This window comes from Carcharodon carcharias, chromosome 1 (assembly GCF_017639515.1).
Source record: "Carcharodon carcharias isolate sCarCar2 chromosome 1, sCarCar2.pri, whole genome shotgun sequence".
Taxonomy (NCBI): domain Eukaryota; kingdom Metazoa; phylum Chordata; class Chondrichthyes; order Lamniformes; family Lamnidae; genus Carcharodon; species Carcharodon carcharias.
In genome coordinates, this window is record NC_054467.1 from 108,541,954 (window position 1) to 108,686,132 (window position 144,179).

Sequence of the window (144,179 nt, forward strand, 5' to 3'; positions counted from 1 at the left end):
CTGTGGCATCATGTTTAGTGATTGGTGTATTTGTACTTTGAGATCTCTTTGTTCCTCTACCACACCTAGACTTGCAGCTGCCAAGTAATAATTAACATCTCTAAACTTGCTGCCAAAATAAACTACCTCACATGTATCAGTATTGAACTTCACTTGTCAATTATTTGTTCAGTTTGCAAGTTTATTAATGCCCTCCTGTAAATCGTTGCAGTCATACTCAGTATTGACTATCTCCCCAATTTGGTGTAATCTGCAAATTTAGAAATTGTGTTTTTGATTCCAAAGTCCAAACCACTTAAGCAAATTGTGAGCAGCAGTGGTCCCAGGACTGATTTGTGTAGAACAGCACTTTATTTAATTCTTTCATGGGGTATGGGCATTGCTGGCAAGGCCAGCATTTTTGTTGCTCATCCTTAATTGCCCTTGAGAAGGTGGTGGTGAGCCACCTTCTTGAACCGCTGCAGGTCATGTGGTGTAGGAACACCCGCAGTGGAATTGGGGAAGAAATTCCAGGATTATGGCCCAGCGACAGTAAAGGGATGGTGATATAGTTCCAAGTCAGGATGATGAGTGGCTTGAAGGGGAATTTCCAGGTGGTGGTGTTTCCATGCATCTGCTGCCCTTGTCCTTCTAGGTGGTAGAGGTCACAAGTTTGGAAGGTACAGTTGAAGGAACCCCTGTGAGTTGCTGCAGTGCACCTTGTAGATGGTACACACTGCCGCCAGTGTGTTTCAGTGTTCGAGGGAGTGAATGTTGAAGGTGATGGATGGGGTGCCAGTCATGTGTGAGCTGTTTTGTCCTGGGTGGTTGAGCTTCTTAATTGTTGTTGGAGTTGCACTCATCCAGGCAAGTGGAGAGTATTCCAACACACTCCTGATTTGCGAGTTGTTGATGGTGGACAGGCTTAGGGAAGTCAGGAGGTTACTCACTGCAGAGTTCCTAGCCTCTGACCTGCTCTTGTAGCCACAGTATTTATATAGTTAGTCCAGTTCAGTTTCTGGTCAATGGTCACCTCCTAGGGTTTTGATAGCAGGGAATTACCAGCTATGGTAATGCCACCGAATGTCAAGGAGAGATATTTAGATTCTTTCTTAATGGAGATGGTCATTGACTGGCACTAGTATGGTGTGAATGTTACTTGCCATTTATCAGGCCAAGTCTGAATGCTGTTCAGGTTTTGCTGCATTTGGACATAGACTGCTTCAGTATCTGAGGAGTCACGAATGGTGCTGAACATTGTGCAATTGTCATCAAACATCCCCACTTCTGACCTTATGATGGAGGGAAGGTGATTGATAAACCAGCTGAAGATGGTTGGCTCAAGGATACTATCCTGAGGAACACCTGCAGTGATGTCCTGGAACTGAAATAATTGGCCTCCAGCAACCACAACCATCTTCCTCTGTGCTAGGTTTGACACCAACCAGTGGAGAGTTTTCCCCCTGATTCCCCTTGACTCCAGTTTTGCTGGGGCTGCTTGATGCCACACTCGGCCAAATGCTGCCTTGATATCAAGGGCAGTGAATCTCATCTTACCTCTTGTGTTCAGCTCTTTTGTCCAGGTTGAACTAAGGCTGTAAGAGGTCAGGAGCTGAGTGGCCCTGGGGATCCCAAACTGAGCATCAGTGAGTAGGTTATTGCTCAGCAAGTGCTGCTTGATGGCACTGTTGATGATCCCTTTCCATAACTTTGCTGATGATTGAGAGTGGACTGATGGGGCGGTAATTGGCCGGGTTGGATCCAAACTGATTTTTGCGGATAGGACATGCCTGGGCAGTTTTCCACATAGCCAGGTAGATGCCAGTACTGTAGCTGTACTAAGAGCATAGCTAATTCTGGCGCACGTCTTCAGTACTATTGCTGGAATGTTGTCAGGGCCCATAGCCTTTGCAGTGTCCAGTGCCTCCAGCCATTTCTTGATATCACGTGGAGTGAATTGAATTGGCTGAAGACTGGCATCAGTGATGCTGGAGACATCAAAGGAGGCCGAGATGGATCATCCACTCGGCACTTCTGACTGAAGATTGTTGCAAATGGTTCAGCCTTATGTTTTGCACTGATGTGCTGGGCTCCTCCAACATTGAGGATGGGGATATTTGTGAAGCGTCCTCCTCCAGTAAATTGTTTAATTGGCCATCACCATTTATAGCTGTAAGTGGCAAGACTGCAGAGCTTAGATCTGATCTGTTGGTTGTGGGATCACATAGCCCTGTCTATTGCATATTGATTTGGCTGTTTGGCCTGCATGTAGTCCTGTGTTGTAACTCCACCAGGTTGGCAACTAATTTTTAGGTATGCAAGGTGCTACTCCTGGCATGCCGTCCTGCACTCTTCATTGAACTAGGGTTGATCCATCGGTTGATAGTGATGGTAGAGTGGGGGATATGCCAGACCCTGAGGTTTCAGAATGTGGTTGTTTCCAATTCTGCTGCTGCTGATGGCCCACAGCGCCTCATGGTTGCCCAGGTTTGAGTTGCTAGATCAGTTTGACATCTATCCCATTTATCACAGTGATAAGGCCACACAACATGATGGAGGGTGTCCTCAATGTGAAGATGGGAATTGATCTCCACAACGGCTGTGCGGTGGTCACTTCTACTGATACTGTCATGGGCAGATGCATCTGCGACAGGCAGGTCGGTGAGGACAAGGTCATGTAGATTTTTCCCTCTTATTTGTTCCCTCACCACTTGGTGCAGACCAAACCTGACTGCTATGTCCTTTAGGATTCGGCCAGCTTGAATAGTAATGGTGCCACCCAGTCACTTCTGGTGATGGAACTCAAGGCCCCCAACCAGAATATATTCTGCATCCTTGGCACTCTCAGTGCTTCCTTCAAATGGTGTTCAAAATGGAGGAGCACTGATTTAACAGCTGGGTGGGTGGGGGGAGGGGGGGCAGTGCCCAGATGGTGGATTGTAATCAGCAGGAGATTTCCTTGCCTATGTTTGACCTGATGCCATGAGACTTCATGGGGTCCAGAGTCGATGTTGTGAACTCTCAGGGCAACTCCCTTCCCAATGCATACCACTGTGCAGCCACCCCTGGTCCTGTCAGTAGGACAAGACATACCCACGGATGGTGATGGTGGTGTCTGGGACATTGTCTGCAAAGTATGATTCCGTGAATATGACCATGTCGGGCTGTTGCTTGACTAGTTTGTGGAACAGCTCCCCTAATTTTGGCACAAGCCCCCAGATGTTAATAAGGAGGACTTTGCAGGGTCATCAGGGCTGGGTTTGCTGTTGTCTTTTCTGGTGCCTAGTTCAATGCCAGGTTTTCCTCCAGTTTCATTCCTCCTTGTAGACTTTGTATTAGTTTGATACAGCTGAGTGGCTTGCTCGGCCATTTGAGAGGGTATTTAAGAGTCAACCACGTTGCTGTGGGTCTAGAGTCACATGGAGGGCAGACCAGGTAAGGATGGCTGATTTCCTTCCCTGAACTGCATTGGTGAACCAGAAGGCCTTTTATTCCCACCTTCCATCGTAAAGTCAGCTAGTGATCCATTCTGCCACTTCTTCCCAACTCCACATCCTATCATGGAATATATTATCAAAGGCCAGATAAGTTGCATGTACTGCATTAGTATTGTCTACTCTCTCTCTGTTACTTCAAGAAATTCTTATAAGTTTGGTAAAGCAAAATTTTTCCTTTTGAAATCTACACTGAATATTCATTACTATTTCTCATTTCTAGATGTTGAGGTTCAATGCTTACTTTTTTTTAGTAAAGAAAGCAATTTACAAGTGAAACACATTTCACAGATAGAATACGGCATATGTAAACATGCATGCTCTCATTGTTCTTTACTACACTATTTTAACACTTTTTAAATATATATATTTCTTGCACCCTCAAAAGCTTGAACCTGCATTTGTTCATTTGAATGGCTTCGTTTTGCCACCTGACCTAGCATGGGTCCCCCATTTCATCAGTCCTGAAGCTATGCTTCTCGCATGTAGCATTCTCCCTTATCAGTTTGTTCTCAACCACTACCAGTCTGGTTTTTAAGTGAAAATTGCAAAGGAGCAGCTGTGCCATTCATCACGCTTTTGTTGCTCAAACTTCTACAGCAAAAGGTTTTCTTTCTCAAGGACTTGTCAAGGTCCGGTCACTGTTATAACTAACCAAGCACCTTATCTTGCAATAATGTTTTTTTATTCCATGTTAAACTAGCTTTTAAACTTCCCAGCTATCCTTCCATTGGGCTAATTTTCTAACTTCCCAGGTGCCTCTCTGCTTCTTGTACTCTATGTTCCAACAGCAATTCATGTGCTCTGACTTACAGGGCCATGGACCAAGAACTAAAAAGTGAAAATAGGCTGGATACCTCTTTTTCCGGTTGACACAGAAACAATGGGCCAAATGCCCTCCTCCATGGTATGAATTTTCTGTTTCTACGAGTGGAAGAGAAGCTGGCAAGATTAGTTCCAATCATTGTTACCTCCTTTGCAAAGAGAAGGAAGACCCAGTGACATTGCCTTGGTTCATTCAGTCAGTTGTTGGTGTTGGCAGAAAGGTTAGTCTATTTCCCTCATTGTTGCCCGAAGTGGAGGTAGTGGGAAAGAGAGTATTACATTACTCTGGCAGTTAGTAGTGTATTTACTAATTTTCTGACATTGGGAGCAGCTGTTGATTGTTTATCATGTCCCTCCTGCATTTTCCCAACTCCTGGCCTTTCTGCAGCCAATACTGCTTTCTCTGTGGATCATTGGCCATTAAGTCTTTTATGGTTCCCCAAGCCCAGGATTGCAGCCTCCCAGATATTAATTCACAGAGTGGCTTTATTAACATTTATGCCAAGGGTGGCCTTTACCAGTGAGCGCAATTGCAACAATAAAAGTCTGTTTGAGAAGTTCCCTAGTCAGCGATCATTGTCCTTGGGTTTATGTCAAATCAATCAATGGCTACAGTCCATTTGAAAAAGCCTGCTTGAATTCCTTGTTCACCCTGATGACATTAATATGGTTCATACACAAGGCAAACATGATATCAAGTTTAACTTTAAATGGGTGTCAGTGGCATGAATATTTGGAACTGGGGAGGTCTTAATTATATGTTGGCATGCTGTACACATCACTGTTTTCTGATTTGCTTCATTTAATTCTTGATGAACTGCACCAAAACCACTAACGTGACATGATTCTTCTTGAGTTAGTACCTTTTCTAATTGGTCCCAATTCCTGGTCTGAAGTCACGGTCTCTTCCCAAGACATGCTAATCACATAATAGAATGAATTATATTTGACAACAGATATGATGGCCTTAACAGGCCTCAGTAATCCTTGTTTATCACAATCGCCAAAGTTCTTTAAATGACAGGTCCTCATTTTCCCAATCTTCAAAAATATCCCACTGCGGTTTATTAATCTATTTGATCCCTTAAATCAATTTATTGTCCAAGTCCAATAGCTCTTTAAGTGAACCACCCTGTTACCCCAGGACTCAAACCTAAATTAACATGTGGGCAACAAAATATGCTAGCTGACACACTGTCTCCTGCAAATCCCCTCTACAACCGAGTTGAGTTTAGTGCCCCATTTCTCTCTATAAGTCTATCTCTCACTTGTAATATTTTGACTCTGCAGTCTGAGTAGTTGCAATTTTTGCTAATTACAAATCCTCCAACACCATGACACAGTGACATCAACCAGGTTTTCTTCTACTTGTCTCTTCATCTCAATTTCCCTGTCTTTTTTGCCTAACTTAACTTACTCTAATTTCTCCTTTCCTTTCTAATTGCTTGTTTCTTACTTTTAAATTCAAACTAGTTAGCTGCAAACATAAGGGTCCTTTTGCTAAGTTTAGCCTCTAGTTATTCCACACTCGATACTCAAATCCATTGTATGGTCACTTTATAAGCCTGAACATGCTCTACAATCTTAGGAAACAATTCCTTATATCCCTTTAGTTAATTTCTTAAAATGTTGTGAACAGTTGCAGAAAATTCTTGTAGGAATATGTATCTATCAACTTTTTTGCTGTAGTTGAGACCACAAATAAAATCTTGAAATTATGTAACATTGATAAAACTGACATTAAAGCAATGCTAGGTTTCATTAACATATAAATGCATATAGATTAGTTAAAAGCTGTCATGGTTTGTACTAGATTCACGAGAATAGAGAGTGATATTGTAATTTAAAAACAAGTCATAATAAGGGGGAGGTTCAAGTGCGAGATAAACAACAGCATGGGCTGATTGGACCCAATGACCTGTTTCTGTGCCAAACATCCTATGTAATTCTATAGAAAGAACAGAAAACACTGGAAATACTTTGCAGGTCTGGCAGCATCTGTGGAGAGAGAAACAGTTTACGTTTCAGGTCTGTGACCATGCAATGAATTTCACATTTCTGGTACTGCATCCTGCCAATCAGGATATGTATCCTGTATTCCTGCTGTGTCCTATTTCCAAACTAATTTCCAACCCATTTCAATTCCATGCACTTTTCAAGGACTGGCTGCATCACTTTGACCAAAGCATAGAACCCCAAGGCAGAACTTAAATACCATGAACTTCCCCCTAAGCAATAACCACAGCTTCTTTTTTATACTTGACAGTTTCAATTATCGATTTATTTTAACATTTCACTACAACCATTGTTGCACATATGAGAGATGGATTGTGCACAAGCTGAGAGAGAAGGTTTGATAAACTATTTGGGCTTTTCTGTCTATATCTGTGTTATGTTCAAACGCTGAAGGGTGGTCCCAATGTCAAATTTTCAAAAGGTCTGTCAGCATTTATAAAAGTTCAAATAGCCACCAGTTTCTTTCCTTCCCCTTTACATGCCCATTTTTTCACAATTTTGAGAGTTTCAGTAATTTTATGAAGCCATGAATCAAAACAAACTATCTTTTGTTCCACACTATAGACATTTTTGGAATGTACTGTTCAGCACCCAAACAGTCTCATGTCTCATTCATTTGGTTCACTGAATATCAATTGCATGTAATGGAAAAATACAGCATAAAATTAACCACGCATAGTTGAATTTTTAAAGCATTAAAAATTTATTAGGTACTTTTCTGATCATCTGGAGAAAGTCTGAGGCAACAATTGTGCAGTACAGATTTCTAAAGCAAAGAAATAACATGTACAATATACAGTAGCTGCACTTACATCAATTCAGATCACAATTTTCCAAGAATTTTTGTCACTGTACAGAAATATTCTCTAGTTGTAGTTGAGTGTCTTGATTCAACTCAATACAACTTCATAGATCTGGACTTAAACAAAAAAAAAAGCTGCATATAGGGCTTTATAGGAAATAGAAATAAGGCTGTTGCCTCTGGAATGTTGAACGTACGAGGTTAAGCTCCAGAGATTAGGTTAACAAGTGCTTTTCACGTGCAATTTGTTTTCTGCTAAAGCTTTCCAAACACAGTATATTAGATATGAATACAAGGTGAACTAGGATTGTGATATGAGGCCCAATGGGCAATAAAGAAATATTCCGCTCAATGCTAAATTTCTACAGCAGCACCCTAGTCCCTGAAATTCTATGTGCCTCCCCAAAAACAGCAATTCGTGTTCAGTTGAAGGTGATGGTCCACTGCTTTACACAAGCATCATGGGAAGTTGTCACCAGAGTGTGTTCATCCAACCAAGCGACACAGCTAATGTGATATAATCGATGGGTATCTAAGGGAAAAAAAGCAAAAGCTTATATAAATTCACACAAGACTGGGTGGGTAGCTTCATTAAAAAAACATCAAGGCATCATCATAGTCCATATTTACAGAGAACAATTTGTAGTCCGACTTCAAGTTCATGCACTTTAAAATTGTGTTTTGCAATTTTCAGTTTCAAGCAGGACAATTGGTACTGAAAAAAAAAAATCATGTTAAAAGCAAATAGTTGCTGTAGCAGTGTTCTGGACCATTAACCAAACAAATGAAAATACAAACACACTGTCATTCACTCAGGTTTAAAAATTGAATTATTTTTATCTTCTAAATTTTTCTCATGCATATTGCTGCATGTCTAAATTTAAAATTGGAAAGGTAGGTCACATACATTTAGTACAATCCATATTTTCTTTTTTTTAAAACAATAAAACAAGTGTGTTAGCCTGAATCCAACTGCTTGCCTTCACCAAATTGTGAACTTTGGATTACAAATTTCACCACGAAATGAAAGTACCGCATTTCAACAAAAGCATACAGTAATCCATTTTGCTAAGTTACTCACTGGTAGAAATCTAGGGTGGAGCTTGATTTAGAAAATCAAAAATTGATAGACATCTGACAAATATTCAACCCGTAACACAGGTTTACATAACTTTATTAGACAAATATTTTGGTCAGGCAGGATCCTCTAAACTTATGTTGAATGCAGCTTACAGTATTGTTGTACAGATAATAAACTGGCAATCCTTAATCCTGTAATTAGGATATTATTGTACGTAATCATTTTCTGCAAGTGGATTTTCTTCTGTAAAAGTTGAGGGGATGAATTTCCTTAACCTGTTCTGCCAACATCATGGTACATGAGCAAGACACCTATGTGGAAATTCATCCTCTAAGATTGTTTTTGTGGTGGAAAGAGATATTCAATCCTGGAAAACACTAAATGGAGAAAACACCTATCTTATTTATAAAAGAACAGAATTAAGCTCAAATGGTTAATCAATGCTTAATAGTTTCTAATGTTTTATTTAAAAACTGGGCAATTTGTCACATCGATAATCCAGTGGTTTAAGTACATTATTCTTGCACAACTAAGACTGATTAGTCATTGCTCAGTTGTTCATAATGCCTTGTGTGGTGAGTTCTGGCAGTCTCAACCCAGATCCTCACCAAGAACACCTACAGTGCAAATATGCAATCACTTCAAAGAATGATAGTTAGTGTGATATGCAGAAATAATCAGTAAGTATTGCATTAAATGCTTTTCTCAGGTGGAGCTATAATCCACTGTTGTTGCAGAGTGCAGCTAGTGTTATATTCTTTGATTTAGTAGTGACTGATGGAGGCATTGGTGAGAAAAGTGTAAGCAGTGTCAAAACTTAAAATACTAACATCCATTATACTCTAGTAAATTCAATTCAAACTGTTCACAAGCATTAAAAAGGGCACACTTTGCAGCTCATTGAAAATACCTGGTATTTTGAATATTTTATTTCGATCATTCAGGGTCCAGATACAGACTAATCCATCCATCCCACCAGTTGCAAAATGTTGATTGTCTGGAGACCATGCTATGCAGAGAACTTTAGCGTGATGTCCATAGAAGCTATTTCCCTCCTGTTAAAATACAGACATTGTTAGAATACAGCTTCTTCCCTTTCAATATAGAATAATTTTAGATGACTAGAGCGTCTACTTGATTGCACAAGAGTGTAGAAAATTTCTTGCAGTTTATCAATATTCTCAAAACTGAAGTTTCTTACTGGTGTGGAAGTCTAAAATGGATAGAAACAACAACTTGCCACCTCCCACATTCAATTTTTTTTGAGGGCACCATGGTGAACAGAAATTTTACACCCACTTGTGTACCATGTCATCGGGCCTGAACTGACGCCAGGATTTACTTTCCTGTGGAAAGTAGGGGAATACTCTTTTTATTTCTGAACTTCCTTTCCACAAAGATCCATCATTCCAGATCTCCTAAAGCACTGCTTTGCTCTATGGAGTAAACCTTGTTACAGGAGTGCCAGATTCTCCAGGAGTGGCAACATACAAGTCGCTTAAAAAAAAAAAATCAGCTGGGTATCCAACCTAGCTTGAAAACTTTTAAATGCAAAACTACCAAAGTTACTGAGAAATCTCTCAGGTAGTTTTTGTTAGTCTTGCATGGAATGTACACACTGTAGAGACATGTCCCATTGAGAAAGCGTTGACAAGGCTGCCTCAGCTGGGTATAACTATTTGCAAATGGTCATCTCACATGGATTTGAGTGTTGTCTCAATCAATCGGATGAAAGTTTTATCCACTGGGTGTACAAAACCAACCAATAGGTTGAGGAAGCATGTCTCATTAACCTACAGCACAGCTCCAACACGGCAATGGGCAAGTACCTCTGGCCTGATCCCCACCATTGCTGGAGGCAATTTTTGCAAGACTTTGAGAATTCAAAGCAGATCTAATCTGCTTTCATTTCAGATTTTCATTGTGTATATTGCTCCATTTTCAGACATTCTACATTAATTTTTTTCAAAATTAAAAAATCAAATCTGATAAATGATTTTTTTTGTCCTGTGCTCATTCCTCAACCTCCTTCTGAAAGTGGTCATAATGAGGGCACCATGCACACCCACTATATGGTTGCATGTGTGCTGTCTGCCTTCCCTTACTTTGCTCGAGTATTCCTCTTCCGCAAGCCTAGATAGAAAATGTCAGAAAGCTATCCAACTGAGCCCAAACTAATCTACACTTTCCAGCAAGAGTAGCTAGAATAATTGTTAGGAGTGGGGTCTAGCATGGATAGAAGATTGGCTGTCTGGCAGGAGGCAAAGAGTGGGGATAAGGTGGTCCTTCTCAGGATGGTGGCCGGTGACTAGTGGAGTTCTGCAGGGGTCAGTGTTGGGACCACAACTTTTCACTTTATACATTAATGATCTAGATGAAGGAACTGAGGGCATCCTGGCTAAGTCTGCAGATGATACAAAGCTAGGTGGACGAACAGGTAGTATTGAGGAGGCGGGGAGGCTGCAGAAGGATTTGGACAGGTTGGGAGAATGGGCAAAGAAGTGGCAGACGGAATACAACATGGGGAAGTGAGAGGTCAGGCACTTTGGTAGGAAGAAGAGGCATAGACTATTTCCTAAAAGGGGAGAGAATTCAGAAATCTGGAGTGCAAAGGGACTTGGGAGTCCTAGTCCAGCATTCTCTTAAGATTAACTTACAGATTGAGTCGGTAGTTAGGAAGGCAAATGTAATGTTGGCATTTATTTCGAGAGGGCTAGAATATAAAAGCAGGGATGTGCTGCTGCGGCTTTATAAGGCTCTGGTCAGACCACATTTAGAATATTGTGAGCAATTTTGGGCCCCGTATCTCAAGAAGGATGTGCTGGCCCTGGAGAGGGTCCAGAGGAGGTTCATGAGAATGATCCCAGGAATGAAAGGCTTAACATATGAGGAACATTTGAGGACTCTGGTTCTATACTCGATGGAGTTTAGAAAGATGAGGGGGGATCTGATTGAAACTTGAAAGGCCTGGATAGAGTGGACGTGGGGAAGATGTTTCCATTAGTAGGAGGGACTAGGACCCGAGCGCACAGCCTCAGAGTAAAGGGAATACCTTTTAGAACAGAGGTGAGGAGAAACTTCTTTAGCTAGAGAGTGGTGAATCTATGGAATTCATTGCCACAGAAGGCTGTGGAGGCCCAGGTCATTGAGTGTATTTAAGACCGAGATAGATAGGTTCTTGATTGGTATGGGGATCAAAAGTTACAGGGAGAAGGTGGGAGAATGGGGTTGAGAAACTTAGCCATGATTGAGTGGTGGAGCAGACTCGATGGGCTGAACGGCCTAACTTCTGCTCCTATGTCTTATGGTCTCTGGGTATATTTTTTCTCTACCCCCACCCTTTGCTTTTTAGCATTTACTTAAAACTCAACACAGAATAGCAGCACCGGTACAACTTGTGGTGAAAATGATCTGGAAGAAAGAGAACGTCACAGGAATGATAAACATTTCCCCTGGTGACCATCTCTGCTTAGTTACGGAAAGAACTTTACTCGTTAAAAATTAAGTTAAACAGGTTGCCTCTCTATTTGTCATAGCACATTACATACAAAGGCAACTCAAATACTGGTATGCTACAAAGCAGTGCCAGAGAATTATGGTTTATGAATTATCTAAGCTATAGAACCATAGAAAAGTTACAGCACAGAAGGAGGCCATTCGGCCTATCTTGTCCATGCCAGCCCGAGGACACCCAGGTGCCTTTTCTAATGAGAAAAGGTCTTGATTACTTTAATCCATCCGATGGTTTAATCAATCATAAACGTGAACAACTATAGTAAATTTTACTGAATATACAGAAAGTACAATTTACATTTTAGATTCTTCGGCATTCTACTTCATCCAATAAACAAACTTAATTTGCATTTATTTGTATTGAAGTGATGCATGAAAGATGAGTTCAAAGACTGAAGAGTTTGGATTCAAGGCTGAATGCAGTAGAAGTGGTAGGACTAAACAGCACCACAAAAAGCTCTTATGAAGACAAAGATCTTGAATTTGGTGCATTGGGTAAAGTGGGGTGGGGGAGCACTTTGTAGGTCTGTTGGTGTGAGTATAATGGAGCAGGTGGAACATAGTGTAGGACAGAACAATTGATCAAATATTGGACAGGTCTTACAGAAGGTGAAGGATAGAAGGCCAACAAGAGAACAGAGCCTTAGATGTGAGAAAGGTATGGGTAAAAGTCCAGTGGTAATGAGGTAGACAAAGGGGCGAGTAATGTGACAGTCTTGGAGTTGGACAGAAAGTGTTTGAAACTCAACTCTAGGTCAAACACTATGCCAAGGTTCTGCACATCCTGGTTGAGGATGAGCATGGAAAGTTAATCTTACAAAGATTAAATGTTGAAGCAGGGCATTCTGTAGCAAGCAATAAATCTTGTTAACTTTGGTTTTCTATGTGCCTAGACCTCCACAGTCACGTAGCCCATAAACTAATCAAAACTTAGTCTATAATACCATACAACAATCCTGTTCAGATGTTACAACACTACAGGGCAAGAGCCATTTCTAAACTTATTGCAGAAAATAAAATCACCTTATATCCATCTGCAACAGTAAATACTGTTATGGCTTTATTTGTAGAACAGACAGCAAGGGCCGCACCATCAAGCGAATAAGCCATAGCAGTCACTTCTGCCAAATGCCCTGAAGCCAAAACACAATCTTTTTGCAGTGTAGTTCCTTGAATAGAATACAGATGCACTTTGGAATCCTAATGGTAAAGGAAAGCATGTACAACAGTTTGAAAATTATGAATTATGCAATAGTTTCCTGTAATGAGAAAAACTAATAAAACAGCCTTTAAAAAAGAGACAGGAAACAAATGATACTGCAGAGTTTGCAATCGTCAGACGCTTGCATATTAAAAATACTTCACTACATTCTAGTGCACCATTATTGCACTTTTCTTATGAACAGATGCACACTTCAAATGAATGAGAATTATTTTAAATGTACCTATTCAATTATCAAAGTTAAATTTTAGCACCAACTTCAATAGTCACAGAATTTTAAAAGATCAATCCTAAAGGGAAGTACTAGCAAAATTAAATTAATTTGCAAAGGCTGAATATTTCAATAGAACACTAACAAAATTAGTGCATACATTAATATGTCATGGTAAAATTAATACTTGTGAACTTTTATTACAAGCATATTACTCCAATTTTAAAGCAATAAATAAATTTTTATATATGGTGCACATTTAAAAATGACAATGCATTTCTAATGCACATTTTGGCACAATTAAAGCTCAGTTAGACAAGCAACAAGTTTCTATAACAGGTTTACTCCACTAAAATAAGTTCCAATTAAACTTAACTTTTTTTCGAACAATGATAAACAGAAGCCATATCTTACATTTCCTCCCACGGCCACATTTACCCCTCCAGGATGAACTGCTACACATTCCGGTTCATAATCAAGGTTCTCAATCATAAAAATTTTCTTCTTGTCCTTTAGTAGCACAATCTGAACAGACAAGCATATTTAGTACCCTCTTTACAGAAGTTCTTGGTTGCAGTTTGAACATTAACACAAATTTAAGAGTCACAAGCTAATTGATCAGTTTTAACTAGCTAGAAATTATTAGCTAACAAATCTACTTTTGTTGCCTTTCCCATTGAACTGGAGACAGAATGAAGCTGTCACCAGTAGCACACACTATACATTTTATGGATGCAAGATGTACTGTGTGTGATAGTCATACATGTGGCTGCAGTTCCATATTCTGCTATCTGCTGTTAAGATTAGATTTTATGTGCCTTGATGAAAAACTTGCACATTTCCGTTCGCATGAGATACAATTATACATTACAAACATGCTTCGGATAAAGTTAATCAATCTAAAAACATTTTAAAAATACTGTTACATATTAGATGTAAAACCTTGTATTATCCACAAATAGACAATATTTAAAAAAAAAATTACCTGCCCAATGCAAGTGACCACTGTATAGCCACCAGGACCAACTGCTACATTCTTGGGTTGGGTATCCATCTTTAATGTGTCTTGGGCACTATAAATGATATTCAGTGAGAATATACTAAGTAGATATAACATGGATAGAACATATAGAGCAATATTATTAACTTTAGACAGTGAAAGAATAATATCATAAGTGAATAAATTCTTGGGGGCAAAATTCGATATCTTCCAAAAACCTGCACAGGGATTGTGATGTGTAATTAACCCATGCCCATTAATTGCAATGCAGGCAGCACTCCAACTTTGTGTTGCTTACTCGTTTCAATTATTTCAGCAGCCATCTAGTGCTGACCATGCTGCTGGTCATCTTTGGCTGATGCATCCAGGCAATATCCAGTTAGCACTACATAAAACTAAAATAAAAACAAAGTGCTCAGCCAGTCTGGCAGCATCAATGGAGAGAGAAACAGAGTTAATGTTTCAGGTCTGTGATCTTTCATCAGAATTGGGAAAAGCTCAAAATCTATTACATTTTCAGCAAGTGAAGGGGTGGGGGTGGTGGAAGGTGGGAAGAAGTCTGTGATGGGATAGAGGGCAAGAGAGATTGAATAATTGGACAAGTAAAGAGACACAAAGACGCGTCTTGAGTACATGTGAATGACAGGATTGCTGCCATGCAAAAGAAGATAAAAGAAAAACAGAAATAACCAACCCAGCAAAGAAAAATGAAACAAAGTGGGGGCAGAGGTTATGATCCATCTGGAAGACTGTAAAGTCGAAAAATTAGGTGTTGTTCCTCGAGCTTGCTTTCAGCTTCATTGGAACAGCTTCACTGTAGCAGGCCAAGGACAGAAAGGTCAGAGTGGAAGAAGGTGGAGAATTAAAATGACAGGAAACTGGAATTTCAGGATCACACATGCAGACTGGACAGAGATGTTCTGCAAAGTAGTCACCCAGCCTGCAATTGGTCTCCCCAGGTGTAAAGGAGACCACATCTTGAGCAGTGAATTAAGTTTATTAAATTGAAAGTAGTACAAGTGAATCGTTGTTTTACTTGGAAGGAATGAGTTAAAAGAGGTGCTATGTTTCCTCGCTCGCATGAAAAGGTGCTGTAGGCAAGGGGAGAGTTGCTGTGGTGACTGAGGAATGGACTAGGGTGTCACAGAGGGAATAGCTCCTTTAGAATATGAAAGGAGAGGGAAGGGGAAGGTGTGTTTGGTGGTGGCATTATGCCAGAGGTGGTGGAAATGTCAGATGATGATCAATTGAATATGGAGGCTAGTGGACTGGAAGGTGAGGACAAGGGGAACCCTTGTATGAAAAAGAATGGATGTGATTGTGGACCGTGTCAATCACAGGGCAGGATGTTGTTGGAAATCTTCAGTTGAGGAAAAAGGAAGACGTATCGAAGCACTAGTATGAAGGTTGCATCATCTGAGCAGATGAGACAGTGCTGGAGAAACTGTGGAAATGGAATAGTGTCCTAACAGGAAGCAGGGTATGAGGAAGAGTAATCAAAGTAAACATGGGACTATAGCAAGTATTGTTTGATAGCCCAACCCCAGACATAGACAAAATACAAGGAAGGGGAGACCTTGAGCCGCTTAAGCTAGCCTACACCTCTTAAAAGATATGTGGTTGCAGCAGGTGCTGGCAGTCATGTAGGAAGTATGACCTGGGAAACACTAAAGAATGTTACATGGGGAAGAGTAGGTTCCAAGGTTCCTGGATTTTTAAAAAATTCATTCATGGGATGTGGGCGTTGCTGGCTGAAACTCCTTCAGCATCTGCCACAACAATCCCCATGGACTTAAAGCAACTTAAAATCACAGAAAGCACAAAATACCTGCAGAATCAAAGAATTAAACCAGCAACAAATCTGTAAGTAGTTGATGATCCTTTTAAATAGTGATAATTTGTGGGGTGGAGAATAATTCCTGCTGCTCAATGTACTCTAAAATGGCACCATGTCAAATTTGTGTTGAATGTTGATTGACATCATGATTTATGAAATGTCAACTCTTTTCTTCTCCGCCGATGCTGCCAGACCTGCTGAGTTTTTCCAGGTAATTCTGTTTTTGTTTTGGATTTCCAGCATCCGCAGTTTTTTGTTTTCATCATGATTTACCTGCTATGCATACTCAAGCACATTAACAACCTCACCAATATGGCATTCGATTTAATTTGCCTCCTGCACGTGCATGCAATGAATACTACTTTGGAGCTCTAAGGGTACTCATAGCACCCAAAAAACAGGTGCAAACAATATTAATTGCTCACTGCTTGACTCTTAGCAAGAAAGTATTAAGCAACACACATTTTTCCGTGATCAGCATGCATTATCTTCCTTCTCCCCATCTCTCAGTCTTTGACATGGTCACCCATATCATTCACCTCCAAAGCCTTTTCATTTCCAGCAATGACTTCCCTTCCCACCTAGGCAATGTAAACCTTGGATCCACAAGGATTCATCCTTAGTTTCCTCTTCTAAATGCTGCCCCTTGGTGACATTATGTACACAAATGAGATTGAAAATGGTAGATGTGGAAACAATCGCCACTAGCAGTGAAGTCCAATTGCTCATCCAATTTGTTGTTTGCTAAATCTTAAATCTCAAATCTCCTCTAACTAACCATGAGAAGCTATTGTTTTTGGCTCCCACCAAACTCAATTCCTTTGTTACTAACTCCATTCCCGGCCTGCACCAGAATGTTCATAACCATGACGTCCTGCTTGGCGCAAAGATGATTTCTCAACCCCATAGTCTATGTTACGGTATTAATCAAGTTCAAGTAGTTGTTAAGAAGAGACCTTGCATCATCAAAGGGGATACCACTCAGCAAAACTTCAGATTTTAAAACAGGGGATACACTAGTTGAAGACAATAAAACATGCACAATGTAACAGGATCTTACTTGTATTCTTTCTTGATCAAATTTGTGAAACGCACAGTATCATCCATACCACAACTGACAAGCTCATTTGATTCATTGATCGCCATAGATGAAACCTGGTTCGTATGTCCTTTCCCTGCAAAAGTATCATTCTCTCCGGTTTGAGCAATCCAATCATGTGAGACCTTACTAGTTAAGGAAATATAAAACAGAAACTTTGCCAAATACTATCAAAAGCTTTGCATGACATCTGAGGGGAGAGGTACCATTTAAGTGTAGTGTTTCTGGATTGATTCCAAGTTAAATAAAACTGGAATGTATTCAGTTGAGCACCAATGTTTCTAACTGCAATGGAAAAATTTTGGGAGTGAATAATATTCAAGTATTGTGTTTTAAAACACAATTCACATAGGTAAGAAAAAGAGCTACAGGTTGCAGGCATTGAAGATGTGTTCAAAAGTCTGGTGCATTTGGGCAAAAGTAGGCTGGGTTTCCTGACTGGCCTACTATTGAAACACCAACCAGGAAAGAACAAACAAACATAGGTTTCCCACAGAGCAAAGTAACAAAAAGTCATGCAGCCAGCAGCATCCAAGTAAAAAGCTTGGCGTAGTGAGGGCTTATCAAACTCTCAGCCAGTCAGGACCAGAAAAAAAGCTAGTAGAGGAAGAAAGCATAATTGTATCATTTTTGGCAATATGACATGGCAACAATCCAAGAACATTTTTTTTTTTAAAGTCTGCCTTCAGAAAGGTAAGTGCATACTTCTGAAATATATTTAGTTCAGACCACAAGGTGCAAAAACAGAAAATGTTGGAAATACTCAGCAAGTCAGGAACAGAGTCAATGACCTGAGTATTTTCAACATGGTTTTGGTTTCATCCATAGTATTCTGTTTTTCAAACTATAGGGGAGTCCCGTTGTAACACAGGAGTGGATTATGCCATTGTATAATTTTATATTACAGGAATGACCAGCAGTTTTTTAATTCTTTCATGGGATGTGGGTGTCACTGGCAAGGCCAACATTTGTTGCTCATCCCAAATTGGCCTTGAATTGAATGGTTTGCTCAGCCATTTCTGAGGGCAGTTAAGAGTCAACTGCATTGCTATGGGTCTGGAGTCACATGTAGGCCAGACCAGGTAAGGATGGCAGATTTCCTTCCCTGAAGGGCATTAGTGAACCAGATGGGTTTTTACAAACAATTGATGATAGTTTCATGGTCACCATCACTGGTGAGCATTTAATTCAATTTTTACCAACTGCCATGGTGAGATTTGAACCTATGTCCCCAGAGAATTCACCTGGGCCTCTAGGTTACTAGTCCAGTGACATTACCACTACGCCACCATCTTCCCCTGACAGAATAATATCTGAAACTTAACCAGTAAAACATTATCTTAATAACAAATGACCCACAACATTACCTTACAGTAAGTTAAAAAGCTACCAATGAGAATGCCCAGTAAAATTATAAAGAAACAAACGGTAAAGCAGTGGGGATCACTCCTGAAGGCTCATTCCTGAAGTCTACTTCATGAAAAAGTTTAAAATGGTTTGTACTTTTTACCTAAAGCCGATAGGAATCAGAGACTAACTCAAAACATTTATAAAAAGAGCATATATAGTTTTCATTAAATATACCAAGTAAATAACTTTAGGGAAGGCTAATATTTCAATTTTCAGGCAATTACATTTTCAAGTAAGGTTATAAATCTTATGCTTTGGCAGAGAAGGAAGCAAAAATACATTTTACTATATTGCCTAAATAAAGCAGTGCATATCAACTTAGACATTAATTAAAAGGTTAAATGTGATGACAGCAAGGCAAGTAGGTGCTTTATTTCTCAAATCTAGCTCCTTTCAAAGAAAAGTTCCCATGGTGTTAAACATCAAAGTCAATTCCTAAAATTGCTCAAATATCTAGTGTCTGCAAACTGACTTGTGTAAACTTCAACTGATTAAAGCCAAGGACAATTGTGTAGAGCAAAAATAAGAAATTCAAAATAAAAGCAGAAACAGCTAGAAACACTTAGCCGGTCTAGCAGTTATCTGTGGAGAGAGAAATGGAGTTAACATTTCAGGTTGATGATGTTTAATTCTAACAAAAAAGGTAATTGACCCGGAATGTTAACCCATATGCTGCCAATACGCTGAGTATTTCCAGCATCCACAGATTTTGCTTTTGCATGAAGAAATGCAAACATTGGCAACTTTAATCAAGAACTGAAGCAATTGAAAATGCAGATATTATTTCTGAAAAAAAGTCATACAAAAATTGGGGAATTGAGAAAAATAAAAATGGAATCATTTCATCTAACAGGTTCTAAGTTATACAGTTTGATATTTTGGCAGGTAATTGAAGCCGTCAAGTTACCAGACCTTAGATGTGCACTGAAAAAGGATATTGATATGGCCATCATGGCTGCCAGAGAAGATGGAATGCCGCCCATCACAGGTGTGAACAGTCAAGGACTGAATTGATTTGCTGTGCCCCTATAAAGTAAAACAGCACAATCAAAATATTTTTGGACACATTTGTAGAATTACAATAATTCCCATTGCATTTATGCATGTAGTAGCTTTTACAACTAATATCAACTGTATAATTCAGTCAGAAGTCAAAAGTTAAATCAAATAGATGAAAGAAAGGCTAAAATGCAGCAAGAAAAAAAATGCATCACAAACAATACGAGATTGTTTGACACTACAGATTGAATATCCTTTATCTGAAATCCTTGGGGCCCATCATGCTTCAGATTTCAGATAATTTTGGTTTTCACATACCGCATATAAGATTAGGCCTACTTACATTACAATAGCCTAAGCCCTGTCTAGCTATAAGATAAAAACAAAACTCTGCTGGAAATCTGAAATAAAAACAGAAAATGCTTGAAAAGATCAGCAGGTCTGGCAGTATCTGTGGAGATTGAAATAGTTAACATTCCAAGTTCATATGACTCTTCTTCAGAGCTAAAGAGAAGTAGAAACATGATGAGTTTTATACCGTTTAAAATGGGGTGCAGCAGGTGAAGCAAAATAGGTGGTCAGGGATAGGTAGGAGCTCAGGAGAGATTGTCCATGACATCTTTGTCAATCTCTCCTGAACTCCCACCTAGCCCTGACCACCTATTTTGCTCCACCCCTCTTAAACAGTACAAAATTCATCACATTTCTACTTCTCTTTAGCTCTGAAGAAGTCATACGGATTTGAAAAGTTAACTGTTTCACTCTCCACATATACTGCCAGATCTGCTGAATTTTTCCAGCATTTTCAGTTTTTGTTTTATATTATCCTAGTCAAGCTATAGTCTAAAGTAAGTAAAATGGCTAGAAAAGTAAGATGCATCACTGAATAATAAATACAGGAGTACATGTAATAAGCTCCCACACGTGGCACCATCGACAATTCTGCTTGTAGGAGTGTCGGCGAGGTTCGGGTCATGTCGCGTGTGGACAAAACTAAATTTCCTGCGCCAAAGGTCGGGTGCAGTTAGTGAGGTTTGTCTCAGCTCGGATCAGGAACTTCCTGCGCTAAGGTCGGGTGGGACCGGCGAGGTTAGTGTCAATCTGGTAGTGTTGTCTCGGGTCAGGGATTTCCTGCGCTAAAGGTCAGGCACAGTCAGCGAGGTTTGTGTCAGCTCGGGTCAGGGATTTCCAGCACTAAGGTCGGGTGCAGTCGGCGAGGTTTGTCAGCTTGGGTAGTCTCGGCTTGGGTCAGAGATTCCTGCGTTAAAGGTCGATAAGGTTTTTGGATGTTTTTAGTTTTCAGATTTATGGATAAGAAGATACTCGACCTATAGTTAGTAGCTGAACTGCAAATGACAAATGGGTTTACACAGTGCAGCAGCTGAGCAGCATAGAACTGGATTCAAGAGCTATGCTGACTAGCCAATCTTGGCCAGGACTACAACTGACTTTTTTTAGTTAGCATAAGCAAATTGTCTTGGTTTGGTTTTCTATTCTAATCACTAATCAATGGAGAAAAACGTGGGGGCAAACCTCAGGCAAGGATAAGATCGAGCTCAAGTGTGATAACCCACGAACTTGAATGGTCCCCTGACAATCGCCATTAAGACATATACGTTAATAATGACTATTGAGGGCACTGGTCACACCTCGTGCTCATGAAATCATTGCCTAGCAATAACTTCAAGAACAGAAGGGAGAAAATGGACAAAAAACAAAATGAACAGATATTTTTGCCTGCATTTCTGAAATATTTTCCTTTAAACTAATGCTTAGAAATGTTTGAGGGGGTACAAGAATTACTAAACGATTACAGTTAGAACATTAAATGCCCTGGGTAAATATTTCTCCACAGAATTCTCCAAATATTAGCTTTAATCTAAAATATTTGGTTTAATCTCAAATATTCATTGTGCTTTAAAGAATCTATAGAAGCGGACAAGACAAACGGCCAAAATTCTTATGGAAGTTTGAAAAATAGATGCAAAGGCATCAAAGCTGCACAGGTGATATATTGTTACTCTTTAATTTTTATTGGGATTTTCTTCAGGAGAATGCACTCTGGTCAGTTAATGATGAACAATCTACCCATTACTGCTAGAGGAAGAATTTAAATATTTGACGCAGAGTATCTGTATCAAAGATTGCTTTCTAGGGATCCCAGGGATTATTTTTTCTTTCATAGGATGAAGGTGGCACTGGATTTGCTGCCCATCCCAAATTGCCCTTGAGAATTATTACTTCAATTATGCTGAGAACAGCATCTCTGTCCAAGCATAGGAAATGCCACAGCTTCAGCAACTAGCATAAAGAGCCTAGAAAAAAAATGTAGGTATACTTATAATCACTTTATAAAAAAGTGGCAGCAAGCCACTAAACCAGATTTCATATACCAATCTTCCATTTGAAGTAGGCTCTTTTGCAGCTCAAACCAGAACGTTGCCTTCACAAATGTATTAGTGCTATTGTTGTTCAGGGCACAACCTTTAATTTATATTCAATGGGTTTGAAGAAAACTGCCTGCAAGCTTAAATACTACAGGACAGTCTTGATGTGCACAGTGTAGTGTACTGGAACATTTGATAATCTCATCCAAATTGTAGTTATTACAAAGAGTTTGGAGCTGTAGTACATTTTACCAAAGATATGGGAATCCCTTTAAGTCTGTTACATTGCACTGCCTCAAACACTTGTAAATGTACAGCTTTCCCCTATTTACGACATTGTTCAAAAATACAGTTGCATCCTATGAATTTAGATCAGGACCCTTCTCCACAAGCACTCTTGGACAGGCCCACTAACAATTCCATTTGAATCAATCCCAGCATGGAAGTATTATTTTCTGTTCTGATGAAACATTAACTATTTCTCTCTTCTCAGATGCTACCAGACTTGAGAATTTCCAGCAATGTGTTTATTACAGGTTTTCAGCATTCATGGTATTTTGCTCTAGAAACTATTAATACTGTACAAAAGTTTATAAATTGAAAGAATTATGAAGGAAAGCAGGCAGCTCAATTTAATATGCCTATTAAGAGATGAAAAGTGTTAACCTAACCCACCACTCTCAAAAAAGGTTGAAGCAGCGCAACTCGAAGGACAAATGCTCTTCATGTTTAATATCCAGCACTGGGAAAACCTAAGATTGATACTAGCAGGTCATCAACATACTAGCATTTCACAGATGCAATGGTGCTCAATATCATTCCATTAAGCCTCTCTCATCTGAATCTGTTTCAGGGAGATTCAAAGGTTTATTTACAGTCCAAAACAGCTAGGTCCACGGTGATACCCATCTAAGAAAACTTAGTTTACTCTTGGGCTTAGAGTTACATGAAACCTCAGTTTTTTTGGAAACAGGCTAATTACTCATGATCCTTATTGGGTCCAAGAGGTCACATAATTAAACAACCCTCTTGGGATTACATTACCAAAGGGGAGTTTAAATGTGAAAACAGTGATTCATGGCAAACCCCAAATGCCTGCTGTTATTTCAGACGATGCACTGCTGAATAAGAGAGACATGATGTCAATGCTTTTCATCTTGCACTCATCAGATGCAAAGGGAGCAACAAATTATATAGCATGAGAAAAAGGTGCTGATTGGTTGGCTAGTCGATGTGGATTGGTCGAGGCATTTCCATGGAGAATGCACCAGGGAACTATTATCCCCCATGCTTTTTTTAATTCAAAAAGGTGCAATTGCCTGGAGTGTTCCTTTTGCCCCCAGAGGACAAGTTGCTGCATGTGAATACACATAGCTTCTAGCAAGCATAAATGAGCCACATTGCACCGGTACTGAAATTCATATACCATGTTGTTTATTTGTTGGCAGGCAGAACACCTTTTACATTATTTCAGATTATTCGCTCTGTCAGGAACTAAGAGTTTCGAAACCTACAGATAACATAACCCCTTCCTCTGTAAACTATCGATTTTCTTGCATGATGAATGGCCCTTGGTGGACAATGAAATAAGTTTTCTTGAGTTCTAATGGTAAAAATTCTTAAATGACAAGTATTACCAACTATAACGTATGCAAGATATATTGGAAAAAAACAATTATTTTCACAACATACAGAGAGCTTTTTACTAATAATCTTCCAAACACATACAAAACAACGTCAACAAGCCAAATCACCGTAGCACAAATTATAGCATTATATTCCACAATGTCCTCTGTTGAAGGACAATGTTTCTCCAATTTTTATGGCTCAGGAGAATTCTGGTCATAATAATCTCTATATAAATAGTAACATGAGCCCAAGAGGGTTTATTTCTTCATAAAGTTAATCTTCAGTAAAAATGATTTTGTAGGAACATAATGGGATAAAATATTTAAAAATCACAGCAAATTAAGGAAGACCATCTTGACTCAGAGGCATGCTGTCACATACAAAAAACTAGCTTCATGCAATAATTTCCATGTGCTTGTGACTAGGCAATTGAAGTTTTAAATTTGAATTTTGCATATTTTTAGACCAATAGATAAACAAGGATGTGCATATAAACTGCTGGAACAACACTGAAAAAAAGATATGTAGCTTAGAATCCCCAGCTCCGGCTGCAACTTCCTCACCACCGCATCCATACTTCTACCAGATCCATTCTCTCCCTGCAACCCTACTCCTACTGCTGCCTGATCCATTCACTTGGTCTATTTCAGCTCTAGCCTGTATTCTAAATATCTGAACTGCAGCCATCCTTTTAAAGTTAGCGTACTAAAAGCTGTGTTTAATACACAGAAACAACACACAGAAGGTTTTTGGTACCTTTTAGAATTAAACTAATTCATTGAATTGTGCACAAAGCAAACATACTCAGGGTCCGGTGGCTTAGGACTGGATAAAAACAGATAAAAACAAGCCGGAATCAAACAGGAAAAGCAGTTAATTTAGTTTTGAGAATGTTATTCCATTCTTCCCCCACTTTTCCTTTCTACCATCAAACACCTAACAGGCTAAAGATCTTCTCAGAATCATATCGCCGGAACCAGCTTCCAGAGTATGACTCTCCTGATTTCTATGCAACACAGCATCCTCTTAAGTCACAAAACAATTAATGGAGTTTTGGAAACTGCTGGGCTTGTTTAAGGTGATGGAGGCTCTGGGTTTAGGAGGTTCAGCCAAAGAAACTTTGGCAAGAGGTGAAGAATGAGAGATGACCTTTTTGAAACATAAGGCCCCGAGAGGATTTGATAGGGTTGGTATCAAGAGGATGTTTGATTTGTGGGAGAGACTAGGACCAGTGGACTTAGTTTAAGGATAAGAGGTCTACCATTTAAGACAGAGATGAGGGGAATTTTTTTCTCTCTAAGGGTTGTTAATATGTCGAATCCCCCTCCCCAGAAAGCAGTGGCGGCTTGGTCATTGAATTCATTCAAGGCTGAATTTGACAGATTTTTGAGAGACAAGGGAGGCAAGGGTTATGGGGGAGAGGGGGGTGGGGGTAATGATCCAGATGGCAAAGTGGAGATCGAACCACAACTGGATCAGTCATGATCTTACTAAATGGCAGGACAGGCTCAAAAGGCTGAATAGTCTACTCCTGCTCCAAGTCCGAAGTTCCTATGTAAGTTTGTGCTAGTTCTTTTTCCAATGCTTGATAAATAGCTGGGCAGAATAGGAATTGCAATCATAGGGTAAATCTAACTGAAAAGATCAAATAGCCCACATAATACAATGGCTGTCATGCTACTGGAGGCAAAAGGCGCTGTGAAAATCAGCCAGCCAGGGCCAATCAGTGCAAATGTAGAAACTAACAAAGGTACTGTGGAACCTTTCCTCGGTTCCCTTTTGAGGGAAATCAATACACTAACATAATTTTTCCTCTGAGGAGGAAACAGGCGATGCATGGAAGACTAATTAAACAAACATGCTCTCAGTTATGAAGTTTGTATTGCTGCTGGGAGGGTTAATTGAGTAACAATGACTTGCGACATACTGTGGGATATGTTGTAACTGTTACTTTGCAACAGTGCCTTAAAGATGAATTTGCTTGCCTGCTTGTAGCATTTATAAATGTTTGTAATAACAGGCCAAATCTGGTTTCCTGATCAAAAAGAGACTGAACGTACAACTGAAGATGCACGTAGGGGTCCTGCGTACCTATGTGGGAATTGCCCGGGAAGTTTAAACTTCTGATGGGAAATTCCCTGCTCCCTGGGACCCTGTACGAATGTCTCTGACTCTAAGCTAGAGTTGAAGACCTCTGACAGTTCCACCGTATGTACCTGGATAGTTACCAAGGAAATAGCAGACAGATTGAAACCTGGTATAACACTGGGGTAACTACACAACTGACACCCCCTATCATCCCACTGACATGACTACCACCGCAGCCCCTGCAGCTGTTCCCCACCCCCAACTGCATAACCAACATCCCCCCGCAACTACACCCCCACAAACAGGCCCGAGTACCACCTCCAGCCCAGCTCTCCATTCAATCATCCATTTGCTATCAAAAATTGGATCTTTAAACTTATCATACGGCAACCTGCCGTAAAAAGGGGCCGTGTCCTATCTTCCCCTGACTCTACTCCGCTCTGACGGAGTTCCCCAGGGGATGGCGCGCTGCGCATTTAAATGCGCAACAGAGTCGAGCCAGGAGTGTCTTCAAGAACAGCAGCGATCCACTCGGCAATGACGCTGCTCACAAGATTCAGGTCTTTGTGTTTCAGAGTTAACAAAGCAACTTTTAATTCGAGGGGGCTTGGACAGCGCTTAGGTTTTCCACACGTTGCAAAAGGGAACTGAAGCAGACACATAACCTTTGTATATATAAATTGATTTGTGGCCAATTGCAGGCAAGAGTGGGGACCAAAGGGAAAACAGCACAAGTACAACTTTTGAGAATATAAAGTGTTCCCAAGCACTGTATTTTATCAAGGTCCACATTAAAATTACTTCCTTCCCACCTACTTTTATGGGAAGGAGCCATGAAAAGTATGCAATTTTAATCCAGGACAAAACAAAACTCTGGCACAAGAATGGTAAACATGCAAGGAAAATATAATTCTAGGTATAGTACCAAAATAATTACTTCTTGAGTAGAACAGCTTTTCATGCAATAGGTCAGTTTGTTAGTAATTCTTTACAGCTGCTTTAACGACGATTTACAAATGGTTCCTGGACATGTCAATGGCCAAAATCAAGAGTCACAAAAAAAAAGTTTAGCACCTCTGAACCAAGACACCATGATGAGAGCATTTTCCCGACACCACAGGTATCAGTGCTTGGATCCAATCCATGAATAACAATTCAATACCTTGAGAACACGGAGAGGCTTGCTGGGATTTGCTTTATCCAGATAGTTGATATAGCCAGAAAGTGAAATACTCAGCAGATGATTCTTCTGCCACAAGCATCCCAATTGTTGGTCCAGTACATCAGAGCCCATAGTGAATGTTGTCACTGCAGTGTTGGCTTCAACATCCCATAGTTTAACAGTCTTATCACCAGAAGCAGAAAGTAGGTGTTTACTATCAGGGCTCCAACTAATCTGTGGAGGACAAATAACATAGAAATTAAGATATGGTATTTCAACCAATTAAAACATTAACTGGCTGGCAGCTTAAAATAGTTGCTAAAATTACAACGAAGTCAACATACATTTACAAGTTTCAAACTGTACATTGAACAGAACTTTCAGCTAAAAGATCAAGATTTCTCTACAGCAACAACAGCTTCAATGTATTCCTTTAAAAAAAAAACTAAGGTGTATAAAAACACAATAGTAAGCTAATTCACCAGAATTTTATCAAATCAGCAATCAGGAAAGAGGAATAATAAAAAGCTGTAATTATTCATTTAATATTTGGCTTTCAGTTCTGAAGTTAAGCTGCATTTCAAAGTTACACAAACACTAGCTTTTTAGTAAATGATAATGGGAACAGTTGAAAGTTCAATTAAGCCTAATGTAACAGACTGGTAGGCCTTAAAACAAACTTACAGCATATACACCTCCATTGTGGGCGCTGTCACCTCCAAGGCCACATAACTGGCTTCCGTCCTTCCCATCATAGACAAAAATCTATTTTGAAAAATATACACAAACCAATGAGTACTTCAAGTGGAATAGAGGTATTATGAAAAAGTTTAAAATCAGGTATTGAATTTTTGCACAAATCTCTGAATTGCATTTGTATGTCGAGATATCTAAACAAGACCTGTGAACTGACTGACAATTATAAATACAACAATGAAAAAAACATAAAAGTGCCAAAATACATCTAACCCCCTCCACCCCACCCTGCCTATTTAAAATAAATTACCTATACAAGAAAACCTGATTGATGTACGGAACAAAAAATTAGACACTACATAATCGCAGCATCTGTTGGTGCTTTGCAGTAACACAGAAAATCCTTTGAAAGTTATAATTGAAAATGAAGCCTGCTATTCCAAATTTGATTTAAAACCTTGTTAAAAAGTAGCATTAAAGACTAATCTTAAAAATATGTGAAACACTAAATAACTCTTGAAAGCTCAACTTTCCTTACCACTTATTCAGTAGCCTTCAACTGTCACCTCAAACAGAAAAACTAGTCAAAACTGCAGAGCTTGCTTTATCCACACATTGCAAAAGGGAACTGAAAGAGACACATAACCTTTGTATATGTAAATTGATTTGTGGCCAATTGAAGGCAGCAGTCCAGGCACGATCAAAAAAGTGAGAAGGAACATGGTGTCAGCCATGCAGATTAGGTGCAAGATTTTGGGCCCAATAACTGGCTAGGAAATGTCAATTTACGCTTAAATAGTAGGGAGCATATTTTGCATGACACAAAGGATGTGACACTATATTTTTAAAAAAATTCATTCATGGGATGTGCGCTTTGCTGGTAGGTCAGCATTTATTGCCCACCCTTGGCTGCCCTTGGGAAGGTGGTGGTGAGCAGCCTTCTTGAACCGCTGCAGCCCACAGTGCTGTTAGGGAGGGAGTTCCAGGATTTTGACCCAGCGACAGTGAAGGAACAGTGATATATTTCCAAGTCAGGATGGTGAGTGACTTGGAGGGCAACTTCTAGGTGGCAGTGTTCCCATCTATCTGCTGCCCTTCTAGATGGTAGCGGTCGTGGGTTTAGAAGATGCTGTCGAAGGAGCCTTGGTGAATTCCTGAAGTGCATTTTGTAGATGGTACACGCTGCTGCTACTGTGTGTTGGTGGTGGAGGGAGTGAAGATTTATGGATGTGGTGCCAATCAAGCGGGCTGCTTTGTCCTGGACGGTGTCAAGCTTCTTCAGTGTTGTGGGAGCTGCACTCATCCAGGCAAGTGGGGAGTATTCCATCACACTCTTGACTTGTGCCTTGTAGATGGTGAACATGCTTTGGGGAGTCAGGAAGTAGGTTACTCGTCGCACTATTCCTAGCCTCTGACCTGCTCTTGTAGCCACAGAATTTATATGGCTAGACCAGTTCAGTTTCTGGCCAATGGTAACCCCAGGATGTTGATAGTGGGGGATTCAGTGATGGTAATGTCATTGAACATCAAGGGGCGGTGGTTGGATTCTCTCTTGCTGGAGATGGTCATTGCCTGGTACTTGTGTGGTGCAAATGTTACTTGCCTGGATATTGTCCAGGTCTTGCTGCATTTGGACAAGGACAGTATCTAAGTCATGAATGGTGCTGAACATTATGCAATCATCAGCGAACATCCCCACTTCTGACCTTATGATGGAAGGTCACTGATGAAGCAGCTGAAGATGGCTGGGCCGAGGACACTACCCTGCGGAATTCCTGAAGTGATATCCTGGAGCTGAGATGACTGACATCCAACAACCCCAACCATCTTCCTTTGTGCTAGGTATGAGTCGAGTCAGCAGAGTGCTTTTCCCCCCACTGCTGATTCCCACTGACTCCAGTTTTGCCAAATTTGGTCAAATGCTGCTTTGAAGTCAAGGGCAGTCACTCTCGCCTCACCTCTGGAGTTCAGCCCTTTTGTCCATGTTTGAACTAAGTCTGTAATGAGGTCAGGAACTGGGTGACCCTGGCTAAGCATCAGTGAGCAGGTTCTTGCTAAGCAATTGCCACTTGATAGCACTGTTGATGACCCCTTCCATCACTTTACTAATGATCAGTAGACTGATGGGGCAGTAATTGGCTGGGTTGGATTTATCCTGAATTTTGTGGATGGGACATAAATGGGCATTTTCCACATTGCCATGTAGATGCCAATGTTGTACCTGTACTGGAACAGCTTGGCGCAAGGCATGGCAAGTTCTGGAGCACAAGTCTTCAGTACTATTGCCAAAATATTGTGAGGGCCGATAGCCTTTTCAGTATCCAGTGTCTTCAGACGTTTCTTGATTTCATGTCAAGTGAATCGAATTAGCTGAACACGGGCATCTGTGATGCTGCGGACCTCAGGAGGAGGCCAAGATGAGTCATCCACTTGCATTTCTGGCTGAAGATGGTTGCAAATACTTCAGCCTTATCTTCTGCACAGATGTGCTGGGCTTCCCCATTATTAAGGATGGGGATATTTGTGCAGCCCTCCTCCACCAATGAGTTGTTTTAATTGTCCACCACCATTCATGACTGCATGTGACAGGACTGCAGAGCTTAGACCTGATCAGTTGGTTGTGCAATTGCTTAGCTGTCTATCACTTGCTGCTTATGCTGTTTAGCACACAGACACATGGAAACAACACCACCTCGATGTTCCCCTCCAAGCCGCTCACCATCCAGACTTGGAAATATATCACCATTCCTTCATTGTTGCTGGGTTAAAATCCTGGAACAACCTCCCTAACAGTACTGTGGGTGTACCTACACTACATGGAATGCAGCGGTTCAAGAAGGCAGCTCAGCACCACCTTCTCAAGAGCAATCAGGAATGAGCAATAAATGGTGGCCTAGCCAACAACGCCCACATCGCATGAATGAATTTAAAAAAAAGTAATCCTCTGTTGTAACTTAACCAGGTTGACACCTCATTTTTAGGTATGCCTGATGCTGTTCTTGGCATGTCCTCCTGCACTCTTCATTGAACCAGGGTCGATCCCCTGGCTTGGTGGTAATGGTAGAGCAGGGCAAATGCTGGGCCATGAGGTTACGGATTGTGGTTGAGTACAGTTTTGCTGCTGCTGGTGGCCAAAGGCACCGCATGGTTGCCCCATCTTGAGCTGCTAGATCTGATTGAAATTTATCCCATTTAACACAGTGGTAGTGCCACACAACACAATGGAGTGTAATCTCAACATGAAGACAGGACTTCATCTCTAAAAGGTCTATGTGGTGGTCACTCCTACTGATACTGTCACAGACAGATGCATCTGCGGCAGGCAAGTTGGTGAGGATGAGGTCAAATACCTTTTTTTGCCTCTTGTAGGTTCCCTCCCCACCTGCCGCAGACCCAGTCTAGCAGCTATGACCTTTAGGGCTTGTCTAGCTCAGTCTGTACTGGTGCTACCAAGCCCCTCTTGGTGATGGACATGGAAGTCCCCCACCCAAAGTGTGCCCTTGCCACCCTCAGTCTTCCTCTAGGTGGTGCTCAACATGAAGAATTACTGATTCATCAGCTGAGGGTGGGGCTGGAGGGGGTTGGTGGGGGCAGTACATGATAATCAGCAGGTTTCCTTGCCCATGTTTGACCTGATGCCATGTGACTTCATGGAGTGCAGAGTTGATGTTGAGGACTCCCAGGGCAACTCCCTCTTGACTGTATACCAATGTGCTGAGTCTGTCGTACTAGTGGAACAGGACATACCCAGGGATGGTGATGTTGATGTCTGGGGTATTATCTGTATTCCATGAGTATGGCTAGGTTAGGCTGTTGCTTAAGTCGCCTGTGAGACAGCTCCCAACTTTGACATAAGCCCACAGATGTTAGTAAGGAGGACACTGCAGGGTTGATCGTGCTGAGTTTGCCACTGTAGTTTCCGGTGCCTAGGTAGATGCTGAGAGGTTTGTCCAGTTTCACTCCTTGACTTTCTATCGATTTGATAAAACCAAGTGGTTTGCTCAGCCATTTCAGATGGCATTTAAGAGTCAACCACATTGCTGTGGGCCTGGAGTCATATGTTGGCCAGACCAGGGAAGGGCAGCAGATTTCCTTCCCTAAAGGACATTAGTGAACCAGATGGGTTTTTATGACAATCAACAATGGTTTCATGGTCATCATTAGGCTTTTAATTCCAGATTTTTAGATCTGCCATGCTGGGATTCACCTGCATCTCAGAACATTACCCTGTGTCTCTGGATTACTAGTCCAGTGACAATACCACTATGCCAACACCTCCCCATTGTTGTTTACTTTGAGATAGTAAAGTCAAATATTTATTTTTGTTGTCAATCAGGATCAATGATTGTCATTCGACAAATACATTATATTGCCAACATTTGCAAGGTTTGTGCTTAAAGTGTACAGCGGCATTTTATGAAAATATTTTCTATTATGATCTTAACAATACATTAATATATTAGAAAAGCAAGAAAAGTTTACTCAGCCAAGAGCCGGCTGGGTGTAATATTGACTGACCAATGATCACATTTTAAAACATCTGTTATTATATTTCTATATGATACTTGCATAGATACTATAATCAATGCAGGGCATAAATATGCTCCTTGTAAACACAAATTTGTTAAAGTGTTGTCATCTGCATAGCTGAACGTATATCTTTTCTTCCCCTAAGTCGTTCACATCATAGAGGAATGACAATCTACTCTGAAGACATGAATTGGGATAAATAATTTAACATTCACAGTAGCCATTTCCCAGATTTTATTGAAACTAAAGGAACAGATCCCATTACTGTATCGTAATTAGATCAGCTTACCTTCCTTTTGAAAAGCCACTGACGCAAATTGTGACTGCTAATAGATTAAATACTGTGCCTTCACGAAAGTACATACTGGACCGCTACTGAGGTTTTTAAAAATTACCATCACCAATACAAAATTTGCTCTTTGTCAGCATGCAAATTCAGAAAGCTGAAACTGATCTAATGACATGTTGAGACAGAGTTCATAGCACTGAAATTTTCACCCTGAAGCAATGTAAGCAGTGAGCACATGCAACCTCAGAAGTGAGATACTGTACTCTAGAATAATTTATGTTTATTCTTACCTGCCCATCTGCACCAGCTGAAGCAAACTTGGTCCCATCAGGCGAATATCGCACACAATTAACAAACCTTGAATGGTTCTACAGAGAATCAGAGAAGCAAGTCCAGAAAATGTATTTCATACGTAGGAGATAAGACACTTCTTTAGTAGTTGTGATTTCAAGTTTTGAAGTAGCACAAAGATCATAAATAAATTTTGCACAACAAGAAGTCATATCTGCCACAAAACAGGCAGTAAAACACATGGTGAATAATTCTAGATTTCTCCATACCACTAAATACCTTTAATACTGGGAATGAAATAGGGAAAGAAGCCCAACACTATGATGGCCTGGGACAAATGAAACTCAACTAAACATTGACAAAAATGAAAAATGTTCATAGAAACTTCCCTATCCACATGGCAAGCAACATATGGTGGGAATGCCAATAATTATTACAAGAAACAAGGTCAAAAAGTTTGCAAATATCTTCAGTTAAGTGCTGATTTATGATTCTATTCTATTGCTTCTCAAGGTTCTCATCATATTCGTGAATGCTCAGCCAATTCAAATTACAATAAAGGGTTACAAAATTTGAAAATATCACTTTTTGCACATGTAAAGTCTTTTTTTTTTAAATCAACTGTTGGAACATAATTTTTTTGCAGTAACTTGGCATAAGTTAAGGGAAAATTGCAACTTTTATGCTTTACTTTGTTTTGAGGATTGTTTACTTGAAGATGGGTTCTCAATACTTTTGACACACGTGGACAGCTTGGCGAGGGGGGGGGTAGAAACTCGAACCAAAAGTCTTGATATGCTTTGTGAATGAGCAGTTGCTGTCAAACCTAAAATTTGGGTGTTGCTGGCATAAATACTTAAGAGCTGCACCCTACTACATGGAATTTCTTCAGTTGAAAGTGATGATTCTGGGATAAGTTCAAATCTGAATCTGGCAAAACGCCTCTGATGTGAAACCCTGTTTTGAACAAATTCCATTGAACAAATTCAAATTAAGTTATTACAAATTTTATTTTTAACATTATCAAGTCTTATTACTAGCATATTTTCAACTTAGTGGAGAAAGTTAACAGAACGCTGTTCATAAATATTTAGGAGAAATTTTATCAAGTTTCCATCTCTTTTACAGCCAAAGCTCAGCTGAATGCTTATTCGATTCTTTGTTTCTACATCTCCTCAGTAATCTCTAATCACGCTGCTTTGCTTGATTTAAGATTTCTACATCAGTTGGGATTTGTTTTCTGAATACATAATTTTAGCCAACCGATTCTGTTCATATGTTATGTACTTATAAGCTTGTTGCAGAAGAACATGAGAAATAGGAGAAGTAGGCCATTTGGTCCCTTGAGGCTGCTCTGCCATTCAGTAAGATCATGGCTGATTGGACTGTGTCCTCAGCACCACTTTCTTGCGTGCTTCCCATCATCCTAGACTCCCTTGTAGATAAAAACTGTCTAACTCAGCCTTGAATATGACCCAGTCTCCACTGTTGTCAGGGGTAGTAAATTCCAAAAGATTAACAACCCACAGAGAAGAAATTCCTCATATCCGTGTTAAACGGGAGACCTATTTTGAAACTGTTCCCCTTAGTTTTAGATTCCCCCATGAAGGGAAACATCCTCTCAGCATCTGTTTCAATAAATCATCACTCATTCTTCTAAACAACAATGAGTATAGGCACAACATGCTCAACCTTTCCTCAAGACAACCCCTTCATCCCTGGAATCAACCAAGTGAATCTTCTCCGAGCTGTCTCCAAAGCAAGCATATTCCCCCTTAAATAAGGAGATCTAAACTGTACAGAGTACTCCAGGTGTGGTCTCACCAATGTCCTGTACAACTGTAGCAAGACTTCTCTACTTTAACACTCCATTGCCCTTGCAATAAAGGTCAATATTCCATTTGCCTTCCAAATTACTCACTGTACCTGCACCCTAACTTTTTGCAATTTATGTACCTTTTTGCGATTTATGTAAGAGGACACACAAATGTGCCTGTCCCGCAGCATTCTGCAGTTTCTCTCCATTTACATAATATTCTGCTTTTCTCTTCTTCCCAAAGTGGGAACGTGATTTCCCCACATTATATTCCATTTGCCAATTTTTTGTCCACTCGCTTAACCTATCTAAACTTTTTCAAAATCTTTAGGTCCTCCCCACAACTTGCTTTCTTACTTACCTTTGTTCCAAATTTGGTTACAAACATTCGGTCTCTTCATCCAAGTCATTATTGTAGATTGTAAATAGTTTTCGATCGTAAACAGCACTAATCTGTGTGGCCCTCCGCTAGTTACAGTTTGCCATCTCCATTTCCTGTTAGTTAGCCAATCATCTATCCATGCTAATATATCACCCCCAACACAATGATATCTTATCCTAAGCAGTAACCTTCTGTAGCACTTTATCGAATGCCTTTTGGAAATCCAAAATCACATGGTTTCCTTTTACCCACTCTACTTAGAGGGTTCTTTTGAGGATATAACAAGTTGGCATATATGGCTTCCTTTTCATAAAATGATGCTGACTCTGCTTGATTGTATCCTGATCTTGTAAATGTCCTGCTACTACTTCTTAAGAATGGATTCCAGAACATTCCCCAAAGACAAATGTTAGGCTAATTGGCTTACAGTCTCCTGCTTTCAGTCTCCCTCAGGAATGTTACATTTTTAGTTGTCCAATCCATTGGGTGCTTTCCAGAAGGAAGGGAATTTTGGAAAATTACAACTAATGCTTTTTGTGCCTAACGCGAAGACAAATGCAAAATGCTTGTTAAGTTTCTGCCATTTCTTGGTTTCACATTGCTTATTGCCCCGTCTCACCCTCTAAGACACCAACATTTACTTTAGCTATTCTTTTCCTTTTTATGCATTCGCAGAAGCTCCTGTTTATATAATTCTTGCTAGTTTACTCTCACATTCTAATTTTACCCTCTTGATTTTTTTTCCCCCCAGTCATCCTTTGCTGTTTCTAAAAGTTTCCCAATCTTCTGGAGTGCCACTAATTTTTGCGGCATTATACAACTTTTATTTCAATTTGATACCACTTGCAAATTCCTTAGCTAGCCATGGAGGGTTCATCCTTCTTGTCGTCTCTCAATGACATAGATCTTTGTGGAGACTTATGAAATATCTCCTTAAATATCTGCCTCTGTTTCTCTAACATTTTACCTTTTAAGCTATTTTCTCAGTCCACTTTAGCCAACTCCACCTTCATTTCTTTGAAACTACCTTTAACTTTAAGACCCATGTTTCTCACCCTCAAACAGAATGTGAAATTCTGTCATGTTATGATCATTCTTGCCTAGTGGATCCTTTACTAGGAGATCATTAATTAATCCTGTCTCATCACACATCATCAGGTCTAAAATAGCCTGCTCCCTGGTTGGGTCCAGAATATAACGTTCGAAGAAGCTAACAGAAATACACAACTCAACCTCAAGCTACCTTTGCCAATTTGATTTATCCAATCTATATGAAGATTAAAATTGCCCACAATTATTGCAATACCTTTCTTATAATCCCCCATTATTTCTTGATTTATACTCTATTCTACACTGTACCTATTAGTAGTGAGCCTAACTGACTACTCCGTCACCTCTTTCTCATGCTATTTATCATCTCTACCCAAACTGATACTACATCATCTTTCACGCCAAGACTATCTCACTACTGTACTGATCTCATCCTTTTACACAGCTACCCCACCTTCCCATAATTTTGAAATGTCAAATATACTCGAATATTCAGGTATCAGCCTTGGTCACCTTGCAACTACATCTGGGTAATGGCTATCATATGATAACCATTTATTTCCATTTGTACTGTTAAGTCATTCATCTTGCTACAAATATCCTGTATGCATTCCGATAAAGAGCTTTTAATCCTGTCTTTCTATCATTTTTCTCTATTAACCTATTTGCTAGTGCATTCTTATGTATATATGCTCTATCCCTTTGTCACACTCTGGTTATCATTATCTACTCTTGTCTATTGCCTTATCCTCTCTCGTTAGCTTTCTAAGTCACCCCTCATGTGAATCTCCTCCCTATTTAGTTTAAAGCCCTCTCTACAACCCAGGTTTTATGATTCCAGGACACTGGTCCCAAGGAAATTCAAATAAAGCCACTCCCAACTGCACATCTCCTCATTCCCTAGTACTTCTGCCAGCATCCTGCGAATTGAAACCCATTTCTCTCACATCAATCTTTGAGCCATACATTCAATTCTCTGATTTTACTTATCATCTGCCAACTTTCTCGTGTCTGTATACAGATATGATTCCCAAGCATGACAGGCAAAATACTAGGCAACTTATCAAATATGTAATAAAACTTACATGAACCTAATGTACTCTACAAAAGTGAAACTGCAAACCACTTAAAATTCAGGAACTTTGTATCATGTTGGATTTATAATTTTTGACGACTCCACTGCATAACTCAAGACTGGTGTTCATTAAAACATTTCATAACAGCATTGCAATTATAATAGATCACTTACATTAATTGTAAACTTGAATTTCAAAGGAAGTGCTTCAAAGAACACGCAGCTGTAATCGTCACTGCCAGTCACAACTCGGAAAGGTCGATTTGGCTTAAAAGCTATGCTGTTTACAACTTTGCTGTGGCCGGTAAGCGATCCAACAGAAGTTCCTGTGTCCCATTGGAAGACTGCTCCATATCTGCAATAATTCAAACATGGCCAATACTCTTATTCAATATAAACAAATAAGTGTATGTGGTTTACTTCTCCAGCGTGCTGGCCCAGCGAGCTTTCATTCCTGTATGTCCCAACAAAGCCCTCCAGCTTCTCTTGCAGTTCTCCTCCTCTGCCCTCATGTCATACTGGACATTCCCAGGATTACATTCTTGCCCAGCTTAACCCTTCCACACTTCTTGTCGGCAGCATCATTCATGGATGGAAGAGTCAGTTTTCACATGTATGACAATGACACTGTTCTCTCTCTCTCGCTAGCACTAATCTGGCCACTGCTACTGTCTGACTGCACAACTGATCAAGTCTTGGATTCATAAGAGCTTCAACTCAAAATTGTTAAAACAAATCCAAGTTACCATGTTTTGCTTCCATAAAAAACTCTGCAATTTACCCCATCTACATTCTCCTCCCAGTCACCTCACTTGGGCTGAACCTTATACTTCGCAGTTTGAGTCTTGCTAGACCTCAAACTGAGCTTCAAATCCCACATCCTAACTACCATCAAGACTATCTACTCCCATCTCATCATTACTCATCTCCAACCCCATTTACTTCACTCCCATTACCAATGAAACCAATGTCCACAATTTTAATCTTTCCAGGCTCATTTGCTTCAATGCTAATTTTGCCCCTGAAGAATTCCAGCTTATTCAACATTGTTTGTTCTAACCTGCCCACCAAGTCCTTTTGCCCTATCCTCATCAGCTTCCATTCCCCCAACATATCAATTTCAAAACCGTTGTCCTCAAGCCTCATGCCTGCCCCAGATGCAAGAACACAAATAGCAGTAGCCCATATAGATATTGAGCTTCTTCGTTATTCAATATCATGGCTGAACTCATATCTATTCTACTTTCCTGTCCTATTCCTAAATCCCATCGTTTTCAGTGCAAAAAAAAAATCCATGAAGTTCAGTCTTGAACATACTGACTGATATACTGATAATCGACAGCCCACAGCGACTGAGAATTCCACCATAAGTGAAGAAATTTTTCAGTTCTAAATGGTTAATCCCTTATCCTACTTCTAGGCTCTCCTGCCATTGAAAACAGCCTCTCAGCATTTACCATGCCCAAGTCCTCTATATGCTCTAATTTTTCTAGTCTGTAGTAAATATGGGCTCATTCTGCTCTCATCTCTCCACAAAGGATAGCCCCTTGACCCCAGGAATCAATTTAGTGAACTTGTGTTGCAGCTCCTCCAAGGCAACTAAATTCTTTCTAGGTAAAAAGACCAAAACTATACACAATACTCCAGGTGTGATGTCACTAAAGCCCTATATAATTGAATCAAGTCTCCCTTACTCTTATTTACCAACCCCCATTGAAACAAAAGCAAACATACCATTGGCTTTCCTAATTATTTGCTGTTTACATGTTATTTTCTGTGACCTGTTTACAAGTTTCCCCAAATCTCTCTTGATAAACCTTTATTCAGCTTTCACATTTTGAAAACATTCTGCTTTTCCAATCTTGTCAAGCCAAGTGGATAATTTTCCACATTAATTCCCGTTTGCTATCTTGCCCAATCACTTAACCTGTGTCACTTTGCAGCATTGCTTTCCTCCTCACAGCTCACTTCCCCACCTAGCTTTGTATCTTCAGCAAACTTAGGTATATTACACTTGGTCCTCTCAATGTCAGCAGTGGCTCAGTTAGTAAAACTCTTGCTGGTTGCAAGTTCAAGTCCCTTCTAGTGCTTGAGCTCAAAAATCTAGACTGACACTCAAACGCAGCACTGTTAGAAGTGTAACTTTTCAGATGAGGCATTCAACTGAGGACCCTTCTGCCCTCTCAGATAAATGTAAAATATCCCATTGCACTATTCCGAAGACTAGTTATCCCCAGTGTCCTGGCCAATATTTACCTCTCAAGCAACATAGCAAAAACACATTATCTGGTCATTGTTACCTTGCTTTGTGCAAATTGGCTGCCGTATTTTCTACATTACATGAATGACTACATTTCAAAAGTATTTCAGGTACTTCATTGGTTGTAAAGTGCTTTGGGACATCCTGAGGTTGTGAAAGATGCTACATAAACGCAAGTCTCGCTTTCATTTAATTCTTTGATACAGATTGTAAATAGCTGAGGTCCAAGCAGTGATCCTTGCAGCACTCCACTAATTACACTCTGCCACACTAAAAATGACCTATTATTCCTATACTCTGTTTTCTGTCTATTAACCAATCTTCAACTCATGCTATTACCTCAACCCCATGCGCCCTAAACTTATGTAACAATTTGTATAGACCTTCTCAAAATCCAGAGACTATATCCACTGGTCCCACCACCATACACCACACCATCCATGGTCTATCCTGCCAGTTAGATCCTCAACTAAAAACTGTGTTGACTCTTACCTAATCATAATTTTCCAAGTTTCCCCCTCACTACACCTTCAATAATGGATTCTAGTATTTTTCCTGATGTCAGGCTGACATATGTAATTCTCCACTTTATCCCTCCCTCTCTTTTTTGAATAGTTGGATTACATTTGCTACCTTACAATACAAAGGGGTTGTTTTAGGATCTAGGGTATTCCACAAGATCAAAACCAAAATGCATCCACTACCTCTGCTACTTCTTTTAAAACCCCTGGGTAAGGTCATCAAGTCCAGGAGATGTGTTGAATTTTGTCTTTACTGATTTCTTTCGTGCTTTTCTATTACTAATATTAATTATGTTAAGTCTTTACTGTCATCAGACCCCGGTTCCCCACAAGTTCTAATATCTCCTTCATTCATCTGTCGTCACAAAAGACTGCTTTTGTTTAATATCTATGCCATTTCCTTATTCCCCATTATAATTTCTCCTCTGTCTCTAAGAGACCTACTTACTCTCACTAAACCTCTTCCTCTTTACATATTTGCAATAGCTTTTATAATATGTGATTATACTTCTTGCTAGGTTACTAATTTTCTCCTCCAAGTCTTGGATCATACCTTGATTTTTTAAAAGCCCTCCCAATTTTCAGGCTTACTACTCTTTTCGGCAACATCGTCATTTTCTTTTAACTAATACTACCCTTAATGTCTCTAGCCCATATAGCATTTGCCTTCCTAATTGCTTGCTGTACCTGCAATGTTAACTTTGAGATTCATGTACAAGGATACCAGGTCCCTCTGAATGCCAATGTTTCCCAGTCTCTCACGATTCAAGAATATTCTGCATTTTTAATTCTTCCTACCAAAGTGAATAATTTCAAACTTGGCCACATTATATTCCATCTGCTATGTTCTTGTCCACTCACCCAGCCTGCCTACATCCCTCTGCAGCCTCTTTGCATCTTCACCACTTACTTCCCCACCTAACTTTATATCATCAGAAAACTTGGATAGTTTATTCTTAGTCCCCTCAACCAAGTCACTAATATAGACTGTAAACAGTATACATTCCATGAAAGCATCCTCCACAGTATTATTGAAAATTCTGCTTGCCCTGTCTATATGAAGATTAAAGTCCATGATTACTGTATCACCATTAATGACCATTAATGTAATCACCATGCCTTGAATTTCATGGTTTATAGTCTGCCCAACACAATTACCATCAGGGAAGCAGATTCAATTATGGTTTTCAAAAGGGAATCAGACAAATAGCTAAAGAGAAAAAAATTGCATGGCTACTGGGAAAGGGCAGGGGAGTGGGGCTAGCTGAGATGCTCTTGGAGAGTTGGCATGGACAGGATGGGCTGAATGGCCTCCTTCTGTGCTGTAACCATCCTATAATTTTATAAGCAACTCCCAAAGCTTTCTTAGTGTCTTTCAGCTCCACCCAAATTGATTCTACTTCTTGATTTCTCAGCCAAGATTCCCTCTCTTTGCTAAGTTTATCCAATCCTTAATTTTCAAAGCTACCTCTCCTCTTTCTCCATTTTGCCTATCTTTGAAAGTTAAGTATCCTGGAATATCTGGCTCCCAACCTTTGTCACATTGAACTAATATCCATGGTTGATTTCAAACAATACATTTTTGTGCTATTAATTCATGTAATTTGCTACAAATGCTTCATCCAGATAGTGTCTTTAGCTTTGACTGTTCCTAATTTTTCCATGGCATTAACTTAGTTACTAATACCCTATAAACTTTGTTATTCTTTGTCCCTTCCTGACTCCGCTTATTTTCATCTAAATCGCTGCTCAGCTAGAGCCTGGATGTTTACCTTGCTACTTTTGAAATGACTCTTTCCTGTACTCTCAACATCACCCCACCTCAACCCTACTCCCTTCTCCTATTAGTGCTCAGTACCCAGTTATTTTTGCCACTGAAGTGCATTGGATGTGTTTCATATTAAAGGTTATCAAAAGTATTGGAATGTATTGCAAAATCATTAATGGCTCTTTGTAGCATTATGCTAATGACCCAGCAAGTCAAAAATGAAAACGTGCTACAGCAAACTTTAAGGCTGAGATGTTTTATATTTTAACTCAAAAAACTGAAATAGAACAATTGAGCCCTTTACATGGGACCAATAAATGCACATATAGTTTTCCATGTTAAAACTGCAATTTGCAAACAAAAACTGTTAGAACAGACAGGGTGAACTAGTATCTAAGCAAGATGCTTTTTACCTAATTATCATTTATTCAATACTTCCAAGCAGAGAAGCCATCTTGAATACAAAGGCATTTATGTAGTTGATCTCAAACTGAAAGCAACCGTAAATCACTTTTATAGAGTGAAAGACCTAAAAGCTGGTATGTTCTTCCAAATAAAATTTAAAGAATTTAAGAGCATGCCCCATAATTAGCCATTATCCCCAATCACGCCTTCAAACTGAACATGAATAAAACAATTCCCTAAGCTTTGGAAGCTAAACTACCTAACTTGGAGTATTAACTAATTTTCAATTTTCCTATACTACTGGAGTAAGGACTGTAAGCACCATAAAAACGAAGTGCTGGAAAAACTCAGCAATTCCGGCAAAGAGTTAATGTTGAGTCCAATATGGCTCTTCGGCAAATAAGGATCACATTGCACTTGAAACGTTAACGCTATTTCTCTCTCCACAGGTGCTGCCAGACCAGCTGAGTTTTTCCAGCACTTTGTTTTTATTGTAGAGCTCCACCATTCACAGAATTTTGCTTTTATTTTAGACTATAACTACCAATTGAGTAGTGCAATTTTTCAAAACAAGGGAAAGGATTGACTTAAAATACTTTGGCACTAACTAGCATTATTCAATGCTCAGAAAGGATAAGATCAACAAAACAGTCGTTCAGACTGTATTTCGATCTAGTTTTCACTTCATTCTTTAGAGAAGCACCCTGAGCTTTGTGCACCATTTCCCCATAGTGGGACATAACAAATACACCAATTATTACAGAATGCAAACTCTTGTAGTTTAATAGAATTTACAGTCAGTTTGAGATTACAGTTTACATTTGTTGATTGGACTGAATATTTTCTGCAAAATAACTTGTCTATACAGAATTCACTTCCATTTTTGTCCCACATGCAATTGCTGCTAATTCCATAAGGAAGATGATCTATATATAGCTGCACTGCTAACTGCTGTCCATAATACATTGTTTAATTAAGTGATGATAGCAAATTTCTGAGATGCCTCAATATGATTAGTTTCAAAGTAACAAATTTGATTGCTAAACTCAAAATAAACAGTGCACTTCTTAATTTCAAGATGTTCCCAATGCTGGAAATACCCAGGTCAGGCAGCATATGTGGAGATGAACATAAAGAGTTTGGCACTGGGTCATGGAACTAAAAATCAGAAAAAAAATTGTTTGAAGTACAGAACTTGAGTATTGCTTAAAAAAAAGAGACATCAAAGGTTTTCATCTTGCACTCATCAGGATACTTAGCAAGAAAACCAATATAAGGGGAAAAACAATAATTTATACTTGTGAAGAGAATGCTGATTGCACCGGAGTCCACTTGCCTGCCAATAAGCGCACTCTTCACGCACAGTATAAATTGTTGATTTCTCTCATATTGGTATTCTTGTGGTGTCCTGATGAATGCAAGACAAAAAGCTTTAACATGCCTCTTTTTTCAGCAAAAGTGTCGAGCTTTTTAAAAAATAAAATGTACTTTAAAGCTATTTTTGCTCCCAGTTCAGTTTCTCTATAAAAGTTGCAATCACCCTCTTTTTAAATAGAGGAATTTCCAAGATAGTAATCAAATATCTCTCCAGAGAAGCATTTTTAAAAAGTAAATAGCCCCTATTTAAACATACTTCAACAAAACATTTGATATCTTTTACAATCTGAACATAACAGTATACTAATTCCGCACAAAGTAAATATGTCTAAAAAAAATACACAATTCACTTAGATGTCTTCACTCTTTCTTAACCTGTAAAGAACACAACCGGTTCCTCACTCTACAATTTCAAGACTTACATTTCTTTTCCTTTTCCAGCAACCGCAACTTTTTGACTATCCCCAGACCAACAAATATCTTTGATTACTCCTGCAAAGGGTTGGTACTCATACTTCATTAGGTGGTCCTTCTGGGTAGTATCCCAAATTCGAATTTTTCCAGAAACATCTGTTATAATACAAAACAAAAACTTTAATTGATGGGTAACACATCAAATAAAAAACCATATAAAAGCCCTTAATACTGGTGGATTGGCTAGTAGCCGTAGACTGATAGAGAAAAAAACCTATCTAGGCTCAGTAATGGTAACCACAAAACTATCAATTGTCATAAAACCCCACTGGGTTCACTAATGCTATATAGGGAAGGAAATCTGCCATCCTTTTATGATCTGGCCTCCATGTGACTCCAGGCCCACAGCAATGTGGTTGACTCTTAACTGCCCTCTGATATGGCCTAGCATGCCTGTCAGTTCAAGGGCAATAGGGATAGGCAACAAATGCTGGCCTTGCCACATCCAATGGAACAATTAAAAAAGCTTCAGTACCATAATATTATTCTAACATGAAACAAGGCAGTTTTAAAGAAACTGCACACCCGATATTCCAAGCTTGTATCCCTATCCTGCTGGAAAATCCGTGTATGCACAATTGCCATTATTTTTTGTGAAAGGAAAATTGTGTTTGACTAATAATTAGAGTTCTTGAAGTGGGGAACCTGTGGATGCAATTTACTTAGATTTCCATAAAGCATTTCAAAGGTTACAACACAAAATAAGAGCCCATGATGTAGGCGGTAACATATTAGCATGGATAGAGGATTGATTAGCTAATAGGAACATAGTAAGGATAAATGGATAAAAACAAAAAACTGAGGATGCTGGAGATTCAAAACAAAAACAGAATTACCTGGAAAAACTCAGCAGGTCTGGCAGCACGGCGGAGAAGAAAAGAGTTGACATTTCGAGTCCTCATGACCCTTCAACAGAACTAGGTGAATCCAAGGAAGGGGTGAAATATAGGCTGGTTTAAGGTGTGTGTGTGGCCGGGGGGGGCGGGGGGGGGATGGTGTGGTTGTAGGGACAATCAAGCAGTGATAGAAGCAGATCATCAAAAGATGTCACAGACAACAGAACAAAAGAACACATAGGTGTTAAAGTTGGTGATATTATCTAAACGAATGTGCTAATTAAGAATGGATGGTAGGGCACTCAAAGTATAGCTCTAGTGGGGGTGGGGGGAGCATAAAAGATTTAAAAATATTTAAAAATAATGGAAATAGATGGGAAAAGAAAAATCTATATAATTTATTGGAAAAAACAAAAGGAAGGGGGAAGAAACAGAAAGGGGCTGGGGATGGAGGAGGGAGTTCAAGACCTAAAGTTGTTGAATTCAATATTCAGTCCGGAAGGCTGTAAAGTGCCTAGTCGGAAGATGAGGTGCTGTTCCTCCAATTTGCGTTGGGCTTCACTGGAACAATGCAGCAAGCCAAGGACAGACGTGGGCAAGAGAGCAGGGTGGAGTGTTAAAATGGCAAGCGACAGGGAGATTTGGGTCATTCTTGCGGACAGACCGCAGGTGTTCTGCAAAGCGGTCGCCCAGTTTACGTTTGGTCTCTCCAATGTAGAGGAGACCACGTTGGGAGCAACGAATGCAGTAGACTAAGTTGGGGGAAATGCAAGTGAAATGCTGCTTCACTTGAAAGCAGTGTTTGGGCCCTTGGGCAGTGAGGAGAGAGGAAGTGAAGGGGCAGGTGTTACATCTTTTGCGTGGGCATGGGGTGGTGCCATAGGTGGGGGTTGAGGAGTAGGGGGTGATGGAGGAGTGGACCAGGGTGTCCCGGAGGGAACGATCCCTACGAAATGCCGCCGGGGGGTGAAGGGAAGATGTGTTTGGTGGTGGCATCATGCTGGAGTTGGCGGAAATGGCGGAGGATGATCCTTTGAATGCGGAGGCTGGTGGGGTGATAAGTGAGGACAAGGGGGACCCCTATCATGTTTCTGGGAGGGAGGAGAAGGCGTGAGGGAGGATGCACGGGAAATGGGCCGTGGATGGAAAACCTCGGTTAAGGAAGAAGGAGGACATGTCAGAGGAACTGTTTTTGAAGGTAGCATCATCGGAACAGATGCGACGGGGGCGAAGGAACTGAGAGAATGGGATGGAGTCCTTACAGGAAGCGGGGTGTGAGGAGCTGTAGTCGAGGTAGCTGTGGGAGTCGGTAGGCTTGTAATGGATATTGGTGGACAGTCTATCACCAGAGATTGAGACAGAGAGGTCAAGGAAGGGAAGGGAAGTGTCAGAGATGGACCACGTGAAAATGATGGAGGGGTGGAGATTCGAAGCAAAATTAATAAATTTTTCCAAGTCCCGACGAGAGCATGAAGCAGCACCGAAGTAATCATTGATGTACCGGAGAAAGAGTTGTGGAAGGGGGCCGGAGTATGACTGGAACAAGAAATGTTCCACATACCCCATAAAGAGACAGGCATAGCTGGGGCCCATGCGGGTACCCATAGCCACACCTTTTATTTGGAGGAAGTGAGGGGAGTTGAAGGAGAAATTGTTCAGTGTGAGAACAAGTTCAGCCAGACGGAGGAGAGTAGTGGTGGATGGGGATTATTCGGGCCTCTGTTCGAGGAAGAAGCTAAAGGCCCTCAGACCATCCTGGTGGGGGATGGAGGTGTAGAGGGATTGGAGGTCAATGGTGAAAAGGAAGCGGTTGGGGCCAGGGAACTGGAAATAAGGATAAATGGGTCATTTTTGGGTTGGCAAGATGTAATGAGTGGAGTACCACAGGGATCAGTGCTGTGGCTCAGCTACTTACAATCTATATTAATGACTTGGATGATAGATTGAATGTAAGGTTGCTAAAATTGATGACACAAAGATAGGAGGGAAAGTAAGCTGTGAAGAGGACATAAGGAGTCTGCAAAGGGAAATAGATTGGTTAAATGATTGGGCAAAACTTTGGAAGGTGAAGTATAAAATGGGAAAATGTGAACTTGCCAGTTTGGCAGGAATAATAATAGTGTATTATTTAAATGAGAGAATCCAGAGTCCTGAGGTATAGAGGGATCTGAGTGTCCTAGTACATGAAGCACAAAAAGTTATATGCATGTATAGCAAGTGATTAGGAAAGCAAATGGAATGTTGTCATTTATATTCCATTCCTCTTGCAATAAAAGTAGGGATGTTTTGCTGCAGTTGTATAGGGAATTGGTGAGACCGCCATCTTGAGTATTGTGTAGAGTTTTGGTCTTCTTATTTCAGAAAGAACATAATTGCATTAGCAGTTCGAAGAAGGTTCATTTGACTGATTCCTGGAATGAGGGGGTTATCCTATGAGGAAAAGTTGGGGCCTGTATCCATTGGAGTTTAGGAGATTGAAGGCTGATCTTATTGAAACATACAAGATCCTGAGGGGCTGACAGGGTGGATGCTGAAAGGATATTTTCCCTTCTGGGACATTTGAGAGCTAGGGGACACAGTTTAAAAATAAGAAATCTCCCATTTAAGCAGGAAATGAGAAGAAATTTTCTAAGGGTTGAGAGTCTTCTCCAGAGAGTAGTGGAGACAGGGTAATTTAATACTTTTTAAGACTGACTTACATAGTTTTTTGATTGACAAGGGGGTGAAAGGGTATGGGGGGCAAGAAGGAAAGTGGAGCTGAGGTAGCAATCAGATCAGCCATTATCTTATTGAATGGTGGAGCAGGATTGAGGGGCCAAACTCCTGTTCCTAATTCATATGTCCTTATGATTTTGATTCAATGCAATCCCCAAAATCAATATACACCTTTATAAAATTATGCTCAACTTAAGTGCCAAATTTACACCAAGTGGATAAGCCAGGTTTCTGCTTCCCTGCTGAGCCACAATGTGACCTCACAATGGGAGAGACATTCAAACTTAATCCATTGGTTTTCACAGGTCACACTAGCCTTACAAGCCAAACCAGAGTTACATGTGGAAGAGATTATGGTCAACCCATAGATAAAGTTCATTCTCAGAAAAAACTCATTTAAAAATTGAGACTTGTCTATCCAGATTTCCCAAAAAATCAAAAGGATCTATAATTACTGTCTAAACACAATGAGACTATAGTTTGCCACTAGTTATGCTCAAATGTTACAGAAATTTTCAATGAGGACAGAAGCCAGGTTATAGGTCAGGAGTAGGTCACCAGCCCATTGAGTTCTCTACCTCAAGGGTAGAAGATATATTTAAGGCTGAGATAGACAGATTTTTGGTGTCTCAGGGAAACAAAGACTATGGGGAGTGGTGGGAACGTGGAGTTAAGGCAGGAGATCATCCATGATTGTGTTGAATGAGGAAGAGATTCGAGGGGCCAAACATTATACATTCTTATGTTATGAGCCTACTCCAGCATTCAACAATATCATAAAAGCAAAATACTGCGGATGCTGGAAATCTGAAATAAAAAGAGAAAATACTGGAAAAAACTCAGGAGGTCTGACAGCACCTGTGGAGAGAGAAACAGAGTTAATGCTTCGAGTCTGTATGACCCTTCTTCAAAGGCTCTGACCTTCTCCTCTCTGAATCTGAAGGTTCTGTACTCATCAAAGGACTCTATGTCATAGCCATACATCCCCAACTCAATGAATTTCGGGCTCGGCACGATGCTGAACTCTTCTTCCGCTGCCTTTGGCTCTGTGCTCATTTCTTTGGACACGAGTCCTCCCTCCGTTCAACTGATCCTTTCACCTGCCTCCAGTATTCTCCCTCTACCTGGACCCCTCCCTCTGGCCTCTTACCTGCTCTTGATCTTTTCATCAAGAACCGTCAGCGTGGCATTGACCATTTCAATTACTCTGCTCCTCTCACCCACTCTAACCTGTCTCCTTCTGAATTTGCTGTATTCCATTCTCTTAGGTCCAACCTGGACTTTATCAAACCTGCCGACAAGGATGGCGCAGTTATTGTTTGACGTACTGACCTCTACCTCGCAGAGGCTGAGCGCCAACTCAGTCACTTCTTCCTACCTCCCCCTGGACCACGACCCCCACCACCGAGCATCAAGCCATTGTTTCCAGGACTGTCAGTGACCTCATCTGCTCGGGAGATCTTCCCTCCACGGCTTCCAACTTCAAAGTCTCCCAAACCCAGACAGCCTGCTTCTACCTCCTTCCCACGATCCACAAACAGGATTGTCCCTGTAAATCCATTGCGTCAGCCTGCTCCTGCCCCACGGAACTCATTTCTTCCCCTCTTGATTCCATTCTCTCTCCTTGTCCAGTTTCTTCCCACATACATCCACGATTCATTCAACAATATCATGGCTAATCTGCAATTTAATTCCATATACCAGCCTTTTCCCCATATCCCATAATACTTCTGGATAACAAAAGTCCATCACTCTCAGGTTTTAAACATTTACAAGCCACTTTGTAATAAGTGCATTAGCAGACGAGTGTCCCAAATTTCTACCACCCTTTGTTTAGAAGCATTTCCTAATTTCACTTCCAAAAAAGTCTAATTTCTAGGTTGTGTTCTAGTCTTAAAACTCCCCAGTATGCAGAAATATGGTGAATAAGGGAAACAGATAGAGATCCAAGCACAGCTTTGTTTAGCCAAAGCATGACTTGCACTCCTTGTTTTCTGGGCCGGCATAATTTTTTTGATATTTTCGGTACTAGATTGTGTTCATATTTGATTTGTGTGTTGTATCCCAATTCTCTAAGGACCTCCACTGTTTTTATTTTTTCACCATTTAGAAAGTACCCAGCACTATCCTTTTGCGGTCCAAGCGGGTGACCTCACATTTTCTAACATCAGAATCTATTTGCCATTCTTTTGCCCACTTATTGCCCATCTATTGTGCTCACAATACCACCTATCCAGATTTGCTGGTGACAAAAAGATATGTGGCTTTCTACCCCAAAGTCTTATTAAATACAGTGAATAGTTGAGACTACAACATAAACCTTTGGGGCACACCACTTGTCACATTCAGTAACTGCCCATTATCACTACTCTGACTCACCATTCAGCTAGTTTCCTAACCCGGTTGATAATTTGCCTTCAATTCAATAGGCTTTAGTCTCTTATGAGGAACTTTATGAAATGCCTTCAGGAAAGCCATATAAATAACATCCATATACATTAATAAAAACAAAAAAACTGCGGATGCTGGAAATCCAAAACAAAAACAGAATTACCTGGAAAAACTCAGCAGGTCTGGCAGCATCGGCGGAGAAGAAAAGAGTTGACGTTTCGAGTCCTCATGACCCTTCGACAGAACTTGAGTTCGAGTCCAGGAAAGAGCTGAAATATAAGCTGGTTTAAGGTGTGTGTGTGGGGAGCGGAGAGATAGAGAGACAGAGAGGTGGAGGGGGGGGTGTGGTTGTAGGGACAAACAAGCAGTGATAGAAGCAGATCATCAAAAGATGTCAACGACAATAGTACAATAGAACACATAGGTGTTAAAGTTAAAGTTGGTGATATTATCTAAACGAATCATCCATCCATTCTTAATTAGCACATTCGTTTAGATAATATCACCAACTTTAACACCTATGTGTTCTATTGTACTATTGTCGTTGACATCTTTTGATGATCTGCTTCTATCACTGCTTGTTTGTCCCTACAACCACACCCCCCCCTCCACCTCTCTGTCTCTCTATCTCTCCGCCCCCCACACACACACCTTAAACCAGCTTATATTTCAGCTCTTTCCTGGACTCGAACTCAAGTTCTGTCGAAGGGTCACGTGGACTTGAAACGTCAACTCTTTTCTTCTCCGCCGATGCTGCCAGACCTGCTGAGTTTTTCCAGGTAATTCTGTTTTTGTTATCCATATACATTACTCCATCCACAAACTACAACCAACTCTTCAACCAACCTACCCTCTACAGGTCTGTGCTGGGTCTCTCTGAGCTGACATGCTTCAAGGTATTCAGTTACCTTGCCCTGAACAATTTCCTGACAGATGTTAAATTCAATATGGAAAACTAAAAGTTGCTGCTTGAGATGCTTTGTGAAAATAGGATCTTTTTCACTGGCTCACCACTGAAATACACTGAATAGCATGGTGTTACTGCACTTGAATGGTAGATAAACTAAACTTGCCACAGAGAATTAGGATTGGTCTGAAGCAAGGAGCCTGTTTTGGAGCCATTTAAGGACCATACATATTTAAGCCTGGGTTAAACTTGAAAGATATTCTTTTAATCATGTTCTAAGGGTGAATTACTACCAAGGAACTGCATTGGCACTGAAAAATTATTTCCAAGTGTGGAATTGGATATTTTAACTTAAATAAGCTTTTCTTTCGTCTCAATCTCTCTTTCTTTCTGTATCCAGTTTGACATTTACCCACCAATTACTCTTTCTTTTGTCCTTGTGCTGGGATACTCCATTCACTCAGGTCCCAGGTTCCTGGTTTCCCTTGCTGACATTACCAGCTCTCAAATTCAGCAACCTGCCACTAACCTGAACATGCAAGAGCAAAACCAAAGGACAATGTTGGATTCACTCCTACAGCAAATTGTGGCCCCATGATCTTTGAAACTTCTAGCCGCATGGGACCATTTCCAGTCCCCAGTGTTCATGGATCTTCTTAACAAAAGATGTAAAGTATTCAAGTTTTCTTTTAAATCCCAAATTATTGCCCCACTGTCTCATCTGCATCTACTCTGCCCTTCAATCAAGGCTGATTTGTACCTCAAGAGGGAGCAGTGATGTAGAGGTAATGTCACTAGATTCCTAGCCTAGAGGCCCAGGTTAAAACATTGGGGACATGGGTTCAAATTCCATTGTGGTAGCTGATGGAATTTAAAATCAATAAATTACTAAATTTAATAAATCTGCCATTGAATGGTGACCATGAAATAGATTGATGAACCAGATGGGCTTTAGGACAGTGTCCTGTAGGGAAGGAAATTTGCCATTTTTAAACTGGTCTGGCCCACTTGTGACTCCAGACCCACAGCAACATGGTCGACTCTTAAAAGGCCAAGCAAGCCATTCAGTTGTATCAAACTGCTACAGAAACGTCAAAAAGGAATAAAAACAAATGGACTAAGAACCAGAAAAGACAATGTCACACCCAGCCCTGACAACCCTACGAAGTCCTCATGACTAACATTTGAGGCCTTGTGTCAAAATTGGGAGAGTTGTCCCACAGACTAGTCGAGCGACAGCCCGACAGTCATATGCCCTGAATCATAACTTACAGCCAATATCCCAGGCACAACCAACAACACCCCTGGACATAATCTGTCTCAAAAGCATGACAGACCCACCAAAGGTGGTGGCACAAAGTTATACATTCAGGAGAAAGTTAGCCTCAGAGTCTAACAGCATCAGGTCAAACGTGGGTGAGGAAACCACCTACAGATTACCATCTACCGCTTTCCCTCAGCTGATGAATCAGTACTCCATGTTGAATATCACTTGGAAGAAGCAAGTGATGTGGCAGGGAGACAATGTACTCTGGGTGAAGGCGTCAATGTCCATTAGCAAGAGTGGCTCGGTAACACCATTACTGCCCAAGCCCTGAAGGACAAATCTGCCAGACTACTCCTGCATCAGCTGCTAAGGGAAATGAGGGGGAAAAAATCTATTAGATTTTGTCCTCACCATTCTACCTGACATAGATGCATCTGTCCATAGCTGTACTGGGAGTGACCACTGCACAGTCCTTGTGGAGCTGAAGTCTTGTCTTCACGTTGAGGATACTCTCCATCACATTGAGTGACACTTCTCCAGGCAGATCGAGCAACTCAAAACTAGATATCCATGAGGCACTGTGGGCTAATCAGCAGCACCAGAACTGCATTCAGCCACAATTTGCAACCTCATGGCCCAGCATATCCCTCACTCTACCATACTGTCAAGCAAAGGGTCAAGCCTGGTTCAATGAGGAGTGCAGGACAGCATGCCAGGAGCAGCACCAGGCATACCTAAAAATTAGGTGTCAATCTGGTGAAGCAACAAAACAGGATCGCTTGCATGCCAAACAGCAGATGCAGCATGCGTGAGACAGAATTAAGTGATTCCAAAGACATGAATTGTGATAGACAATTAAACTAACCAGAGGCTCCCGACTCTTGATGATGGGGAAGCCCAAAATTTTAGTGCAAAGGGCAAGGTTGAAACATTGGCAACCATCTTCAGCCAGAAATGCAAGTAGATGACCCATCTCAGCCTCCTCCTGTGATCCCCAGCATCACAGATACCTATATTCAGCCAATCCAATTTACTCCATGTGGTATCAGATAACAGCTGAAGGCACTGGATACTGCAAGGGCTATGGGCCCTTGGCAGCAGTCCTGAAGATTTGCGTTCAAGATTTGGCCACACCCTTAGGAAGTTATTCCAGTACAGCTACAACACTGGCATTCACTTGACAATGTGAAAAATTGCCCAGGTACATACTGTTCAAAAAAAGGGCAAATCCAATCCAATCAATTACCACCTCATCGGTCTACTCATGATTAAAGTGACAGAAGGTGTCATCAATAATGCTATCAAGTGGCACTTACACAGCAATGGCCTCTCGCTGATGCACAGTTTGGGTTCCTCCAGGGCCATTCGGCTCTTGACCTCATTATAATCTTGGTCCAAACATGGACACAATACAAGTTTAGCTCAAGGAGTGGTGAGAGTGACTGCACTTGACATCAAGACAGCCTTTGGCCAAGTGCGGCATCAAGGAGCCCTAACAAAGTCAATGTGAACAGGGGAAAACTCTCCACTGGTTGGAGCCATATCTAAAGCTAAGGAAGATGGTTGTGGTTGTTGGATGTTAATCAGCTCAGTGTCAGGATATCACTGCAGGAGTTCCTCAGGCTAATGTCCTAGGTCAAACCATCTTCTTCTTCTTCATCAATGATCTTCATTCTATCATAAGGACAGAAGTGGGGATGTTCGCTGATGATTGCACAATGTTCAGTATTATTCACAACTCAAGATACATGCAGCAAGATCTGAACAATATTCAGGCTTGGGCTGCAAGTGGCAAGTAGCATTTGCACCAAACAGGTGCCAGGCAATGAACATCTATAACAAGAGAGAATCCAACCATCTCCCCTTGATATTTAATGGCATTACCATCACCAAATTCCCCACCATCAACATCTGGGGGTTACTAGTGAGCAGAAACTGAACTGGACTCGCCATATAAATATTCTGGCTACAGGAGGTCAGTTGCTGTGAATTTTCGGATAAGTAACTCACCCCCTGACTTCCCAACATTCACAAGGCACAAGTCAGGAGTGTGATGGAATACTCTCCATTTGTCTGGATGAGTGCGGCTCCAATAATACTCAAAAAGCTTGACACCATCCAGGACAAAGCAGCCCACTTGATCAACACACCATTCACCACAGGCACACAGTGGCAATAGTATTACCTACTTAGCAATTAAAGTACATTTTTAAAAATAATTTGACCCAGCAAGCATGGGCATGTGTTTATGAGAATGCAAATAAAAAATTTAGTACTGTACATTTACTTTGAATGTTTTAGAAGAAAAGATTTGACTTCAAGATCTTTTAGTACCATTCCCACTGAGTTGAAGGGCCATTTTAAACGTTAACTCATTGAGGTACTACTGTTTATCACACAAGGGTTTTTAAAAGATTTAATTTGTTTATGGATGGTGAAATACATGCAGCATAGGTGACAGAGCAGTCACACACAAAATAAGGAGTGATAAAATGGAGATAGTGAAACAGGCAAGAATACTTATAAATCCTTCAGCGAGCAGTGCCGGAGCAGGTCAACATCAATTTTTCCATCCTGTCAAAAATATATAGCAATTTTCTATTTTTTAAATTAAACAAAAATATCTGTTACATTTTTTCCATCAACTCTGTTCTAACACCATACCTGTAAAGCCCAAAATACATTAAATAATGTGAAACATCACTCCAAGCGACAAAGTCTTTGTGCCACAAGCAATTCATTCAGTAATTAAATCACAAAACAGAGCATTATTTGATATTGTATTATAGTATCAGACCTCCCAACTTTCAGCTGTCTCTCTGCAAAACATTTTTCCAGACTAGGCATTACCTATGACATAAAAATTTACATTAAACATTGATCAATAGGTATTTATCATGAGAAATCATGGAATAATAGGATGATAAAAAAGGTAGTCCAAAATTACACTGGTTTGCTATGAACTTTCTTTTCAATTGAAGAATCAGCAAGGCAGGCTTCAACATTAAAAAATGCCACTATTTCTATGACAAAGAGACTGATCTTATTTACAAATGGCAAACTAAATGCAGTACCAGAAAAAAATTCTTTCTGCAGCATGTAATAAACAGTGCAATCACAGTTCTGAGCACAGTCCAACTGACGTACCTCCTGAGGCTATGTAAAATCCACTAGGTGCATATTGGGCAACCTGAACTTGATGAGCATGCTCAGTGTATACATCAGCAATTTCTGGATTCTGAAACAAGAATTTTTTTTTTTAATTTTTACACATTCTGAATTTTTAGAATAGGCACACTTGCAAATTAAACAAGTAAAAAGAAAAGGCGTTACATCAATGTTCCTTATGATGACACTTTTGTTATTGGTATAAAGAAAGTTGATTCCTTTCGGATCACCTCCAAGGACCTTTGAAACACCTCTTTCCACTTGAGGGAGGCTAGCAAACACTTTGCCTGTTGAGAAATAGAGAGAAAAACTGAGAAAGCCACAGCATCTCAAAATTCAGCAATAATGTCAAACTTAAAGTAAAATATGCAAATCTACCCTCTCCTAGATCTGAAACACCAAGATATATAATTTCAACTTTTAATATGAACTATTTGTTGAATAGATGATACTCTTAATTTATTCCAGAAACTAAGGTCTTCACCACAGTGCAGAAAAAATGTTTATAGAAGCTGGGGTGAGGATGAGAAATCTTTTGAGTAACGAAGCTGCACAATTATATGACGATGTAGCTGGGTAAATCTCCTCTTCTAAAAATCAACCATCATTTCTGAACTTCTATATTATAAATTCATGAGCTGTACATTTCTTTCAGTTAGCCAGTACTGAAATTCAGCTCAATTCAAAATCCAGCATTTGGGTACATCAAGATCTTCATGGTTTGTGGAATAGGTTACACAAGAATAGTAAGTAGCAATGTTAAGAAAGCTATCAACATTTTTCAGTTTGGTTTGGTTGTTACCACCATCTTCTCTTGGTCAACATTATGGGTTTGAGTTTATTACCTATGTTGATAACAAAGGAATGCTATGTGGTCACAGATGCAATCCTTCAGAAAAAAAGCTGAAAACTAAGGTCCCATTTACTTCTCAAAAATCTTGTTTAAAGAAAACTAGTGTGTTCATCTGATGTCTTTGGCAAAATCTCTCATCCAGTCAATATCACAAAAAAAGTCTATACTGCATGAAACACTAATACTGACATAAGCCACCATACAAATGCATGCATATAAATTCCCTGATTTAGTGAAGAGTTCTAGACTTAGGCAATTTCATTTTCCCAAGTTGTTCATCAGCTGTGGCTCAGTGATAGCACTCTCACTCATTGACTGAAGCTTGAGTTCAGGGCCAACTCCAGAAACTTGAGCACATAACCTAGACTGATATTTCAATGCAGAAATTGAGTATGCTGCACTGTCAGAGCTGACATCTTTCAGAGGAGATGTTAAACCAAGTTCCCATTTGCCTTCTGAATGTAAAATATTGCCTGGCATTATTCAAAGAGCAGGGAGTTCTTCTGGCCAAAATTTATTCCTCAATCAACATCAAACAACAGATTATCTGATCATTTCATTCATCATCAATTCTGAAAGCCTGTGAGCAAATTAGTGGCCACATTTTCCACACGAACGAATACACTTCAAAAGCATTTAATTGATCGTAAAGCACTTTGAGATGTCCTTGGGTCACAAAAGGCACTATATAAATGCAAGTCTGTCTAAGATTAAGCAAAGCCAAAAAGCTATGCATGCAAAATATTTGGAATACATATCCACTTAGAAGTGGAAAGGCCTCTGGTAGTTAAGTAAATATGTATATGCTTCCAAAATTGGCTTATGGCTGGAGCAAGTACTTGAACTTTTCAAAATACATGAATGAAGTTTGCTTACTAACCCAGCATTAGCATAGTTATAAGCAGAACAACTTAGGTGACAAATTATGATCACAGAGAATACTGATTGCTACTCCCCATGCTCCCACCCTCATGTTTTGCTGCTTCTATACATAAAGTACTAAATTTGACCACTATTATACAGTTCTTTAGTATCCCCTGTAGTTGTAACAGTTGCAGAATATGGATGATACAGTAACAAAAACAAAAACTGCTGAAAAAACTCAGCAGGTCTGACAGTATCTGTGGAAAGGAAGGCAGAGTTAGCATCTTGAGTCTGTAAGACTCCTCATCAGAACTGCAGTTTGTTTTTGTTTCAAATTTCCAGCATCCACATTTTGCTTTAATGGATGATACAGTACTTGGACACAAAAGACAACTACTATATGCATATATTCTTATCGGAAACTTTTTTTTTCGAATGGATCCTTGGGTTAAGTTGGCTGAGTGCTCCTATTAAGCTATCACCATACAGATATTAGTTTTCATGTAGATACTTGTATTCTACTTCCTGAGTGTGTAGACAAAAGTACAAGATGTGCTATATTTGAACTTTCAAAATCATTTTCTAAAAGCTTTAGTATTGAAGGTCAGGGTTCATGGTATGAGAGGTTAAATGATATGTATACAGTATTAGCTAAAGGATGCAAGACTAGAAAGATTATTCCTTATATTGGCTAGGTTTGGCTCATGGTGAACCCAGGCACCCTTTTTAGGATTTGTTCTTCAAACATAAATGACTTGAAATGTGCATAAAGACTAGTGACAATATTTACCTCTTTAAAAAAAATCAAATTTGACAGCATTACATACTGAAAAAAACACGAAAGACAGGTTTTAAGACAATAAGACTTGGTGAGTACAATCCACTGTTGATAGTGATTACAAAAGCAGAAATATGCCCCAAGCTGTAACATTTACTGTGGAACAGAACAGATGTCTACAACATCTACAATGGATAGTTTAGGTATTGCAATGCTGATAATTAAGCTTAACAGATTTTTTAAAAAAAAATCACAGGGCATGGATAACACTTGTGGCAGCATATACTCCTCCACTCCAGCTACTGAGTTGGTGACCTGTCTTATTCGGCCTGTAAACCTTGTTGGGATGGTGTTGAGTAGGGAAGTTCAGATTACAGGCCCAGCAATGATTCAAGAGTCATGATCACACTCAATGATAGAACAGGCCGGAAGGGCTAAATGACTGACTTCTATTCCGATGGTGATGTGATACAACGTTTAGGCCATGGCTTAAATAATGTACCAGCAATAATTATCAAAGTTAAATTTTCACTGATAACACCTGTGGCAAAATAATAGTTTGCATTATACTGAATATTTGCAAAAGTGTTTACAATTACTAGGTAGGGACTTAAGTAAATTGTATTTTTCCTGAATGCTCCCATTCCTTGCACAATTATTTTACTGCAAACAGGATCTTTACATTTTGGTGCATGTGACAAGTTTTATGCATTACCGGAAGTGAACATTTGTAAGTTCAAAAATATTTTAATACATTGTTAGCAAAACAGGTAACACAAATTGAAGCAACAAGCAATGGATACAAAATAACACGATAATTAGCAAAAGAATACACGATTCAACAGTTTGAAACATGTCCTGGGGTGATTTCACTCAAAAAGGAATAGTTTTTGAATTATCCACCAATTGTCGAAAAAGTTTAATATGTAATTGTACTCCACTGGAAATCTATTATACTTAAATCTAAATAAAAATTAAAGATGACAGTACAGAAAGTGTGCATAAAAAAGCTGGGAGGCTCTCAACTTTAATCTGCATGTGGGTGGGGATAAAGATCGATCTCAAATTATCTGTTGAATAAACCACTAAAACATGTAACTATTCTCGGGAGATGTGTCCTTTGCCAAATACCTTTCAGGTTGTAAAAATGAATATATAAAGGGGAAAACAGGACACTTGTTAACTCCCTAATCACAGCGTACTGAATTTGCTGACCAACCCAAAAGATACGCCCTTCCTTTTGGTTACTCCTGAATTAGCAGAAACCCTGCAGCGGCTGGAATGCACTGTCAAGTTTGAACCAGTTTAAAACGAGGGGGGAAATGAGAAAGAGGAAGGGAAGGGTAAACCGCCCACACACACACAGCCACAGACGGGTGAGGTTCCACTTTACGTTTGCCTCTCTCTCCTGGGAATCCCGGCCCAGCACTGGGACACGGGCCAGGGTCAGCCTCACCCCAGCTTTCTCCCACCTGAAGGCTCCGCTATCACAACCCCCATCGCTAGAGACAGAACCCGGACCGGTAGTACTCGCCTACCAACACTTACTCAGTTCGTAAGGCATCTCCGCTCGCTGAGCTGCACACACCGGGAGCCGGTACAGACAGGGCAGAGAGCAGGGGCGACTGGTACTCGGTCGGTAACACTAAACACAACCTCCCTCCGCCTCCCCTGGACACGGCCTCCTTTCCTTGCAGGATTCACAGACAGGGCGGAGGCAGTGAGCACTGCAACCCGGAAACAGGCGCTCGCTCCCTCACTGCCTCGCCGCTTTGACCAAATATAGTCAAAGCCGCTTGATCGGCCGCGGCTCTGAGCCCGAGCACAAACCACCGCCTCCTCCATCGCCTGACGCTACGTAGGTGACGTCAGCGCGCGCGCGTTGCAGTCGCGCCACGCTCTTGGGTAACCTGCGCTGAGGGGGTGGGGGGAGGTCTGGCTAGTGCCCACTGGCCCCCGTCGGGTTGGGGAGGATGTATCAGTGGCCCAGCTTGAGCCGGCTGGAACATTGGGAGAGCAGTACCAGGTGCTTGTGCAGCTTTTCAGGAATAGCAGTTCTAAAAAGGGAAAGCGAAATCCCACCAGGGGTTCCTTGCAGGCTGTTCTTGAGAGCTTCCTCGTTGCCTTTTATGGAATAGAACTTGTCTGGGGCCCTTGCAAGGCAAGTAACAGACATGGGGGCAGACTCAATAACTTGCACTTATAAAAGTGCATGCAACAAGACGCTTCATAATCAGAGCAAGGACATCTTAGGACAACTGATCAAAAGCTTAGTCAAATTAAGGAATGTTTTAAAAGAGAAGAGAGGCCGTGAGGCTTGCAAAGCCAATTTCCGAGTTTAGGGCCCAGATCGTTGAATGCATAGCTGCCAAAGAAGGGCCAAAAGGAGTTGGAGAGGGTGGGGTGTACAAGAGTCCAGAGTTGTCGAAACAGTTTTCGAAGGGTAATAGGACAGCAGTTTATGGTCTAAGGAGGAGTGAAGCCAAGGACGGATTTAAACCAAAGGGTAAGAATTTGAATTCAGGGCATTGACTGACCGGGACCAATGTAGTTCACGCCTTGGGATGAAAAGTGATTGGGACTTGGTGCAAGTTAAGCAGGGGTTTGGATGAGATTGAACTATATATATGTTTTGAGTAAAAAATGATAGGAAAGAATTGAAAAAATCAAGACTAAAGGTTACAAAAACAGGGATTCGGTTTCAGACAAACAGACAAATCCTGCTCCACACACTGGAAGAGGATTTGAAATAGTATCACCTGGTGTATTTGAGTGTGTGGAAATATTGTGTGTATTTGTGGGTCCTAAATGGAAAAAAATAGCCTGGACCCCTTTTATTGTTTCAACTGTTCTTTGGGAGGGGGAGGCAGAGAGATGAGACAATAAGAACAGTGGCAGGAAGTCATCTCAGTTTCCAAATATCCTGGCAGCTCACTAGTCAGATGGGTAGGAATTGTGGGGTCATCATTGACCAGGAATTTAACTAGACCAGCCATATAAATATTGTGGCTACAAGAATAGAAGACGCTGGGAATTCTGTGGTGAATAACTCACCTCATCTCGCACAACCTGTCCAGCATCTACAAGGTAGAGGTGTGATGGAATACTCTCCACTTGCCTGGATGAATGTGGCTTGAACAACCGTTGAAAAAGCTCAACACTATGCAGGACAAAGCAACCCACTTGATCAGCACCTGGTACCACACCTTAAGCATTCACTCCGTCCAACTCTGACACAGTAGCGGCAGGGCGTATCACATTCAAGACACACTGGAGCAATCACCAAGGTTCCTTCAAGACTTTACAAACCCTCAACCTCTGCCACCTAGAAGGCCAAGGGTAGCAGATGTATGGGAACACCATAATCTGCAAATTCCCCACTAAGCCACATGCCATTCTGACTTGGAACTATATTGCTGTTCCTTCATTGTCACTGAATTATTCTGGATTACCGTTCCCAGCAGCATTGTGGGTGTAATTACGCCAGATGGATTGCAGCAGTTCAAGAAGATAGCTTGCCAGCACCTTCTCAATGGTGATTAGGGCTGGACTCAATAATTAACCAATCACTGCCCTCCACCTGTATATACTTAACTTTAATTTATTCAATTAAAACTGGGACCTTGCCAGAATCCAGGGAATTTTGGAAGATTACAACCACTATCTCTGCAGCCACTACTTTTAAGATCTTAGGATCCAGGGGACTTATGATATTCATAGAGTGTATTTGGGACAGTTTCCTAGAACAATATGTTATGGATCCAACCAGGGATCAGGCTATTTTGAACTTGGTAATGTGTAATGAGGCAGGTTTAATATATGATCCCAGATTAAAAGATTCCCTAAGAAACAGTGACCATAACATGGTAGAATTTAGCATTCCGTTTGAGTGTGAGAAACCTGGGTCAGAAACAACTGTGCTAAACTTAAATAAGGGTAATTACAAAGGAACGAGGGCAGAATTGGCAGGAGTGGACTGTGAAAGGAGTTTAGCAGAAAAGACATTTGATGAATAATAGCAGACGTTTAAGAAAATAGTTCATGACTCACAACAAAGATATATCTCAGTGAGGAAGAAGGATTCTAGGAAGGGGATAAATCAACCATGATTAACCAAAGAAGTTAAGGACTGTATCAAATTGACAGAAAAAAACATACAATGTGACAAAGATCAATGGTAAGTCAGAGGGAAAGTTTTTAAAACCAACAGAAAATGACCAAAAGAAAAATAAAGAGGTCGAAAATAAACTTGGAAGCTAAACTAGCAAGTAATATAAAAACAGACAGTAAGATCTTCTTTAAATATATAAAAAGGAAGAGAGAGGCCAAAGTCAATATAGGCAGGAGAAATAATAATGGGGAACTAGGAAATGGCAGAGCAGTTGAATAAATACTTTGCATCAGTCTTCACGGTTGAAGACACTACCAGCATTCCAAAAACACTAAATGATCAAGGGGCAAAAGTGGGGGAGGAAATAAATACAATAACTATCCCTAGAGATAAAGTACTGGGGAGACTAATGGGGCTAAAGGCCGATAAGTCCCCTGGACCCGATGGGTTGCATCCTAGGATATTAAAGGAAGTAGCTGCAGAGAAAGCGGATGCACTGGTAGTAATCTTCCAAGAATCCTTAGATTCTGGAAAAGTCCCTGAGGATTGGAAAACTGCCAATGTAGCATCCTTATTCAAAAAGGGAGGGAGACAAAAAACAAGTAACTATAGGCCAGTTAGCTTAACATCCGTCATTGGGAAAATGTTAAGAGTCTATTGTAAAGGATGTAATAGAGCATTTAGAAATGCATAATATAGTCAAGCAGAGTCAGCATGGCTTCATGAAGGGGAAATCATGCCTGACAAATTTATTAGAATTCCTTGAGGAGGTAACAAGCAGGATAGATAAAGAGGAACCAGTGGATGTAATATATTTGGATTTCCAAAAGGTGTTCGATAAGGCTACTTAATAAGATAAGAGCCTAAGGTGTTGGGGGTAGTATATTAGCATGGATAAAGGATTGGCTAACTGATAGAAGACAGTTGGAATATGGGGGGCATTTTCAGGATGGCAGCATGTAACTATTGGAGTGCCACAGGGATCAGTGCTGGGGCCACAATTATTTACAATATATATTAATAACTTGGATGAAGAAAATTAATGTACAATCGCCAATTTTCCGGATGACAAAAATAGGTAGGAAGGCAAGTGGTAAGGATGACACAAAGTCCACAGAAGGATATAGACAGGTTAAGTGAGTGGGTAAAAATGTGGCAGATAGAATATATTGTGGGAAAATGTGAGGTTATGCACTTTGGCAAGATGAATAGAGGAGCTGAATATTACTTAAATGGAGAAAGACTGCAGAAAGCTGCAGCACCGAAGGATTTCGGGTTCCTCGTGCATGAATCCCAAAAAGTGTACATACAAGTTCAGTGGGTTATAGGGAAGGCAAATGGAATGTTGGCCTTTATTTCAAAGGAAATGGAGTCTAAAAATAGGGAAATCTTTCTAAAATTATACAAGGCACCAGTTAGACCACACCTAGAATACTATGAACAGTTTTTGTCCCCTTATCTAAGGAAAGATGTACGGGCATTGGAGGCAGTCCAGAGAAGGTTCACTAGTTTGATTCTGGGTATAGAGGGATTTTCTTATGAAGAGAGGTTGAGTAGGTTGGGCCTGTACTCATTGGAGTTTAGAAAAATGAGAAGTGACCTTATTGAAACATATAAGATTCTTAGGGGGCTTGACAGGGTAGATGCTGAGAGGTTGTTTCCCCTTGTGGGAGCCTGTAGGACTAGAGGACATAATCTCAGAGTGAGGGGTCACCCATTGTAAGACAGAGATGAGGAGGAATTTCTTCTCTTAGAGGGTAGTGAATCTGTGGAATTCTTTACCGCAGAGAGCTGTAGAGGCTGGTGGGGTCATTATGTACATTCAAGGTTGAGATAGACAAGATTTTTAATCAGTAAGGGAATCAAGGGTTATGGGGAACAGGCAGAAAAGTGGAGTTGAGGATTATCAGATCAGCCATGATCTCATTGAATGGTGGAGCAGACTCAAGGGTAGAATGGCCTACTTCTACTCCTATGTCTTATGATTAGCCCTTAGTTCCATTAGTTTTCCTAGTCATTAATTGTGATTGTTTTAATTTCCTTCCCACCTTTGCCTCTTCATTTCCTAATAATCTAGGGATGCATTTTGTTTCTTTTACCATGAACACAGATGTTAGAGATCCAATTGTGGAGTGGGGCTGGGAACTACAACTCGTGACGTGCCTCTGGAGTTGCTGCACAATGGCGAACCGGAAGCGGGCGCCCCAGGCTATGTGAAAAGAGAAAAATGAAAAAACGGCATGAAAACCTGGATCATGTGGTCGGAAACAGAGCACCATAATCCAAAGGGAGAGGGGACAGGGAGAGGTCCCAGTTAAGAAGAAAGAGGAGCAGAGAAAAACACTCCAAGCATAAAAAGGGCTGCAGTTGGCAGAATTTAAGCAGTGAGGGCACAAGAGAGTCCCTTGTTAGGAAAAATAGATAGTTTAAGTCAATTATTTTGGCATTTGAGGGTGTTAGGAATGAGTTTTGCTGTTCAAGTTTAAATTTGATTTGTATTTCTGCATTTGTGTGTTAAGAAAAGGTCAAGTTGCGTTTTTGTTTCATTTTAAAAGGTACATGCATTCTAATGAGTTTTCCAACTGTAAGGGGAGTTGCGCAAACACAAGAGTAGAAAAACATGGGCTGTTGCCTAGCAACGGGGCCCAAAGAAGCAGGACCCTCCCACAGATACACACACAAGAAACTAGAAACAGCAATTTGATTTGGAAGCTGTTTGAGTTCAGTCAATTTTGAAGACAGCTGTCAAGCAGAAACAACCTAGAAGGAGCAAATAGCCAGTACCAAGCTAAAGTTGGTTGGAAGTAGCTGCCAGAGAGAGACTGGAACAAAGGGACAGATAACCAGTCTCAAGCTAGAGGACGAAAGTCCCAAAACCCAGGGGTGTGAAACAGGAGAAAGTCCCAAGCAGCCCTTCTAGTCAAAGGAAGGACAGGAACTTGGAAAAGTTCCTGGAGTTAAGAGTGAGGAGCAAAGAAATGCTCAAAGCTTCAAGAGGTAAAGGCTTGTGAGAAACAAGAAGGTACAAAGAGACAACTGAAGTTCTGTAACTCTTTGCTATGGGCATATGAAGCAGTGGTGTACTGTTGACAGCTGAATCAGTGAGAGAGTACGTGGAGGAAAGTTTGAATGCATGTGGTGACCCAGGGAAGAGGAACATTGGAAGTGGAGTTTGAAGCCCTGGAGGTGAACCCTTGAAGAAGGCTTCTGAGAGAAAGTGTTGGTTTGAGAGAAGATTCCAAGGCGAGTTCTTGGAGAATGGAGATTGGAACTCTCATGTGAAAGACGGAGTTCAGTGAGACTGATTGGCTCATGGTGTAACAAGAGTTTGGAGGGAGTTGAGAAGCGATGCATAGCATCTGTTTGGGATGACATCTGTCAATTGGTTTCAGAGTGTGGTGTGCCTTACTACAGGTTGCCAATTGGTTTACATGGACTGTACTTACTGTGAATATTAGAGTTTAAGATATATTTATAACTTGTGTTATCCTTACAAATCTGTGTATGTCTGTAAAGGTATAGTTGTGGGTGAAGGAGTATTGTAACATAGTTTACATTTTCTTGTTTAGTAAATGTTTTATGCTTTTGTTAAAAGTTCATTAGCTGACTCCGGTGACTCTGTTCAGTAGCCCCTCTCCACATATCTAAACAAACAAATAAAAGTTACAATATATCAAGCTGGGTTCCACTCTGGGATCAGGCTTGTCCAGTGGCAACCTCAGCTGGGGATCATAACACCCTGTTGATCAAAGAGGGCTCAGGAGAAGCCCTGGAGATCAAAGGGTGCTCTAGAGAAGAAGCACTGAAGATCCAAGAAGACACCAGAAGGTTGGTGACTCCGTGCTGCAGACCACTGGGGCAAATATAATCCTTTGGAACAGTAGTGTTCTGCTTGGTGCAGTCAGAGCTAAATTTGTGCTGGTGAGTTGGTCTTGGGAATTGAGGGGAACGGAGTCTCGGGAGATGAGATTGAAACCCTCTGAGGTGGGCCGTTGTTGAGGCCGTCTCAGTTAAAGCAACGTTTAGAGAGAATTCCAAGGCAAGATCTTCAAAGGTGAAGACTGGAATCCGTCATAAGCGAGAAAGAGTTTTAGTGAGATTCATTGACTCGCAGAGTTTTTTGATGTCTGGGTGGATTGTTGAGAAATCCATGGAATCTGTCTTTGTGTAGTGTGGTGTGTTTGGCCATAGTTTGCCTGTTAATTCACATGTACCACACATTAACTTGAATGTTAAGAGTATAAGTTGGAAATTGGAAATTGTTTCATCTTTCTGACCTTGTACAGTAAAGATTATTTTTGTTTGTTCAAAACTCATGGAATCTTGCGGCTTTATTCTGAGCAAGTGCCTTGAATCTCAAAATTTGTGCACTTTAAACAAAAGGTTAATGGTCCCTAACTAGATTATAGCAAAAACTTGGGTGTTTGGTCCAGGATCATTACACAGGTACAAAATACTTGTTCACTATCTCTGCCATTTCTTTGTTTGTCGTCATTAATTCCCCAGACTCATCCTTTATAGGACCAGCATTTTCTTCAGCTATTCTCTTCCTTTTTAGATGCTTGTAAAAGCTCACTGTAAATTTTTACATTTCTTGTTAGCTTATTGTCATATTCTAATTTCTCCCTCTTTTATTCTTTCAGTCATTCTTTGCTGGTTTCTAATTTTTTCCTGTCTTCTGGCTGTAGTTTAAAGGGTTAATAGCTATTATGCTAATAGCTAGAGTGCATCATCAGTGATCTCAGATGATGCCTAATCACATGTACGTGGAGCCTGAGGGATGAAGATTCTAATGGAGCTCTGCTAATGTCTCTGTATATAGTGAATAAATGTTCACTTGCTGGCAACAGCATGGTTTCCAGCTGTCTTCTGTTGAAGACACTGAGAGCCCAGTTATGATATTAATACACTGGCCTACCATTAATCTTTGAAGTATTGTATGCCTTTTCATTCAATTTGATACCTTCCTCAGTTAGCCATGGATGTTTATCCATCTCATATATTATTTTGAGAAAGAAAGATTATCTTTTTTGAAAGTTACAAACTATCTCCTTATATGTGTGCCACTGCTTACCTACCATCTTAACTTTTAATCAAATTCCCCAGTCCACTTAAGCCAACTCTGTCTTCACCTGTTTGTAATTGCCTTTATCTAAGTTTCAGACCAAGTTTCTCACTATCAAAATGAATGTGAAATTCTATCATCATATGATCATTTTGCCTAGAGGATCCTTTACTATGAGGTCATTAATTAATCCTGTATTATTACATATTACCAGGACTAAAATAGTCTGTTCCCTGGTTGGTCCCACAATATATTGTTCTCAGAAACTGCCCTGAATATACTCAATGAACTCATCCTCAGGGCTACATTTGCCAATTTTATTCATCAAGTCATGAAACTATCATATTTTTCACTATTATTGTGGGATATTGTAAAGTAGGTTCTGTCTGTGGGACTAATTTAATTTAATTAGAGATGGATAGACTGTATGGTTTAAATAATCCAAAAAGTTAGGTGTAAAAAGGCATTTGAAATGCTTATGAATGAGCTGTGCTAAAGTTAGCAGAAAGGATGTGAATGAAATTTTCATTTTAAGACAAGTGGAGAGATGTTTGGTTTTCAAAGAGACATGATAAGGTTTTTATGACTGGCAAGGTAAATAGGGCAAAGGTTGATTTTTCCCAAAAGTGTTGACCATAATGATAACATGAAAGGTTTTTATATTATGGGGAAAGTAAATTCCAAAGACATGGGGGAGCAATGGAATTTACAAATCAAAGAAGGATAAGTAATATTTAAAGGAGGATTGGAAGGCTATGTGTGGTGTCGCCACGTGAGATCTGAAAGGTACACCGTATGAAACGGACTTGGGGAAAAGCCTCTAGTCACTTTGCAGAAGTCTGCTGTTCCAGTAACCAAAGTTGTGCTAAAAGCCTTTGGAATTCTACTGGCAAGTGGGTGCTTATGGTAAACTTGCTGGATTTAAAATCTATTTTGGACTGTTGCCTTAAAGGGGGTGTGTAGTTGGGAGTCTGGTTAAGCAGGATTTTGGGAATTGTTATAATATTAAGTAACTAAGTAAATAATTATGTGTATGGGGAGAATTTTCTCCTCATCGGGGGGGGGGGGGGGGGGGGGGGGGGGTGTTGTGCAGGGGTGGGCATGCAGCTGATCAGCGCCCCCAATTGGCTGGGTGCTGCCATTTTATGTGGGCTGGCCAATTAAGGCCCGCCTAGTGTGATGCGCGCCCTGACGCGCTGAACGCTTCCTGTTCAGGCAGGGTGGGCGGGGCATTGCCTGAGTCGGGGAGTGCGCTGTTTCATGCATGCATGTGAAAGAGCACAGAGATCTCCCTGAGGCACAGAGCTGCCTCAGGGAGATTCCTTTCACTTATAAAACATCGAATGAAGATAAAACAAAAATTTAAGGACATGTGCCCTCATGTGAAACTGTCACTTGAACTGGGACATGTCTATTAATTTAATTAAAAACCACACGTTAACACACGTCATTTTACACCTCGGCGAACGGGCCCCGCCCCCACTCACCGAGCCAAAGATTCTACCCTATGTGTTTTATTCCTTTGTTAATAACTGTCTTAATTTAATTTTTAAAATTTCTAAAGGCGTTAGTGGACTGATTACTTCTGAATTCAGTGCCAAACCTTCTCGTAATAAATACAAGTTGCAAAACCATTGTGATAACGTGGCCAAGTTTCTCTTGTAGACTTGGTTAGCCTGACAAATACCACCCTCCATACCAACAAAATTGGGAGCTCTTTGCAGGATTTTTGAAATTCCTTGATTGGCTTGGAGTTGGTGAATCATAAGGCTACGAGTATGAGAAGAACATTGAACTTAGAAGTTGATGTTGAGGGATTTGATGTGGTGACACTGCAGGTATGGCTTTAGACATTGATAAGACTTTTCTGGGAGTAGAAGATATAAACCCGGTTGGTTTACAAAAAGTAACTAAGGCTAAGTTAACAGAATTGGCAGATAAATTGCAGTTAGGATTAACTGCAGGGGAAAAGAAAGCAGATGCAGTTGAGCTAATAGCACAGCATTTGTAATTGGAGGGGATACCTGAAACTGAGTCACAGCTGGAGGCAGTGAGATTTCAGTTACAAATAAAGAAGCTTGAACATGAACAAGCAATCCAAATGAAAAAACTTGAATTAGAGGCAAAGGAAAAGAAAACAGCATTTAAAAGGGAGCCAGCAGAAAGGCAGAAGAGAGAAAGAAAACAGGAAAGGGAATTGGAGAAGTTGGCAATGGAGGAAAGAGAAAAGGAAAGGGAAAGAGAAAATGAGCTTAAGAAGCTGGAAGTTAAAAAAGTGATCTCGGATGCTGAGGAAGGTTCCGATGTGGAAATAACCACTTTTAACCCAGTGGGGAGTTGTTTAAATTTGTATAGGCTGTTTCAAAGCTTGAGGAAAGAGATGTAGAGGTATTCATTATTTTGTTTGAGAAGATAGCTAAGCAGATGAAATGGCCATAAGAAAGCTGAACATTGCTTTTACAGTCTAGGTTGGTAGGTAGTGCTCATGACGTATATGCATCACCGTAGAAGAAGTATCAGTGGATCATGAGGCAGTAAAAAAGGCTATTTTGAGTGCACATGAGTTGGTTCCTGAGCTGAAGTTTAGGAATGTAAGGAAACAGCTGGGTCAGACTTGATTTGCGTTTGAGTGTAACACAAAGCAATTTTGACTGGTGGATATAGGTATTAAAAGTAGAGACAACATATGTAGCTCCTAGAGAAGTAATTCTTTTAGAAGAATTTAAAGATTCAATTCCTTCAGTAGTTAGAACTCATGTGGATGAACAGAGGATTAAAATGGCAAGGCATGCAGCAGAGATAGCTGATGATTATGAGTTAGTCTAGAGATCTAAACCTTTTCTTCATCACCCTTTTAAACCTGAGAAGAATAGAATGTGGGAAGGTGAAAGAAAGGCAGGTAGTCAAGGGAAGAGAAGGAGCAGTTGGAAGTTTTCAGGAAGTTTCTCTTCAGACCAAAAAGGAAGGTGCTGAGGGTGGAAGTGACACTTGAAAACTTAGGTGTTTTCATTGTAATAAAGTTGGACACACAAAGTCAATGTGTTGGAGGTTACAGGGAAAACCTATTGCAGTAGTTAGAATGCAGCAAAGTTCTGAAAATAAGAGTACTGTGGGTTCAGACATCCAGAAGCAGGAAAGACTAGTGGATTGTGTACAGGTAAAGCAGGAAGAATCAGTGATGGGAAAAGAACTGGGAATGTATTCATAATTTACCCAAGGAAGTGCTGAAGGGCAGGTTACAGAAATGTTTAAAGATTTTGTATGTGAAGGAAAGTCTTTTCATGTGTACAAGGTGGAGCAGGCAAAGATATTACATTTTTAAGTGATACAGGTGCTAGTCAATCCTTAAATATTATGGGGTAGTGATATTTGTTGTCCAGAGGGAGTATTGTGAGAAAGAGTGGTAATAAGTGGAATTCATGGAGATGCTAAACCTATTCCATTGTGGAAGGTATATTTAAAAAGTAAGTTGAAAACAGGTGAGGTGATTGTTGGAGTAGTGGAAAAATTGCCCAATGCAGGGGTTCAGTTTATGATATAGGTAACGATATAGCTGGGTCACAGATATTAGTGATGCCTGTGGAGATGCATTCAACAGAGGTGTTTCAGAAAAAAAACATCCAGGATTGTTTCCAGATTATGTAATAATGAGATCACAAACTCACAGGTTGAAACAGGAGGAGGAGGAATCTAAAAGACAGGGAAGGGATGCTGATATCCAATTAGCTGGATCTATCTTTGAAAAGATTGTGCAGGAAGAAAAGGTTGAAGAGAATGAGGTAGAAGTGTTTAGTTCAGGTAAATTAAATTTATAGAGTTATAGCAGAAGGATTTACCAATAAAGAAGTTAGATCCGACAGTTTATTCTGAAACAGAGGCAAAATGTATTCTAGAATGTTATTACCTTAAAGGTAATGTGTTATGAGGAAGTGGAGGATGTCTTATGTTCCAGTAGATGAGAAAGGGGAGAAATGGTCACCTTTCTGGGTTATCTGTATAAATTTAAAATCTACTTTGGATTGTAGCCTGAAAAGAGGTGTGTAGCTGAGAGTCTGGTTAAGCAAGAATTTTGAGAATTGTTATAATATTAAGTAACTGTATAACTATAATCTTGTGAATGTGCTTTTTTGTGAATAACTTTTAGTTTAATTTTTAAAAGCTGTAAAGGTGTTAGTAGACTCATTACTTCTGAATTCAGCACACACACCTCATCATAAATGCAAATTGCAAAACTGTTGTGATAGTGTGGCCAAGTTTCCCTTGTGGATGTGGTCAACCTGGCAAATACCACCCACCGTATCATAAAGTCTATGAAGATTAAAATTGCCCACAATTATTGCAATACCTTCCTTATATGCCCCCATCATTTCTTGATTTATGCATTATCCTACAATGTAACTACTGTTATGGGGCCTATAAACTACTCCCACCAGTGACTTCTTTCCTGTGGTATTTTTTACCTTCTGCCAAACTGATTCTACATCTTGATCTTTCAAGCCAAGATCATTTCTCACTACTTGACTCATCTCATCCTTTATTAACAGAGCTACCCCATCTCCTTTACCTTTCTATCTGGTTGAAATATCAAAAACCTTTGAATATTCGGTTTCCAGGCTTGGTCAACTTGCAACTATGTCTCTGTATTTGGCTATAATATCATATACATTTATTTCTATTTTTGCTATGAATTAACCTATCTTGTTAAGATAAAGAGCCTTTAATTTTGTACTTTTTCCATTTTATCCTACTCTAACCCTATTGGCTAGTGTACTCACGTGCTTGTATGTTCTGTTACTTCCTGTTATACTCTGGTTATCATTATCTATAGTACCACCCTGCACTATTGCCTTGTCCTTTTCTTTAACTTTCTAAATTTCTCCTCACCTGAATCCTGCTCACCCACACTAGTTTCAAGTCCTCTCTACAGCCCTAGATATTTAATTTGCCAGTACACTGGTCGCAGTGTGGTTCAGGTAAAGACCACCAAAATGGAACAGCTCCGTCTTTAACCAGTACTGGTGCCAGTGCCCCATTATTTGAATCAATTTCTATCACACCAATCTTTTGAGTATGCATTCAACTCTCTGAACCTATTTACCCTATGCCAATTTGCTCCTGGCTCTTTGTGGTTCTGCTTTTTAAATTAGCCCCTAGCTGTTCATACTCCCTTAGAAAAATCTCTTAATAGAAAAACCTCCTGTTTCTTAATCCTATCTATGTCATTGCTACTGATGTGGACTATGACACTGAATCCTTCTCCTTCCCCTCCAAATTCCTCACAAGCAGTTTAAAAGAAAAGTATGATTCCACGGAAAGCCTGAAATAAAAACAGAAAGTGTTAGAAATACCAGGTAGTACTCTGCTCCTCTACTGCATTTAAAATCTTAATTTTTCTAAAATATCCTTTCCTTATTCTCCATTCCAAAATATATTACTTCACATCTTCAGTATCTGTCACGTAGCTACCTATTCTAGCAATCCTTCTGTCTTTCTACAGGCTTTCATGGTATTTGGCATACCTTCTCCCTTCCCGCAATTTAGATAGAGTAAATATGCAGAAACTCTTTCTACTTACCGGAGAGTCAGCAAACACATGACAATGATTTAAAATAATTGTCAAAAAGTCCAGGAAATGGAGAATTATTTTTATGCAGCAAGGTATGACTGCAATGCATATCCTGAAAGGGTGTTAGAGAAAAAATCTGTAGTACTTTTCAAAAGGGAATTGGAAAAATATACTTGAAAAGAAAAAAAAATGCTATTGTGAATTTGCAGGTGAGTTGGACAATTGGATTGCTCTTTCAAAGAGCCAATAGAAGAATGATGGGCCTGTCCTGTGCTGTATAAATTCGATGAATTTAGTGTCATCAGCAAATTTCAATATTGATCCATCAATTCCTAAGTGCAGATCCCTTATGTTCCATCTCTAATACCACTCACTACACCTTTACCTCAAAACTTGCTTTCATCCCTATTTTTTGCTTTCTGCCTTACAGCCATTTCTGTACCCAAATGGTCCCTATGGCAAATCCACTTCAATATACCAGGCTCTTTTTATTTTTTAGGATGACATGCATGAAAATAAATTAGAATCAGAAAAGACTGGCTGGGATACAAATTCATCTTGGGTAGCAGCGTAAAACAAGCAACAGTGAATCAGCAGTCCATTTTGCACACTGACAATGTTATTTTCCATTAAATTCATACATTATTAGCATCCCACAATGGTGGTAAATATAGAGTGCCCACCTGGTGTTGACAAATTAATACTCCCATTGTATCTTCCAGTCTCATTTATGGATTCTCCCAAAATGGCTGTTCTGTCTTCCTAAACAAATATTTGAACATTTGAAATACAGCCAGAGCTCATAAAAGTCTGCTGGAAATTATTTACCAAGCCTTTACCTGTTCAACAAGACATGCTTTATGCCTCCTTTAATGGTTATGCAGTCCTCCAATTCTGCTCTCTTGTGCATTCCCAATTTTAGTCATTCCAACATTAGTAGCAGAATTTCAATTGCCTAGACCCTAAGCTCTGAAATTATTCCTTCCCTTAACACTTCCACTTCTCACTCTTCCTTTAAGATGCTCCTTGAATCCTACCTTTTTGACCAAGCTTTTCATCATTTGTCCGAATATCTTCTTATGTAGCTTGGTGTCAAATTTTGTTTGCTTACACTTTGGTGAATAGTCACAGGATGCTTTGCTACATCGGATGTGCTGTATAAATGCAAATTGTTGTTGTTTGGCCAGCTAGGCCAAAATGGCAGCTCAGTACAACTGGCCACTGCAGGGATTGAATCAGCCATTTTGACATTGTTAACTCATGCTCTAACTGATGTTACCAATTAACCTGATTGTTATGAAAGCCATATTGTAAAGCTCACAGTACATAGAAGCTGTACTTTATTAACTATCTGACTTGATTTCAGCACATAGAGCAACCTAAGCTCCTGATTTCACCAATTTAAATGGGGCCATGTGCAGGTCACATAATTATCCCCACCCAATGGGTGGCACATCACAGCATTGAATGGCAGGGCATTTGGAGGTTACAAATTGCAAGTAGTTAGCCAGTGTCAAGCCCCCAATCCCTCATTTAAGGCAAAAAAAAAAACAGCAATATTTGGGGCTGTCAAGGGCTCACTCCTGGCCTGTATACATCTAACTATATTTGTTCAACACAATGTCAGAGCATCATGGTACCAATCGAATTAAAGTTTAAACAATTTTCAAGTCAGAAGACAAATCCTTTCAGTCCATTTAATTTCATTCTTTGATAATATCAACCTAACCAGATGAATGCAGCTCCAACAACACTCAAGAAACTCAATACCATGCAGGACAAAGCAGCTGACATGATTGGCACCCTGTCCAGCATCTTAAACATTCACTCCCTCCACTATCACGCATAGTGATAGCAGTATGTATTATATCCAAGATGCACTGTAACAACTTGCTAAACTTTCTCCGAAAGCCCCTTCCAAATGCATGACCTCTACCACCCAGGAAGGCCAAGGGCAGCAGATGCATGGGAAAAACACCACCTGCAAGTTCCCCTTCAACCCACATGTTATCCTGAGTTGTAACTATATCTCTGTTCCTTCATTGGCACTGGGTCAAAATCCTGAAACCCCCTTCCTAACACTGTGGGTGTACCCACACCATATGGACTACAGCAGTTCAAGAAGGCAGTTCATCCACAACTTCTCAAGGGAAATTAGGTATGGGCAACAAAAACTGGCCTTACCAGCAACATTCACACCCCATGAAAGTATTTTTTGAAAACTTCCCATCAGAAGCTGGCTATTTAGTTGTTTCTTAACTTAGTACAATGCCTTAGCCTCTTCTATGGAAATACACATTTCCTGATAGCTGTCCTTCACAACTCTGTACCCTTATCCTGTTACATAGAAAGATTTATGGTACAGAAGAAGGCCCCTCAACCCATCATGTCCATGCCAGCCAAAAGAGAACTAACTAGCCTAATCTCACCTTCAGCTCTTGGTGCCTAGCTCTGTGATTTATGGCACCTCAAGTGTTTTTTTAAATGCAATAGGGGTTTTTACCTCCACCATCCATTCAGGCAGTGACTTTCAGACCCTCCCTGTCCTCTGGATGAAAAAAATCATTCCTCAACTCCATTCTAATCCTTGTTACAAATGCAGAACTTTACAAGATGGTTGTGTTTTAAAATGTTGCCTTTAACTTAAGGTGAAATAGAATGCCCTGGATGGGGGGAGGGTGGTCATACTAAACCTCTGTGCAGAGAAAGGCCAATGTGATCTGGTTGTTATGAGGAAAGAAACCCAAACCAAAATCTATTGAAAATCAGGTGACAGTTTTCACATCTTGATACAGAAAATGAACAGCTGCTTTTTGAAGAGAGAGAGAGAGAATGCAGCTATCGCTGTGAAGAGCAGGAAAAAGACTGTTTTTCTGTTAACAGCCAAGCATGATGCTGGTGAGAGTTGGTCCTTTGTTTGAAAAGAAGATGGAACAGATGGGACTTTGAGATTTAAGGAACAAAGAATCGCCAAGGTGGGCCTTGCAGGTGGATGTTAGTTCTAGAATACTCAGGCTGAGTGAAATTATTTTCAGGGGGCACTGGAAGATTTGACGTGGCATGGCAGGGAAAAGTGAGCCCGCTAGAAAGCTGTGCATAACTTGGAACTTGACCTTGTAATACTATTTATCTGCTAGGAGTGCAGTGCACAGTGGAAGGTGTTATAAGATTTATCTCAGTTACATTAGTTAGTCAATGTGAAAGTACCTTTTCTTAAGTTCAATCTATTAGTTTTCTGTTAAGTAGTGTTTGATTTATGTTGATTTTAGTTTGTTTGTTACAGTTGTGGTGGAACAGAATGTAACACAATATATTTTTATAAAAATATATCCTCAAGGCTATTTCTTAATTTTAAACTGGACCTTTCAGCTGACAAGCTATTAAGATGGTTGACCCAATGTCTGTGAGTTATTGTCTGTGACTCAGCAAAACAAAGGAAGCCATGTCGCAGCATCAGAAATGTCACAACTTGTTATTTCTGAGGAGCTTACAGATCACCTGGGGACTGCACAGCCCAACTTCAAAGAGACCTATGTGAAGGCCATTTGCATTCGATAGACCAGGCTTGCCAGTGGAGTCAGACAGTCTACTAAGACAATGGCCTCTCAAACATTCCTTTTAACCCATAATGGTGGGGATGTTAGCAATCTTTAAATCCAAGCCGAATTCTGGACATTTGATAAATATCCTTTATTGAAGACCTTGTGGAGAAATAAGGTCACATGACCTAAGACTCCAGCTTGTTGAACCTCCAGCTTGTTGAACAAGTTAATACTGTCTTCCTGAGCTGCAAAACAGTCTGCTGCTTTAACATATGACTCGCAGGCCACACCGTAGGAGCTCTGGCCAGGCAGGACAACTGGCCCCATCTACCCTGCCTCTGCTGAAAGTTCTGTACCATTGCCTACAAACCGATTAATCTCTACATGCCTATCTCATTTAGTGAAGTCAACACCATCAGAAAAGTGAATCTTACACCATCGGTTTTCAGCCCACTGACCTCCGTGAAGGAATTCCTCATGGCACCTTGATTCTGGGCTCTGGGCCTCCTGAATCAATATTTATTTTTTCTCTGGTCTCTGTACTGTAAAACCTTCTTTTCTCTATCCCTCAATTTACTGTATGTGTGTGGAGGCAGGTGTTGCAGACCCTCCTTTTTATAGTTTTTGAATGTGTGCAATAAACTAACCTTTTGAATTCATCCTACCTCAAGTTTGCTGTGCGGTTCTTAATAGGAATTGGATTACACAAAAACTGAGGGGTTGGGAAAACGCCACCGTTTATTAAAAAGGAACAAATGAAAACACCTTTCTGTTTACATATGGCTGGTGAGAGGAAAAGTTAGTGCTGTTTAAACAGATCCCCCCTCCTGTCCGTAATACAGTAAGAGTCTTAAAATGTGAAATTTTGTCCTTTGGTTATTTCCATTAATCATTTGGGAAATTCATCTCTTTATAAAGTTTTTTGTCTCTATGGGGATTGTAACAACCTTCTACCAATTACTTTAAATGTATATGCACTGGTTTTTGACCTCACTGGTCCTTCATATCCACTCTATCTGGGCCCCTTAATTTTATACACTTCAGTTAAATCTGTTCTCAGCCTCTTATATTCAAAAGAAAACAGCCTCAACAAATCCAACCTTTTGTCATAGCTAAAATTCTCAATTTCAGGCAATATCCTCATAAATCTCCCCTGTACCCTCCCTTGTGTGATCATATCATTCCTGTAATGCAGTTACCAGAACTATATGAAGCACTCTAGTTGCAGCCTAACTAGTCTTTTATATAGTTCTAGCATACCAACTTGCTCTTATACTTTAGACTTCAGTCATTAAGAGAAAGTATTCTGTATGCCTTCTTGACCTTCTTATCTACCAGTCCTGCTACCTTCAGGGATGTGTGGTCCTGCACTTCAAGATTTCTCTATTCCTCTACACTTCTCAGGATCCTACCATTTATTGTGCATTCCCTAACCTTGTTTGTCCTCCACAAATGCATTGCCTCACAATTCTTAGGACTGAATTCCATTTGCCACTTTTCTGCCCACCTGACAGTCGATTCATATCTTCCTGCAGTCCACAAGGATGCTAAACACTTCGATATTTTCTCCCTCACTATGTTTATCCCATCCAACATTTCATACTCTCCCTCTTTAACTACTTTGTTTCCTTCTTTTGTGAAAATATTTTTCTTATTTTTTTTACAGGATGTGGGCATTGCAGGCAAGGCCAGCATTTATTGCCATCCCTACTTACACTTAAGAAGGTGGTAGTGAGCTATCTTCTTGAATTGTTGCAGTCCATGTGATGTAGGTATACCCACAGTGTTGTTAGGAAGGGAGTTTCAGGATTTTGACCCAGCGACAGTGAAGGAATGGTGATATATTTCCAAGTCAGGATTGTGAGTGGCTTGGAGGGAATTTCTAGGTGGTGGTGTTCCCATGTATCTACTGCCCTTGTCCTCCTTGCTGGTAGAGGTCGTGGGTTTGGAAGATGCTGTCAAAGGAGCCTTGGTGAGTTGCAGCAGTGCATCTTGTAAGTGGTACACAGTGCTGCCACATTGTGTCAGTGGTGGAGGGAATGGATGGGGTACCAATCAAGCGAGCTGTTTTGTCCTGGATGGTGCTGTGCTTCTTGAGTGTTGGAGCTGCACTCATCCAGGGAAGTGTAGAGTATTTCATCACACTCCTGACTAGTGCCTTGGAGGTGGTGGACAGGCTTTGGGGAGTCAGGAGATGAGTTACTCTGCAGAATTCCCAGCCTCTGACCTGCTCTTGTAGTATTTATATGGCTAGTCCAGTTCAGTTTCTGATCAAAGGTAATCCCCACGGTGTTGATAGTGGGGAATTCAGCGATGGTAATACCATTGAATGTCAAGGGGAGTTGGTTGGATTCTCTTTTCTTGGAGATTGTCATTGTTTGGCATTTGTGTGACAGCAATGTGACTTGTCTCTTATCAGCACAATCCTGAATGTTGTCCAGGTCTTAATGTATATGGGCAGGGACTGCTTCAGCAACTGAGGAGTCATGAATGATTGTGCAATCATCAGCAAATATCCCACTTTTGACCTTATGATGGAGTGAAGCTCATTGATGAAGCAGCTGAAGATGGTTGGGCCCTGAGGAACTCCTGTAATGATGTCCTGGGACCAAGATGGTTGACCTCCAACAACCACAATCACCTTCCTTTGTGCTAGGTATGACTCCAACCAATGGAGAGCTTTCCCCTGATTCCCATTGACTCCAGTTTTGCTAGGGCTCCTTGATGCTATACTCGGTCAAATGCTGCCTTGATGTCAAGGGCAGTCACTCTCACCTCAGCTCTTGAGTCCATGTTTGGACCAAGGCTGTAACGAGGCAAGGAGCTAAGTGGCCCTGGCAGAACCCAAAATGAGAATCAGTGAGCAGGTTATTGCTGAGTAAGTGCCGTTTAATAGCAATATCGACGACCCCTTTTATCTTTTTAGTGATGATCAGGAGTAAACTGACGGGGCAATAATAGGCTGGGTTGGATTTGTCCTGCTTTTTGTGTACAGGGCATACCTGAGCAATTTTACACATAGCTGGGTAGATGCCAGTGTTGTAGCTATACTGGAACAGCTTGGCAAGGAGGGGCAACTAGCTCTGGAGCACAAGTCTTCAGTATTATTCCTGGAATGTTGTCAGGATCTATATTTTTGCAGTATTTAGTGCCTTCAGCTGTTTCTTGATATCACGGGCAGTGAATCTAATTGGCTGAAGACTGGCATCTGTGATGCTGGGGATCCCATGAGGAGGGTGAGATGGCACATCCACTCGGCACTTTTGGATGAAGATTTTTGCAAATGCTTCAGCCTTGACTTTTGCACTGATGTTCTGGGCTCCCCCATCATTGAGGATGGGGATATTTATGGAGCTTTCTCTTCCAGTGTGTTGTTTAATTGTCCACCACCATTCACTACTGGATGTGAATAGACCTGGATAGGGGAGGCGATGGCCTAGTGGTGTTGTTGCTGGACTGATAATCCAGAGACCCAGGGTAGTGCTCTGGGGACCTGGGTTCAAATCCCACCACGGCAGATGGTGGAATTTGAATTCAATATAAAAAAAAAGATGGAATTAAAAGTCCAATGATGACCATGAAACCATTATCGATTGTTGCAAAAACCCATCTGGAAATCTGTCGTCCTTACCTGGTCTGGCTTATGTGTGACTGCAGACCCCACAGCAATGTGGTTGACTCTTAAATGCCCTCTGAAATGGCCTAGCAAGCCACTCAGTTGGAACAAACCACTACAAAGACACAAAAAAAGAATGAAACCAGACGGAACACCCGACATCGACCTAGGCACCGGAAACAACAGTGGCAATCGCAGCCCTGCAAAATTCTCCTTGCTAGCAGCTGTGGGCTAGTGCCAAAATTGGGAGAGCTGTCTCACAAACTAGTCAAGCTAGTCTCAAGGGTAGCTCAGTAGCAACACTGCTGGCTGAGTCCTAAATGACATAGCTGCTAGACCAGGTCTGTGGCAGGTGGTGAGGGGACCAACAAGAGGGAAAAACATACTTGATCTTATCCTGCCTGCCGCAGATGCATCTGTCTATGACAGTATTGGTAGGAGTGACCACCGCACAGTCATTGTGTAGATGAAGTCCTGCCTTCACATTGAGGATACCCTCCATCGTGTTGTGTAGCACTACCACTGTGCTAAATGGGATAGATTTCAAACAGATCTAGTAACTCCAGATTGGGCATCCATGAGGCACTGTGGGCCATTAGCAGCAGCAGAATTGTACTTGAACACAATCTGTAACCTCACAGCCTGGCATATCCCTCCACTCTACCATTACCACCAAACCTGGGGATCAACCCTGGTTCAAAGCAGAATGCAGGAGGCCATACCAGGAGCAGCACCAGGCATAGCTAAAAATGAGGTGTCAACCTGGTGAAGCTGTAGCACAGGACCCTGGTATGCCAAACAGCATAAGCAGCAAGTGATAGACAGAGCTTAATGATCCCGCAACCAACGGATCAAATCTAAGCTCTGCAGTCCTGCCACATCCAGTCGTGAATGTGGTGGACAATTAAACAACTCACTGGAGGAGGAGGCTCCACAAACATCCCCATTCTCAATGATGGAGGAGCCCAGCCCAGCAGAGCAAAAGATAAGGCTGAAGCATTCGCAACAATCTTCTGCCAGAAGTGCCGAGTGGATGATCCATCTTGGTCTCCTCTGGAGGTCCCCACTGCCATAGATGCCAGTCTTCAGCAAATTTTATTCACTAAACGTGATATCAAGAAATGGCTGAAGGCACTGGATACTGCAAAGGCTATGGGCCCTGACAATATTCTGGCAATAGCACTGAAGACTTGTGCTCCAGAACTTGCCGCGCCCTAAGCCAAGCTGTTCCAGTACAGCTGCAACACTGGCATCTACCTGGCTATGTGAAAAATTGCCCAGGTATGTCCTGTACATAAAAAACAGGACAAATCCAACCTGGCCAATTACCGCCCCATCAGACTACTCGCTATCATCAGTAAAGTAGTGGAAGGGGTCATCAACAGTGCTATCAAGCGGCTCACTGATGCTCAGTTTGGGTTCCGCCAGGGCCACTCAGCTTCTGACATCATTACAGCCTTGGTTCAAACATGGACAAAAGAGCTGAACTCCTGAGGTAAGATGAGAGTGACTGCACTTGTTTTCAAGGGAACATTTGACCGAGTGTGGCATCAAGGAGCCCTAGCAAAATTGGAGTCAATGGGAATCAGGAGGAAAACTCTCCGCTGGTTGGAGAAATACCTAGCACAAAGGAAGATGGTTGTGGTTGCTGGTCAGTCATTTCAGCTCCAGGACATTACTGCAGGAGTTCCTCAGGGTAGTGCCCTAGGCCCAACCATCTTCAGCTGCTTCATCAATGACCTTCCTTCCATCATAAGGTCAGAAGGGGGGATGTTTGCTGATGATTGCACAATGTTCAGCACCATTCACAACTCCTCAGATACTGAAGCAGTTCATGTCCAAATGCAGCAAGACCTGGACAATATCCAGGCTTGGGCTAACAAGTGGCAAGTAACATTTGTGCCACACAAGTGTCAGGCAATGACCATCTCCAACAAGAGAGCATCCAATCATTGCCCCTTAATGTTCAATGGCATTGAATCCTCCACTATCAACATCCTGGGAGTTACCATTGACCAGAAACTGAACTGGAGTAGCCATATAAATACTATGGCTACAAGAGCAAGTCAGAGGCTAGGAATCGTGTGACGAGTAACCCACCTCCTGACTTCCCAAAGCCTGTCCACCATCTACAAGGCATAAGTCAGGAATGTGATGGAATACACCCCACTTTCCTGGATGATTGCAGCTCCTACAACATTGAAGAAGCTGGACACCGTCCAGGACAAAGCAGCCTGCTTGGTTGGCACCACATCCACAAACATTCAATCCGTCCACCGCCGACGCACAGTAGCAGCAGTTTGTACCATCTACAAGATGCGCTGCAGGATTTCACCAAGGCTCCTTAGACAGCGCCTTCCAAACCCACGACCACTGCCATCTAGAAGGACAAGGGCAGCAGATTAAATAGGAACAACACCACCTGGAAGTTTCCCTCTAAGTCACTCACCATCCTGGCTTGGAAATATATCACCGTTCCTTTGCTGTTGCTGGGTCAAAATCCTGGAACTCCCTTCCTAAAAGCACTGTGGATATACCTACACCACATGGACTGCAGCAGTACAAGAAGGCAACTCACCACCACCTTCTCAACGGCAACTAAGGATGGGCAATAAATGCTGGTTCTGCCAGCAAAGTCCACATCCCATGAATGAGTAATAAAGAAAATGTGATTTATTTGACTGCAGAGTTTAGATCTGATCCATTGGCTGTGGGTTAGTTCAGCTCTTTCTATTGCATGCTGCTTTTGCTGTTTGGCATGCAAGTAGTCCTGTGTTGTAGCTTCACCAGGTTGAAGCTCATTTTTAGTTATATCTGGTGCTGCTCCTGGCATGCTCTGCTTCACTCTTGATTGTTTTAGGATTGATCCTAGTAATGGTAGAGTAGGGGATATGCCGGGCCTTGAGGTTACAGATTGCAGCTGTATACAATTCTGCTGCTGTTGGTGGCCCACAGTGCCTCATGGATGCCCAGTTTTGAGTTGCTAGATCGGTTCGAAATCTATCCCATTTAGCACGGTGGTAGTGTCACACAACACGATGGAGCGTATTCTCAAATGTGAAGACTGGATTTTGTCTCCCCAAGGATTGTGCGGTGGTCACTCCTATCAATACTGTCATGGACAGGTGCATCTGCAACAGGTTGATTGGTGAGGACGAGGTCAAGTATGTTTCTGCCTCTTGTTTGGTTCCCTCACTACCCACCACAGACCTAGTCTAGCAGGTATGTCCTTTAGGACTTGGTGAGCTCAGTCAGTAGTGGTACTCATGAGCCACTCTTGGTGGACATTGAAGTCCCCCACACAGAGTACATTCTGTGCCCTTGCTACCCTCAGTGCTTCCTGCAAGTGTTGTTCAGCACAGAGGAGTGGTGATTCATCTGAGGAGGGTGGCTGGTGGTAATCAGAAGGAAGTTCCTTGCCTATGTTTGACCTGATGCCATGAGACTTCATGGGGTCCAGAGTAATGTTGAGAGCTCCCAAGGCAACTCCCTCATGACTGTATACCACTGTGCTGCCACCTCTACTGGTGATGGTGGTGTCTGGGACATGGTCTGTCAATATGACAACGTCAGGCTGTTGCTTGACTAGTCTGTGGGACAACTCTCCAAATTTTGGCACAAGGCCCCAGATATTAGTAAGGAGGACTTTGCAGGCCTGGGTTTGCCCTTGTCGTTTCTGGTGCCTAGCTGATCTGTCCTATTTCATTCCTTTTTGTAGGCTTTGTATCAGTTTTGCACAACTGAGTGGCTTTCTGGGCCATTTTAGAGGGCGGTTAAGAGTCAGCCACATTGCCGTGGGTCTGGAGCCACATGTAGGCCAGACCAGGTAAGGATGGTAGTTTTTCTTCCATTAGGGACATTAGTGAACCAAATGGCTTTTTTATGACAATCATTTTGTGGTCACTATTACTGATTTATAATTCCAGATTTTATTAATTGAATTTAAATTCTACCAGCTGCCATGGTGGGATTTAAACCCTTGTCCCCAGATCATTAGTCGGGGCCTCTTGATTACTAGTCCAGTGACATTACCGCAATGCCATTGCCTCCCCAAATGAAAAGTATTCATTAAGAATCATGCCCTTGTCTTCCACCTCCACTCTGAAGTCACATTTTTGGTCTTGAATTGCCCCTACTCTTTACTTAATTAGCCTATTGCTCTTAATGTATTTGTAAAACGTTTTAGTTTTTCTTGATGTTACTTGCCAATATCTTGTTTCATGTTCTCTCTTTGTTTTCCTAATTTCCTTTTTAAAATTCATCCTGCACTTTCTATACTCCACTAGGTTTTCTGCAGAACTGAGCTTCGGCATCTGACATAAGCTTTCACTTTTTGCCTGATCCTACTCTGTATGCTGTTGAAATCAAGAGGAGTCCAGATTTGGGAGTCACACCCTTTCTCTTTGTAACTTCTTTATCTCCTCCTTGAATACCTCCCACCACACTGACACTGATTTACCTTAAAGTAGCTTCCAGTTCACTTTAGTCAAATGACATCTCATGTTGCTCTGAATGGAAATAAGGGAAGCCTGTATTTTAATGTTCTAAATACAGCTAAATCAAAAAGAAAGATTGCTGCAGACTTGCAATTTTGCATCCATATTTAGAACTTGACCTACTGCTCATAGTTAGGAATTTCTATGCTCTGTAATGTAGTCTTTGACACATAGTAGAAATGGGGCCAAAATATAAATCTTGAAATTAGTTTAAAATTCACAAATAATTACAGTTGATTCATTGAGATTTAGGAACATCTGTATCATCAATAAAAGATTTACTGTCTAATGCTGTATATCTATGGCATAAAAAATCACTCTACTGGTGCCACAAGTGCAGTAAACATTACTGCTGACAACCTGTACTAGTAAACAAGGGCACCTGTGGCAGTTATTCATACAAGCTGGCTTTACATTGGCTGCACTGTAACTGCGGCTGGTGCAAACTCGTCCTTTATATTTTTTAAACGAGGTACAGTACTCGGCGCACCCTCCTAGCATCTGACCTGCTCTTCATTTCCTCCCAAGACACCACACTATTTCACAACTACAGGAAAAAGCCTTTGCACTGTTTATCAAAGGCTGAAACAAAATCTTACTATGACCACAGAAAATACAAAGAACCAGAAAAAAATCAAGTAAGTTAAAAGCTGAAATCAAGTCAGAGCTCACAGTAGCCATTTACTAATTTATCATTCTACTGTTAGTGGATGTTGATCACGAATCGTAACTCTAGTTGATTTTGCCACCTCCCGCTACCCAAACCTTCAAAGCGTTTAGACTAATTGTACCGACCCTACCACTGCTTCGATTAAATTCAGCTAAAATGACTGGGAGAAATTATTTATGGTCCAGTTGCGCATTTGACAATGCGATCATCCATCCATTCAACCGTTGGGGAGTCTTTCGCATCTTCCTTGATGGTTGCTCCCTTAGGATAGAGTTAGATAAACACTGAAAATAAAAAAAAGATTGGGAGAATAAGGGGAAAGAGCAAGGAGTTGGGATTAGTGGACCTAACGCTCCACTATTAGCCTTATAAGGAGTGGTAGGAAGATTCCATCCCTTAAAAGGCACCAGAGAATTCCCGGCGCGGTGTCGGGATCTGACGTCTTGAGTCCTGACATAATTTCTGGCATACATACCCGCTTCAAAACTAGTTTTTGTTTTGGGTTCAATGCGTTTTAGATGTTGACGTTTTGAAAAAAAACTCTCACTCTTTCTGTTATTTCGAGTCTTTATATGATATTTCAAGACAATAACCCCATATCGGTGCATACCTAAGTTTGTCTTTCCGGCATCCGTAGTGTTGTACTATTTAACTAAAACAGATAAACCAGATTAAGAAGTGCAATCAACGATTTTTCCCCCCGGATTTTATTTTGTGTATTTACCTGCAACATGATGTAAAGTTTGTCAGATTTCATCCACAAATGCACATTCAGGTAGTGAATAGTTCTAACTAACTTCTAATTGTGATTTATTATGTAACCGAGGGCGTTGAAATTTGACATGTAAGAGGAGGTATTTCTTGCTATGTAACCGATGAGTTCGTAAGTCAGAAAATTAACTGCAGGAAAAATAAACTGCACTAGACAGACCACGAGATGGCCTCAGTGTACCAATTTTTTTACACTAAAAATGACTATACAGAATTTACATTCTGATACATAAATAATGTGTCTAGGATCAAGTGGAGGCTCTCCTAATCTGCTGCCATAGAAAGATTAAAGGGAACGCCCAGCGAAGCAGATGCGCCGTTTTTCTGCCGATCCTCCACCTAAGTTACGGCCTATCCGGAGAACCCTGCGGAAAATCTGAGTCCAAGGGCAGGATTTTCGCCTCCATATGGAGGAGGGGGGTGAGGACAACGGGGAGCGAAAATTCACGCTGCCGGTTGGCTGGCACCATCCCACCCCCCGGGCCATTTTCTAGGAGGCGGGATTGGCGGCTGAAGGGTTGGCTGCCTGCGATTTTCCAATGAGCCTGAGGACCCCTGAAGTATTGTGGAACAAGCCAACTGACTGGAGGTCGCCTCCTGGCAGCAGAACAGGAAGCTACGACTCTAGACAGGCTTTGTGCCTGCCTGGCCACAGCTTCCCCTCCACAATGGTGGCCCGGCTGCTGAGGCCATTTTTGTTGTTTTAAATGTTGCAGAGAGGGTGCTTCCCCTTTCTCTATCACCCGGATTGCAGGCTGCTGCTCCTTCCGTGCTGGAGGGCCTCCAATTGGACCCCCAGCTTCAAGAGCCCACACTGTCCTTAATTAGATGACAAGCCTGTCCTCTGCCCACTGATTAGCCTCTTTGGGGAAAATCATTGCCGGGCGACTGTTCCCCACACAGTGCATGGTTGGGACTCTCATTTGATCCCGATGTTGGGTCCTGACCGAAAGACAAAAACCTTCCCAAGAAGACTTCAACCCCACTTGATTCCCGTCCCCGACTGGCTATCCTCGAAAATCTGATGTTAGACTGAGTCCAGTGTACCAGAGTCCTGGGGCAGAATTTTGCCCTCAGTGGGCGGGCTCGGCATAGGCGGGCCTGACCGCGATTTCACGTTGTGAAACATGGCTCGTCACTGTCCAGGAAGGGCCAAGCGCTGGTGGGGGCCTGTAGGCCGCTGGGTTCAATGGCGGCCCGGTAGCCCCAGAAAGGCTGCCAGGGAAGGACATCTGTCTGCTGTTACAAGGATGGAGTCCAGTGTGTCAGCAAACACCAGGCAGTTCGGGGGGCACTCGGCCCCCCATTTTTCTGACAAATGCCTCGCTACCCCCCTGGAGGAGGTGGCTGCCAGGATGGACACCCTTGTCCCCAGAGATGGGAGGAGAAGGCTACCGCACATCACAAAGAAGGCATGGGAGGAGGTGGCAGCCTGGATGAGCAGCCACGACGTGGTGTGGTATGGTGGACCTGGGTGCAGTGCTAGAAGAATTTAAGGACCTGCTGCGCTCAGGAAGGGTGAGTACCATGTTGGCTTGGGTCACTGTGTTGAATTGTTTTGGGCTGTACCCTGTGAAGTTCAGGGGTGTTAGAGTCTGAGTGCCAACTGTCAATCACACTGGCGCTGGCCAAGGGGCTGAGTCCTAGCTACTTTGACTGAGTGCCTTGCAGCTTGAGGGCTATGACTCGGATGTGCCCTGCAAGGTGCTCCTCAGCTGGGGTTGGCCGGGCTGCAATGGTGCTGTAGGTACCGAGTGAACTAATCAATGCTCCTCTGTCCTTTCAGGAGAAGACATCCCATAATAATATTGAGAGGTCACGGACTGGTGGAGGACCCCCGCACCTCCTCATTCTCATGTGATATGAGCAGGAGGCCTTGGAGCTCAAGAGGCGCCATGCACCTTGGTCAAACAGCTGCGGTGAGGCTGGGTTGTCAGACGAAGGTAAGAGTGCAGTGCACTGAGGTTAGAATTTTGGCTTGTGCAATCATTCTAGTGCAGTCCCTTTATTGATGTGAGCCTCAAACCTGGAGACCCTATTCATCATTGAAAGACGAAGGCACCATGATGCAGACCTCCGTTGTCTCACCAGGGTGCCTAACATGCACAGTGACAGTGTGATGACTTTAACTAATGACATGTCCTTCTTCTCCCTTTTAGATTCGCCAGCAGCTGTTCGCTCTCCGGATCCTGAAGGGCCACTCCTGACACCGGAGGACCACCATGCTCCCCAAGCATCTGTGTCACACCCGCTCTCTGAAGCAGGCACCAGCGTAGATACCAGCACCTCGGTGGGCATTAGTTTGGTGGCTAGTATCTCAGTGCATATTGGTGAGGGCAATTCACACTCGCTTGCGGTGTAGATGGAGACAAAGAGTGCCCAGGGCGCTGGCAGTCGGAGGACTGCTGGGGACCAGGACAATGCTCAGTCGAAGGCTGATGATGGGCTTCTGGAGTCCTCCATTAGGCAGCAGATGCTGGACATCCAGCGCGGTGTGCAGGAGGATCTGGCAGATATCCAAGAGGGTATGCGTGCCGAGGAGCCCCTGTGGAGCATGAGCACTGCGTTGACCCTCATGGCTGAGCACAATACCTCCTCCGTGAAGAGAGTAACGACTCTCAAGGCGAGGCTACTCCAAGAACAGAACCAGGGGTTCCTGGAGTTGTGCTCGGACCTTTAAGCCCTGACACAAGCACTAACCTCAGCTGGTCATTGTCCATGTTTGAGATGGATGGGGCACCCAGTATCCCAGTTAGGTGCCCGTTCATTAATGACAAGCAGGGAGTTCCACAGCGATCTCACATTGGTGCACAAGCAGCTTGTCATCTCTGCGGGCTCCTCGCAGGATGCTCCGGATGATGGCAGTAGCTCCTCCGCCCCTCTGCCAGTGACCGTGGCATCTGATGAGGCAACGGCGACTGGGGAGATGCCAGCTGTGGCACTGGCCATTCCCTCCCAGGCAGGGCCAGCACAGGCTCCACTGGCCAGAGGACGATCTCCAAGGTCATCAAGGACAACATGACAGCATATTCAGCAGTCTGTCTCCAATGTCGGTGCCAGCGAGGGGGGAGCACCTGGACAGAGCAGCTGTAAACCTAAGTTTAAAGTACCTTAAGCACAAGAGGGACTGGTCACGGGTGATCTTTTATTCCCCTTTTTTTTTAATGGTTTGACTACCAACACGGTTTTTTTCTGTTCAAGACTATGTGGGTTCCAACATAAAATTACATTTGCTTTTGTATTATTGGCCTGAGTATCCTTCATTTATTTTGTAGGTGCAGGGTAGGCCAGTATGTAATATTGTATGTGGGTGGCTCGAACCTTTATTGCACAGGCACTGATTGTATCTTAGGGGCCAAGGAAAGGGTCATTTCTGCGATCCACGATGGAACCGGCAGCCCTGGCATGAGATAGTAGCACTTACTTGGCAGCCTAGCTGAAGGAGCATTGGATCAAGGCATACCTGCCTCCCTGGAGGTTACCGAGGTCTGCCTCCACACCCTCAGTGTTCTCCTCACCATGCTCCTCTTCTGACTCACTACTGGATTCATCCCCTGTAGCCTGTGCAGATGCATCAAGATCCTCTTCCTGCAGTGAGTCCCTTCTTGCCAGTACCAGATTGTGGAGAGCACAGCATGCAACCACTATCAGTGACACCCGCTCTGGGGAGGTATTGCTGTGCACCCCCTGAAGTGTCCAAGCATCAGAAGCGCATCTTGAGAAGATCTATGGTTCTCTCTAACATTGCCCTTATGGAGCCATGGCTCCTGTTATACTGCTGCTCGGCCTCTGTTTTTGGGTGGCAGAGAAGCATCATGAGCCACCTTTTCACCCAGAAGCCATCCATCTTGTCGGGCTGGAGCACTGAAGAGCCTTGGCACCTGGGAGTGTCTGAGGACGTATGTGTCATGGGTGCCGGGAACCCAGCAAACACTGCAAAGCCTCTGGCTTGCTCTGCCTTGTCTGTACAGAAATGAAGGGAAGTCAATACCCACCTGAACAGAGTTTATGTCATCAGCTTGATGCAACTGTGGACAGCTGATTGGGAGTCTCCACACAGATCCCCCACTGACCCCAGGAAAGAGCTGGAGGTATAGAAGTTGAGGGCCACATTGACCTTCAGAGGCACTGGCACGTAGTGTTCACCCACACAGTCGGAGCTGATCTCAGGCCCAATCATCTGGCATATGGAGGTCATGGTCTCCCTTGAGAGGCAGAGCCTCCTTCGACATTGCACCTCAGACATATTGAGATAGCTGCATTGCTTTTTGGAAACTCTAGCAGCGGGATAGTGGTGTCTTCTGCGGCTCCTTCTGCCTTGGACTTCCTGTTGGCCCTGCGTCCCTTGTGCCTGCGCCTCTCCTCCCCACAGGTCCCTCCCCTGGAAGTTGCATTGGGACACCAGGCCTGCTCTCCCTTCTGCCCCTATGTTCCTCCTCAGAGGAGCCCCTCCAGCGGAGATCACAATCCCCATTACCAGGGAAGGCTGTTTGATACTTGGAAGGGTCCACACGGTCTGAATCCTCAGGGGTCTGGAAGACATCAATGACTCCAGAAACGAAGCCTGGAAATGCTAAGAATGAAGCCCCGATCAGTCTCAATTGCCACCAGCATCAGGTTATTGCCAAGTCTCAATTAGCCACCAGCAGCAGGTTATCTCCAAAACTCCTCACTACTCACAATGGCAATGCTGCTGACCCTTCTTATCCTGCCCGTGGATGAGGTTTTGTAAAGTGTGGCCTGCCCACCTGCCTGTTTTGCCCGTGCGATGAGTGAAAAAATCGCACGGGCAATGTTAAATCATTAATTTGGTTATCAAGAGCCTTAACTGGCTTGTTAATTAATGGCAGGCGCAGCTCCGACTCCTGTGCGCCCACCGAGTGAAATACTGTGCGTCTTTTTATGCTCAAGCGGGTCAGGCGCAGGCCGAGTGAAAAAATTCTGCCCCTGGACTAATTTCCAGCAATTGGCAATGTTTGCACAGGCTGCAGATTTCCAGCTCCACCTATCTCAGTCTTGTTCCACTTCATCAGTTTTTTCTTTTGCGGCCGTTGGGAGTTTTAAAACGTATCTTTCCATAGGATGTGGGCACCCTAGCAAGGCCAGCATTTGCAGCATGTTTTGCTCATGAACCCCATAGTTTGTTCAGCCATTTCAGAGGGCATTTAAGAGTCAGCCACTTTGCTTTGGATCTGGAGTCACAAGTAGGCCAGACCAGGTAAGGATGGCAGATTTCCTTCCCTAAAGGACAATGGTGAACGAGATGGGTTTTTAACAACCATTGCTGATAGTTTCATTGACACCATTACTGAGACTAACTTTCACTTCCAGAATTCATTGACTGAATTTAAATTCCAACGGGTGCTATGCTGGGGTTTAAACCCAGAACATTAGTGTGGGCCTCTGGATTACATTCCAGTGACATTACCACTATGCAAACATCTCCCTAAGATAGAAACTGGGGACCAGGTTGGAGAATCTGTAAGCTATTGATGCAGATTCAAGTTGAGTATTCCTGAGAGAATTATGTAATAGTCATGTTCTAATTTTGTAATGAGGAGATGGAGATAAAGTTTTGTAAACTATTGTAATCCTCTGTATTGTCTATTGCCTATCTGCTACTTTTAAGAACCGTACACTGTAGATTATAGCTTAAATTGTGCTTTGAAAGAGTATTCTACTGCATTCCAATGGCAAGGAGCTTACAACTGGGTTTGTCACATAGCCAACAATATAAGAACATAAGATCATAAGAAAAAGGAACAGGAGTTGGCCATTTGGCCCCTTGAGCCTGCTCCATCATTCAACAAGATCATGGCTGGTTTGATTGTGGCCTTAACTCCACTTTCCTGCCTACCCCCATCACTTTGACTCCCTTGTAGATGGGAAATTTAACTTAGCCTTGAATATGCTAAGTTCTACTTGCATAGTCTAATGAGTTCCATGTTTAAAACATCCTCTCAGCATCTACCTTGCCAAGCAACGCTGAATTTTATAAGTTTCCATAAGCTCACCTTTCATTCTTCTAAACACCTATGAGTATAGGTCCAACCTGCTCAACCTTTCGTCACAAGCAAACATTTTCATCCCAGGAATCAACCTAGTCAATTTTCTCTGAACTGTCTCTAATGCAATTACATCCCTCCTTAAATAAGGATGCCAAAATTTTGCACAGTATTACAGGTGCAGTCTCACCAGTGCCCTGTAGAGTTGTAACAAAACTTCCCTAATTTTATACTCCATCCCTCTTGCAATAACGGCTGACATTCCATTTGCCTTCCTAATTACTTATTGAACCTGCATACTATTGTTTTGTAATCCCTCTATGCTGCAGCATTCTCCAGTCTCTCTCCATTACATAATATTCTGCTTTTCTATTCTTCTCATCAAAGTGGACAACCTCACACTTTCCCATACTTTATCTGCCAGATTTTTGCCCATTCACTTAACATATTTATATCCCTTTGCAGACTCTTTGTGTCCCCCTCATAACTTGCTTTCCTACCCATCTTTGTATCATCAGGAAATTTGGCTGCAGTCTGCTCTGCCCCTTCATCCAAGTCATGAATATAGATTGTAAATAGTTGAGGCCCCAGTACTGGTCTCCGTGGCATCCCAGTAAGGGGCACATGAGGAGACAGGTGACTATGTCAGAGTGAGGTGGAGACCAAGTGTGTGGTGAATTAGGTGCACGTGGGAAAGAAATGTGGTTTCCATAGGAATTATTCTAAGTTAATTAAGAAAGTAATTAAATTAAGCTAACTAAACAACATAAGAGAGCCCATAGAGCATCTGGAGTTGAGAGAGAGAGAGCCCATAAAACAGTGGAGTGTGAGCCGGGAGTTTATAGATAAAATCTATTAGTCACATCACAGGAGTGCCTAAATCAGAGCTAATGTGCATGTATGTGAATGCACAGAGTGTGTTCAATAAGATTGGTCAACTGCAGGCACAGGTTGTTAAATGGAATTATATTATTGCTATAACAGACCTGGCTCAAAAAAGGGCAGGACTGGGTATTAAATATTCCCAGGTACAAGGTATTTAGGAGAGACAGGAAAGGAAGAAAAGTTGAGGGGCTGGGAAGTGATGGGGGGAGAATGGAAGTATTGGTTGAAGATAGCATTACTGGAGAGAGAGAGCTCTAGAGAGGTCAAGAACAGAATCTCTCTGGCTAGAGGTAAGGAATGATAAAGGTGCAATAATATTGATCAGTGTTGTATATAGACCACCAACTAGTGGAAGGGATGTAGAGAAACAAGTCTGCAAAGAAATTACAGAGACGTGCAAGAATTATAGAGTAATTATAACGGGGGACTTCAATTATCCAAATATAGACTAAGATAGGAATAGTGTAAAGGGACAAAAGGGCCAAGAGTTCCTAGAATGTGTTCAAGATAATTTTTTGCTGCAGTTTGTTTCTGGTCCAATGAGAGGGAAGGCACTGTTGGACCTGGTTCTGGGGAATGAGTTGGCCCAAGTGGATCAACTATCAGAGAGAGAACAGAGAGAGGGGACAGTGACCATTCTATCATAAGGTTTAGGTTGGACATGGAAAAGGACAAGGAACAATCCAGAGCAGGGATAATTAATTGGGGGAAAGCCAACGTTGATGGAATGAGAATGCACCTGAGTCTTGTGAGTTGGAATGAAACGTTGGAAGAAAAGACGGTGGCTGAACAATGGGCTACCTTCAAAGAAAAAGTATTGCAAGCAATGTTGAGGTATATTCCCTTGAAGGGGAAAGGTAGGACAAATAAATCAGAGTGCCCTGGATGATGAGAGAGATAGAGGTGAAGATGAAAAGGAAGAAGTATGCGTACAACAGATGTCAGGTAGAAAATACAATGGAGAATCAGGCTGAAAGAGAATCATGAGGTCTTCTATAATATAAATACTAAAAGGGCAGTAAAAGAAAGAGTATGTCCGATTAGGGATTAAAAAAGAAGACTTGTAAATGGATGCAGGAGAAATATATAAATGACTTGGATGAAGGGATAGTTGCCAGATTTGCCGATGACACAAAGATAGGTAGGAAAGTAAGTTGTGAAGAGGACATAAGCAGGCTACAAACAGATATAGATAGGTTAAATGAGTGGGCAAAGACCTGGCAGATGGAGTTTAATGTGGGAAAATGTGAAATTGTCCATTTCGGCAGGAAGAATAAAAGAGAAGCATATTATCTAAATGGTGAGATCACAGAGCTCTTGAGGTTCAGAGGGATCTGAGTGTCCTAGTGCATAAATCACAAAAGGCTAGTATGTAAGCACAACAAGTAATTAATAAAACTAATAGAATATTATTATTTATTATGAGGGGAATTGAATACAAAAGTAGGGAGGTTATGCTTCAGTTGTACAGGGCACTAGTGAGATCACATTTGGAGTACTGTGTACAGTATTGGTCACCTTATTTAAGGAAGGATGTAAGTGCATTGGAAGCAGTTCAGAGAAGGTTTACCAGACCAATTGCTCGAATGGGTGGGTTGTCTTGTGGGGAAAGGTTGGACAGACTATGCCTGTGTCCACTGGAGTTTAGAAGAATAAGAGGCGACTTGATTGAAACATATAAGATTCTTAGGAGTCTTGACAGGGTGGATGTGGTGAGGATGTTTCCTCTTGTGGGAGAATCTAGAATTAAGGTTCACTGTTTAAAAATAAGGGGTCGCCCATTTAAAATAGAGGAGGTGAAGTTTTTTCACTCACAGGGTTGTTAGTCTTTGGAACTCTCTTCCTGAAGAGGGTGGAAGCAGAATCTTTGAATATTTTTAAAGCAGAGGTGGATAAATTCTTGGTAAGCAAGAGGGTGATAGGTTATAGGGGGTAGGTGGGATACATAATTCAGGTTATTATCAGTCCAGCCATGATCTTATTAAATGGTGGAGCAGGCTCAAGAGGCTGAATGGCCTACTGCTCCTTGTTCGTATGTTTGGAGTTATTAAACAAGTACCTTGCATCTGTCTTTACAAAGGAAGAAGATTCTACCCAGGCTGAGGTGAGAGAAAAAGCAACTGGTATGCTAGAAGAATTTACAATTGAGGTTTTAGAAACGCTATCTTAAAATTGATAAGGTACCAGGACTGGATGAGATGCATCCAAGGGTACTGAGGGAACTGAGACCGGAAATTGCGGAGTACTAGTGATTCCAGTGTTTCTTAGACATAGGGGTGCTGCAAGAGAACTGGAGAATTGCAAATGTTACACCTTTGTTCAAAAAGGGATGTAAGAATAAAGCTGGCAACTGCAGACCAGTCAGTTTGACTTCAGTGGTAGGGAAACGTCTGGAAATTATAGTTTGGGACAAAATCAATAGTCACTTAGACAAATGTGGATAATTAAGTAAAGCTAGTATGGATTCATTAAGGGAAAATCATGTTTAACTAACTTGCTGGATTTTTGTGAAGAATAACATAAAAGGTTGATAAGGGCACGCTGTTGATGTGGTGTATATGAATTTTTAAAAGGCATTTGATACAGTGTCACACAGTAGACTTTAAGCAAAATTCTCACTCATAGAATAAAAGGGAGAGTAGGCTTCTGGATAAGAAATTGGCTGAGTGACAGGAAACAAAGAGTAGTGGTTAATGGATATTGATTTGAGGAAGGTTTGTAGTGGAGTTCCCCAGGGTCAGTGTTGGGGCACTTTCTCTTCCTGGTATATATTAATGACCTAGACTGTGGTGTTCAGGGCATGATTTCAAAAATTGTAGATGATACAAAGATTGGACACGTTGTCAACTGTGATGAGGATAGTCTTGAACTTCAAAAGGACATAAACATGTTGGTGGATTGGGCAGACAAGTGGCAGATGAAGTTCAATGCAGAGAAGTATGAGATGATTCATTTTGGCAGGAAGAATATGGAGAGACAGCATAAATAAAGGGAGAAACTCTAAAGGAGGTGGAGGAACAGAGGGGCCTCAGTGTATATGTACATAAATTATTGAAGATGACAGGGGATGTTGAGAGAGCAATTAATAAAGCATATAGTATCTTAGGCTTTATTAATAGGGGTATTGAGTACTAGAATAAGGAATCATGTTGAACTTATATAAAGAACTAGTTTGGCCTCATCTGGAGTACTGCATCCAGTTCTGGGTGCCAGGATGTAAAGGCATTGGAGGGAGTACAGAGGAGATTCACAAGAATGATTCCAGGGATGAAGAACTGTAGCTATGAGGATAGATTGGAGACGTTGGAACTGTTTTCTTTGGTGAAAAGAAGGCTGAGAGGAAACTTGATAGAGGTATTCAAGATCCTAAGGAGTATGGACAGGGTAAATAGTGAGAAACTGCTACCACTCAAGGAAGCAAGAACTAAAGGGCATAGATTCAAAATAATTGGCAAAAGGAGCAAAATGATGTGAGGAAAAATTTTTCCACCCAAAGGGTGGTTGGAGTTTGGAACAAACTTCCTGACAGTGTGGTGGAGGCAGGTTCAATCGTGAATATCTGAATAAAAAGAAAGTGCAAGGTACAGGGATAAGGCAGGGAGTGGGAGACTAGGTAGAATGCTCCTTCAGAGAACCCATGTAGACTTGGTGGACCAAATGGCCTCCTGCTCTGTAAAGATTCTGTGACATTGATTACAGTTTGCCAACCTGAAAATTTATCCACTGATTCCTGTTAGTTAGCCAATCCTCTATCCACGCTAATATATTATCCCAAACACCATGAGCTGTTATCTTGCTTCCTTTATGTGTCACCCTATTGAATGTTTTTGGAAATCCAAATACTCTACATCTATCCTATATCCACCCTGATTGTTAAACCCGCTCATAAATTTGTCAGACACAATTTCTGTTTCATAAAACAATGTTCACTTTGCTTCATTGTATTCTGATTTTCTAAATACAAACATAAAAACATACGAACAAGGAACAGGAGTAGGCCATTCAGCACCTCAAGCCTGCTTCGCCATTTAATAAGATCATGGCTGATCTGATAGTAACCTGAAATCTGCACCCCACCTACCCCCAATAACCTCTCACCCCCTTGCTTACCAAAAATCTATCCACCTTTGCCTTAAAAAAATTCAAAGACTCTGCTTCCAACACCTTTTCAGGAAGAGAGTTCCAAAGACTCACTGCCCTCTGAGTGAAAACATTTTGCCTCATTTGTTTTAAATAGCGATCCCTTATATTTAAACAGTGACCCCAAGTTCTAGATTCTCCCACAAAAGGAAACATCTTCTCCACATCCACCCTGTCAAGACCCATCAGAATCTTATATGTTTCAATCAAGTAGCCTTGTACTCTTCTAAACTCCAGCAGATAAAAGCTTGTCTGTCCAACCTTTCCTCATAAGACAACCCACCCATTCCACATTTTAGTCTGGTAAACATTCTGCCACTACTTCCTTAATGCTTCCAGCACTTTTTCAATGACCGATGTTAGGCTAACTGGCCTATATTTTCCTGTTTTCTGTCTCTCTCCTTTCTTGCATAGTGGTGTTACATTTGCCGTTTTCTAATCCGCTGGATGTTAAACTCCTGACGCTGAGTTGGTGAAGTAGAAGACCAGAAGCCAATCTTAAATCTGTTTTCGACTTACTCATAGAGTTAAACATTACAACTGTAGAGTTCCTAATTCCACTCACACACCAATGTCAATAAATATCTCTTTACATGTGCTCAAGTAATCAATCTATCAATGCCCTCCATCCATATATATTTAACCTTCATTTATACAATTAACACTGCGTCCTTTCCTGAATTTTGGAATGTTACAACCAATTCAACCACTATCTCCGCAGCCACTTATTTTAAGGTCTTAGGATGCAGGTCATCAGGTCCAGAGGGCTTGTTGGTCAATAGTTCCATTAGTTTTCCTCGTACTTTTTCTCTAGTGATAGTGTTTTTTTTTAAGTTCCTCCCTCCCTTTTTCCCCTTGATGTTCCACTATTCTTGGGGGTTTTTTTTGTGTATTCTACTGTGAAGACATATACAAAATACTTGTTCAAAGCCTGCCATTTCCTTGTTTCCTATTATTAAATCCCCAGTCTCATTCTCTAAGGGACCAACATTTACTGTAGTTATTTGTTTCCTTTATATATACTTATCTTACTGTCTGTTTTTATATTTCTTGTTAGTTTACTCCCACATTCTAATATCTCCCTCTTTTTTTTAGTAATTCCTTGCTGATTTCTACAGTTTTCCAAATATTCTGGCCTACCACTAATGTTCGCAGCATTGTACGCCTTTTTTTCAATTTGATACCATACTGGACTTCCTTAGTTGGCCACAAATTGTATATCCTCCTCATAGAGTCTTTCTTTCTCAATAGAATATGTCTTTGTTGAGAGTTATGAAATATCTCCTTACATGTGTGCCACTTCTTATCTACTGCCATACCTTCTAACCTATTTTCCCAGTCCACTGTGGCCAACTCTGTCTTCATACCTTTGTAATTGCCTTTATTTAAGTTTAAGACACTAGCTTGAGACATGTTTCTCACCCTCAAACTGAATGTGAAATTCTATCATATTATGCTGAGTCTTGCCTAGAGGATCTTTTACTATGTGATCATTAACTAATCCTATCTCTTTACACGTTACCAGGTCTAAAATAGCCTGCTCCCTCGTTGTTCCAGAACAGATTGTTCTAAGAAACTGACCCAAATACACTCTATGAACTCATCCTTAAATTGTCAACTTGATTCATCCAATCTATATAAAGATATAAAGATTAAAATAAAGATTATAGGTTAAATTAAAGATTAAAATTGCCAATGATTATTGCAGATCTTTCATATGAGCCCCCATTATTTCTTGATTTATACTCTGAACTACAGTCTAGGTACCATTAGGGAGCCTAACTGACTACTCCCAACAGTGAATTATCTCCTTTGCTTTTTTTTATTTTCACCCAAACCAATTCTGCATCTTGATCTTCTGAACCAAGATAATTTTTCACTACTATACTGATCTTACCCTTTGTTAACAGAGCTACCTCACCTCCTTTTCCTTTCTCCCTAACCTTCAAGAATGTCAGATAGCCTTGAATATTCAGTTCCCAGCCTTGGTTACTTTACAGTTATATGTCTGTAATGGCTACCATATCATACCCATTTATTTCTTTTTGTGCTATTAATTCATCTTTCTTGTTACGAATATTCAGATAAAGAGCCTTTAATCCTGTCTTTTTACCATTTTCCCCTACTCTGATACTGATTGCTGCTGCAGTCTGTCCCTTCTTGTCACACTCTGGTTATCATTATCCATATTTTGCAACCCTGTACTATTGCCTTGTCCTTTCTTGTTAATTTTCTAAATCTCCCCTCATATGAACCCTCAGCCCTATTATTCAGTTTAAAGCCCTCCCTACGGCCCTAGTTATATGATTCAGCAGGACTCTGTTCCCAGCATGGTTCAAATGAAGCTCCTTTTTTCCCTAGTACTGGTGCCAGTGCCCTATGAATTGAACACATTTTTCCCACACTACACTTTGAATCATGCATTCAACTCGCTGATATTATTTACCCTATGACAATTTGCTCATAGCTCAGGTAGTAATCCAATGATTATTACCTTTGTGGATCTGGTTTTTAATTTAGCCTTTAGCTGCTCATACTTCCTTAGCAGAGCCTCAATTTTTTTTTAGTTCTACTATGTTGCTGGTACCTTCATCAATCATGACAATTGAATCCAACATGAATAAATGTAGTGCACTCCAGCCCCGAGAAAATGTCCTTAACCCTGATACTGTAGAGGCAATGCAGCCTTCAGGACTCATGCTCTTGGCTGCAGAGAACAGTCTTTACCCCCATCATGTCCAGTATAGGCGTGAAGATATTACAAACTTTAAAGCTATATTTTTAAAAGTTGACACCAAAAGTTGTTTATTTTATGATGGCTGTAACATATCATGTGACTTGGCAGTACTCTGCTCCATATAGTTCTGAAACTCAATCAGATACCTAGTTAAAATAGGGACAGTCACAGCCACTTGTAAGATTCACTCATCTCATTGCTTAAAGGGTGGACCAAAACCTATAGAAAATGGAGTTTTCAGACAACTTATGTTCGTGCTTCACCAGGGGCATTGAAACTCAATGGGTCTTAGAGGAATGTGAAATGGATCCCATCGACTTTTCATTGTATTGTGATGGCTCCTCATCCCAAACACAAAGTATTACACCCAACTCTACCTCACACCACTTCTGTCAACCTCTTCACTGTGTTTAAATTGTCAGACTGCCTGTCCAACATCCAATACAGAATTAGCTAAGATTCTGTCCAACTAAATATTGGGAAGACCTAAGCCATTGTTTTCTGTCGCTGGCATGAACTCTGTTCCAAAGCTACCGGCTCCAGCACTATTCTGGCAGCTGAACAAGGCCATTTTCAGCCTTGGTATCATATTTGACCCTGAGCTGAACTTCTGATCCCATATCCTCTTCATCACTAAAATTACCTACCTCTCTCTCAGTAACATCACCCATAGGAACCCAGGAGCAGGACTAGGCCATTCAACCCATTGAGCCTACTCTGCCATTCAATGTGATCATGAATAATCATCCCCTCCAATACCTTTACCCCACACTTTCCCCATATCCCTTTACATCATTGGCATTTAGAAATCTGTCAATCTCTACTTTAAACATACTCAATGGCTTCCACAGCCCCCTGCGGCAGAGAATTCCAAAGATTCGCAACCCTCTGAGTTAAAAAAACACTCTCCTCATCTGGGTCCTAAGTGGCTTCCCCATTATTTTGAAATTGTGTCCCCTGGTTCTAGACTCCCCAACCAGGGGAAACATCTTACCTGCACCTCTTGCAATAAAGGCCAACATACCATTAACCTTCCTAATTGCCTGCTGCACCTACATGTTAGCCTTCAGTGACTCATTGGCAAGGACAACCAGGTCATTTTGTACATTTGCACTTTCTAATCTCTTGCCATTTAAGAAATATTCTGCACATCTATTCCTCCCGCCAAAGTGGATAACCTCACATTTCGCCATATTTTGCCCATGTTCTCGCCCACTCACTAAGTCTGTCCAAATCCTCTTCAAGCTACTTTGCATCTTCCTCGCTACACACATTCCCACCTAGCTTTGTGTCATCCATGAACTTGGAAATATTACATTCATATGAACATACAAAATAGGAGCAGAAGTAGGCCATTCAGCCTATTGAGCCTGCTCCACCATTCAATAAGATCATGGCTCATTTGTTTGTATTACTAATTCCACATTCCCATCTATCCCCAATAACCTTTAAAACCCTTGCCCAAATACCTACCTCCGCCTTAAAGATATTCAGTGACCCTACCTCCATTTCCTTCGGAGACAGTTGCACAAATCTCTGAGAGAAAAAATGTCTCGTCATCCCTGTCCCAAAAGGGCACTCCCCTAATTTTAAAGCAGTGAGTGAAATCATCCGTGCCTGCTGGCTTCGGGTGTGCTTGGCAGTGTAAGTTGACAATATGGTAAGAAGGCCAAAAATCGGTTTCACAACGTTATGAAACCAGTTTGCGATTGTCCGCTCAGCCTGTCGATGGCAGGCTGCATTCCCTACCATCGGACATTGGGAACCTCATTGTAATACATTTGCATATCATTATAAGCCCAGTACGCCGGACCCAACCCCCCCCCCCCCACCACCCCCTCCCCACCTGCTGGATTGTCCATGCATGTCAGCATTATTACATGCCAGTGTAGAACATGCCTTGACAAGTGTGACGTGCAGAAGTTGAGACTTACCGCCAGGGCCTTGCTCACCTTGCGGACATCCAAGGAGCAGAAGAAGCTGGAGGCTGACAGCAAAGACACACTGGAGGAATGTCCATGGCACACTGGGTGGATTTGCATGGACACGGCTTTGCTGCAAAGCAGACTACAGAAGATGGAAAGTCATCATTGAGTGTCTGTTCACAACAGATGATGGTTGAGGGGGTAGAGAGGAAGGCCCAGCTGTGAGTGGGAGAGGAAGGTCTAGGATCAACTGGGAGAAGAAGAGGTGTGACAATGGAGTGAGGGTGGGGGGGGGGGGGGGCGGAAATTAAGGTGTCTGGATGGGGTGAGGTTGGGAGTAGGGGAGGGAGTACGGTGGAGGAGTGGGTAACAGGAGAAGACAGCAATTGGGGAGGTATATGTAAGGTGGGTGCAAGGCGTAAGGGAAGGAGTTTGGAGGGGGAAGGGGTGCTGAGAGGGCAGGGAGTCCAGGGGAAGGAAGGAGTGTGGAGAGGAGGGAGTCCTGGGGAGAAAGGAGTGTGGAGAGGGGAGGGAGGAAGGGGGAAGGACTAATGATGGTGGAAGAAGTGAGGCTGGAGGAAGAATGCTGGAGGTCAGATTCAGGAGAGGGGGAAGGACTAAGGGTGGCAGAAGAAGTAAGGGTGTCTGAAGGAGTTAGGAAGGCGGAAGGACTAAGCAGGGCTGAACTCCAGGGGGGGAGGACCAAATGGGGGGAGTGCCGGGGCAGGGGAAAGGGGTGCCAAGGGGCAACGTCCAGGTGAACGTGCAAGGGAAAGCTCTGATGAGTCCATGACTGCCTCCTGGGGAGCAGTGAAGGTGGGCGTGGAACAATGAAATGGTGAGAATGACCAAGAGTGATACAGTAGGGTGGGAGGGTGAGAGTTCAATGGTACCGACAGAAGGGACAGTGAAGGGTGGAGAATTGGAGGCAGACACAAATCCTGAGGGTGAGAAAGAGGAGGCCGGGAAGGTGAATGTGGATGGGAGTGGGTTTTTCAGGAAGGAAGGGACCATGCATGTTCATCTGGACATCCCCGAAGGAAAAGAGTTGTTGTTGGTACGTCATGGAGGGGAGTCACCATTAGCACATATCTTAGCTAATATCACCACTGTCAACACTTCTTTGTCCTTTTGTCTATAACCATCTTTTAGCAATTTTCACCTATCACTGGCCCTCTATCCAGCTCTACCTGTCCCACCCCCCTTAACCAGCTTATATTTTACCTCTTTTCTATTTTTCCTTAGTTCTGATGAAGAGTCATTTGGACTCGAAATGTTAACTGTGTTCCTCTTTGCAGATGCTATCGGATCTGCTGAGTTTTTCCAGGTATTTTTGTTTTTGTTTTGGATTTCCAGCATCCACAGTTTTTTGCTTTTATCCCCTGTATCAACTCTGTTAGTAACATCTTCAAAAAGCTCCCACAGGTTCGCCAAACATAATGTCCCATTCATAAATCCATGTTGACTATGGCGAATCAGATCATTATTATTCAAATGTCCATTTATCACATTCAATCTCTAGCTCAGCTCATCTGCTGCTGAAACCCTTAGATACCTTTGTTGCATCTAAATTTGACTGTTCCAAGATACTAAAAACATAGAAAGTAGGAGCAGGAGTAGGTAATTTGGCCCTTTGAGCTTGCTGTGCCATTCACTATGATCATGGCTGATCCTCTATCTCAATGCCATACTCCTGCTCTCTCCCCATACCTCTTGACGCCTTTAGAGTCTAGAAATCTATCTATTTTATTTTTAAATATATTCAGTGACTTGGCCTCCATAGCCTTCTGTGGTAGAGAATTCCACAGGTCCACCATCCTCTGAGTGAAGAAGTTTCTCCTCATCTTAGTCCTAAATGGCCTATCCTGTATCCTGAGACTATGACCCCTTGTTCTAGACCCCCCCCCCCAGCTAGAGGAAACATCATTCCTACATCCAGTCTGTCCAGCTCTGTCAGAATTTTATATGTTTCAATGAAATCCCCTCTCATTCTTCTAAACTCCAGCGAATACAGGCCTAGTCGACCTAATCTCTCCTCAGACGGCAATCCTGCCATCCCAGGAATCAGTCTGGTGAACCTTCGCTGTACTCCCTCTATGGCAAGTATATCCTTCCTTAGTTAAAGAGACCAAAATTGCACACAATGTTCCAGGTGTGGTCCCACCAAGGTGCTGTACAGCTGCAGTAAGATATCCTTGCTCCTGTATTCAAATCCTCTTACAATGAAGACCAACATACCATTTGCCTTCCTAACTGCTTGCTGCACCAGCATGCTTGCTTTCAGTGATTGGTGTACAAGGACACAGAGGTCCCTTTGTACATCAACATTTCCTAATCTAACACCATTTAAATAATACTCTGCCATTCTGTTTTTCCTACCAAAGTGGATAACTTCACACTTGTCCATGTTATACCGCATCTGCCATGTATTTTCCCACTAACTCAATTTGTCTAATTCACTTTGAAGCCTCTTAACATCCTCCTCACCACTCACATTTCCTCCTAGTTTTGTGTCGTCAGCAAACTTGGAATTATTACATTTGGTTCACTCATCCAAATCATTGATATATATTGTTAGTAGCTGGGGCCCCAGCACTGATCCCTGTGGTACCTCACTAGTCACTGCCTGCCACTCCAAAAAAGACCCATTTATTTTTACTTTCTGTTTCCTGTCTGTTAACCAATTCTGAATCCATGCCACTCTATTTCCCCAAATCTCATGTGCTTTAATTTTGCACACTAACTTCTTATGGTTAACTAACTAACTTAACTAACTTTATCAAAAGCTTTCTGAAAATCCAAATACACCACATCCACTATTTCTGCCTTATCCATACTTCTAGTTATGTACTCAATAAACTCCAGCAGGTTTGTCAAACATGGTTTCCCTCTCATAAATCCATGTTGACTTTGTCCAATCCAGTTGATATTTTACAAGTGTCCTGTTATCACATCCTTTAAAATAGGCTCCAGCATTTTCCCTACTACTGATATTAGGCTAACCGGTCTGTAATTCCCTGTTTTCTCCCTCCTTTTTTAAATAGTTTAAATAATTTTTAAACATTTGCCACCCTTCAATCTGCCGGGACTGTTCCAGAATCCACAGAATTTTGGAAGTTGACAACCAACACATCCACTATTTCCATGGCCACTTCTGTTAATACCCTGGGATGTACAATATCAGGCCATGGAGATTTATCATCTTTCAGTCTCATTAATTTCTCCAGCACTTTTTTAGTAATACTAATTTCTTTCAATTCCTTCTTCTCATGAGACTCTTGGTTCCCTAGCATTTCTGGAAAATTATTTATGTCTTCCTCCATGAAAACAGAACTAAAATAGCTGTTTAATTACTCTGCCATTTCCTTGTTCTCTATTATAAATTCTCCTGTTTCAAACTATAAGGGACCTACAGTTGTCTTCACTAATCTTTTTCTTTTTACATATTATAGAAGCTTTTACAGTCTGTTTTTGAGTTCTTTGCAAGTTCACTCTCATACTCTATTTTTCCCCTCTTAATCAATCTCTTGGTCCTCCTTTGCTGAATTCTAAACTACTCCCAATCCTCAGGCTTGCTACTTTTTCTAATAGCTTTATATGACCCCTCTTTGGATCTAATACCTTAATTTATTTTGTTAGCCATGGTTGGGCCACTTTTCCTGTTGTATTTTTGCAACGGAAAGGAACATATAATTGTTGCAATGCATGCATTCATTCCTTAAATATTAGCCATTGCCTATCCACCATCATGCTTTTTAATGAAGTTCCCCAATCCATTGCAGCTAACTCACCCCTCATACCTTCATTGTTATCTTTGTTTAGATTTAGGAGCCTAGTTTCGAATTGGACTACTTCACTTTCCAATCCAATGAAGAATTTTATCATGTTAAGGTCACTCTTCCCTAAAGGACCCCACACAACAAGTTTATCAATTAACCCCTTCTCATTGTGCAATACCAAATATAGGATAGCCTGTTCCACAGTTGGTTCCTCGATATACTGGTCTAAAAATTATCTCGTACACAGTCTAGAAATTCGTCCACCGCATTATTATTGCTACTTTGATTTGCCCAATCTATATGTAAATTAAAGTCACCCATGATTAATGTAGCACCTTTGTTACATGCTCCTCTAATTTCCTGTTTAATGCTGTCTCCTACCATACCGTTACCATTTGGAGGCCAATAGACAACTCCCACTAATGTTTTCTGCCCTTGTTGCTTCTTAGATCCACTCAGACTGATTCTACATCTAGAATTTCTGAGCCAATATCCTTTCTCATTATTGCACTGATTCCATCCTTAGCTAACAATGCTACCCCACCTCCTTTTCCTTTTTGTCTGTCCTTCCTAAATATTGAACACCCTTGGATATTCAGATCCCAGCCTTGGTTTTCCTGCAGCAATGACTCCGTAATCACAATCATATCATACTCAGTTACATTTATTTATGCTGTTAATACATCTACCTTATTACAAATGCTCCATGCATTCAGATAAAGTGCATTTAGACTTGTATTTTTAATATTTTTATACATTTTTGCAATATTACCCTATTTGCTGCTAGCCCTTGTTTCCTCTGCTTTCCGCTTTTGCATCTTTCATTTCTACCTTTGTTTCCCTCCCTTATGTCTCCCTGCTCAGGTTCCCATCCCCGCCACTCTCCCCCAGAGCACTAGCAAATACCCTTGCAAGGACTTTGGTCCCAGTCCTGCTGGGGTGCAACCCATCCAGCTTGTACAGGTCCCATCTTCCCCAGAATTAGTTCCAATGCCTCAGGAATCTAAATCCCTCCCTCCAACACAATCTCTCCAGCCACGCAACCATCTGATCTATTCTGTTCCTGATCTCGTTAGCATGTGGCACTGGGAGTAATGCTGAGATTACTATCTTTGTTGTCCTGCTTTTTAATTTATTTCTTAGCTCCTTATATTCTGCTTTCAGGACCTCATCCATCTTTTTGCCTGTATCATTGGTATTAATATAGACCACAACCTCTGGCAATTCACCCTCCCCCTTCAGAATGTCCTATAGCCGCTCAGTGACATCCTTAACCCTGGCACCAGGGAGGCAACACACCATCCTGGTGTCACGTCTGTGGCTGCTGAAAGTTCTATCTGTTCCCCTTACAATAGAATCTCCTATCCTGGACACTGGAAATGTCCCTGACTTCCCACATCACACAGGCGGAGCATTCCATGTGGCTAAGCAGCAGTTAGATCATGCTGTTTGATACAATCCGTCAGTCTTTGGGATGTTTAGCCTACACACCTAGCATTACACTGGCACTGAATGCTTGGCAGTTAACTGTCAGTCACCATCATTGGCGCATTCTCCACGGCAATGCCACTTGCCAACCAATCAGCACTCTCTTCACATACAGTATAAATTGTTGCTTTCCCCCTTATACTGGTATTCTTGCAAGTGTCCTGATGAGTTCCAGACACAAAGCTTAGACATGTCTCATTTTACAGCAATACTCAAGTTCTGTACTATTATTTGCTCCTTTTACTTTTACTTCCTCTAATTTACAAATACTGAACATATACTAGGGACCTTACTTCTTATACTTTAAACACTTCTTAATCTGAACTAAAGACCAATTTCTATTTTAAAGCCTGGACAGTAGAAATACTCACCAGATCCTACTTACCAAGGCCTCCACTCCTCTCACGCTCACTTCCACTCCAGATCTGGTCTCGGGCCTGGTTCCCCTTGCTCTTTAAGGCTGCTGCTCCTCTCACATTATCAAATGCCAAAAGCAAAAACAAAGGAGCATCTCTTTCCCTTCCTCCCTTAATCACCCAATCCCAGCACTCTATTTTAAGTCATACTAAGTTGGCTGGCTTTAGATGCTCCTAAGACAGCAGCTCACTAAACCAGTCACAGAGGAACCAGTTTCAGCTGCTTTCTTAATTAAGAACATAAGAAATCGGAACAGGAGTAGACCATTCGGCCTCTCGAGCCTGCTCCACCATTCAATAAGGTCATGGCTGATCTTCTTGTGTTTCAATTTCCACATTCCCATCTGACCCCGATAACCTTTGATTCCCTTGCCTAACAAGGGACCTCTGCCTTAAAAATGTTCAATGACCCCACCTCCACCACTTTGAGGCAGGGAATTCCAAAGTTGCCCAACCCTCTGAGAGAAAAAAATTCTCCACATCTCTGTTCTAAAAGGGTGACCCCTGCATTTAAAACAGTGCCCCCCAGTTCTGGACTCACTCACAAGAGGAAACATCCTTTCAACATCCACCTTGTCAAGGCCGTTCAGGATCTTGTATACTTCAATCAAATCACCCCTCGCTCTTCTAAACTCCAGTGGAAACAAGCCCAGTCTGTCCAACCTTTCCTAATAAGACAACCCACTCATTCTAGTATCAATATAGTAGACCTCCTTTGAACTGCCTCCAATGCATTTACATCCTTCCTTCAATAAGGAGACCAAAACAGCACACAGTATTCAAGGTGCAGTCTCACCAATGCCCTGTATAACTGAAGCATAACATCCTTACTTTTATGTTCAATCCCTCTCGTAATAAAGGATAGTATTCCATTAGCCTTCTTAATTACTTGCTGCATCTGCATACTAACTTTTTGTGACTCATGTACTAGAACACCTTGATCCCTCTGCACCTCAGAATTATGCAGCCATTCTCCATTTAAGTAATATGCTGCTTTTTTGTTCTACCTGCCAAAGTGAACAACTCCACATTTTCCCACATTAAGCTAACTAAGCATTAAATTAACTAAGCCCAGCTGCTCATCCAGTGCTGACCGTGTTAAAACCCAGCTTAATACTGGGAACTTTAGAATTTAAACTGTAGATTTCAGTTAAATGCTAACTACAAACAAAGTTAGATTTTTACAAAAAGATTTGAAAAAATTAGGACTCCTTACTCACCATCCACCAGCATCTAGTCCAACACTCTTGGTTGATGCTGAGCTTGCATTCTTGTAAAATGGAGCACATTCAAGACTCTGCTGTTCATATCCTAACTCATTCTCAACCAAGTCCTGTTCACTCATTATTCCTGTACTCACATTGGTATCCAGTCCACTCTCCACTGGTTGCAGCCAATCATCGTAGTCCCAGGACATTGCTGCAAGAGTTACCCTGGGTTGTGTCCTCGGCCCAAACATCTTCAGCTGCTTCATCAACGATGTTCCCTCAATCATAAGGTCAGAAGTGGGGATGTTTGCTGATGATTGCACAATGTTCAGCAAATTTGTAACTCCTCAGATACTGAAGCAGTCCGTGTCCATATGCAGAAAGACCTAGACAACATTCAGGCTTGGGCAGATAAGTGGAAAGTAACATTTATGCCACACAAGTGTCAGGCAATGACCATCTCCATCAAGAGAGAATCCAAGCATCTCCCCTTGACATTCAATGGCATTACCATCGCTGATACCCCCAAAATTAGCATCCTGAGGGGTTACCATCGACCAGAAAGTAAACTAGACTAGCCATATAAAAACTATGGCTACAAGAGCAGGCCAGAAGCTGGGAAATCTGTGTTGAGTAACTAACCTCCTGACTCTCTCAAGCCTGTCCACCATCTACAAGGCACAAGTCAGGAGTGTGATGGAATATTCCCCACTTGCCTGGGTGAGTGCAGCTGCATCAACACTCAAGAAGCTCGACACCAACCAGGACAAAGCAGCCCACTTGATTGGCACCCCATCCACAAATGTTCACTCCCTCCACCACTCACACATAGTGGCAGCGGTGTGTACCATCCACAGAATGAACTGGGGGAACTCACCAAAGTTCCTTAGATAGCACCTTCCAAACCCATGCCCCTGCCATCTAGAAAGACAAGGGCAGCAGGCACATGGGAATGCCACCTCCAAGTTCCCCTCCAAGCCACTGACCACCCTGACTTGGAACTATATCACTGTTCCTTCACTGTTGCTGGGTCAAAATACTGAAACTCCCTAACAGCATTGTGAGTGTATCTACACCACATGGACTGCAGCGGTTCAAGAAGATGGCTTACCATCATCTTCTCAAGGGTAATTAGGGCAATAAATGCTGGCCTAGCCAATGACACCCATATTCTGTAACAGAATGAATAAAAAAAAATTCTTGAAATCCATGGGGAGGTTGATAGCAAACTTCAGTCTTGACAAGGCTGGTGGTAAAACAGAGCAAATTATCCAGAAATTTGTGGTGGTTTGCAACCCGCAGGGTATCTGCTCTTTGCCACAAACTGCCTTCTTTTTACCCTCACACTAATAATAGTGTATGCATTATACTCACTGATATTTTATCAGCAAATTCTGGAGACAAAAAAACTGCATGTCCACAACAGGTTATGTAACAATGTCTCCCTCCCTCACCTTCCACCCTCAATTCTGCTCTGAACATTGTTGTTTGACCTGCTTCTTATATTATCAGTCACTTATATTTGACTTTTGGCTTCTGTACAATGTAGTCTAATTGGTAAGACAGCTTATGTATAATACAGGTAAAACATTGCAATTTCTGGAATAACATTAACCATTTTATTTGATTCAACAACCTATTTCCCAACTCAAAGTGCCATTCAGTAAAAATAGAACTGCTGGCGATGCTCCGAAGAACAACTGTGGCCTAGTAGCTGACGTATCAGATCACTAAAGCAATCTGAAAAAAAACTGAATGTTACACACCCTCTCCACAATAGCCCTCAGGCAAGCAAAAATACGTTTCCAAACTAACCTGTTTCCTTGAATTTTAGAAATTCCAATCAAAATTCCATTGTATTGCCAAACCAATTATCACTTTCAGATAAAGTGGAACTAGCAGGGAAGCGGTAAGTGAAATAGAATATACAGATGTAATTCAGTCTCCATTTTAAAACCATACATTCTATCCTTATTTTTGTTTTCTTTTATTCATTCATGGGATGTGGACATCGCTGGCTAGGCCAACATTTATTGCCCATCCCTAATTGCCCTTGTCCAGAGGGCATTTAAGAGTCAACCACATTGCTGTGGGTCTGGAGTCACATGTAGGCCAGACCAGGCAAGGACAGCAGATTTCCTTCCCTAAAGGACATTGTATTTCCATTTATTATGGCCACTTCCTGCATAAGCTTGTGCCCTCCCACACGTGTTGGGTGAGGGAATGAATTTGTGGAAGAAAGAGGAGAGAGGAAAGAACTGGGGGCGAGTGAAAAAGGAGGAGGAGGAGGATGAAGAGAGAAGGAGAAAGGGACCAAAGGAGGTGTTAGACATGCAGGTTGAGGATAGATGTAAGGAAATGTATGTTTGGTAGGATATTGGGAGAGATTAGGGCTGGGATTTTCCATGTCCACTGGCGTGGGTGTGTTTGTTGGCGTGAGTGGACAATATGGCGAGAAGGCCAAAAATCGGTTTCACAATGTCGTGAAACCAGTTTGTCATTGTCCATTCCGCCCACCAATGGTGGGCTGCCTTTCCCATTGGATGTTGGGAACCTCATTGTAATACATCAGCATATCATTATAAAGCCAGCCTGCTAAAATCGTGCCCCCCTGCTGGATCATCTGCCCACGTTGGCATCACAACAGCATATAACAAGCATGCATTTAACGGGCTGCACTTTGGGGGAACTTGGAAGTGAGTATACAGTAATGTTGCGAAGTGCTCACCTGGGTCACCTGTTGGACTTTAAGGCTGACACGCTTTGTTGGGGTGGGGCGTGCAAGGGCTGTCCTGCAGTTGAGGCGACTTGGCGGGGGGCAAGGGCTGTCCTACGGTTCAAGGTAGTGCACAAGAATGAGTGGGGGTCAGGCAGTTGGGTGAGGGAAGCCACCACGCATTATAAAGTGACCATTCCTCTGCAGCTGAGACAGTTCAGACATAGCCACATTGATATGATTGGAGTCAATGGCTGTCCTCTTTTGCAGGGCGTTGGCGCTGACCACCACTGCCACCACTTCCCAAGCCTGGTTGGTCATGCTGCTGCCCATCCTGCGGCCACAGCAGGGTTAGAGGACATCGTGGCAGGCCTCCATGGCATCCAAAAGGCATTCCAGTGACCCGTCATTAAATCTGGGGATTGCAGTCTTTTTGCCTTTCGTGGACATCTTTCCTGCAGTAGTCGTGGGCTGGAAGCATTGAGATGTTTGCGTGCGTCTGGACTTTAAATATGGTGCCCGCATGTTGAAGTGGCAAGGTGATGGCGTGGCAGGCGAATGAGAGTCTGCTCACCATGGAAATGGTGTGTTTCCTGGGAATGCAGAAGGTTTGGAATGATATGGTGTGTAAAGCTGCCACTGCGTACAAATCTGGGACAACTTCACCCTAGGTGTTGAAAGTGTTAAGTGGCACTGGCTTTGGCTAGAATTGGTGTTCTCTTTAATGGCTTATTGTTTGACCAAATGCTGGAGGCAAAGGATAGATATTATTTGGAGCGCTTTGGTTGTGAAACTACAAATAGATGTCAGGGAACAAAGAGGACAGCTGATGATTTAAGGAAATTTGCTGCAGAAGGGTGGAGAAAGGAGTGGGAAAGGAAGGCTGTATAAAAGAGTAAATTAGAAGAGAATCTTGTAGAGGACTGGAAAGAGGGCACCAAGCAAGTTGTATGTGAACCAAGTAGGAAATGTGGAATGACATTACATCTTCAACCAAAGAGCAATGGGATAGTAAACTAGTGCTTATGCCACATTGTGTCAATAAAATCATAAATGTTACCAAAATGATGCCAGCTTTGAATAGTCAATCAGAGAGTCAAAATTGACTACAGAGAACAGGGGACAAGTTAAGTGGTTGAGGAGCTATGATGCTTTGGGAATGTGGCGGTGGTCAGTGGAGATTGGGTGATCTGTGGATGGAGGAAATTAAATGCTGTTCAGTGGGTATTGGAGCAGGACTTGACTTTGAGTGGGTGGAGGTGGGGGGGGGGAGTTGCAGGGCGGTTGTGGGTGAGGCTGGGGCATAGGTGGTGGGTGTTATGCTTGATATGACACTGCGTGGAGTGTCAGTCTCGTGCTGTAAGAAAGAGATCTGTGTGTTTTAATGCATCACTCTCTAAAGTTGCATGATCAATGCTTTGCAGCTGTAGCCAAAGCAAACAAAGTTCTAAGTTGTATGCATAGGAAAAATCATAGCACTTGTGCCTGTACAAGACCTTGGTCAGGCCTCAGTTAGAATACTGTGTCCTTTTCACATGATAGGGAATACTGAGTGTCTAGAAAAGCTGCAGAGGAGGCCACATGATTAATTCCCAGTCTAAAATACCTTAGGTCCAGATAGGTTCAAAAAAGTTGTGTCTGTATACTTTAGAAAAATGTAGACTTAGGGGCAATTTGGTTGAAATTTATAAAATAATGAAGGGATTCAATTGTGTTTATGTGGACCAATTACTTCAACTGGATAGGTTAAAGAGGACCCAAAGGTTATGCTTACAATTTACGTAAGAACAAAATTTGGTTGGATGTAAAGTGGCTCTTAGTTTCCCAGAGAATAGTGGAACTGTGGAACTGTTTAGAGCTCCCGGGTTGAATTCTGATTCAGCATATTTGTCAAGCGAGAGCTAGGCTTGTTTCTTGCTGGGGAAGAGTAGGGATCTTGTAATCAGGATCAATATGATCGGCTGGACTAGTTTAGATCATCTCAAAAGATTGGAGAAGAATTTTCCAGATTTTATTTCCCTAATTGTTCTGAGTTTTTATCTGGTTTTCATCTCTTTCAGGAGATTACATGATTACAGGTGGATGGAAGGTGTATGTATTGTGATGCATAAGGGCATTACAGTTTTATGGGAAGAGTATATAGGCCATAAGATTCTTTTCCTGTCCATCATTTTTTTGTGTTTTTGTACTCCCCTGGCCAGCCTCCCATCCTTCACCCTCCATAATTGTCAGCTCATCCAAAACTCGACTGTACATGTCCTATGCCATGCTAAATCCCACTGAATCATCATCCCACTCACTAATCTACACCGACATTTGGTCCCCAAATAGCTCCAATTTAAAATTCTCATTGTTATTTTCAAATCTTTCATGGCCTTGTCCCTAAACATATCAGTAATCCTCTCCAGCTGTACAACCCCCTAGGAACTCTGCATTCCTCCAACTCTGGTCGTACCATTGGCAACCGTACATTCAGTCATCTAGGGCCCAATGCTCTGAAATTCCCTCCTCAAGCCTCTCTACCTCCTTCTTCTCCTTTAAGATCCACCTACTTGTCTACATCTCTTTGACCAAACATTTAGTCAGCCCTTTTAATATCTCCATATTCGCTTGGTCTCCAGTTTTAATCTGATTGCGCTTCTGTGTTGCACCATGAGATGTATTTCTCAATTAAAGGTGTATGTGAATGTAAATTGTTGGTGTTGTAAATTGGGAATTGATATGATATTCTTTGGGCACAATGGGGAAGATAATTGCTCTACTTGGTGTTGGGGGATGGTAGATTAGTATTGAAATTGCTTTGGAGATAGACATTGTGGCAGATGTGAGAATATGGGCTTTGTACTCAGTGAGGTGAGAAATGATGCACGGAAAAATAGTAGGTCAGCTTGTTTGTGAGCTTTAGAAAAATGACTCATTGAGAAGCTAAAAGGATTACAATTTGTGCAAGAGGTAGGAAGTTGAGTTTTACGTTATTTGGCTGATGCTGATGTGATTAAAATAATAGCAATTTCTCGACCTTTCTAGTTTGATTCTGCTCCTTATTTCATCCTGCCAGCAGAGAAGTAGTTTTGAGATGTGGCAGTTTAAGGCAATCATATAGCAATAGGCTGCACCTAATTCAGATGATTTGGTATGACTATTTTTGAGTTAAATACATTTTGTGTTTGGCTGAACTGTATGATAATTTTTAACAGTGATGAATGTGCACATAAATTTGTATTTGTACGAGCAATTGGTTCGTGTTTGAAGTCATTCTAGACTTAGGAAACTTTGGCTGTTTACATTTGCAAACAATGTTAGAGCTAACTAATTCACAAATATAATGATATATCAATTAAAAATTTGGATTTACAATATATCTAAATCTTAAGCATGGTTCCTGATGTATGCAAAAAGACAGGAGGGCTGATTTTTTTCAGATCATATTATCACCAGGGAAGCTTATCCAGCACTTGTGATGTCAATGATTTCTCACTGTTTTTGGTCAGAAAAGCACCAACAATGCACCCCTAATTTCCCAACATGTGCAGTGATTGACTGAATCTCCCTGCTGGTGGTACAAGCTCAGAAAATTACCCTGGAGACTCTTTTACATAATTAGCAGTTTTCATTTGCTGCAAAGCTGTTAGCCGTGATGTTTAGGGCAAACACATCTAAAAGCATATTGTAGCAGCAGACTTTGCTGTCAGTTTTAAATTTATTTATAAAATAAGATTATTTGTATCTTGCAAACTAGATGCATCACAAAGTGAAACATTTTACATTATAAATGGTCACAATTCTTCAAAATCAACCTTTAGAGTTTCATGTAAAACAACATCCAATTATTTCATGGCTGAATAAAACAGCATCAACTTGATCCATGGCAGATGGCCCCAAGTAATTTCAATGTAGTTGTAAACAAATTTGTTGTGGAGTAATGAAACCATAGTCATTAACGTTGTTCAGAGTAAATCAACACCATAATAATTTACAATAAAGAATCAGTGCCAGTGGATAACGCTTGTTAAAAAGATCAATTTCTAACAAAGTTAACATTTATCCTTTACGTCTTGAACATTAAAAGACTTGCTTTTTTGTAATGCTTTACTAACCATAACACCACAGTTCCACCAAATCCCAGCTTCCCATCCACAATAATGCTGGAACACAGAATCCCACGCCTCCCACCATAGAGTGGTGCCAGATCACAGGACGTTCCCCCTTCTCCCAGTGGTGCCAGATTACAAGACACACCACTACCAGCCTCACCCCCTGATTTCTTACCAACCCCCTCCTAATGCAACTCCTCAATGCTTCAAACACTCATTGTGTTGTTGGGAACACATTTGGATCACACTGTCCATTTCACATCAGTAAGCAGTGCAAGTTGAATTCCTTTCCTCTTCATGCCAGTTTGACACTAGTTTTACCTGTTTTTAAAGTTCAGCTTCCAATCACTGACGACCTTCCTTTGTATTTTCTTTTAAAATGATTTTGCATCAGTAACAAATTGTGGGCTGTTGAAGTCTAGCGTCTGACATGCTAGGGCTGGTTCCCTGATCAGGTGCTATTGGTGAGGAGCAGCTCTTGCTGGTTGAGAAATTATGGACACAGCATCTTGGTTTTCCCATCTGTTCATTTAACTAGTCAAGGAACTTTGCTAATTAGAATATGCCTGTCAAATTCAGGCTTCATCTGAAAAGCTTGCAGCATTTTTAGATTGTTTAGCTACTGTAACAAAGTGTGACACTGGAAGATGATAGCTAATGCTCTGTTGTACATACAAAAAATATATAAAAATAGACTGGCAGATCTCCCACAGTGTTGCTCACAGAGAGCTGTCAGACATGCTATTTTGTAACAATTCAGCAATTTTTACTTGCTAGGAGAATTCCCAGAGAAATTCCAGCACCACTAATTCCATGCCTATTCTTCCCGTGCTCCCCCAGAATTCTTCCAACTAGACAGGCTCCCATCATTTGACCACCCACAGCCCAACCACCCACGCTAATAAACTTCATTCATCCATCCCAATGCTGCTAAATGTTAAGGTTCTGAATTTCTGTGGGACTTCTTCTGATCGCTTTGCTGACAGGTCTGCAGAACTCTGGAGAAATAGCATAAATATCAATTTTAACTATTTTCATTGTTTGTCCAAAGGTTTCATCATTCTGCAGCTGAAGTTATGGAAAGAGATTAGTAAGGTTTCCATTGTAAATTCAGCTCCAAAATACCAACCAGGGTTGTTTGTGCTGTTTTGTTAGCTTTAAAAAATAGCAAAGTATAAAAATTCAATATAAAATACATAGATGTACCCAAAAAATCCCATGGCACTTTTTTGAAGAAGTGCAAAAGAGTTATCCCTGGTGTCCTGGCCAATGTTTATCTCACAATCAACTACACAAAAACTAATTATCAGGTAATTATTGCATTGCTGTCTGTGGGAGCTTGTTGTGCATTAATTGATTGCTGCATTTCTTACATTACTTCAAAAATATTTAATTGGCTGTAAAGTGCTTTGAGACATCCAATACTTGTTAAAAGCACTATATAAATGCAAGTTTTTATTTTTCTTTATGTATAAAAGAATGGTGGACAGAGATGTGGCCTGAATCTTCCAGGAAGGCCCAAGGTCCCACTACCAGGACCAGAAGTGGGTATTGCTGGTGCTTGAGTCAGTGTGGGGGATGTTGGAGATTGTATTTCAGTCACAACCAGGAGGCAGAGGAGCTGTCCACTCAGGTAGTACAAGGGGCATGAGATCATGCTGCTGGAAGTACCGGCGCTGTATTTAAAGGGCTGCTAGCCCTCTATTAATTTGATCCACCCACAAAAGCAGAAAATATTGAAGCCCTGAAGAAGAAGGCAACATGAGGAATCATTGAAAGAAGATCCAGGTGGCCCCATGGTTTGATGACGCCTCCCTGCAGTTTTTCATCCAGGCTGCTCAGGCAAAAAGGTAAGTCCTCTTCGCCAGTAGGGGCGGAGGAGAGCTGCCTGCCTGACCAAGGAAGTCTGTACGGAAATCACAGAGGAGGTCAGTAGCCATGGGATTGTTCCTTGAACCTGGCTGTGATGCCTCAAGAGGGTTAATGACCTCATGCCATCTACCAAGATGAGTGTACCACACCTTACATGTGACTATGCATGAATGTGAGATCGGTAGAAAGGGCATGCCCACCTAGTCACTGGCAATGGCCAGGCAGCAGCATTGCCTGTTAGCCTCTCTCTAAAGGTCCCCAGTCCCACATAGTTGATTCCTGAATGGTTGTTTCTGATTGGCTGCATGTGCAGCAAGCATTCCTGTGGCACCATCATGGACAATCAGGCTGCCACCAGCATGGGCATTGCACATGTTTTTGGTGGGTGACTAACAATGGACATTCATCTGCTAGCAGGAGAAGACAGTCCACAAGGGTAAGGGAAGGGCCAAGATAGGTGGCAACATCCCTCACCTACCATTCTGATGCCAACAGAGGAAGAGGAGTTGGACCTCAGGGAACAGCATACGGGTCAGTCCCCAGCTGATTGTGGAGAGGACTGGAGCCTGAGAGAGTGTGTGGCCTAATTTCTGGGCATAAGAGAACATCTGGTGAACATGAGGCATAGTGATCATGTGTCCACCATTGGTGACATGGAGCTCCATACTAAGAATGCTGTGAAGAGTGCAATGAATTTGAATTAACCTCTAATCACTCTTCTCTCTCACACAGGTCAAAGACATGATGCCTACATATAAAAAAGAGCAGACAGCTGAAGTGACCAGGGGCCTCTGAGAAGAGGAGGGGAGGTCAGAGGGTGCACTGTCACATCATTGCCCGCACCCTCCACCAGCGCAGATACTATCATATCAGTGAGTGTCAGGTCACACACGTATATTTGGGATCACAACCAAGTAAGCACACCACAGACATGCCTGAGCAGCTGATGGAAGCTGTGAGAGCCGAGGCCACTGACACTCGGAGGACTGTGGGCGACCTGTAAGGCAATGCTGATCCCTGTAGGGCTAGCACACCATTATGATATGGAAGATCCTTGCTGGGACATGCTGAAGGGTTCCGCCAGATCTAACAAGGCAACTGAATTACATCTTCTGAAGCCCTATGGCCTGCTCAATGGTAACTCAAGTTATCCTGTAACAACTGCTGTACCCTCCACAGCACCAGTGCTTGAGTTTCTCACAAGTAGCAGTAGCCATGTCCTCATTGAGTAGCCTTCATCATCCAGTATCCATCCTTGAAGACACACCAGCAGTCTGAAAAGATCTGGCACCTGGGGCTATTTTTGTATTGGCATCATGGCTACTTTCCGAGAACTGTGGACCCACCTGAAGGAACCGTTTGTAGTGTTCACATTCCAAATGTGCATTGAGTGATGAATTGCAGACTGGCAGATCCCACATATTTCCGGAAGATCCTTGGAATGATCCGGGGATGTAGAAATTCAGCGACCACAGGGATCTTTAGCCCCACAAGCATCGGGTGACCACCAGTTTCCATAGGGCTCAGCTCATCCTCACTAATAGCATAGAGGTCTGTAACAGAAGCCGAGACGCAGAGTCTTCAGCAACACTGCTGCTCCAACATTTACAGGAGACCGAGCCTCTGATGGTGGACACTTTCTGGTGGGTAACCCCTTTTGCACACAAAAGGCATGTTGTGTGCTCCTTGGCATCCTCCTCCTCTCTGCAACTCTGAGACTGCAGCTCTCTCCCTTTATGATGCTTCTCCTCACTGAAGGTATCGAAGCCTGAGCGAATGAGGCCCATGGTAAATATCTGCACTCAGTTTCAGGATCGTCCACACCCCTGCTCTACTCACACAACTGCCACTTCTGAGATGGCACTCAAGTGGTATACCCGCACTGTGCTGGCAAAATAAAAATGGAATGTGACTTATTTGATCACTATAAATCAGTAGTACATAGTATGTTATATGGGATAACATGACTACTGTTAAATTGTCACTTGTCCTTGAGTTTTGCAAACAGCTAATGAAGCCACAATAGCCAAAAAAAAATTACAGGCTCACAAACTGTCTAAGAAGACTAATTGGGGAGGTAATTAAGTGCAGCTGAAGATCCATTTAAATATCACTGATGTGGCCTCCTTGCTGACTGTTGATACCAAGAATTACTGAACAGATTTAAGAATCAGCGAATCCAGTGCTCCTGTAGTTTAATTTTGGGAAAAGGGTCGTTCAAAAAGTGAAGGACCAGTAAGATTTCAATGAAGGCCGTGCTGCTTACAGACAGCCTCTAGGTACACTGAGCCTGTCAAGAGTGTAACTGGTGCCATTCTTGGGCTAGCTTGTGAACACTTTCCAGACTGTTGCTGGGAAGTGGGTAGGGAGGAAAACAGATGTGCTTGCCAACTCCTATCTCCGATTAGGATTTTCTATGCAACTAACCCAACATATTTGGGTTCTTCCCCACATTCCCATATTTCCCCTTCCCAATACAGCTCTATGAATTCCACTCCAGGATAAGTTTACAAATTCCTCAATTCAGTAGTGAGCCATGCTCAAAGGGAAAGGATTTAGGGCAAGATTGCTGTAGATTTATCAGTGATCTGAGCTATCTCAAACCACAGCTGTCCACTGGGAGCGGAGAATTATTCAAGCAGAAAATGAACTCCACATTGTGGCAAACAATGTTTATAGCACAAGGGACAATTACTGCACTAATAGTCTAATAAGGTGACTTTGATTGAGTTTGCAAATTCAAGTCACTTATATGTTCCCTATACACATTAATCCAGACATAGAGAAAATACTAATGAAGCTGTCAGGATGCTTCCATTTAAAGAGATGCAACCATTTAAACTAAAAAACTACATGGTTGTTTGAGAGAGGAGACAAAAATTCTTCCATGGCCAAAATTTCAAGTTGCTTGAATGGACATGTGCCCAAACCGACAGCACGTGAAATCATGCGAGAAGATGTTGGGCATCCCAACATCATTGTGCACTTGCGCAATATTTCACTCAGTGGGCGCTTGCGGCAGTCAGAAATGTGCCTGCTGACAATTAAGCGGGCAATTAAACCCATTAAGGAACCAATTGAAAGCGATTTTACGTGGCCTGTCCAATTTTATGGTTGGTGATGGGCCAATTGGCCAGGTGGCCCTTACGTTTTTGCTACAACCTCAATCCAGGGCGGGATGAAATGTTTGGGGTGAAATATAATAAAAAATGATGTCCAGAGAGGTTTTTTGAGTTCTGCTGTCACATGCTTGAATGTGCTGCATAGGTGCAGTTTGCTGCATTGGTTTCTTCTCATTTACTTTGTACAGGTCTGCAGCTCCCTGAGGCAGCTCCATGACAGCTGTCTGCCTTCATGGAGCTTGTTAGAAGCGCCCACCTACACCCTCACTTTCTCGGCGCCCACCCGCTTCCCTCCCCCAACCCCCACCCCCACACCCAACTCCACCAGCAGCGCTGAGCCTTTCTCGACACATGTTTCATGCTGGCTGCCTGTTAATTGGCCAGCCAGCGTGAAATTGCATTCAGGGTCTGATCACAGCCAGAAGCACATTTCGCGTCTGCTTCCTGGCCTGCAGATTGCGCGTGCCCAACAAGCACAAAATTCAAGCCCATGCTTCAGGGAGACTGAAAGTATATTCAAAATATTTTTAGTCTGCCCAAGGAGTGCTTGGGAAGAGAAAATAGCAGATCAAATGCAAGGGAAGGGAAACCCACTATAGAGGCACAAAATGGAATTCGTGGGCAAGTGACAGAGCAGTCCAAGATCCAACCCTTTGTCTGAGGGCTGAAGATGTGCTGCTCAATGAGATTGTGCAATGAGAGTTTCCTTGTTTCACACTCTAGGGCATCCTCACTGCCAAACACCATGCCCGGCAGGAGGTGGTGATCAGGCTCAATGTTGTGTAAAATACTTGTGGGACACAGGAACACTCCAGAAATTGCGTGATCACAATTTCTGGGTCATTCTAATTCAGGGGTGAGGTCAGAAAATGGAAATGAAAATTGTTTTTGTTCTATCTACAGCAAACAGACCTGCTCCATCAGTTTATTACCCAAGCTGTGAAGATCAAAATCACCCTCACAGGCCCTGAATTTCCTCCTGTGTTTAGCATTCACGCCATTGCAGTGTCATCATTAAGCCTGAAAGAGGAAGTTTGCATTATAGTGTCATTGGATACTTTTATGCCATAATTGTGCTAAGAAGAAATTTCCTTAATCATTTTAAAATGGGATTTACTGATTACAGCTACAGAAGAAATGTCAACCCATTTATTCATGTATTTAATCGCTGATATCTCCATTTAATTGTACTTTACTCTCAATGCCAGAAAAAAGATTTAGTAATCTCTGACTTCCCCAGCCTCAAACCTACACTCAGACCAACATTGGACAAGGGTTGGCTTTCTCATAGAGAAGCCGCTCAATTCCACCATAATGGAGGAGCAGTTGCAGCAGGATGTCATGTCAGATGAATCAGGCAATATTTCAGAGGACAAAAGCTCAACAGGTATGGGCGCTGCCCATTCCCCTACCCCACTAACATCTACAGGCTACAGTGGAGGGGCTCTCTGAGAAGGGGTTAATACTGAGCCATTGTTATTTTAATTGAGGGCTATGAATCAGCATCCCAAGCATCTGCTATTAAGATTCTCCATAAAACTGCTACCCACTGTTAGAGGTAGTACTTACAACATCAGTGCAAGGGGATCACTTTTAACTACACTCAGTGACTGGAATTTAATGCCCTCTCCCTATGTAAGCGTGGTTGGGGTGGCATTTAATTGGGCGGGAATGTAGCAGGGTACTCACCTGCCATTACTTACCTGCAGCCGGGGTCCCTTGGCAATCTGGGGCCTCGGGTGGGTGCATTACCAGCAACAGCCACTGCCTCCCTGGTGGCGTGCCAAGCAGTGAAGAGCTGCTGGCCTCTGATTGGCTGGAAGTTCTTGGTGGGTGGAGTCTGCTCTTGGGGTCCTTGGTCTTGGCGAAGGCCTGCAACTATCCAGTTATGTGGACCTCTCGCCAGCTCTCCAACATGTGAAGCCCCATTGCCTACATTTAAGTCTGCCCAAAGTGTTTTTTTTTAAGATGCTGCAAATATAGTGAGCATCAGAAATGCATTTGATACTATACTGGGATTCAGAAGCTTTTTGACAAGGTTTCACACTGACAATTAAGAATTAAAGAGTCATAAATAAGGGGTTAAAATATAGTGCTACATCAATATTTGGTTCAGCACAGTAAACAGTGGGTATAAAAGCAAAATACTGCAGATGCTGGAAATCTGAAATAAAAACAAAAAGTGCTAGAAAAACTCAGCAGGTCTGGAGAGAGCAACAGTTAACGTTTTGAGTACAAATGGCTTTTCTTCAGGGCTAAAGAGAAATAGAAATGTGATGGACTTTATACTGTTTAAGAGGGGGTGGAGCAGGTGGAGCAAGATAGAAGGTCAGGGATGGAGGGAGCTAAGAAGAGATTGATAAAGATGTCATGGACACAAGAAAAAGGGAGTGTTAATGGCAGTGGTAAAGAATAAAGAAGGTGCTGATAGTGGCATAAAGGTAAGAACAGAATGTGTTAATAGTAGATTAAGAGTCAGTGGTCTATGAAAGCATAGAAACTAGTGACAGATGGTGCGGTGAGGTTGCGGGCTACAGGGGGATGAGTGACGTTGTGGAGGGAGGTGGTGGTGGCTTGGGGAAAAAAGGATAAAAAAGAATAAATAAATAATGAAAACAAAAAGTAAAATTACAAAAACAAAAACAAACAATTGGATTAAAAAAAGGGTAAAGATGGAGGAGAGAGTTAAGATTAACAAAGGGGTATATATCGGTTATCCCAGAAATTACTTTCAGGATCCTTCTATTTTTATATAGACCAGCAGCAGATGCAACTAGTACCGTTAGAGAAATCCCCAAGATCATTAATTGATGACACTCAACTAGGAAGCAGGCCAAAAGTATCTGCACTCAACTGATTATCCAATCAGGTGCTTGGTATCGTTGCTATGATCTTTATGTAACCTTGGCCATACATTCCAGTCTCCAAAATGGCCATTTTCATTTCTACATTGTATTCTGTGAAAGAAGTATTAAAATATTTATCACCTCCAACAGTCCTTAGACATCAGTCATCATGTATTTTCAGATAGTCAGAGTCTACATTTGTGCTGAATGTTACTTACCACAGCAAGTGAAGAGAGCATTAATTCAACATTACTACAATTATGTAGCTCTTCCCTGAGGTATTTCCCTGTCTGCTTGATCCCTTGTAACTACAAAGCTGAAAAGAGAAATCTTTTTATTCAGGGCTTCCATCTCACTGAGGACACTTCTGGCCAATCCATATTAAACAACCTTCTCTGAAAACTCTGTTCACAATTTGACAGGTGGGACAAATTGCCACCACAGCAACAGAGACAATTCAGAACATTTTAAAACAACCCATATCATTCTAAATGAAGGTCAATTCATCCTACCTCCCAATGTTAACAGGTCCTTTAAAAAAATGCAGGATCTAGATCTGGGTTCTGATGAAGAGTCATGCGGACTCGAACCGTTAAATCTGTCTTTTTCTCCACAGATGCTGTCAGACCTGTTGAGTTTTTGAAGCAATATTTGTTTTTGTTCGATATAGATCTGCATCTTTGCCAAAAACTAATCAGTTTTGCTTGGGCCGTAACCGATCTGTGTACAGAGTTTTATTGAAATCCATTCATTCATTTATGACATGTATTTAGAGACAAACAAACAAAAAGGAAAAATTACTTCCGCCCACCTTCAGTGGCAAAGGTAATTAGTATTGATTGAATGCAAAAGGAAATCAGAAACACACTCATCACTATGAATACCTGGGAGTAGACACACGCCTCTGAAATATTACAGTAGTTATTCAAAAGTTAAGATTTACAAACTCACTCCACTGCCAAAACTGCCATGTCAGTGGCATTGCAAATGACAGCAGCCCTTAGCATTTATGGCTCCAAAGCTTTCTAGGCTGCCAGAGGATATCTGTGCATTATTAGTCTGGGTATGTACTGTGCAGGTGATGGATGCATTCTTTCATAAGGCAACCAAATTCCTCCACAGGAACATTTTTTCCTGGCAGCAAAAGCACAGAGCTAGGGACTTCTACATAATAGCCAGATTTCCCAAGGTGGGCATGCTGAGCAGTCAGTGATGTATGTGGACAGCAAGTGTTTTCATTTAACAGAACATCCAGCTGATGTGGGATGCATATTGTCTGTTTCCTTACTCATTGCATAGGGCAAATTCTTGAGGACATCTTCAGTGACTGATTTATGCAATTGGCAGCACCTCGGCTATACTTTTCTCTACTCACTATACCAGAGGAAACCACAGCAGACTTTTTGAGCAACAGGAATTTGCCATGATGCACCACCTGAATGAAAATGCCCACATCAAATAGATATTCTCTTTACTGAAAAACAGTCATGAGTAAATTATCAAAACACAAGTTAACTGCATGGTGTATCATCAGAAGAAACATTTATTTTATCTACAGAAAAAGAACGTTTGTGCCCAAACTATACATAAGAACATAAGACTAGGAGCAGGAGTAGGCAATTCAGCCCCTCGAGCCTGCCCTGTCATTCATTACAATCATGGCTGATCTCATTTCGGCCTCAACTCCGATTTCCCACCCTCTCCCCATAACCTTTCAACCCATTACTAATTAAAAACCTGTCTACCTCCTCCTTAAATTTATTCAGCGTCCCGGCATCCACTGCACTCAGAGGAAGTGAATTCCCCAGATTCATGACCCTTTGAGAAAAGTAATTCCTCCTCATCTCTGATTTAAATCTTCCACCCCGTAGCCTAAAACCAAGGCCTCTCGTTCTAGAATTCCCCAGAAGGGGAAACATCCGCTCCGCGTCTACTTTGTCCATCCCCGTTAGCATCTTAAATACCTCAATTAGCTCTCCTCTCATTCTTCCAAACTCTAACGAGTATAGGCCTAAACTGCTCAATCTCTCTTCATAAGACAAGTCCAGCATCTCTGGAATCAATCCAGCGAACCTCCTCTGAACCGCCTGCAGTGCAACTACATCCTTCCTCAAGTAAGGGGACCAAAACTGTGCATAGTACTCCAGGTGCGGTCTCACCAATGCCTTGTACAGTTGCAACAATACTTCCCTATTTTTATACTCTATTCCTTTAGCAATAAATGCCAAAATTCCATTTGCCTTCCTTATTATCTACTGTATTTGCATAATAGTTTTCAGCGATTCATGCACAAGGACACCCAGATCCCTCTGCACTGAAGCAATTCTGAAATTTCTGTCCATTTAAATAATAAGTCACCTTTTTATTCTTCCGACCAAAATGGATAACCTCACAATTATCCATGTTAAACCCCATCTGCCAAATTTTGGCCCATTCATCTAACCTGTCTATATCCATTTGTAAATTTCTTATTTCTTCATTGCAACTTACTTTCCTACCTATTTTGGTGTCATCTGCAAATTTAGCTATGGTACCTTCTTTCCCTGAATCCAAGTCATTAATATAGATTGTAACTAGTTGAGGCCCAAGGACCGAACCCTGAGATATCCTACTAGTTACACTTTGCCATCCAGAAAAAGACCCATTTATCCCAACTCCCTGCTTTCTGTTGGTTTGCCAATCCTCTATCCAAGTTAATATATTACCCCTAACTCCGTGTCATCTTATCTTGTGTATTAATCTTTTGTGCAGTCTTCTGGAAGTCCAGATATACTACATCAGCAGGATCCCCATGATCCACTTTGCTTGTCACATCTTTAAAGAACTCTAGCAAATTAGCCAAACATGATTTACTCTTCATAAAACCATGACGGATTGCATTTTGACTTTCCAAATGCCCCATTACTGCTTCCTTAATAATGGATTCCAACAATTTCCCAACGACAGACGTTAAACTAACTGGTCTATAGTTTGCTACTTTCTGTCTCTCCCCCTTTTTGAATAAGGGAGCTATATTACCATTTTTCCAATCCACTGGAACCTTTCCCGAATACAGGGAATTTTGGAATATTATAGCCAATGCATCCACTATCTCCACTGCCACTTCCTTTAAGGCCGTAGGATGTAGGCCATCAGGTCCTGGGGACTTGTCACCCTTTACTCCCAATAGTTTGCTCAGTAATTTTTCTCTAGTGATGGTGATTGCTCTAAGTTCCTCCTTCTCTATATCCTCTGCACTACCTGTTACTATTGGGGTGGTAAAGCTTCCTATTCTTAGAACTATATTTCTCCTTTGTGTCTAAACATTCTTCCTACCTCCAATACTAGTGCACCAACTCTGTGTTACGTAAAAGGTATTAGGCCCCTAATGATCAAAGAATCAAAGCATCATAGTAGCACAGGAGACCATTCCACCTTTCGTGCATGTGCTGGCTCTCTGCAGGGGCAAACACCTCGCCCCACTCCCTTGCCTTTTCACCGTAGCCCCATATTTTTTTCTCTTTGGGTAATTATCCAATTCTCTTTTGAAGGCCTCGATTGAATCTACCTCCACCACACTCACATGCAGTGCATTCCAAATCCTAAACGCATGCTGCATAATAATTTCCTCAAGCTGGCATTGATCCTTTTGCCAATCACTTTAAGTCAGTGTGCAAAAGACTCATGAGCCTTCACTCATAGTAGCTGGCTTCTGAGAGTATGCCACTGCTGGCTGTATTGCTGGAGGGTGCTCTTGAGAAGCTTAGTGTTGCCTACCACTATACACCAATGTAGAACCTGGGAGCAGGTTGGGAGTGGCAAGGGCAAATCCTGGGGAGAGACAACAGTATGTGGCACCGGAACTTCAGCCACCACAATTCCGCTGGATTGGCCGTTCCACTGATTAGTAGAATATTGGTCGACATCTGTCTAGCCCGGCCACAGTTTGAAAGCACAATCAGTGCTGTGCCCAGTTTCTTCCAGAGCTGAAGTCTGTCCTTCCATGCCAATGGAGGACCCAGCTGGTCACTGGCTGTCTGCCTCTTAGCTGCTTCAGATGTCGATGTAACTGTCACTTGCCGCAATGTTGCCTGTATGGTAAAATCAAAGAAGATTCTAAGATGTTTTACCAGTATTTTAACAGCAAGAGAATAACTAAGGAAAAGGTAGAGCCTATCAGAGATGTACATGTTAACTTGTGGGTTGATGCAGAAGATGTGGGCAGGGTTCTTAATGAGTACTTTGTATCTCTCTTCACTAAGGAGAGGGATGGTGCAGACATTCTAGTCAAAGAGGAGGAGTGTGAAATATTTGATACAATAAGCATAGTGAGAGAGAAAGTACTGGAGGGACTGGCATCCTTGAAGGTGGATAAATCATCAGGGCCACAGGGATTGTATCCCAAGCTGCTAAAGGAAGCCAGTGAGGAAATAACGGATGTTCTGAGGATCATTTTCCAATCCTCACTAGATACAAGTGAGGTCCCAGAGGATTGGAGGTCTGCGAATGTTGTACCATTATTAAAAAGGGTGCAAGGGATAGGCTAGAAAATTATAGGCCAGTTGCCTGACTTCAGTGGTGAGCAAATTATTGGAAACAATTCTGAGAGACAGGGTAAACTGTTACTTAGAAAAGCACTAATTGATCAGGGATAGATAGCATGGTTTGTTGGGGGAAGATTGTGTCTTAATAAATAGAATTTTTTGAGGAAGTAACAAGGAGGATTGATGAAAGTAGTACAGTGGATGTTACGTGGATTTCAGTAAGGTATTTGACAAGGTCCCACATGACAGGCTGTTCAGGAAAGTGAGATCTAATGGGATACAGGGGAAGGTGGCAGGTTGGATCCTAAATTGGCTGGGCAACAGGAAACAAAGGGTAATGTCTGATGGATGTTTTTGTGGATGGAAAATGGTTTCCAGTGGTGATCCATTGGGCTCAGTGTTGGGGCCCTACTGTCTGGTGTATATATTAACGATTTAGACCTAAATGTGGAAGGCATGGTTGGGAAATTTGCAAGTAACACAAAAATTGGCCGTGTTGTTGATAGCGAAGGGGATAGTTATTGACTCCAGAATGATATCAATGGTTTGGCTGAGTGGGTGGAGAAGTGGCAAATGGAATTCAATCCTGAAAAGTGTGAGGTAATGCGTTTGGGGAGGGCAAACAAAGCAAGGGAATACTCAGTAAATGGGAAGTTATTGAGAGGGGTTGAGGAAGTCAAGAGACCTTGGAGTACATGTCCAAAGGTCCTTGAACGTAGGAGGACAGGTGGACAAGATGGTCAAGAAAACATTGGGAATACTTTCCTTTATTGGACGAGGTATTGAATACAAAAGCAAGGATGGAATGATGGAACTGTATAAAATGCTGATTAGGCCACAGCTGGAATTTTGTGTTCAGTTCTGGTCATCACATTACAGGAAGGACATAATTACTCTGGAGAGAGTGTAGGGGAGATTTACAAGAATGTTGCCAGCGCTTGAAAATTGCAGCTATGGGGAGAGATTGGATAGGCCAGGGTTGTTTTCTTGAGAACAGAGGAGGCTAAGGGGTGACCTAATTGAGGTGTACAAAATTATGAGGGGCCTAGTTAGTGTAGACAGGAAAGACTTGTTTCCCCAGATTAAGGGGTCATTTACCAAGGGGCATAGATTTATGGTGATTAGTAGAAGGATTAGAGGGAACATGAGGAAATACTTTTTTACTCGGAGAGTGTGGGCATGTGGAATTCACTGCCTAAGTTGGTGGTTGAGGCTGAAATGTTCAACTCATTTAAAAGGTACCTGGATCTGCATCTGAAGTGCTATAACCTGCAAGGCTATGGACCAGGTGCTGGAAAGTGGGATTAAAATGAGTGGCTTGTTTCTTTTTTCCCTTTTTGGCTGGCGCAGACATGATGGGCTGAATGGCCTCTTTCTGCACTGTAACGTTTCTATGGTTCTATGGAAAACAAACATTCTGAGATGCTGCCACAAAGATGAGATGTAAACTTGACAGCTGCATCAACCCTGGAGGGGTTTACAACATGTGAAATATGCAAAATTGGTAGGCAGCAAAAGGACAGCTGGTCAAGCCTGATCCCTATTCATGATGGCTGTAGCATCATGACAAGGCACTTTACGCCCAATGCAGCCATGTCATCTCCTAGGAGAGCAAATAAAAAAGAAAAACCCTGGGCCCAATAAAGAAAAAGAAATTGGAAACTTCCTCTCCAACCCTTTCAGGCATTCAAAAGCAGCCCTGGAGATCAAATGGACCATATGTTACCTCTAAAGCCACAGTATGATATAATCCCTTTCTCAGCATTCTGGGTTAAAAGCAATTTACCAAATTAAGAAGGCCTCCAGAAATTTCTCTAAAAAATTAAAATAAATTCAGAAAAATGTCTAATAAAACAACTCCGCACTAGAAAGATATAGCAAACATTGCAGCAAAAAAACCCACGTGCAGACTTCTGTGGCACTTAAAGAGTTGTTTCAGGCAAGGTTTTTTGCTGTCATTTTAAAACATAAGAAAAAAAAGTTAACCCTGGGCAAATCCTGTAAAATTGCGCCAGGTGTTCATTTAATCAAATCTGGCACCTTAATGAGGTATGAAATAAAAATAATTTAGCACATCAAAGGCAGCAGACTTCACTGCTGAAAAGAGATCTCACTTCTGTGATCTACCCATGTCCATGGTGTCCTGTTCCACCAGTGCACAATATTAGCTCTCCCACAGGACAGCATTGTAGGACATAAACTGTTGAGTGGCAACCTTCTAAGCCAAACTGAAGCAGCTGTGACAACTCAGGTTCATAACACGGTCCTGTGCAGAGCCACTGGGACTCCTGCTCCTTTGGATGCTTTCCATAACTATGCCCATTTGAGTTGACATTCATGGTATTGCAAAGTAGTGCTTCCAGCATATAGTGCAAGGAAAAATGATGTGTTTTGCTCATTCTTGTAAGATACCCTGGTTTGTATACATATGTACATAGAGTTAGGTTTTGGTTTAAACTCTGAAGATTAAGGTTTTTGAATTCTTTTTACTTATAGATGGCTTATGGATTTTTAAATTTAGTTAGAAATAATAAAATGGTTAAAGTTGGTCATTTCCAAGAATTTTGGGCTGACTCCCTAGAGCAGTATAGAGGTAGTGCTGCATTGTCGGAGGTGCCATCTTTCAGATGAGGCATTAAACCTCATTAAATTCTCTCTCAGGAGGATATGAAGATCTCAGCATTATTTCAAAGAAGAGTAGGGGAGTTATCCTCAATGTCCTAGCAAACATTTATCCCTCAATCAACTTCATTAAAATCAGATTATCTGGTGATTATTACATTGCTGTTTGTGGGAGATGGCAGTGTACAAATGGGCATTTCTTAGAGTATAACAGTGATTACATTTCAAAAGTACTTTATTGGCTCAGAAGCGCTTTGAGATGCAAGAGCATATATAAATGCAAACACTTTTTTATATGGTAAGCAAGTTGGCATCTAGTGTTATGAAAGATATATCTAATTTCTGGTGGTGTTGTTCACAATAACATTTGCTGTGACAAAATGAAGCAGCAAAGACAGTGGCTGGGATTTTCTGTGCCTGCTGACATCAGGCGCGTTCGGACAATATGGCGTGATTGGTTTCACAACGGCATGAAACCAGTTCATGATCATCTGTTCTGCCCGCCAATGGCGGGCCACATTCTCCACTATCATAAGTCAGGAACCTCATTGTAATGCATCAGCATGTCATTATTAGGCCTGCCCACTGGAATCATCACCCCCACCCCCGTTGGATCGTCCACCCACATTGGTGGGAAAACACATAAGCGATGTGCACCTTGGGGGCTGCACTTCGCTCGAGACTTCAAAGTTTGTTTGCCTACCTTGCTTCAGTCAGCACTCGCAGTCATCAGCACCAGGCTTCACAGATAGCACCACATCACTTCTAGGGGGGCTCATGGCAGGTCTCTACCTACCATATCAGCCATATGTGGGTGGCTTTTCAATGGCTGCAGGGCTAGGGCTTGCTTAGCGAAGGAGAAGTGGCCTCAGGCAAGGGAGGAGGCTGCAGGACGAGGGCTGTACTAGAGATGGAGGGTAGCCCAGGATGTGTATGGGGGCACATGTTGATCTGTGCTAGTGGCCTCAAGATGATGAGGGTTGAGGAGGCTGTCTCTAGGGGAGATGAGGCCAGATGGACATGTGAGGGTATGTGTGAGAGAATGGGTGCTGACTTCTCTTGAGCTGGCAATGACTGCGATGCCAGAGAATATGTGACGGGCTTGAGTGTATGAGTTTAGAGTGATGAGATTCTTGCCATACCCTGGCTGCACAGATGAGATCATTCATCCTCTACCTACTTTGGATGGCCAACCTCTTCTGCACAGCATTGGCACTGATCACCACTACCCTCAACTCCCAAGTCTGATTGGTCACATCACTGCCCATCCTGTGGCCAGGGTGGGGACATTGCAGCAGGCCTCCGTGGCATCCAAAAGGTGTTCCAGAATGCATCATTAAACCTGGGGGCTGCGCTGGAAGCACTGAGATGTGTGCTTGCGGCTGGACTTTAAATAAGTCCCTGCATATGATTATATGTAGCTTCTAGCATGCATAATTGAGCTAGGTAGTAAGTCCAACTGATAATCATAAATTGGTTGTTAGTGTAATTCTTAGTGCATTCGGGATTGTTCAGCAAATTCTGCACACAATTTCAGCATCATATCTAATGTTAGACATTATGTTCTGAGTTTTGCAAACATGGGTTGGTTGAGTACAGTCAGTACCCTGCCTATTGCAAACAGCCGAAAGGACATGCTGTTTGACATGATCTGCCAGTCGCTGAGATGTACAGCCTATGTACCTGGTATTGCACCGGAACTGAAATTCATATACCTCATTATTCATTTGTGCGGTAGACAGAGCATCTTTTTGGCTTTTGTTATTTTAATAATTTTGTTATTGAATTTTAAAAAGATGCTGTATTGCCAATTTGTTGTGTTCTTAATCGTGTGCAGTTTGTAAGAATTAAACCAGACAGGTATTCTTGATGCTGGCCCAGGAAGGATTTATTTTTATTGCTGAAAATTATCTGGGTAAAAATATAAAAAATGTAGTAATACTCCCACTTCCCACTAATGCACGCAAGCACACACAGTCCCCCAAGCATGCAAAAATAGAAAGTACAGCTTTACAGAGTATCAGATGTTTAAACTTGGCCAAGTCATTTTTAAAAAAGTAAAAGAAATAAAATCAATAAAAATTCACTGATTGCATTTAAATGTCTTGGTTCTCACTGAGGTAGTTGCTTTTCAGTCATGCCTGGTAAATTCCCTTTTCCCCTGAAATCACTGGTGTAGAAATCCAACAGCTTTTGGTAAAAAGTCCTTGTTTGCTGCAAGGATGTAGACCCTTTCCTCAACAAATAGGGTTTGGAACTTAGACAGAATGCTAAAGGAGAGGGGTCAAGACACCTGCACCTGCTGCAGCTTGTATCAATCTCTGTCTCTTAGTTCAAAAATCACTCAAGAGCTGGTTCACATAACCTCTCCCTGGTTTAGTCACAGTACTTCAAAGAAATCAATTGTAAATTCCAAAAGGAAATTGGTTACTCTCGTCTGGGCTGATCTTTAGGCATTGTCTCTTTAGCTGAGGTAATTATGTTTCAATGTCTCAGCCATTAACTGCTGAATGATCCATCATCCATCTAAATGAGATAGGAAGGATCCCTCTAGGGCTGCCCATGCCTCTGTTGGGGTGGCAGTAGACTTTGCATCTCCTTGGAATCGAATGTGACTTTCACAGGTGCAAATTAGCAGCTACTTTAAGTCAGTGTCCCTTATTTAGCAAAAGTGTCATATATATATATATATGTATATATGACTAGCTGATGAAATTACAAATTAATATTCCATATAGCACATCATTGTAACACTTACTAGGTCATTGCAGAGGGCAGCAAAGAGTCAACCACATTGCTGTGGGTCTGGGGTTACCTGCTGGCCAGGCCAGGGTAAGAACGGCGGATTTCCTTCCCTAAAGGCTGATAAAGCAGTGTTTTCAGATGATGTCGCCAAGGGGCAACATGTAAATGAGAAATAGGAGGGGGCCAAGGATAGATCCTTGGGGGACAACTGAGGTAACAGTGTTTGAGAAGGAAGAGAAACCATTGTAAGTCATTCTCTGGCTACGGTTAGATAGATGAGTGGAACCAGGTTACAGCAGTCCCACCTAGCTGCACGGAAGTGGAGAGGCCTTGGAGGAGGATCGTGTGATCAATTATGTCCAAGGCTGCAGTCAGGTTGAGAAGGATGGGAATGAAAAGTTTACTTTTATTAGTCACATAGAATGTAATTTGTAGGTTTCATGAGAGTTACCTCAGTATTATGGCAGTGGCAGAAACCTGATTGGAGGTATTCAAACATAGTGTTCTGGGAAAGATGAACACAAATTTGGGACATGCCAACACATTCAAGGGCTTTAGGGGGGAAAAGGATGTTGGGAAATGGGGTGTAGTTTGCAAGAACGATGGGGTCAAATGTTAATTTTTTGTGAAGATGGGTGATGAAGACAGATTTTAAAGAAGGGAAAAATACCTAGAGAGAACCATTAACAATATTGGCAAACTTGGGGACCAGGAAGGAAAGTTGGGTGGTTAGCAGTTTAGTGAATAGGGTTGAGGGAGCCAGAGAAAGGTCTCATGGACAAGATGAGCTTGAAGGGGGCAGGAGGGGAAAGAGGAGCGAGATTAGAGAAAGATGCAAGTTCAGGTCTAGGGCAAGGGGAGCTTTGGAGGAAGCTTGGCCCAATGGTCTAGTGGAAGGGAGGACCATGGCAGCTAGTTGGATGGTCTTGATCGTAGTGTCAAAGAAGTCCATAGGCCATGAGCTCCTGGCACTTATTATTGGAGGTGAGTGGAAGAGACAGGGGAGAGAGTTGCACTAGGGAAAATAAGTCAGTGGTTCTCTTTGCATTCCAGCATGATCCTGGAATAGTGAGTAGTTTTAACAGATGGAGGTAAGACCAGTAGTGTTTTATGTGATCCAACCAGATCTAGTGTTGAATGGCTAAACCAGTTGCCCACCATATCCTTTCAATTCTGCATCCCTTAGACTTAAGTGAGTAGAGATGAGGGATGTACCAGGAAAAACAGCCAGGATGAAAGTGATTGGGGATGTTGCAATGTGGAAGGGGAAAGTGGGTGGTGAGTGATAAAAGGAAGTAATCATAGACGGCCTTATCTGTGATTGATATGATGGGATTAGCAGGCCATGTGAGATCAAAGGGGTGGCCTTGAATATAGGTTTGGAATTTTACAAGGAGGGCAAAATTTATGGCAGCTAAAAGGGCAGAGAACTCAGAGGAGATGGATTGTGCAGAGTTGAGATGGAATTTGAAATCATCAAGATGAGAAATAATTTGGTGCAGAGCCTGAGGGAAGAGAGCTGTGAAGATCTCTTGGTGAGAATATTTTTATTGTACTTGGGAGGACGGTAGAGAATGATGATTTTGAATGAGAGGTGAGAGGGGTGAAATAAGGTGAGATGCTCAAAGGAGGACAAAGTGCCAGCTAGTAGGGGTGGCCAAAGTGTGATCTGGTGATGAGCACCACTCCACTGCTTCAAAGTTCTTTTTGGGTTAAGAGGTAGAAGGTATAGCCAGGCAGGGAGACTTCACTAAGGGTTTCATTTAAGCTAGGTTTCCATCAAGGTCATGATGTTGATGTAATCATCCATAAAAAACTTGTAGATGGCAAGGCCTTGTTCACAACTGGATAAACATTCCAGAAAGAAATGTGTAGAGGGGTGTTGGAAGCTGATCCTTGGCAGAGTCCACAAGGTCAGCAATGGGAGGGGTAAGTTGGACAGGAAAGAGATGGGCAAGGTTAGCTACCAGTGGACACACTGCGCAGTAAAGTTGATGAGAGAGTGGAGACCAAAACTGCGCACAGTATTCTAGGTGTAGTCTCGCCAAAGCCCTATACAACTCTAGTAAGACTTCCTTGTTTTTATACTCCAATCCCCTTGCAATAAAGACAACATGCCATTTGTCTTCCTAATTGCTTGCTGTACCTGCATGTGAACTTTCTGTGCTCCTTATATAAGCACACATAAGTAGTGCTGAACATTAACATTCAAAAGTTTCATGTCATTTTTTAAAAATATTCTGCTTTTATATACTTATTATCAAATCAATAACTTCACACTTGCCTGCATTATAGACCTTGTTGCCCACTTACCTAACCTATCGACATCTCTTTGCAGTCTCTTTGTGTTTTAATGATAGCTTGCATTCCCACTTAGCTATGTATCACCAGTAAACTTGGGTACATTACTCTTTGTTTCTAGATCTAAATCATTAATAAAGATTGTAATAGCTGAGGCCCCAGCTCAATTCTTGCCACACTCCACTAGTCATAGCCTATCGATTTGAAAATGCCTACTTTCTGCTTCCTGCCCAGTAAACAGTCTTTATGAAGATTAAAGGCCCCTTGCTTTTTTAACAAACTCAAATTATTTCTTGCTTAATTCTCCGTCCAATGACATAACCACTGTTATGGTGCCTATGACTACTACTACTAACATTTTCTGACAGTTGTTATTCCTAAACTCCACCAATACTAGTTCTACTTCCTGACCTTCTGAGCCAAGATCCTTTCCTACTACTGTCCTTTCCTAATTCTGTTTTCTGTGGATGGCTACTACCAACAACAAGTTACTTAAATTATTTTGACTTTCCTTGTGTGTACAGAAATAAACTTTGGCACTTTTGAGTTCATCAACTTAAACAAGGAATTCATATTTTAAGGTGGATAAGAGCAAACATGGGTTGAATGATTTAGCGTGATTAAAATACTGGAATTGTTATGAGAGTGTGAATATAGTTGTTAGAATTATTGTATCTTAATTTTAATTTAAAATTATGCCCCCAAGAAATGGGAGATTTAAGGCAGCGCTTACACTTTCAAAAATACTTGGCAGTATCTTTTTTGGGTATAAATTCGTATCGACCGTGAATTACATTCTACTTCTGTTCAAAGGTACAGATCTTTTGAAAGTAAAAGTAGCTTTGGAGAATTGCAAGATTATTTTTTGAACATTTTCAGTTATTTTAATTAACATGTTTGAAATCTGTACTGGCCAACTCCTCACCAATTTATTCATTCCTGGTTCATGAAAAAGCCCACAAATCATACTTTATGAACATACGCATTAGGAACATAAGTAAGCTGTTCAGCCCCTCGAGCCTGCTCTGCCATTCGTTAAGATCATGGCTGATCTGTTTGTGTTCCGAATTCCATATTCCCATCTACCTGTGATAACCTTTGATTTCCTTGACTAACAAGAATCTATCTACCTCCGCCTTAAAAATACTCAATGACCCCCACTTTTTCTCGCCAAGGAGCAATTAACCCCTTACTTCCATTTGCCACTTTACATTGCTGAATGCAAAGACATGTTACATAATTAGTTTTTCAATTATAAGCTTCAACCTGCTGCAAAAATACTTGTGGAAATGTATTTTTTGAGCTGGGGAGCTCAAGGTGATTGTTAGTGATATTAAAGTCTTAATGAGACTTAATGAGGGTAGTGAAGGCATGATAGCTAAATTTGCAGATGACACAAAGATAAGTAGGAAAGTATGTTGTAAAGAGGACATAAGGAGGTTGCAGACAGATATAGATACGTTGAGTCAGTGGGCAAAAATATGGCAGATGGAGTATAATGTGAAGTTGTTCAGTTTGGTGGGAGGAATAAAAAAGCAATGTATCATTTAAATGGAGAGTGGCTGCAGAATTCTGAGCTGCAGAGGGATCTGGGTATTCTAGCGCATGAAGGACTAAGAGGAAGAGCAGGCAGGGAGAAAGTACTGAACACAGTGGGACTGGGGGTCTGAAATGCATTTGTTTCAATGCGAGAAGTATAACAGGCAAGGCAGATGAGCTTAGAGCTTGGATTAGTACTTGGGACGATGATGTTATTGCTATTACAGAGACTTGGTTGAAGGATGGACAGGATTGACAGATAAACGTTCAAGGGGTCAGATGTTTCAGGCAGGATAGAGAGGGATGTAGAAGAGGTGGGGGAGCTGCACTGCTGGTTAAGGAGAATATCACAGCTGTACGGCAGGAGGACACCTCAGAGGGCTCTTGCAGCAAGGCAATAAGGGTAGAGCTCCGGAATAGGAAGGGTGCAGTCACAATGTTGGGGGTTTACTATAGGCCTCCCAATTGCTGGTGGGAGATTGAGGAACAGTTATGTAGGCAGATTTTAGAAAGATGTAAAAGCAATAGGGTTGTTGTGGGTGATTTTAACTTTCCCTATATTGACTGGGAATCACTTAGTGCTAGGGGTTTGGATGGTGCAGAATTTGTAAGGTGCATCTGGGAGAGCTTCCTGAGACAATATGTAAATTGTCCAACTAGGGAAGGGGCAATACTGGACCTGGTATTAGGGAATGAACCTGGCCAGGTGGTCGAAGTTTCAGTAGGAGAGCATTTTGGAAAAGTGACCATAATTCAGTAAATTTCAAGGTGGATAAGGATAACAGGAGTCCTTCGGTTAAGGTGCTTAATTGGGGGAAGGCTAATTATTACAATATTAGGCAAGAACTGAGGAATCTAGACTGGAGGCAGATGTTTGAGGGCAAATCAACAACTGACATGTGTGAGGCTTTCAAACGTCAGTTGATAAGAATTCAGGACCAGAATTGTTCCTGCTAGGATGAAGGATAAGTATGGCAAGTTTCAGGAACCTTGGGTAATGAAGGATATTGTGAGATTGATCAAAAAGAAAAGGGAAGCATTTGTAAGGGTTAGAAGGCTGGGAACAGATGAAGCCTGTGGAGAATATAAAGAAAGTAGGAAGAAACTTAAGCAAGGAGTCGGGAGGGCTAAAAGGGGTCATGAAAAGTCATTGGCAAGCAGGATTAAGGAAAATCCCAAGGCCTTTTATACATATGTTAAAAGCAAGAGGGTAGCCATGGAAAGGGTAGGCCCACTCAGGGACAGAGGTGGGAATCTGTGTGTGGAACCAGAAGAAATTGGAGAGATACTAAATGAGTACTTCTCATCAGTATTCACCAAAGAGAAGGACTTATTGGTTGATTTGTCTAGGGTAGATTGCCTGGATCATGTTGAGATCAAAAAAGAGGAGGTGTTAAGTGTCTTGAAGAATATTAAGATAGATAAGTCCCCAGGGCCAGATGGGATCTACCCCAGAGTACTGAGGGAGGCAAGGAAGGAGATTGCTGGGGCCTTGACAGAAATCTTTATATCCTCACTGGCTACGGGTGAGGTCCCAGAGGACTAGAGAATGGCCAATATTGTTCCATTGTTTAAGAAGGGTAGCAGGGATAATCCAGGAAATTACAGGCCAGTGAGCCTTACGTCCATGGTAGGGAAATTATTGGAGAAGATTCTTCATGACAGGATTTACTACCATTTAGAAGCAAATGGGCATACTAGTGAGAGGCAGCATGGTTTTGTGAAGGAGAGGTCGTGTCTCACTAACTTGATCGAGTTTTTTGAGGAAATGACAAAGATGATCGGCGATGGAAGGTCAGTGGATGTTATCTACATGGATTTCAGTAAGGCCTTTGACAAAATCCCTCATGGCAGAATGGTACAGAAGGTAAATTCACACGGGATCAGAGGTGAGCTGGCAAAATGGGTACAGAATTGACTTGGTCATAGAAGACAGAGGGCAGCAGTGGAAGGGTGCTTTTCTGAATGGAGAGCTGTGACTAGTGGTGTTCCGCAGGGATCTGTTCTGGGACCTTTGCTGTTTGTAGTGTACATAAATGATCTGGAGGAAAATGTAACTGGGCTAATTAGTAAGTTTGCACATGACACTAAGGTTGGAGGAGTTGCAGATAGTGAAGAGAATTGTGAAAGGATACAACGGGATATAGATCGGTTGGAGACTTGGGCGGAGAAATGGCAGATGGTGTTTAATCCGGTCAAATGCGAGGTAATGCATTTTGGAAGGTCTAATACAGGTAGGAATTATACAGTAAATGGCAGAACCCTTAAGTGCATCGACGGGCAGAGGGATCTGGGTGTACAGCTCCACAGGTCACTGAAAGTGGCAATGCAGGTGGATAAGGTAGTCAGGAAGGCATATGGCATGCTTGCCTTCATCAGCAGGGGTATTGAGTATAAAAGCTGGGAAGTCATGCTGCAGCTGTATAGAACCTTGGTTAGGCCACACTTGGAATATTGCGTGCAATTCTGGTCGCCACATTACCAGAAAGATATGGAGACGTTGGAGAAGGTGCAGAGGAGGTTTACCAGGATGCTGCCTGGTTTGGAGGTTATTAGCTATGAGGAGAGGTTGGAGAAACTCAGATTGTTCTCACTAGAACAACGGAGATTGAGGGGCGACTTGAGAGAAGTTTACAAAATTATGAGTGGCATGGACAGAGTAGATAGTCAGAAGCTTTTTCCCAGGGTGTAAGAGTCAATTACTAGAGGACATAGATTTAAGGTGAGAGGAGAAAACTTTAAAGGAGATGTGTGGGGCAAGTTTTTTACGCAGAGGGTGGTGAGTGTCTGGAATTCACTGCCAGAGTAGGTGGTGGAAGCAGGTACGATAGTGGTGTTTAAGAGGCAGCTTGACAAATACATGAATAGGATGGGAATAGAGGGATACAGACCTCGGAAGTGCATAATGTTTTAGTTTGACGGGCAATATGATCGGCGCAGGCTTGGAGGGCCGAAGGGCCTGTTCCTGTGCTGTACTTTTCTTTGTTCTTTGTTCTTTGAATCACAGAAAGTTAGTATGCAGATACAGCAAGTAATTAAGTAGACTAATGGAATGCTATCCTTTATTATAAGAGGAATTGAACATAAAAGTAAGGATGTTATGCTTCAGTTATACAAGGTGTTGGTGAGACATATCTCAAATATTATGTGCAGTTTTGGGTCTCCTTATTTAAGGAAGGGTGTAAATGTGTTGGAGGTGATTCAGAGGAGGTTTGCTAGATTGATACCTAGAATGAGCGGGTTATCTTAAGAAGAAAGGTTAGACAGACTGGGCTTGTTTCCACTGGAGTTTAGAAGAGTGAGGGATGACTTGATTGAAGTATACAAGATCCTGAACAGTATTGACAAGGTGGACGTGGAAAGGATGTTCCCTCTTGTGGGTGAGTCCAGAACTAGGGGGCACTGTTTTAAATGTAGGAGTTGCTCTTTTAGGACAGAGATGAGGAGAATTTTTTTCTATCAGAGGGTTGTGTGACTTTGGAACTCTCTGCCTCAGAAGGTGGTGGAGGAGGAGTCATTGAGTATTTTTAAGGCGGAGGTAGATAGATTCGTGTTAGTCAAGGGAATCAAAGGTTATTACAGGTAGATGGGAATATGGAATTTGAAACACAAACAGATCAGCCATGACCTTAATGAAAGGCAGAGCAAGCTCGAGGGGCTGAATGGCCTACTTACGTTCCTATTGGGTATGTTCATAAAGTATGATTTGTGGGCTTTTTCATGAAAAAATGTGCACCAAGAACAAATAAAATGCTTCAAGCAATGTTGAGAAAAGTCATCTGAGTGAGTCCAAGATCTTAAAATAGCTTTGATTATGATGATAGAGGAACTGTGTTTAATAGAACTTAAACCTTTTGAATTTTAAAGTCATAAGAAGTCATATAAGATTGACTTAGAAATATCTCTTATGGTGCCTCTGTGACTGATATGTTAAAATAAACCATTCAGTCAAGCCTCATTCACAGGCCTTTTGGTCAAGCCTCTTAGGCATTCTTGGCTGAAAGCCTAGGCATCCATTAAAGTGTGGATATAGCTGTGCCCCAGGGAAAACATTGCTTGATTGACAGCTCTGGCGCTGATATATTATGCCAATGCACAATGTTTATTTAAGCAGGATAAAGAGGTTTCAAGTACTTGCAGTTTCAGCTATTGATATTTTAAATGGTCTAGGTGATTGACACTTTTATTAAGCTGCAGTGAAATGAGTTCTTTTTTTAAGAGAGTGGAAAGTTGAAAGTTATGAATGAATGACTTTTTTGAAGCTTTTTCAAACACCCTACTGTCACTTTATGGTTCATTGGTTTTATGCAGAGTGCGTAGTGGATGAATGAACATGTAAGTGCCAAGGCTCGGCATGGAGGGTATGAAAGGCTATGCAGGACATAAGGGGCATAGCTTGGCATGGAGGGCATGAGGGGTCATGGGGTGTGTGGGGGGATCATACCTTAGCTTGGGCAAGACCTTTTGAACTTACTGTTCAAAAGGTTCCCTCATTCAGACTAAGATTCACCATAACTCTGAGATGCCATGAACAATGAGTCCTTTAAAAGCTGACCTGAGTCCATGAAAACTGCAGAGGACTAGGATATGCCTATCCCACAATGGGGTTGGCCAGATTGGGAGTGCAGGGTGCAGGCTCATGACCCCCAGCAGCCTGAACCCTTATCCCACACTGGTGAAAATCAAAACCCTCGGAATAGGGTCGGGAATCTCAGAATTGGATCTCAGCTGCCATTTTCACAACTTCACGGTGTCTCCTCAGCTTCATGAAAACCCAATCCCTTGAGATTTCCTTTACGCAATAAAAAGACTTCTAAAGGTTATATCTCTACGCTACAGGAAAAATGTGGTCATTTCATTTATTTCTCTCTAAGTTTACTAGTGAAAGAGATTGAATGTGCCTGGACTTGATCAAACACAATGGGCTGAATTTACCCAGAATTGCACTAAGTGCGGTGATGGGCAGGTAAAATGGAGTTCTACACTTCGATGAAAATGGTGGGTTTTCACGCTGTATCTTCCCAGGCCCGCTTCATTATATATTCACTCCCGCAAAACACGCCTTTTCCATGGTGGGCGGGCTCTCATTTGCCTGCTTGTCATCACCCGGCTGTTGCATCATGCCGGCCGCCATCTTTAAAAGGCAGCCGCCAGCAAAGCGCTCATCGCCACCAGCTCACCACTGCTGCCTGGGAGACATGGCCTGCAAAGGTAAAAAGACTGCAGCCCCGTCCCGCATCAACAATGGGTCCCTTGAGCGACTGCTGGACGCCGTGGGGGCCTGCCGGGATGTGCCCTAACCCCGCTCAGGCTGCAGGATGGGTAGCAATGTCACCGACCTGGCTTGGGAGGCGGTGGCAGCGGTGTCATAGTTGGCCTCCAACATTATGTATGTGAGAAGGGTGCTAGACAGTTCGATCTCACTCCAGCTACCCCTTTCACCCAGAGAGTCAGCTAGGGGCCCTCGGTCACCCATAAGGATCAGCAGTTGCACGCCCCAGGGCCATCCACCTAGGTGACTCTGGGAGTGACTGATCCGTCTGACTCCCCTCTTCCTTTGACCTCCACAGATCCAGCTTCACAGGCCAAGGAGGGTGCCACTGCCACACAGCAGGATGCCAAAAGCAGGCCAGGGCCCTCCAAGTCTCTGCTCTCCAGAGGACGTCTGCCAAAGTCATCATGGAAAGGATGACACAGTCAGCAGGCTGCCTCCACCTCTGCTGTGGATGTTCAGGGAGCACCAAGATGTAGCAGCAGGTTTATGACAGTTGAGGAGAATTAGGTTTTTACAACAATCAGCTTTATGGTCATCAGACTTTTGATTAAATTCAAATTCTACCATGATAGGATTCAAACCCTGGGCACAGGTATTAATCACTTGTTCATAACATTCACTATTGTCAATAAACTCCAAAGAATGTCTCCCTGCCTATAGCTCCTTGTTCTGATGAGCAGTGTTCTTGTCACTCAGATGTGAAACTTCTCTGTACAAGATAAAAGGCAGTTGTCTCAGTCCAGGGCCTCTTCCCTGTGCTCTGTGTGGCCTTTAGACCCCAGTGATGGTCCAGCCTCACATTCCCTGGAAACATTACTGATGCCTGCACCTCACCGGTGTTTGTCATTGCTGCCAGAATGTAGTGGACAGGCATCACAGAGTTCCGTGCACATATCTGCAGGATATGTTTCTGGTGGTCACATACCAGCTGCATGTTCAGTCAGTGGAAGACCTTGATGAAGTCCACTGAGCATAGCGATGCAGACCTGAGTGCCAAATGAGTGCAGTCAATCGCATCCTGCACCTGTGGGAATCCCAAGATCAGGGCGAACCCAATGGCCCTTGCATCCTAAACAAAAACAGAATTACCTGGAAAAACTCAGCAGGTCTGGCAGCATCGGCGGAGAAGAAAAGAGTTGACGTTTCGAGTCCTCATGACCCTTCGACAGAACTTGAGTTCGAGTCCAGGAAAGAGCTGAAATATAAGCTGGTTTAAGGTGTGTGTGTGGGGGGCGGAGAGATAGAGAGACAGAGAGGTGGAGGGGGTTGGTGTGGTTGTAGCGACAAACAAGCAGTGATAGAAGCAGAATATCAAAAGATGTCAACAACAATAGTACAATAGAACACATAGGTGTTAAAGATAAAGTTGGTGATATTATCTAAACGAATGTGCTAATTAAGAATGGATGGTAGGGCACTCAAGGTATAGCTCTAGTGGGTTTTTTTTTTTATTTTATATAATGGAAATAGGTGGGAAAAGGAAAATCTTTATAATTTATTGGGAAAAAAAAAAAGAGAAGGGGGAAACAGAAAGGGGGTGGGGATGGGGGAGGGGACTCACGACCTAAAGTTGTTGAATTCAATATTCAGTCCGGAAGGCTGTAAAGTCCCTAGTCGGAAGATGAGGTGTTGTTCCTCCAGTTTGCGTTGGGCTTCACTGGAACAATGCAGCAAGCCAAGGACAGACATGTGGGCAAGAGAGCAGGGTGGAGTGTTAAAATGGCAAGCGACAGGGAGGTTTGGGTCATTCTTGCGGACAGACCGCAGGTGTTCTGCAAAGCGGTCGCCCAGTTTACGTTTGGTCTCTCCAATGTAGAGGAGACCACATTGGGAGCAACGAATGCAGTAGACTAAGTTGGGGGAAATGCAAGTGAAATGCTGCTTCACTTGAAAGGAGTGTTTGGGTCCTTGGACGGTGAGGAGAGAGGAAGTGAAGGGGCAGGTGTTGCATCTTTTGCGTGGGCAAGGGGTTGTGCCATAGGAGGGGGTTGAGGAGTAGGGGGTGATGGAGGAGTGGACCAGGGTGTCCCGGAGGGAGCGATCCCTACGGAATGCCGATAAGGGGGGTGAAGGGAAGATGTGTTTGGTAGTGGCATCATGCTGGAGTTGGCGGAAATGGCGGAGGATGATCCTTTGAATGCGGAGGCTGGTGGGGTGATAAGTGAGGACAAGGGGGACCCTATCATGTTTCTGGGAGGGAGGAGAAGGAGTGAGGGCGGATGCGCGGGAGATGGGCCGGACACGGTTGAGGGCCCTGTCAACGACCGTGGGTGGAAAACCTCGGTTAAGGAAGAAGGAGGACATGTCAGAGGAACTGTTTTTGAATGTAGCATCATCGGAACAGATGCGACGGAGGCGAAGGAACTGAGAGAATGGGATGGAGTCCTTACAGGAAGTGGGGTGTGAGGAGCTGTAGTCGAGATAGCTGTGGGTGTCGGTGGGTTTGTAATGGATATTGGTGGACAGTCTATCACCAGAGATTGAGACAGAGAGGTCAAGGAAGGGAAGGGAAGTGTCAGAGATGGACCACGTGAAAATGATGGAGGGGTGGAGATTGGAAGCAAAATTAATAAATTTTTCCAAGTCCTGACGAGAGCATGAAGCAGCACCGAAATAATCATCGATGTACCGGAGAAA

General features: G+C 41.8%; 1 protein-coding gene and 1 long non-coding RNA gene across 2 annotated transcripts; one reads left to right on the forward strand and one right to left on the reverse strand.

The window, feature by feature from the left end:
* Positions 1-6,993: 6,993 nt before the first annotated feature.
* On the reverse strand, positions 6,994-59,240 carry wdr1 (WD repeat domain 1). Its single transcript, XM_041187841.1, has 15 exons — positions 59,016-59,240; positions 55,138-55,259; positions 54,952-55,042; positions 43,637-43,784; positions 37,058-37,238; positions 32,560-32,637; positions 27,439-27,519; positions 26,755-26,988; positions 19,428-19,515; positions 17,041-17,197; positions 14,129-14,216; positions 13,558-13,668; positions 12,734-12,910; positions 9,108-9,252; positions 6,994-7,648 (listed from the first exon to the last, which is right to left on the reverse strand). The coding sequence occupies exons 1-15, from the start codon at positions 59,029-59,031 to the stop codon at positions 7,539-7,541; spliced, it is 1,827 nt and encodes a 608-aa protein (XP_041043775.1). The 5' UTR covers positions 59,032-59,240; the 3' UTR covers positions 6,994-7,538.
* Positions 59,241-59,864: 624 nt separating this feature from the next.
* On the forward strand, positions 59,865-65,175 carry LOC121277953. The gene is made up of 2 exons (XR_005943024.1): positions 59,865-59,973; positions 63,689-65,175. It is a non-coding gene; the product is annotated as an uncharacterized LOC121277953 (long non-coding RNA).
* The last annotated feature ends 79,004 nt before the right edge of the window (positions 65,176-144,179 follow it).

Coding starts and splice junctions, on each gene's coding strand:
- wdr1 (XM_041187841.1), bottom strand. Junction 55,043..55,137: donor TCATCATAAGGAACATTGAT/GTAACGCCTTTT, acceptor TTCTTGTTTCAG/AATCCAGAAATTGCTGATGT. Junction 43,785..54,951: donor ATTTTACATAGCCTCAGGAG/GTACGTCAGTTG, acceptor GTATTATAACAG/ATGTTTCTGGAAAAATTCGA.